At 42.5% G+C, this 144,179-nt stretch overlaps 1 protein-coding gene across 1 annotated transcript; it reads right to left on the minus strand.

Moving 5' to 3' along the window:
- Window positions 1-12,329: 12,329 nt before the first annotated feature.
- On the minus strand, window positions 12,330-101,078 carry MYCT1 (MYC target 1). Its single transcript, XM_077486322.1, has 2 exons — window positions 100,857-101,078; window positions 12,330-15,774 (listed from the first exon to the last, which is right to left on the minus strand). Exons 1-2 carry the CDS (start codon window positions 100,945-100,947, stop codon window positions 15,245-15,247), a joined length of 621 nt encoding a protein of 206 aa, XP_077342448.1. The 5' UTR covers window positions 100,948-101,078; the 3' UTR covers window positions 12,330-15,244.
- Window positions 101,079-144,179: the final 43,101 nt, after the last annotated feature.

A 144,179-nucleotide genomic window follows, 5' to 3' on the forward strand; every position in this document is an offset into this window, starting at 1 on the left:
TAAATGACACATCTCATTTCATTCCTACCTATCACACTTTTGAAGGTCCTGGACCACCAGGACAGTGAAATTACCCACAAAATGACCCCATTTTGGAAAGCAAACACCCCAACGTATATTCTATGAGACATGGGCTGCAAATAGGTACTCGGGTACTCTGATAGGCTGGAGATAGGTACTCTGATGGCCTGGTGATGACAGGTACTCTGGTACTCTGATGGCCTGGTGACAGGTACTCGGGTACTCTGATGGCCTGGTGACAGGTACTCGGGTACTCTGATGGCCTGGTGACAGGTACTCTGGTACTCTGATGGCCTGGTGACAGGTACTCGGGTACTCTGATGGCCTGGTGACAAGTACTCGGGTACTCTGATGGCCTGGTGACAGGTACTCGGGTACTCTAATGGCCTGGTGACAGGTACTCGGGTTCTCTAATGGCCTGGTGACAGGTACTCTGATGGCTTGGTGACTGGTATTTGGGTACTCTGAAGGGCGGTGACAGGTACTCATATGGACTGTGACAGGTACTCGGGTACTAAGATGAACTGTGACAGGTACTCAGGTACTCAGATGAACTGTGACAGGTATTCGGGTACTCAGATGGACTGGGACAGGTACTCGGGTACTCAGATGGACTGGGACAGGTTCTCGGGTACTCAGATGGGCTGTGACAGGTACTCGGGTACTAAGATGAACTGTGACAGGTACTCAGGTACTCAGATGAACTGTGACAGGTACTCGGGTACTCAGATGGACTAGGGCAGGTACTCGGGTACTCAGATGGACTGTGACAGGTACTCGGGTACTCAGATGGGCTGTGACAGGTACTCGGGTACTCAGATGGGCCGTGACAGGTACTCGGGTACTCGGATGAACCGTGACAGGTACTCGGGTACTCTGATGGACAGTGACAGATACTCGGGTACCCTGATGGACTGTGAGAGGTACTCGGTACTCTAATGGACTGTGACAGGTACTCAGGTACCCTGATGGACTGTGACAGGTACTCAGGTACCCTGATGGACCGTGACAGGTACTCGGGTACCCTGATGGACCGTAACAGGTACTCGGGTACCCTGATGGACCGTGACAGGTACTCGGGTACCCTGATGGACCGTGACTGGTACTCGGGTACCCTGATGGACCGTGGCATGTACTCGGGTACCCTGATGGTCCGTGACAGGTACTCGGGTACCCTGATGGGCCGTGACAGGTACTCGGGTACTCTGATGGGCCATGACAGGTACTCGGGTACTTTGATGGGCTGTGACAGGTACTCGGGTACTCTGATGTGCCGGGACAGGTACTCGGGTACTCTGATGTGCCGGGACAGGTACTCGGGTACTCTGATGTGCCGGGACAGGTACTTGGGTACTCTGATGGGCCGGGACAGGTACTCGGGTACTCTGATGGGCTGGGACAGGTACTCGGGTACTCTGATGGGCTGGGACAGGTACTCGGGTACTCAGATGAACTGTAACAGGCACTCGGGTACTCAGATGGGCTGTGACAGGTACCCGGGTACTCTGATGGGCTGTGACAGGTACTCAAATACTCTGATGGACTGTGACAGGTACTCTGATGGACTGTGATTCACAGGTACTATGAGGGGCGGTGACAGGTCCTCTTTATTGGGGGGGCAATCAGTATGATTGGTGTACACTGTAGGCGGTAACGAGATGTTACCGCCATCTACTCCTCACACACGATCGGTGTGTGAGGAGGAGAACCCGGTAACATCACGTTACCGCGGTTTGTTTACATTTTAGTGATCGGCTGGGAAAGGATCCCACGGCTGGGAAAGGATCGCGCGCATGCGCCGTGCACAGTCGGGGTGTGACCATCTGTGATCACGTGGTAAACAGCCATAACCAATGGCTGTTCACCCCCTTCGGTGGCGAGCGGTGTCTCCGTGACACGCCGCCACCGAAGAAACAGGGATGCGCGCGCATGATCACGTGCATTCCCTGTTTAAACAGGAGGCCGTCATATGACGGCCTCCCGCCACAGTAGGTGCGCCGCCTGGCCGTCATTTGACAGCTGGCAGTCAGCATCTAGTTAAATAGCCAGTTCCTGTGGTGGCAACTTTGCAGTGGAAGATAGCTGTTTCTATCGACCTCTTTAGAAAAGGTCTTAGAGGAGAGGGTATTGTTATTCTGTGTGATTGTCAAGTCTAGGAAGTTGATTTGCTCATCACTTATTTCCCAGGTGAGGTGGATGTTTCTATCATTATTATTTCGTTTTTCCAAGAAGCTATTTAATTCTTCTTTTCCACCTTTCCATATTATCATAATATCATCTATATACCTTCTATATATACATAGATCTTTTGGTGTATTCATGAATACCTCTTCTTCCTCCCACTTGGCCATAAACAAGCCCGCTACACTGGGGGCAAATTTGTCTCCCATTGCCACCCCAGTTTTTTGAAAATAATAGGATCGATTATACCAGAAATAACTATTTTTTAATACAAAATCGAGGCTTTTAATGATGGCTGCAGGGTAGGGTTGTGTATTTCCTTAAGCCCCATTTGGCTGCTTCACATGCACGGTGGTGTGGGATTATCGTGTACAGTGAGGACACGTCTGCCGTTGCCATTAGCCATGGCTTCTCACTTATAGGTAAGTTATCCAGTAGTTGTAACATGTGTTTGGTGTCCTTCAAATAGGCTTGAGTTTTTTGAACTGCTGGCTGGAGAAAGAAGTCGATGTATTGGCCTATGCGTGCTCTCAGCGAGTCAATCCCATTTACTATGGGTCTTGGTGGAGGATTGTTCTGGTCCTTATGAATTTTGGGTACAGAATAGATGATGGGAGTCCGGCATGATTCGGGTATGCTTTTACTTCCAGTGTTTTCATCCATGCGACCAATTACTTGGACTTATTGGCACTTATCTCTTTATTTATACGGATTGCTTTATGGATATTTTTGAATGTGATTATTTCATTTTTGATCATTTTATTTGTGTGTGCACTAGTCACTTTACTGGAGTGTGCACTAGTCACTTTGAGTCTTTATTTGAATTTTTTTTGCACTTTTAGCACTTGTTAGTGTATCTTATATAGATCCCTATGACACTTTGATTCACATTTTTACCCACCAATTGCTGTTTGATTTTTCATTTACCATAGGGAATATACAATGTGTTCACGATTAATTATTTTTATGGTGTAATATATATATATATATATATATATATATATATATATATATATATATTATTTTTCATCCACCCCCGACCATCCACCCCCCCTCCCCCCCCTTTTTTCCCTTTGCCCCCTCCCCCTTTTCCTTATACAGCGCACCACTATTACCTTTTCATTTACCAAATTACATAAACCACCAACTTAGAATTACAATTAATATATTATTTAATAACATACATTTTTGTTTTTTGGTGATAAATAATTCACTAAAGTGCTCTTTTTGTGTCTATGACACTGCTTGCAGGTATTTTGGCCACTAGGTGAAAACATGCGGCCTAAGCTAGGGGCCCGTCTACATGAGAAATTGCATATTTACTTACTGTAGATTTCTTATAGTTGTAATATGAGGCTCAAAAACTGTAACTACTATGCGCTACAGTTGGGCTTATCTGATAAAGCAGTACAACGAGCACACTTGAGAGTCATGATCCATAGCAACTAATGCCAAGTAAACACAATGAGAATGTCGGAAGAAAAAAACACATTCCGGGTGATAGTCCTAACTATTCATTAGTACACAGTTTTTGAGAGCCGTTCACGACAGTTAATGCGACAATTTCCAAAAGGACAAGCACGAAAATGTTTCTCGTAATATAACAAAACAAACTATTTTTGTGTAATTAGTATAGTATTTATATGAAAAAAATCGAGTGACCAAGATCACGTATGCTCAGAAACGAAAAGAATACATTACAATACAATACATTACATAACTTCATATTGTCTTACAAGAATTTTCGTAACCTTGGTAACCTCTTTGTTTTCGAAATGAGACTAGCATGCAAAAAAAAAAATGGAAGATCATACTTCCGATTTTCTCATTGTGTGTACTAGGGTTAAGAATAGTAAACTGGGATATATCCCAGATCAAACACATTTTCTTATCAAAGAGATCAGTGAACTTTTAAGAGGCTTTTACATCAGAAACTTGTCATTTAGCTCCGGTGTGCTTTGATAGACATTTCCATGATATCATTCTTGCCCTCACATTTTTCTGTGTGCCTATCCACAGCCAATCAAGATGAGTTCCATGAATGTATTTATTGCCAAATGGCAGTGCTTTTTAATACCTCTACTTAGTTAAAAAGGGATATTGCCATTTCCATTGCCAGACACAAGCAAAGAAGGAGAAGGCTCTATGGCTGATTCTAATGCCGCGTACACACGATCAAATTGTCCGGCGGACTTGGTCCAGCAAACAATCTGCCGGACTTTATAACGAGCGGACTTGGCGACACACGGACACTCCGAATGTCCGGCGATTTCTAACGCGATGACGTACAGCACGTAGGACAGGACTAGAAAATGGAAGTTCAATAGCCAGTAGCCAATAGCTTCCTTCTCGTACTTGCTTCAGAGCATGCGTCATTCTTAGTCTGCCGGACTAGCACACTGATGAATGGATTGTCCGCTGAAAGCCAAGTCCGGCGGACAAATTTTGAGTCAAAACTACTTTCTAAGTCCGCCGGACTTTTACGATGAAAAAGTCCGCTGGAGCCCACACACGATCAAATTGTCCGGCGTACTGTGGTCCGGCGGACATTTCGATCGTGTGTACGCGGCATAAGAATTTCTGAACAGTCTCAATTGTCTTTGTCCGTGAGGGACAATCTCCCCTATCCCTCATTAACATACAATAAAGGAGGGCAGATTATACATTTTTAACTCTTTATGAAGACAGACAGGGGTTGATTTACTAAAACTGAAGAGTGCAAAATCTGGTGCAGCTCTGCATAGAAACCAATCAGCTTCCATTTTTTATTTATTTTTTGGTCAAAGCTTAATAGCACAAGCTGAATTTAGAAGCTGATTAGTTACCATGCACAACTGCACCAGATTTTATACTCTCCAGTTTTAGTAAATCAACCCCACAGTGTTCAAGTCTAGTTTACAAAATATAATGAAGAGCTGTGAACATAGCACAGACAGAGCATGAAATTATTTTTTTAAGCACGTAAAAAGCCTTTAAAAAAAGCAATCAGCAAGTTTTAAATATCCTTTTAAGATCCACTGTGTTAACAGAAAACTATAGAAATTATAATAGAAATAAAAAAGATGGATCTCTGCGCTGTGGTTGGCGGCAGCTGAAACAGATAAGTAATACACCAAACTTATAAATAATCTTAAGAAAAAGTGTGTGGCGCCAAAAGTAAATGAACAGTGATGAGATGAGAATACTGTGTTATAAGTGGACAGCACAATGAAATAAAGCCCAAAAAAAAAATCTATATATATATATACATCTTTTTTTTCACCTTTAACACTTTTTTGGAAGTTAGTTCAATGTGCTGTCCATTTATAACACAGTATTCTCATCTCATCTTTCACATACCTGAAGGGAGACTGAAACGACGAGGTCAGCCTCTCTTGTTGTCACAGATCAGCTGCGGAGCTGATCTGTGTCTCACCTTTACTGCAGTGGGTCGGCTGGCATCTGTTGTCCACTGTCTGGTGTTCAGCTCTGTGCACTCTCCAGCTATGGGTATCGACGCCCTTCACCTGTTGCCTAATATATGATTCCTTCCTGCTACTTTCTGTCCAGCCCTCATGTGCTTCTCTATTTAAACCCCTTTCAAACCTGCTACTGGTTGCTTGAGCAATGTTTGTTCCTGAAGCTCCCCTGTGTAACCTATTTACCTGTCTTCTTGTGATCTGATCTTCTGTGTACTGACCCGGCTTGTTCTGATTACGTTGTCTGCAGCCTGCCCTGACCTTGGCTCACTACCTGGCTTTCCTTGCTTCATCCATCCATCCTTGTCTACAGTGTCTTCGGGTACTTCCCTAGCGAGCAGGGTGAACCCGGGGGTCGTGACCTGGGGTCAGCACGCAGCTAAGTCCAAACCTTCGTGAGAGGGTCACTGGCGGAACACCGGTTGACTCTTAGATTCCACGCTGACTCTAGGATCCCGTGTCACCTGCTCGCCTGAGGGTTCGCTGTAAGTAGTACCGTGACACTTGTATTTCCAGCCCGGGTCCCGCTGAGAGTGGAACAGAGGGATCTGAGGGACAGGAGGAACATGAGTACATGCAGGTGTAGACACGGAAACTTGTAGAAGAGGATGCAACCTTGGGAAGGCAGGAGAACCATCAGATTAGGAAGGGCAGCCGTGCACCATGGGTCAGCTGAGTTTAAAGAGGCACTCTGTTTGCACTGCGGAAGTGGGACATCAGGGGATGTAGAGTTTCTGGCAGGCTTGCAGCAGGAAGTTGCAGCTGATCACAGGACCTTAGTTGCAAACACTCGGATGGCAGTCTTAAGCCAAGCAGGGAACAGGAGCGAGGTCACTAGGATAGCCGGTTTCAGTAGCAGGCGGGCAGCAAGGTACCAATGCATTAGGCAGAGTCAAATGGTAAGCTAGGATCAGGAAACAGTAAACAGGAATATAACAGAGTCCAGAAGCCGGGTCAAGAAAACCCAAGTTCAGCAACAGGTATCAAGCAGGATAACAGCAGGATTCAGGGTATCGGGGAACAGCGGAAGACCAGTCAACATTGATCAGGGGTCAGGGCACCCTTTAAATAGGGGGTTTGGTGCCAATTGGCACTAGGGACGAAAGAAAGGGCTAAAACTACCCGTGTTGCAGCGTGTCCGAAACACTTTTTATGAGCTTCGCAAAAAGCGCTGCCCATGCATTCCAATGAGCAGGGCCGGTTTAGGAGCTCTGTATACAGCACTTCCAAACTACCCCAAAGATGCTGCTTGCAGGACTTTTTGCAACATCCCGCAAGCGCATTGCCCAAGTGTGAAAGCACTTGGACTTTCACACTGGGGTGTCATGGGAGGCAGTTTTCAGGTGCTTTACAGATGCTACCTTCAGTGTGAAAGTAGCCTAAGAATCTAGTTACAAACTTGTGATGCACTGGTGTCATACCATTCAATCTTTGCAATCTATTTACCCCTCAGTACTTGATATTTGCTGAAGATGTAACGCTAGGACAGGTGATCTACTTCATATCTTCTGGTCATGCCCTGCACTACAGACATTTTGGACTGATGTGCATTGAATTGTTCAGAAATTTACTGACCGATCTGTACCTAAAGACCCAGCGTACTTCTTCCTGCATCATAACTCAGTCCCCCAAAATGCTATAAAAGGTCAGTCATTAAGCATCTAGTTTAACTAATAAAATCAATACAAACAGAACATGATACTTTTTCCTACAAATACATGGTAACACAGGCACATATCAGGAATATGAAATGCTGGGGTAATAAACTCTTTAACACAAGAAAGAACTTTGCTTCTTTGCTCGTTTCGGAAACTACAGGCATTGCATGATTTTATTAACCCTATGATCTACCAAAACACCCAGATCCTTCTCCACCATTGATTTCCCTAGTTGTACCACTCCTAGTATGTAAGATGCATGCATATTCTTAGCCCCCAACTGCATAACTTTATATTTTTCAATGTTAAACCTCATCTGCCACATAGTTGCCTAATTAAACAGTGCATTGAGGTCAGTTTGTAAGTTGGAGACATCCTGTAAGAATGTTATTCCACTGCATAGCTTGGTGTCACCTGCAAAGCCTGAAATGGTACCTTTAATCCTATTAAATACTTTTAACCCTAGACTCTGCTCTGTATCATTTATAACGATATTAAAAAAGGGTACCAACACTGAACCTTGGGGTACACCACTGATAACCTTAGACCATGACAAGTATGAATCTTTACCACTACTCTCTAAATTCGGTCTTTTAGCCAGTTTTTTTTATCCATTTTTCCAAGCCTGTAGACTTTACCTTACACATTGGCCGTGTGTGAGGAACTCGTCAAATGCTTTTGCAAAATGCAAGTATACCACGTCCACAGCCACCCCTCTGTCCAAGATTTTACTTACCTCCACATAAAAAGAAATCAGATTTGTTTGACAACTTCTGTCTTTCATGAATCTATGCTGTCTATTACTTAAAATATCCACCTACTTAAGCAATAGCTGCGCCGAGATGATGGAAGATTTTACAAGCTCAATCGAGGGTTCAAATTGAGGGTTTAAAAATTACAATCAAACTAAGGTTGATATTCCTGTTGCAAAAAAAAAAAAACCTGCAGAGAAAAATTAGGTAAATTGTTAGATAGTTGTGTTCCAAAGAAGTACATTTATCCCTCCATTAGCATCAGAATAATTATTATATCAAATATATTATGCCTTATTTATAAAACTAACCAAAGGAAAAGCTTAGATTTCAATAGTCACAGGAAAATTAGAAAAGCATTTTATTTTTCATCCATATGTTTACATAACAAAATACATTTCCATTACTCTTATACATTAACATAACAAAAAATATATACTTATTTTTTTAAGGTTATTTGTCATTCTTTTTTTTTTGTCCACAAATTTACACTATAATTATGGCATTACATATAAAATTGACATACATTTTATAACATATCACCCAAAATGTTGTACTTTTGGTTTGGTCATTTATATAGCTGAAAACGTATTCAGAATGTTAACATCTAAAAGTAGACAGAATGTTTGTATATATGAAAACAATTTCTATAAAATATATACCTGTAATCAAAAGTGTGTTATCATCTCTTTTCTTCTTTATAAAGAAGAGCATGTGGTATAAAACCCAACATATTTATCAAAGCAAGAGACCACTATAGAGGAACACTAAGCAACAATTAAAATGAATTAGCAAGCATACTAAATCCAAAAAATAGCTATGCTAAAAATCACATACTGTAGTATATCCACATTTCTAAGGTGCTAGCCCAGCACTGCTGTACAAACTTTTATAGCACACTGCATGTGGGTGCCACTGCACCAATCACTGGCTGGGAAATCTACAGAGCAGGGTGGGTTTTAGAGAAGTCCAAAGAATGTGCATGCAGAAGCAGTGTCCGAAATGCAAAGAAAAAGTGCAATGGAACTAGGCTGTCTGTGAAACGTAACAGGGATAGCATCATTGGTTTAACAGTACACTGTCAAGATCGACCATTCTCAACCAGGATTCCATGGAACCCTAGGGTTCCCTTAGGAATTGCTAGCAGTTCTTTGAGCAGCGACTATCTGACCTCCAATCTGTTAACATGCATGGTTCTGGGTCCAACGTCACTTGGCAGAATCAGAGGCATGACTGCAAGGGTAATTTTGGCCAACCCTGTAAAGGGGGGGTATTCTTCCCACTTACCACCACTGATGTAAAGAGCATTTTTCCAATGAACCACAATGGATTGATCTTATCAGAGGTTCTCTGGGACCAGAAAATGATTTATTTTTAGAGTTTCTCTGGAGTAAAAGGGTTTAGAAAGGCTGGTCTAGATTGTTCACTCAAACATGATTCCTTTCTCAGCTTAATGTTAACAAGGCCAGCCAGATTTGGACCCCGACTAACCTGGCAAAGAATGGTAAAAAACAGAAGACCAAGACTGTTAAAGTGACACTAAACCCTGGTTTAAAAAATATATTCAAGTATGTATTCTTAATTAAGGGATACAATCTTCTAATGCTCTCCATCTCCTCTGAAACACAAAATTCCTCTTTTTTTGCTGCTGTGATCTGACTTTCTGTTAGAGGGTGGCTACATTCATTCTCCATGGTCCCATTGTATGTAGCCACCCTCTTTTGCTTGCTCCCGAGATGGTCTACAGATTATTTATTTTATTTATTTATTTATTTCAGTTACTTATATAGCGCCATCAATTTACGCAGTGCTTTACATATACATTATACATTCACATCAGTCCCTACCCTCAAGGAGCTTACAATCTAAGGTCCCTAACTCACATTCATACATACTAGGGACAATTTAGACAGGATCCAATTAACCTACCAGCATGTTTTTGGAGTGTGGGAGGACACCGGAGCACCCGGAGGAAACCCACGCAGGCACAGGGAGAACATGCAAACTCTAGGCAGGTAGTGTCGTGGTTGGGATTTGAACCAGCGACCCTTCTTACTGCTAGACGAAGGTGCTACCCACCACTGTGCCGCCCCCATTATGGATTTGCAATGTGCACAGAGCAGTGCACATGGCTGCAGCTAATGTGCACTGCTTGTTACAAAACAAACAGAAGTGAATGGGAAAAGAAGAAGTTGAGGAGCTTATAGAAAATGTTACAAGGAGGCACATGGCAGAAAAAAAACAAATAATATATTACTGGGCCTTTAAGTAGTGGATATATATGGAATATTTTGGAGAAAATAAATTAGTGTCACTGAAACTCTGTTCCTTGTACACAACCTCTTGACAGTTAGGTGTACTGTATGTAAAAGATAATTCTACTTAAATTTCAGACACTTAAGGGATTATTTCTCTCAAAATGTATGATTGCTGTGTCCTTAAATTTTACCAATCCAAAGGGTTGTGTGTTGCATCTGCTATGTTCTGCCTGATGTGAATGCAAAAGTAATAAAAGAGGTAGAAGAAAGACACAGAAACTACAGTAAGGGCTTGTTTACTCCAGAACATCATGGGGAAAGGTATGTTTCTGTGATTGTTTCCTGCACCGCATGGGAACATACTGCCCTTGTTAGGTGCACATGTGTTCCATTAATTGTTAATGGCACCCCAAATACATCTAACAAATATGGCACATTTACATCCACCAAACTGCATGGTAAAGCAGTGCCATGGGGTTTGGTGCATGGTTGCATTGGTTTGGTGCAAAGTTTTGCCTACTGTACTTTTTTTTGCATGTTCCTGTGCATTTGTCAGCCTATTGAAATGAGTGGGTTGTCATAAACGAAGCATGCAAGAAAGTGCAAAAATGCATGAAAGCCCGCATTAGGGTGTGAACCAGCCCTAAAAGCTGGGTATAAACTCACAGTTCCCCGCTTCCACACAAGCAATGTGTATGCAGGGATCTCTCCCACAGCATTATTGTATTCTGACAGCAGGGGCTGCAGCGGCTGGTTTTGCTTCAGGACCATTCAATAGAAGCCAGTCATTAGACTAGGTTACATTGAACAGATTGGGGAACACACACATCAAAAGTCAACCTCTTCCTGCTTAACTGGCCACATTTCGTGCATGTATACCCTGTTTAAGTCTCTGGGACAATTGCAAGTTGTAAGAACTGAGAGCAAGAATTAGCATAAAATGTGATCAGTTGCTCTAAGCAACCAGCCAGATCCCTTAAAGCGGAAGTCTGCCCACATCTGCAAAAATTAAAAGCCAGCAGCTGCACATATTGCAGCTGCTGACTTTTAATAATTGCACACCTACCTGTCCTAGAGTCAAGAGATGTCAGCACCGCAGCTGAGGTTTCCATCACGAGTAAGAGAACCCAGCAGTGAAGCCTTACCACATGTGCGAGGCTCTGCTCCTCTCGTCTACTTGCCCGACGGCCGGGGAAGGAGAAGGGAGGAGAAGGGAGCCTAGGCGGTGATGTCAATACCTGCGGCTGAGGCTCTCGGAAGTGGAACAGGATACCTGTGAAAGACTAGTATCCTGTCCCCCCTCCCCCCCAAAAGGTGCCAATTGTGGCACCGTAGAGGGGGAGAAGTACCATGATCAGAAGTTCCACTCTGCTTTAAACAAATATTAAACTTGGTTGCTCAGAGCTTCCACCCCCTCCGGTGTCACAATTGGCACCTTTGGGGGGGGGGGGGGGAGGGACAGGATACTAGTCTTTCACAGGTATCCTGTTCCACTTACGGGTGCCTCAGCCGCAGGTATTGACGTCACCGCCTGGGCTCCCTTCTCCTCCCTTCTGAAATCCCCCCTCCCAACGCAAATCTAAGCCCCCCCCACTGTCTCAAGTCCTCTCTCTCTGCAAATCCCCACTGCACAGAACAACCCCTAAAAAAAATCACTACCCCTAGCACAAATCCTCTACCCCACAAATTTACCCTCCCAGTATACATCCTTTCCCCCCACTCCAAATCCCTCCCCCCAGCACAAATTCCCCTCATCCACCCTCCTAGCACAAATACCACCAATAATCCCTACTAACATAACCCCCCAAAAAAATATTCCTCTCCTAGCACAAATCCCCTCCCCTCTCCACCATATCACCTCTTCTAGCACCAACCCCCCCCCCCCCAAATTCCCACTTCTAGCACAAATCTTCCACTCCCCCCTCCCAACACAAATCCCCCCAAATTTTAAATTGTAGAAAAATACATGCCCCCTGCCACTCCCCAAATTCCTCCACCCAGCACAAATCCCTTTCCCCCAAATCTCCCCAGGGTAGCTACCCCTCCTGCCCACCCCTTGTCCCAGCCCCGCTCATAGGCATATTGTACTGACTGTATGCAACAAATTAGTAGTTTGCTTGAGCAAATTGAGCAAATTGTTGAGCACAGTTATATTTATAGTTTATATAACTTAATTAAAACCATTTCCCAAAAGAAACATGGAAGAGTTTTCTTTGCTCAGTGATCACATTTTAGATGATAAAGATCAGGCTGCTGAATCCCTGTTGGACAGGGGAGCTATGAGAACTGAGTTGCTGAGAGAATCTCCTCTGATTCTGCTGTGAACTTTGAAGATAAATAGCTCTACGTTGCCATTAAAACCTAGTACATCAAAAGATAAAGGCAGGTTAAATAATAAAAAATAATAAAAATATCTTGACTTTTTTTTCACAGTAGATCCCACTGTCTTCCACATCCCACACCTTCCATTGGCCCTTTTGCAGAATTGCCAGCCTTGCTGGCTAAGACAGTAGATGGCAACACATTTCATTATGGAAAATGTGAACATTTGTTTACACCCTTTAAATACTTAGAATTCTGATCTACTGATTATTTTTATAGGCATTTGTGGTAATAATAACCCCAGGTTATATATTTTTTCCTCATAATCTCATACTGAATTGCCTATGTCTGTATTAAGCTTAAGCTTCATTATAGTGCATTTCTATACATACTGTATTTATTGGCGTATAACACTCACTTTTTCACCATGAAAATCGGGTGCAAATAGCAAGTGCATGTTATATGCCAATACAAAAATTTAAGTTTTTTACTGAAACTTTCCTCTTAAAATGAATGTGCGTGTTATACACCTGTGCGTGTTATACGCTGATAAATACGGTATATGTTTGTTTTTTTAATATAATGTAGGGAAGGGGTAAAACCTTGTCAGAATATTTTTTGCAGGCTGTATATCATTGGTGAGATTTCCCTTCAATTTATGTGCCAGGGACACGAGAAGAAGTGAGAGTAAATATCTTCGAAGTAAGAAGAAGTCTCTTCTTAGAATACAGATTTGTAACGTTTACCTTAAAGTGGTTGTAAGCCCTTACATAAAACCAGTGAAGAGATTGTCCAAAGGTGATACACAGAGATTAAACTTATCCTCCTATATAAATTGCACCTGTTTAGCTCAGATCTTCTCTTCTTTATATCCATCAGGGGCGGCCCCTTCATTAAGCGCACATGGTCGCTTCCCCCCCTATCCATGGCCGCCCCCCTATCCACACTGGATGCATGGATTGCAATGGGGGTCGCATATTTTTTTTGAAGCACCTAATTAGAGGCTCTAATAGGCTTCAAAATAGGGTGGGCTCGGGGTGCAGAGAATGCGAACAGAGCCCACCCAGGTGTGTTACAATAGCCAATGAATATTGGCTATTGTAACACTGATTCTCCTCCCAGCCAATTAGGAACTGGGTTTTGAGACCGCTACCCAATTGAATGAAAGGACAGGTGATACTATTGGGTGCCCAGGAGGCCAGAGGAAACTCACGGCCGCTGTGATGGAGGAAAAGACACAGGAGCCATTGCTGGCTGCCCGCTGCCAAAGCCCAAAGCTGATGCCCACTGCCCATCACCTGCAAAGATGGGGTAAATGCCAGACCGACCAGCAGACAGCGAGCAGGTGGGGAGGTGTTTGACACCCCCCCCCCCCCCCCCCAAAAAAAAAAAAGACCAGTCGCCACTAATATGTGTTCAAAGTGTGGAATGTATAAAACTTGTCAGAGCAGTCAGAAAAAAAGGGACGTGGAGCTGAAATTACACTCTACAGAGCACAGTGAGGAGAGTACTGAGAGCTGATTGAAGGGAAGAGACAACCCACCCCCCTCTTTCACAGAGCACGCAGTAACAGAGCTGAGGCTGTCAATGAGCTGGAGATCCCTCTCCTGTCACCATTTTTCTCTTGGTGTCATAAAAACTTGTCACAAGTGATTTAAGCTGATAGCAGAGGAATGAAGCAGCAGACAAAAATGACATGCTCTTAGGGCAGACAAGTACACACTATAGAGGGATATGCTTTGTTCATATTTCATGTCTGAGGGTTTCAACCACTTTAACCCTTAATTATGGTGACAACTATAAAAAATGTATTCACCATTACTTTCTGTTCCAGTGACAATGGTCACCACAACAAATAGAGCGCCCAAATTTACCTAGCTGGGATATTAACAGCAATAAAAATGTGCCAGATGTACCAATCCTCCCCTACTCTATCCAAAATGAAAACAACGTTTTTACTTTACATACACTTTAAATTCAAATGATGGACACTTAAGCATAGATATATGTTTTTCATCTAACCAAAAAAAGTAGCAGAAAAGCATTCATTACCACACAAACATAAGAACAATTTAGCTAATACAATATGCAGGAGCAGGAGTAGAATCTAGCATATCAGTGTATATTTGACATAGTAAGTATACACCGAATATTTGCTATAAAATATAAAATATTGACAACAATTCTAATTCAACCACAAAGACTCAGAGACATTTTCCTTTGTTTACTTGGAACACTAATCATATTTAGAGGAATAAAAAAATGTAGACTTCCCCTGTACAGGACGGTCTATATGAAATGAACACAGGCTAAGGATATTACCCCTTTATTAAATTAGTCAGGATTTTAGAAGTTATTGATCCTTAGAAGTTTCCCCTTGTCCTAGTGCCTGGAAATCAAAAGACTGGATACACAATTATATTTAGAAAATGAATAGCTCCCTCGATGCAGCTATAGTCAGATCATCATTTAAACTGGAGTTCTTCTTTAAGAAAACACCAAAGTAGTCAAATGGCACCGTTTTGTATGCTCCATCAATGTTGCAATATCCACTGGATATTCAGCTGTTCAATCCAACAATTCAGACATCATTTTCAAGAATCTGGGAAAGCCTTAATAATGCTTTCATAGGCAGGTGGTGGAGTATGAGTGGAGTGGCCAAGACGCAAACTGTTGTTTGACCAATGGAATTCAGGACGGCCAAGACTACTAGAATTGTTAAGTGTTGGTGATGTGCTGTTGGATCTGGGAAGTGTAACCATTTGACTTTCGGCTTCAACTGGTAGCGGAGGTGACTGTAGAAATGGATGGAATGTGGATGCTCTGAAGCTAGGTTTCCGATTAAATTGGTCATTTTGCTCTTGTGATGTCTGTCTTTGAAAAGTCAGACTAGCCAAACTAAGGTTGCTCCTGCGTTCACAGCCACTGTTGCGGTAAAACCCAGGTCTATTTAAGGCCTGGTTTTGAGATGCGGTTCTAGGACGGCGACTAGTTGAATTTGTCATTCTTGGGGATATAGCTGCACTGGCTCGACGACGGGACATGCATGTCACTAGAAGCCATATTATACCACCAATTATCAATCCAATGACAACAGAGACAGTAAACGATAATATCAAACCATCTGCAATGGAAAAAAAAAAAGTTTGAATTAGAAATGCATTTGGAAATAAAATAAAACATTTATTAAAAAAAATAATTAAAAAGAAAGTTTCCTTTTAGTCATTTGGTATTGTGACTTTTCACAAGGCGAGAAACCTTACCAAAACCTTACATTATTTTTTCTGGTATCACTGCAGTAGAGTGAGCTCTGTCATGCCTTTTAATTTTTCAAGTATAATTAGAACTCATTAAAAAATAAAACCTGGTCAAAGACACAAGAGGGCTACATGTTTCAGTGAGAATAACTGATCAAGTTAGAGAACCTCTTCCATTCACAGCTGCACTCCACATATACACACACTCACACACACACACACACACACACACACACACACACACACACACACACACACACACACACACCACCACCACCACCAGGAATAAATGGCACCATTAGTGTCTGTAAACCCCTCTCTCCCATGTTCAGCCTTTAAGTTTTTGGAACAGCAGGCAGTCTGTGCAACCTGAGGTACTGTATATTGAAATGTGCTCATTAGGGACGGGCGAATGGTTCCGCCCAAACATAAGTTCGGTCTGAACTTTCGTTGTTCGCTCATTCGACGAACAGCCAAACAAACAGGTTGTTCGATCGTTTGTTCGGCCCACGGAAACCGACCACAATGCATTGCGGCGCTCAACAGTGCATTGCAAGCCCTGAATGGGTAAAGCAGTGAAAGCTTAGACTTACCTAAGCCCTCATTCAATCCAGCGCTGTGCCCAGCTTTGTCAGTGGGAGCCATTGGCTCTTGCTGTTGTCAATCAAAGGCAGTGATGAGTGGGGGTGGAGCTCGGGAATGAACCTGAATGAGAAGCAACTTCCTCTGGGGACACTCACCAGACAGGAGGAGCTAGAAGCGCAGGCACAGATCAGGTAAGTGTAAACCTGTTTGGGTTTTTTTTTCTTTTTTTGTAATGCATTTACAAGCACTTTAAATAATATGGATTTAAAGTGGTGGTAAATGTAAGGATGTAACCCCATTTTTCTAAATCACAAATTTGCATTTAAATCAAGAAAATGAATGCACAGGGATTGATTTTCTAAAGTTAAATAGGCTGTTCACTTTTTTCAGAAGTTGCTTTGAAAGGGGATCTGACCCAGGGTTTACTGAATGGGATGACACTTTGCTGATTTCCATCATCTAATCATGTACCAGCAAAAATACAGTTTTATTTCCTTGCATAAAATTGAGTATCGTACACTACATTCACTAAACTCTGAAGTAAATTCCCTTGCAAAGTATAAGTATTAAGAGTACTCCAAATACCATCCAACAAAGACAATAAAATTTGAAATATTTTTGTATTGTTATTACATATGCTATATGGGTCCTTTTTTCTTGATGTAACACACTGATGGGTTAATGAAGAAAATCTCCCAAAGTGTTTCATGGGCATAAAGCATCAACTTCCTCAGGATAAATAGGTCTTGCCATCTTGAGGGAACCATCAGGGAATGAGAAGTCCCCCACCTCCGGAGACTGTTTCTCTTATATTATACCACTGTTGCTATTAATCTACAGAAGAGGCTGACCATGTAGGATACAGCCAAAAACAAGATTAAAAAAAATACCCCATTCAAATATAAAATAAAACTAGGTTTATTGAAATATTCACCTTAAAGTGGAAGTAAACCCCCCTATCGGTTTCAGCCAAGGAAGCTGCTATCTTTGCCTCTGTTTAATCTTCAACTGCTATGGTGCTGCACATGTGATTCATTATGACACCAGCCATTGGATGGTTTGATAGTTTGGCTGAGAGCACAGCCAATGTGCAGTTAGCATTCCCGGCATGCCTTTTTTTTTTAACTGTTTAAATCCATGGGTTTAATTCCACTTTAAATCCAGAGTTTCCCCCACAGTTGTTTTATTCTGCCAAATGTCCTCAGGCTGATGCTCAGGTTTATTCAACCCACTTCCTTTGGGCCCATGTCATACTAAACCCATAACAGCCTGCGACTAGATAGTGAAAGAAAAAGCAGCACTATAATGAGCTTGTCTTTCTAATTAACTCATCTCTCTGTCACTCTGCTCTTCCTATCAGCATTCTTATTTTCTGTACATGAACTGATTGGCACCTTGTACTGCTTCTTCCTCTACCAGGTAAATTTCAGGTACTTACACTGCCTTCATGGAAAAAAAAAAAAAAAAAAAAAATATATATATATATATATATATATATATATATATATACACATTCATTTGTGGCTTTTTTTATCAAAACAGAGGTCAGCAACACATACTTACCCTTCCGTTGCTCACCTGCTTCTCCAATTAATGCAGAGAACCACAGAAAATTAGGGACTTTCTGCTATAGAGAAGCACGTGTCTCATTCCTTGGGACGTTGCTAGGCCAGTAACTGTATTGTTATGCCATTTTCAGCACAGGAAGCTTCTTCTGACGCAGTTTGTTCATCATATGCTAAGAATATTTTCCTAGGTCTGTTTCAAAGTATAATGGAAATGTGGGTAGCACAGAAGTATCATGTCTTCAAAACATCTCTTAAAAGCGGTCTTGAATCAATCACTGCATAAAAGTATCTTTCATAGCCTGCCTGAAAAAAATCTGCAAATAATACATTGCAATTTAAAGCAAAGAAATGTCATACCCAGAAAGAAATAATATTCTAAAACGAATGAGTAATGCAATGAAATACAATAAATGTTTTTCTCTTTGATTAGTGCGGTCGAATCTCTTTCAGGTTTCTGATTTCTGGATTCTTATTAGGAAGGACTGACTCCCTTTACTTTCTTTGTGCTCACCTAAACAGAAGTGAACAGAATCTCCACCATGGGATCATTAAAGGCATTATAAACCTTTCTACCTGCACCTTGTATTTTTCACCTGTATAAGATGTGCATTGATCCTGTAGTTTCATGGTGTTATTTGTTGCATTGTTTGAATAGCGTATAGTAGTGTAAATCTCCACATTCCAATGGCAGACATTTCTGTTTGTGTTCAGACATGAGGCATGCCACATGGTACTACTCAGGTTAATGCATGACCTTCAACTGTAGTCTAAGAACTGGCAGTTTCTGAAAAGAATCTACATATCTCTGGGTTTCTCTGTCTAATGTTCTGCAGGTAAAAGCTGAATAGTAATTCGCTCTGGAACAGGTACAAGCAGGCAGAACAATGAAGGAAACAGACATGTTTTCATCACAGTAACACTCTTGTAAAGCAAGATGGATGAAATAGCAAAGCATGGATTGAATGATGAGTGATCGGTAACAATAGGTTGCCAGTCCATTAACCACTTGCCGATCGCTGTCAGCAAATATACGTTGGCAGAATGGCACGGCTGGGCAAAGTAACATACTGTACATTACTTTTGAATTTCCCGGCACCCGTGCACCTGCCGTGACCTCCGTAACCATGCCCGCGGGATCCGCGGACTCGATCGCCATGGGGATACCTGCAATCGTGTCATGGAGCTGAAGAACGGGGAGATGCAGATGTAAACAACATCTCCCTGTTCTGCCTAATGACAGGACACTGATCGTCTGCGCCCTGTCATCGGGAGCAGCGATCAGTATCATGTCACACACAGCCCATCCCCCAGACAGTTAGAAACACCCCCCTAGGACGCACTTAACCCCTCCCTGCCCCCTAGTGGTCAACCCCTTCACTGCCAGTGAAATTTTAAAGTAATCAATGCAATTTTATAGCATTGATCGCTGTATTGATGCCAATAGTCCCAAAAATGTGTCAAAATTGTCCAATGTGTCCGCCATAATGTCACAGTCATGATAAAAATCACTGATCACCGCCATTACTAGTAAAAAAAAAAAAATAATAATAAAAATGCCATAAAACTATCCTCTATTTTGTAAACCAATCAATAAACCCTTATTGTGATTTTTTTTTAATCAAAAATATGTGGAAGAATATGCATCGGCCTATACTGAGGGAAAAAAACGTTTTTTTATATATTTTTGGCGGATATTTATTATAGCAAAAAGTTAAATATAATGCATTTTTTTCAAAATGTAAGTTTTTTTTGTTTATAGCGCAAAAAATAAAAACCGCAGAGGGGATCAAATACCACAAAAAAAAGCTCTATTTGTGGGAAAAAAGGACATCAATTTTGTTTGGGAGCCCGTCACATGACTGCGCAATTGTCAGTTAAAGCGCAAAAAGTGCTCTGGTCAGGAAGGAGGTAAATCCTTCTGGGGCGGAAGTGGTTAAGCAAATAGGGACAAGCTAGATGAGAGAATACATGGATATAGGGAAATCAATCACCCACAGCACTACAAAGCACAGCCCCAAAACGTGAGCCAATCATTACAAGGTAAGGCAAGCAATCAACACAGGGAATATAAACTACAAAAATAGTTATACCAACAAAAACACTTGGAAGTGTACAATTAATTCCGATTCTCCTAAGTCAGATTCAGACTCTTGCAGTCGGTTACCACACACGTTATTCATCTTTGAATAACAGATATTTTACCAGACCTGCACCTTTTTTTATAGTGCGGCACACTGCACTAATAGAGTACACCTGTGCATTGTACTACACTAAAATGCAGGTCTGTTGTGCAAGGTTCACATGTTAACATGTTTGTGGTAACAATTCACGTGTAGCGGCGGGCTCCTGAAGAGCACGCGCTATGTGTTTTTCAAAATGTAACTTTACCCAAACTACAGTTTGGTCTGGGTCTATTTGCCTAAATTTTACTTCTGTATCAGTTTGATTGGGCTGTGAGATGTTTAGCCTGGGGGGGGGGGGGGGGCGCTGCCTCTGGTGGCAGGCGGGGAATTATGGTCTGGTTGGGCGTTTAATTTACCCTCTCTCGGAGTCAGCTCAGTGGGAGTGGCCCTCTCGCTGTGCCCTCTGGGTATTTAAGATGTGGACATCACGTGGTTCGGGGTTCCGGTCCAGTATGCTGTGCTGATTACATGGTCCTGGTCCTCCTGACCAGCCCCCAGGAAGGTTATGGCCTGGGGTGTGGATCCACATGACTTTAATGCCTCGGGGCTGGCTAACCCAAGGCAAGGGAACTAAGGAAGGATTCCAAGGTGGATGGGTGCTGTCTCAGATTCAGGAGAGACCCATTGAACTTCGAGCATTCCAGGGAGGACTCTTTAGAAGAATAGCACGTACGGGTTGGTTTTCTTAACAAGAGCCTGGAAGGGCTGAAGTAACCGAGAGAATCCGATCTTGTGGATATCGTTTTGCAGGCTGAAAGACCCAGGTATCCTACAAGTGTTCTACAGCTTAGTTTCCCTACGTGCTCTGCAACAACATCAGTGATAAAGACTTTGTTCCTGAGTAAACACCTGGTTGGCTGCTAGGCCTTGTGAGAGAGGGACTGTCTGTGTTCATCCAGCTGCGAATGGCTATTCTCTGGATGCAGTCAAAGTAAGCAAGTTCTTTAACATTTTTGGACTTTGACATTGAGAGTACCTGAACTTTCCTTTCCAACCCTCTGATCCCAAGTTGAAAGACTGTTCAATGGTTTGAGTTTTTGCTAATAAAATCCATTCAAGTGGATCTATTGTCAGTCTCAAGTTACTGGGCCATCTACCACGGGAAATCCCCTAGACGTAAAACAAGGAGAACGAAAGGTAATGGTAAGCCCAAAAATAACCAGCAGCTCCTTCGGGGGTTAGTGCTACACACGCATTACTACTTTTCCATGCATTACTACAATTTAAAGGTGTTACTATGTCCTAAATATTTTTCTTCAGAGTAGTTGTTAATACTTTTTATTGGTGTCTTCTCCCAAACAGAACTGTTCTGATCATTCCAAACTCTATCCAAAAAATAAAAATAGAGGTTTTGACTGGACATACACTTTAGGCCTTCGGATAAATTCTAGAAGGCTTTCAAGCAAAAAAAAAAAACACAGACATATCATGGTTGTTTGATTCAGACTTGTTTGGCTAACAAGTTAGCTTATTGTGTCGATTTTTTAAACATAAACCCCGCAAGAAAATTGAATTTAATTATATTTAGCAAGTCATTGAACCCAAGACTGCACAGTGCTACCACAGATTTCTGCCTATGAAATGTACTTTGTTCTGTGACATGTAATAAGCTTTTTATGTTTCTGAAATACATTTTCAGTGCATACACAAGACAAGATTTGAGTTTCTGCTGCATGCATAATGCATAATTAGTCTACTGCTGTTTCTGGGCTTAACGTCAAGTAGGGGACTTAAGAGAAAATACAGGATAATATTTTCAAGTTTTTTTTTTTTCAAACACATTTTGATCTTTTTAGCAAATATGTGTAAAGAGAAGATATGTACTGTACATCATGTGAAAACTTGTCACAAAACACACATGGTAGCTACAATCACTGACTAGTCCTAAAATTACTAGTTGCCTGGCAGTCATGGGGATTTTACAATTTCAAAACTTTTAAGTCACTGACTCAGAACAAAGATTTAGATAAGGGGATTTGGTGCTACAATAATTTTCCTGATCTACATATTTGCACACAGTGTAAGAAAATGTACTAAAATGTGAAGGTCACCTGGTATTTCTAGGTCAGCAATGGTAGCCCCAGATTTTGTAATAACAGATTTCCCATTTGTTTTGTTTTTTTATTTATATACATTTTTTTTACTTTCATATATTCTTTGTATATACTTTTTCACTTGTTGCATGGTCCTTTATATGTTATTAAATGTTGATGATCTATCCCTTGTGTCCAACCTTTGGTCCCTTAGGTTACTTGCTCTGTGGCCCTTTAAGACCCCGGTAGAGGGACTGGGAGCATTGATATGCAAAAGATGCATTAATGGCAATGATCTCTAGCAGTCTCATTCTTTGGTGCTTTCAGGGGCCACAGGTAAAGCATCCTGCACACGTCAGATGTTGAAAACCTCTGATCTAACTAATGTGTTAAACAAAACAACCTAAAGAAAGTTGGGGAGTTATGGAGCCCTTGGTTAAATTAGATAGTTTGTCCTTTGGGGGGGATGCCTGGAAGGCGGGCCTAGTTCCCGCCCTGCTGGCCCGTTGCCGGCGAGGGAGTGGGGGGTGGGGGGTTTGTGAGAGCCTTCTCGCCTCCCCCCACCGGCCTGGCCTCCGGGCATTTAACCCAGTGGGGATGGGGAACACCTCCCCTCCCCCTTATTCCCGTCGTTGTCTACTCTCTCCCAACCAATCGAGGACCATTGTGATTGGAGTGTTTGGTGCAAGCAGTGTGTATTTGGGGGGTGGGTTAGGTTGGGAATTTGGGGTTAGATAAAGAGTAAGGTTATAATAACTTGTTGTGTTTAGCTCTTCCTCTGTGGTAGTTTTGCCTGTGATGATGGATTTTAAGAGCTGTGAGTATTATTGTTAACCTTGCGGTTGAAATTTAATAAAAATAATTAAATAAAAAAACTAAAAAAACGAATGTGTCTAACCTATGTGGCTAGTTCAATCATCACTGTCTGCAGGAATTATGGATGTTTAAAGGTACCCATATAGAATTATTGTCAAGGAAATATGTCTATTGATCCCATTTATTATTAAGTGGCACGTGTACAGTTGTTGTTTTTTTGGGGGGTTTTTAAAAAGTCTTTCAACGGGTTCAGTTGTTTTACAGCCATATACAATATTTGTGTATTTATTCAAAACCCTTTAACCACCTAATGTAAAATGACGGCTAGGCAGGGCATTCATTGTTCAGGGTCAAAAACATATGACGTCCTCCCTGAACGTGCCTTTCATGCCCCATGGGCCACGCTGCGGTGCAATTTGTCACTGGCTGTGTCCACCCACTTCTACTGCCGGTACCATATGATCAATGTGACCAATCACAGGAAATCACATGACAACTGTACACAATGGATGGATTCCTTTCATGTCATTTATTGTGTACAATTAGGTTGCTAGCTGTGATTGGTCACAGTGATCACATGGTACAGACAGGGCCAAACACAGCCCATCTGTACCATGTGATTATCGCAGTAGGGGACCGGGAAGTCAAGCCGCAATGCTTTACTTCCTTATTCTCTCACCAAGGATGATGGCGGCAGCTGCAGATTTTCTAAATGTCGCTCAAGCCAAAAAATCTATTTTTAAGCTTTTTGGATAACATAGGGAAGGGTTATCATCACCCCTGTAACATTTGTTTTGCTGTCTGTGCCCCTGTTCAGAAGATTTCACCTCACTTTCTGTTCCAGGGGGCTCGTATACAGTGGTGTGAAAAAGTGTTTGCCCCCTTCCTCATTTCCTGTTCCTTTGCATGTTTGTCACACTTAAGTGTTTCGGAACATCAAACCAATTTAAACAATAGTCAAGGACAACACTAGTAAACACAAAATGCAATTTGTAAATTAAGGTGTTTATTATTAAAGGTGAAAAAAAATCCAAACCATCATGGCCCTGTGTGAAAAAGTGATTGCCCCCCTTCTTAAAACATACTATAACTGTGGTTGTCCACACCTGAGTTCAATTTCTCTAGCCACACCCAGGCCTGATTATTGCCACACCTGTTCACAATCAAGGCATCACTTAAATAGGAGCTGCTTGACACAGTAAGGTCCACCAAAAGATCCTTAAAAGCTACACATCATGCCGAGACCCAAAGAAATTCAGGAACAATTGAGAAAGAAAGTAATTGAGATCTATCAGTCTGGAATGGGTTATAAAGCCATTTCCAAAGCTTTGGGAATCCAGCGAACCACAGTGAGAGCCATTATCCACAAATGGCGAAGACATGGAACAGTGGTGAACCTTCCCAGGAGTGGCCGGCCGCCCAAAATTACCCCAAGAGCGCAGCGACGACTCATCCAAGAGGTCACAAAAGACCCCACAACAACGTCCAAGGAACTGCAGGCCTCACTTGCCTCAGTTAAGGTCAGCGTTCATGCCTCCACCATCAGGAAAAGACTGGGCAAAAATGGCCTGCATGGCAGAGTTCCAAGGAGAAAATCACTGCTGAGCAAAAAGAACATCAAAGCTCGTCTCAATTTCTCCACAACACATCTTGATGATCCCCAAGACTTTTGGGACAACATTCTGTGGACCGATGAGACAAAAGTGGAACTCTTTGGAAGGTGTGTGTCCAAGTATATCTGGCGTAGAAGGAACACTGCATTTCATAAAAAGAACATTATACCAACAGTAAAATATGGTGGTGGTAGTGTGATGGTCTGGGGCTGTTTTGCTGCTTCAGGACCTGGAAGACTTGCCGTGATAAAAGGAACTATGAATTCTGCTGTCTACCAAGAGATCCTGAAGGAGAATGTCCGACCATCTGTTCGTGTACTCAAGCTGAAACGAACTTGGGTTCTGCAGCAGGACAATGATCCTAAACACACCAGCAAGTCCACCACCGAATGGCTGAAGAAAAACAAAATGAAGACTTTGGAGTGGCTTAGCCAAAGTCCTGACCTGAATCCTATTGAGATGTTGTGGTATGACCTTAAAAAGGCAGTTCATGCTCGAAAACCCTCTAATGTAACTGAATTAGGACAATTCTGAAAAGATGAGTGGGCCAAAATTCCTCCAGGACGCTGTAAAAGCCTCATTGCACGTTATTGCAAACGCTTGGTTGCAGTTGTTGCTGCTAAGGGTGGCCCAACCAGTTATTAGGTTTAGGGGGCAATCACTTTTTCACACAGGGCCATGATGGTTTGGATTTTTTTTTCACCTTTAATAATAAACACCTTCATTTACAAATTGCATTTTGTGTTTACTTGTGTTGTCCTTGACTATTGTTTAAATTGGTTTGATGTTCCGAAACACTTAAGTGTGACAAACATGCAAAGGAACAGGAAATGAGGAAGGGGGCAAACACTTTTTCACACCACTGTATACTATATGGCCCGCCCTATATACTCTGCAGAAATTTGGGCCTTAGGTGTTGGTGGTACCAGAACACTGTAAGCTCTCACAATTACTCTTGGTTGGCGCTGGAATGGGCCTTGCTGTGAAATATTATATCAAGAATTGTAATTACATGCCCCTGTTGAACAGGGTCAGAAAAATTGGGCCTTTGGTGGTGGTGTGTTGGTGTTGCCACAACACTGTTAGCCCCCCCAGTTACTCTTGGTGGGCGCAGGAATGGGCCCTGCTGTGAAATATTAGATTAAAAATTGTAGTTACACGCCCCTGTTAAACAGGGGCAGAAAAATTGGGTCTTAGGCAGTGGTGGGGTGCCACAACACTGTAACCCCTCACTGACTCTGTTGTTGAGCGCAGGGACGAGCCCTGCTGTGAAATATTAGATTCAAAATTGTATTACGCACCACTGTTAAACTGGGACAGAAAAATTGGGCCTTAGGCGGCGGTGTAGTGGTGGTGGTGGTGACACAACACTGTAAAGCCTCACTGATACTCTTGTTGAGCGCAGGAACGGACTCTGTTGCGAAATATTACAGCATACATTGTAATTACACTCCCCTGTTAAACAGGGGCAGAACAATTGAGCCTTAGGCATTGGTGCTGGTATCACAACACTACAACCCCTCACAGATACTCTAGGTGAGTGCAGGAATGGTTCCTGCTGCAAAATATTACAGCAAAAATTTTAATTACATGCCCCTGTTAAACAGGGGCAGAAAAATAGGGCTTTAGGCACTGGTGCCTGTTCCACAATACTGCAAACCCTTGCAGATACTCTAGTTGAGCGCATGAATGATCCCTGCTGCGAAATATTACAGCAAAAATTGTAATTATGCACCCCTGTTAAACAGGGGAGAAAAATAGGGCCTTAGGCAGTGGTGCCACAACACTGCAACCCCTCACAGATACTCTAGTTGAGCGCAGGAATGAGCCTTGCTGCAAAATATTACACCAAAAATTTTAATTTTGTTCCCCTGTTAAACAGGGGCAGAACAATTGGGCTTTAGGCACTGGTGGTGGTGCCCAGAACCAAAATATGTTCTTAGAAGCTATCAACATGAACATTGAGGGGGAATAGGATAGTCACTCAGAATAACAGTATAGTCACTCAGCATCAGCATAAGCAGTCTTCAAGCGATCTCACGTTCATAAAAAAAAAATTGGTTACATCAGCATCAAGTGCTTGGTAGTTGGTGATTCAAGACTGGTTCATTTTTATGAAGGTGAGCCAATCAACTAAGTCTGTGGACAGGTGCACTCTGTGATTAGTTAAAAAGCCTCCAGCAGCACTGAATGTGCGTTCAGCTAGAACACTGGATGAAGGACAGCCCAGTAGTTCAATTGCATACTGTGCAAGCTCTGGCCAGTGATCCATCCTCAAGACCCAGTAACCCAGTGGATTTTCGGTTAGAAAGGTCTCCAAGTCTGATCTTGCCCCAAGGTATTCCTGCACCATGTAAATAAGATGCTGGCAATGGTTGCTGGAACTGGTCAGACCCTGGGGCTGTGGACTAAAAAATTGAACGAAGCCTCAGCAGCACGTTGTCCAGGAGGACCAGGAAATTGTAACCTCCCAGGCTCTGGAAACGTATTGCACAAACCTTTCTGCAAGGCCTCCCAAAGATATTTTATCCTCTGCTCCCTCTGCGAAGGCTGGATAAGTTCTGAAACCTTACCCTTGTAATGTGGCTCAAGAAGGGTTGCCAGCCAGTACTGATCCCTCTCCTTGATACCATGAATCCGAGGGTCCTTGCAGGATCAGGGAGGCAATGCAGCATAGGTTTGCTGAGACATTCGGTCCTCTGGGTCACTAAGGACAACATGATCCACAGCCACCTCCTCCCAGCCACGTACAAGTCCATGGGTTTCTGGGGACTGAAAACGATCCCTTGAAGACTGATGCTGATGCTGAGTGCTAGGCTCCACCTCCATGCTGACAAAATCCTCATCCTCCTCCTCCTCCTCCTTCTCCTCCTCTTCCTGTGTGATAGACGGGCCTGCAGAAATACTGTCTGGATAAAGGGGGCCTTGAGAGGTAAGGAAGTCCTCCTCTTCCTCCCTCTGTTCTGCCTCAAGTGCCCTGTCCATTATTTCATGCAGCGTGTGCTAAAGCAGGACGACAAGGGGTACAGTATCACTGGTGCATGCACTGTCGCTGCTCACCATCCTTGTGGCCTCCTCAAATGGTGACAGGACAGTGCATGCATCCTTGATCGTTAGCCACTAGCGTGGCGAAAAAAAGGCAAGCTCCCCTGACCCTGTCCTGGTGCCATGCTCACCCAGGTACTCATTGATGATCCTCTGCTGTGTGTGCAGCCACTGCAGCATTGACAACGTTGAGTTCCACCTGGTGGGCATGTCACAAATGAGGCAGTTCTTGGGCAGGTTGCATTCCTTTTGAAGGTCAGCCAGCTGAGCACTGGCATTATATGAACGGCAGAAATGCCCACAGACTTTCCTGGCCTGCCTCAGGAGATCCTGTAAGCCCGGGTACCTGCAAAAGAATCGCTGCACCACCAAATTAAGGACCTGAGCCAAACAGGGAACATTGGTCCAGTGTCCCTGTCGGAGGGCAGATAGAAGGCTTTGCCGCAAACCACCATTCTTGGCTGAAGCTGGTGTAGCGTCAACCACCTCTGAGCCTGCCCCTGCAGAGCTGCCAGAATCTCTGCCCCAGTGTGGCTCCTGTCCCCTAAGCAGACCAACTCAAGCACCGCATGGCATCTTTTTGCCTGAGTGCTTGTGTAGCCCCTAGAATGCCTACGGAGCACCGCTGGTTCTGAGGACAAATATGCAAAAGAGGACATAGAGGAAGAAGAAGAGGGGGTGGAGGAGAGAGGTGTGGCAGAATCACCACTACCAGCATTTTGGAGGTGTGGTGGCGGAACAAGTTCCAAAATTACTGTACCCTGTCCTGCATCCTTCCCAGCTGCCAGCAGAGTTACCCAGTGCGCCATGAAAGAAAGGTAACATCCCTGTCCATGCCTGCTGAACCATGCACTTTACCGCTAACTGTCCTGTCCAACGAGGCCAAGACATTGCCTTCCACATGCCGGTAGAGAGCCGAAATGGCCTTCTGAGAAAAAAAATTGCGTTTGGGAACCTGCCACTGAGGTACCGCACATTCCACAAATTCTCGAAAGGGGGAAGAGTCTACCAACTGAAAAGGCAGCAGTTGGAGTGCTGGCAATTTAGCCAAACTAGCATTCGGCCACTGAGCATGTGGATGGCTGGTACCGAATTTCTTTTGACGGTTTAGCAACTGGGGTAGGGAAATTTGTCTGCTACAATCGGATTTAGGTGTACCGCTAGCAGATTGCCCTCAAGTGCTTGGGACACCTAATTCTACACCTTCATTCCTCTCAGTGCAGGTCTCTGAGAGGACTGAAGGTATAGTGAGGTTGGAGATCCCAGCTTATATAGAGCTGTTCTTTGGTGTGAGTCTTTTAGGTACTATTGCCAATGGACTGCATGGGAGCTTGACATATGTCTGGTCAAGCATGTGGTGTCCAAGCGGCTGCTGTTTTTGCCACTCTTGATACGCTTCAGACATATGTTGCAAACAGCAATGGTGAGATCTGCTGCACACATCTCAAAAAAGGCCCACACCAATTAACTTTTGAAAAAACACGCGGAGTCAGCAGCGCCCTGCACATGTGGAGCTCTGCGGTGTGATGCAGTCGGTTGGCTGTCCTTAAGCTGGCCCCCGGAGGCCATCCTGCCTCGTTGGAGATGTGCCTCCTCTTTTCTATCAAACACCCACATAGAGTCAGTGACCTCATCATCCCCTCCCTCCTCAACACCACCTTATCCATTACTTATCCTAGGGACCATACTACATCTGCAGTCTCTGACCATGATAATGTGATATTTATAGTTTCAAAAAGGGGCGGTGCATGGGTGACCCTAAAATGATGCCCCCCCTGAAAAAAGTTCTGCGGATGCCCATGACTAAATACACTGCAGCTAACTGAATAAACGACCTGCTCAACTTAAATTAAATGACACTCTTTCTCTCTCTCTCTATCTCTCTCTCTGCTAAGAACACGCTACACAAGGCCGACATGCAGGCGGCCTTATATAGTGTTGGGAGTGGACTTAACACCCTGAGCCATAATTGGCTCTATTTGCTGATGGTGCTGTGATTGGCCAAAGCATGCGGGTCATAGTGCATGCTTGGTCAATCATCAGCCAGCGATGACGCAGTGCATATTGGGGCATGACGCGCCCCTCGAATTTGGCACGAACGCCCCGTAATGTTCGATCTTTGTTCAATGTTCAAGTCGAACTCATGTTTGAATTGAACAGAAAGCTCATCCTTACTCTACAGTACCTTGAAAAAGTATTCATACCCCTAATTTTACACATTTTGTCATTTTACAATGTAAATGTATTTTATTGGGATTTTATGTGATAGACCAACACAAAGTGGCACATAATTGTGAAGTGGAAGGAAAATAATAAATGGTTTTCAAATTTTTTTACAAATAAAAATGTGAAAGGTAAAAAAAAAAAAGTAAAAAAAAATACATTTGTATTCAACCCCCTTTACTCTGATACCCCTAACTAAAATCTAGTGGAACCAATTGCCTTCAGAAGTCACTTAATTAGCAAATAGAGTCCACCTGTGTGTAATTTAATCTCAGTATAAATACAGCTGTTCTCTGAAGCACTCAGAGGTTTTTTAGAGGACCTTATTGAACACACAGCATCCTGTCCAAGTCCAAGGCATTTGTTCTCAACTCCAGTCCTCAAGGCGCCCAAACAGGTCATGTTTTCAGGATTTCCCTCAGATGCAACGGCTGTGGTAATTACTAAGGAAGTGAAACAGATCAAATCTCCTGTGCAAAATAATGGAAATCCTGAAAACAGGACCTGTTGGGGCGCCTTGAGGACTGGAGTTGAGAAACACTGGTCCAAGGAACACACCAGGCAGCTCAGGGATAAAGTTGTGAGGAAGTGAAAAGCAGGGTTAGGTTAAAAAAAATATCCCAAACTTTGAACATCTCACGGAGCATTCAATCCATTATCCGAAAATGGAAAGAGCATGGCACAACTGCAAACCTACCAAGACATGGCCATCTACCAAAACTGACAGGCCAGGCAAGGAGAGCATTAATCAAAGAAGCAGTCAAGAGGCCCATGGAGGAGCTGCAGACATCCACAGCTCAGGTGGGAGAATTTGTACACAGGACAACTATTAGTCGTGCACTCCACAAATCTGGCCTTTATGGAAGAGTGGCAAGATGAAAGCCATTGTTGACAGAAAGCTATAAGAAGTCCCGTTTGCAGTTTGTAAGAAGTCATGCGAGGAAAACAGCAAACATGTTGAAGAAGGTCCTCTGGTCAGATGAGACCATAATTTTACTTTTTGGCCTAAAAGCAAAACACTATGTGTGATGGAAAAATAACACTGCACATCACCCTAAACACACCATACCCACCATGAAACATGGTGGTGGCAGCATCATGTTGTGGGTATGCTTTTCTTCAGCAGGGACAGGGAAGCTGGTCAGAGTTGATGGGAAGATGAGTAGAGTAAAATACAGGGCAGTCTTAGAAGATAGCCTGTTAGAGTCTGCAAAAGACTTGAGACTGGGGCAGAGGTTCGCCTTCCAAGAGTACAACAAATCTAAACATATAGCCAGAGCTACAAAGGAATGGTTTAGATAAAAGCATATTCACATGTTAGAATGGGCAAGTCAAAGTCCAGACCTAAATCCAATTGAGAATCTGTGGAAGGACTGTTTACAGACACTCTCCATCCAATCTGACAGAGCTTGAGATTTTTTGCAAAGAAGATTGGGCAAAAAATGTCACTCTCTAGATGAGCATAGCTGGTAAAGACATCCCCAAAAAAAACTTGCAGCTCTAATTGCAGCAAAAGGTGGTTCTACAAAGTTTTGATTCAGGGGCTGAATATAAATCTTGCATAATGTATTTATTTATTCTGTTAATTTTTACCTTTTTACAGTACATTTCTATTTCTAGCAAGGTCTATCCAAGTCATTGATTTAAAGGATTTTGTTTGCATTGATGTCTAATTTGTTGGCTACTGCACTTGTATTGCTATTGAAAACAATATTCATCTGTTGTAACATTGTTTCATAGACAATAACACATTTTTTTGCCAAAATGTGTATTTAAAATATGTACTGCTATAGTGCCAGTTAATATCAATAAATGCTTCCAGGTATAGAAATTGCATATGTGCTTAGTGTGTAACTATTCAATAATCTCTAAAAGGAAAATCATACATGTGGAAAAGATTATTTTTCTTTGTTTCTTTCTTCTAGATTTGCCAATACTATGAGTACCTACCTAAACTATTCATTCAATTTATATCTAATACGAGAGACTCTTTTACAAAATAGTTGCTGGCAGATCTAAGAACAGTTGTGCCTGAGATTGTAACATGCATGGAGAGTTAAAGAAAGATCAGTATTAATCTTTCTTTAAAGGATATGTTTACCTTTACCAACATGTTACATGTTACACTGGTGTAGCACTGAACCCCGAAGGAGCTGCTGGCTTTATTTGGGCTTACCGTTACCTCACTTGTTTGCTTCTCCGTCTTGGGGTTCCCGTGGTAGATGGCCCAAAGAATGTGGAAACTGACACTGAATCCTCTTTTGGGTTATTTATTTAGAACAGAACAAAGTCTCTCAATAAAGGGTAGAGGGTTAGGAGTGAGTTCAGGCACTTAGATAGTAAAAATGGAAGTCTTTAGAGAAAATCCAGAGAATAGAAACCGTTTCACAACTGGATTCAACAACCCCTGGATAGGCCTCTCTCACTAGACCTAGCAGCCGGTGGGATGCTCGACAAAGTCTCTGCCACAGACTTGTGAGATACACTTGAGCGTTACTGAGGGATGTGGATACATTTAAAGAACTGACATACGGTACCAGTTTCTCTCAGCCAATACCGTATGAGTGTTGATCCAGGTTGCGTCCTTCAACTAAGCCTCCAGGCTCCTTCAGAGAAACCAGCCTTGCGCACGGTCTTCTTGTGAAAGAGTCTTCCCCTGGGGTTCTTCAGTTGCTGGGCCTCTCCCTTCAGATGAGACGGCACCGGACCACCCTCGGATCAGTAGGCCCCGAAATTCGCTTGGGCCTGTCCCTGCAGTTGTGTTGCCTCAGGCCAGCCGAGACTCAGGATGGATGGTTCCGCACCCCAGGCCAGGAGGACCATGGGGCTGGGTCAGGAGGACCACCAGAACCACTCCCACTGAGCTGGTTCCGAGAGAATAGTGGCATTCAATGCACCCAGCTAGACTGCATTTCTACTCTTGCCGGCGGTGACAGCAACACCTGCGGTCAAGGAGAACCCAGTGCAACCCAGCTGGACTGGTACTGAGACCAGAAATTTCGGGAAATAGTCCTGAAACCCAACTTTGGCTTCAGGCAAATTAACTTTTCAAAAACCATAGCGCCTGCTTGTCAGGAGCCAGGGCTACACTGGTATTTAGTAATTACAGTGCCTTGAGAAAGTATACATACCCCTTAGAATTTTCCACATTTTGTCATGTTACAATCAAAAATGTAAATGTATTTTTTGGGATTTTATGTGATAGACCAACGCAAAGTGGCACATAATTCTGAAGTGGAAAGAAAATGATCAATGGTTTTCAATTTTTTTACAAATGAATATCTAAAAAGTGTGGTGTGCATTTATTCAGCCCCCCTGAGTCAATACTTTGTAGAACCACCTTTCACTGGAATTACAGCTGCAAGTCTTTTTGGGTATGTCTCTTTACCAGCTTTGCACATCAAGAGTGACATTTTTGCCCATTCTTCTATGCAAAGTAGCTCTGTCAGATTGGATGGAGAGCATCTGTGAACAGAAATTTTCAAGTCTTGAAACTGATTCTCAATTGGATTCAGGTCTGGACTTTAACTGGGCCATTCACATGTCATTAACATGCTTTGATCTAAACCATTGCATTGTAGATCTGGCTATATGTTAAGTGTCGTTGGCCTGCTGGAAGGGGAACCTCTGCCCCAGTCTCAAGTCTTTTGAAGACTCTACTGCCCTGTACATGACCGGTTTTACCGTCAGAATAAACTCTGAAGGTTTTTCCGATGCAGTTCCGATGGAATTCCACTGAAACTGTCTTGCGTACACACGATCACACCAAAGTCTGACCGTCAAGAACGTGGTGAGGTACAACACGTATGACAGGACTAGAAAAAGGAAGTTCAATAGCCAGTAGCCAATAGCTTCCGTCTCGTACTTGCTTCAGAGCATGTGCCGTTTTGGTGTGTCGGAACAGCATACAGACGAGTGGTTTTCCTGATAGGAACTGGTTCCATCAGAAATATTTAGAACATGTTCTATTTCTAGGTTTGTCAGAATTTTTTACATAAAAAGTCAGATGGGGCATACACATGATCGGAATATACGATGAAAAGCTCCCATCTGAATTTTTCTGTCGGACATTCCACTTGTGTGTATACGGCATTCCAGGTTTTCTTCTAAGATTGCCCTGTATTTGGCTTCATCCATCTTCTCATCATCTCTGACCAGATTCTCTATCCCTACTGAAGAAAAGTATCCTCACAACATGATACTGCCACCACCATGTTTCATGTTGGGGATGGTGTGTTCAGGGTGATGGGCAGTGTTAGTTTTCTGCCACATATAGCATTTTGGTTTTAGGCCAAAAGGTTACATTTTGGTCTCATCTGACCAGAGCACCTTCTTCCACATGTTTGCTGTGTCCCCCACATCTTCCTACAAATGGAAAATGGGACTTCTTATGGCTTTCTTTTAACAATGACTTTCTTCTTTCTACTCTTCCACAAAGGCCAGATTTGTGGAGTGCACGACTAATAGTTGTTCTGTGCACAGATTCTCCCACCTGAGCTGTGGATCTCTGCAGCTCCTCCAGAGTTACCATGGGCCTCTTGGCTACTTCTCTGAATAATCCTCCCCCTGCCCGGCCTGTCAGTTTAGGTGGACAGGCATGTCTTGGTAGGTTTGCAGTTGTTCTGTACTCTTTTTCCATTTTCGGATGATGGACTGAAAAGTGCTTCGTGAGATGTTCAAAGTTTGGGATATTTTTCTTATATCCTAACCCTGCTTTGAACTTCTCCACAACTTTTTCCCTAACCTGTTTGGTATGTTCTTTGGCCTTCATGATGCTGTTTTTTCACTAAGGTTCTCTAACAAACCTCTGAGGGCGCACAGAACATCTGTATTTATACTGAGATTAAATTACACACAGGTGGACTTTAACTACTATGTATATGTACATTGGCCGGGTGGGAGCTGTCTACTTCTGAATGGACATTCCTGAACGTCCATCAGAAGTAGGGGGAGCGCGTCACCCGGACACGGCGCATCTCGGATCGGCAGGAGGGCTCTGTGATTGGCCCTCCTGATCACATGACCGCCGTGTCCAATCACGGCCATCATGTGATGTAAACAAACAGCCGGTTGCTAGGCAATCGGCTCCTCCTCTCCTCACACGGAAGTCATCGCTGAGGAGAGGAGAGCAGATCGCTGCAGCCAGCTGATGATCAGTGAGTATGAGCTGTTTTTTACAGCTTTTTACTCACTGATCACCAGTCTAGTGTAATACACACAACACACCACACAGTATAAACACAATGTCCCCACATATGTCCCCAAAACACACACGCCCCCTAATTTATAAACACATGTCCCTAAAAATAAAAACATGACCCCCCACATATGTCCCACTAAAATCACATGTCCCAATGATTATCTGTACACATATGTCCGTGATCACACAAACCAATTATTATACACTTAACCAAATTTTTTTTACCAAAGACATGTAGCAGAATACATTTTGGCTTAAATTTATGACAAAATTCGATTTTATTGGATTTCTTTTAAAATAGAAAGAAGAAAATATTGTTTTTTTTTCCAAATTTTCGCTCTTTTTTCGCTTATATCACAAAAAATAAAAAACGGAGTCCTTAATAAATAACACCAAAATAAAGCTCTATTTGTTCAAACAAAATGATAGCAATTTAATCTGGGTACAGCGTAGCATGACCACGCAATTGTCATTGAAATTGCTAGAACGCTGAAATCTGAAAATTGGGCTGGGAAGGAAGGGGGCAAAAGTGCCCTGTATTGTAGTGGTTATTTACTAATTAGCTGATTTCTGAGGGCAATTGGTTCCACTAGACTAGACACAGGCCTGTAGAAGGAGCTGGATGCCCATGGACGCAGAAGGCCTATATTGTCTTACCCTTGGACTTATGAGCCTGCAAAAACTTCCATCCTCTAAGCCCCTGTACACACGGTCGGAGATTTCCACAACCAAATCTGTTGGATTTTGCCCGTCGGATTTTGTCCGTCGGATCTTGTCCGAAACTGTTGCATACACACGGTCGGACAAAGTTGGCGAAAAATCCGATCTTTCAGAACGTGATGACGTCATTTCGTTACGATGGGACTACATTCAGGCTAGTAGCCAATAGCTTTGATGTAGGAATTTGATCTGAGCATGCGTGGCACTTGGTCCAATCAAAATTCTCTACACATGATCGGAGTATGTCCGACCGGCCCAGTTGGTCGGGAAATATTTCCAACATGTTGGAAAATTGGGTTCCGACGGATATTCCGACGGAATCAGTCCGATGCATACCACACACAGTCGGATTATCCGACGACACGGTCCGATAGGACACATTCCGACGGATTCTCCGACCGTGTGTACAAGGGATAAGTGTCATTTACCTTGTACTAAAGCTTTTTACTCTCTGAACCCAGGTGGTGCTTCCCCCTTTCTTTTCCTCCTTCTTGTTTGTACAGAGCTGGCTGTTATTCTGAGGACAGCTACCGCCTACCCCTGGTACTACACACACATCCACATGTGCATTCACCCAACCTATAACCGCAGATGTACAATGGACTAAGTAGTGTTTTGGACTCTTATGTGTGTTTTTAATGCTTTAATCATTACTTCTATTTTGGATCCAGCTGTTTTTTTTTTGCGCCAGATAGAAGTGTATATTTTATTAAGTATCACCGTATGCACTAGGGTCTGGGAAAAATTCTCTTGCATAGTGCACAGCCCATTTGTCTAAAATAATTCAACCCCAATGACTCACAGAATGTATTAAAACTACACTATAGATAAAATCAATGATCTAAAAATATGCAGTAATTGCAACACAAATCATTTTGAAATGTAAAGTTATTAAAAACAATTTTTTCATTTCAATCTGCAATCAGCTGTGATTTGCTAAAACTGCCAAAAATGTAAATGTTGCTCATTTGTAAACATGGCAGCCTTTGCACCATTATAAACACCCTATGTTTTAGCTCTCCCTGTCTTATCATTTGTTCACCAGTTTTGTACTTTTAACTGGGACTGGTTATGTGTTTATAGCAGGCAGACCCTTCCACTGAGCACTAGGGAAGCAGGTTGTGGTTTTCCCAGCAATTGTGCAGTTATACTGTATGTAATATCTTAAATGTTCTGGCCTGTTGTCCGAACAAATGGGTGTATTCTGAGATGTAAAGGAAATACTTGTTGATGTGATCTTGGAAAACCTGAAAAGAAGTTTAGAACAACTTAGTAAACAGGAAAATCTCTTAAGATTTCTCACAGTGAGCTGTGAGGCAACTGAAAAGGAAAGAACATTTACTAACATCTGGATTGGTAATATTAACCACTTCACCAGAGCACTTTTTCGATTCGGCACTGTGTCGCTTTAACTGACAATTGTGCGGTTGTGCGACCTTGTACCCAAACAAGATTGGCGTCCTTTTTTCCCACAGATAAAGCTTTCTTTTGGTGGTATTTGATTTCCTCTCCAGTTTTTATTTTTTGTGCTATAAACAAAGAAAGAGCAACAATTTTGAAAAAACACATTATTTTTTACTTTTTGCTATAATAAATATCCTCCAAAAGAAAAATAAGAAAAGTATTTTTTTTCCTCAGTTTTGGCTGATATGTATTCTTCTACATATTTTTGGTAAAAAAAAAAAAATGCAATAAGCGTATATTGATTGGTTTGCACAAAAGTTATAGTGTCTACAAAATAGGAGATAGATTTATAGCATTTTTATTATTATTATTTTTTTACTAGTAATGGCGACGATCTGCGATTTTTATCATGACTGCGACATTATGGTGGACACATCAGAAAATTTTGACACATTTTTGGAACCACTGGCATTAATACAGCAATCAGTGCAATTAAAAATGCATTGATTACTGTAAAAATTACATTGGCGGTGATGGGGTTAATACTAGGGGCATTGAAGGGGCTAACTGTGTTCCCTGGGAGGTGATTATAACTGAAGGGGGAGGGGACTAGCTAGAGGAAGTGACGGATCGTGGTTCCTAGCTAATAGGAATACACAATCTGTCACTCCTGTCAGAACAGAACAGGGAAGAGTGTGTTTGCACACACTTGTCCCTGTTCTGTGTCTCCTGGTCGTAATAGCTTGTCAGCCACGAGCATCGGGCACCCCCGCTGTGCACCGCGCGCATGCCTGCTATCCTGACCCAGCAGGCCCATGTACAGTTATGTGGTTTTGTGCAGTGGAGCCAACCTGCTAGTCTGGAAGCGGTTAAAGTCCTAGGCAACAACTAGGTGTCTTATATAGTTACATAGTCAGGAAAAAAGACGCAAGCCTATCTGGTTAAACTAATAGAAAAATCAAATAAATAGAAAACCTCCATAAACAGTCCTTTATCCATGGTTGATCCAGAGGAAGGCAAAAAAAAATGCTTCCTGCAATGCCATACAGCAGTTGGTATTATGTCCTTCATTTGGTGGCAATGTGCTCCTATAAATCAATTTTGGGCTTGCATTGTACAGATTTAAACTAGGGTGACAGATGCTAAATTACTGATGTAGCACTTCTTAGCATGGCTAGAGTGCTAAGGATACATTTTTTTGTCAGTGTAGGTAAAATCAGGCTTGGCTGACAGCCAAGCCTGTGTGTTTTTCTGGGTCAGAGTTTGAGTGACTTAGGGTAGGCTGGATGACTCAGCAGGAGCATCTCTGGTGACTCCTCCCTGCTTGCTAGAAACTTGGAGAAGGTTCCGGAAGCAGTTTGGAGGGGTCTAGAAGGAGCTGTCTGGAGTCTTCTGAGGGCCCTGACAAATCCCCAACAGATGGATTGGCAGGGGGCAAACCCACTAAAATACTCAGGGGCAGCTGGCATTCAGGTGAAAGATGGAGATGGAGTGTTAAGCTGTCAGAGGCCTTTGAGAGTAGCCCCCAAGTCTGGGGGGGGGTGAACCCATTCCTGGGCTCAGATGCAGAAAGGACCCCTTCTCATGACACATGGGGGGGGATCCTCTGACCAGGATGCATAGGAGCAAGGAGAGGACAGCAGGAGGACAGGTAAATCTCCAGGGAAGAAGACAGCCAAGAGGGCTGGTGAGTGTTCCAGTCAGAAGACTGAGAGGCATTCCTGAAGGGACTGGGTGCAAGCAGTCTTGGATGGATGCAGAGTCAGTCTGGGAGGACTGTAGAGAAGTTGCTAGTAGGGCTAGTGAAAGTGGCAGCTGCAGCCAGGTGGGCTGGCAGTGCCTGAAGAGGTGGTACTGGGATCAGTAGCCACAGGAATAGGACAGCTAGCACCAAAGACCTCTATTTTTGCTACGCTACTAAAGGGGCCCACGGTCCCTCCCTGCAAAGGGCACCTCAAGTTTAATCCCTTAAATAAAAAAAATAAAAAAAGCTGCAAGGACTGCTTCTTGTCTCAAGATTGAGTGGAAAATGTGTGTGCCTGTCTATGCAGGGTGGGAGATACCCATATTTACCAGTGGCTCCTATGGCGGATAGTGCTACGTTTGGGGGGGTCGTCCGGGAAATTTGCCCACGGTTAACCTGCTGACCATTACTCCTAGCGACTGGAGTTTTTCACTGAACCAGGGAACTGTGCCTTGTTTCAAAAGACCGCCTGATGGGTTGAACCAGGGAAGGACTAATGTGCTGGGACGGACACTTGTTTTCAAACCTGCTATTCAGTAACTTTACCATGTGCTGTCACCCTTTGCAGCTACGGCAGACAATCGCACTCATGAATTACAAATATGTCTAGCGATCTGCTAATGCTGGAAATAGTGACTTTATGCTTCAAACTTGATACAAATAAATTATTAACACTTCTATTTCTGAAAGCATTTTTAATTTACAGCATTTTTTCACACATGCCTAAACTTTTCTCAGTAGTGTATATATATCACAGTAGGGTGTATCACTCTTACCAAGATCCCTAATATATATACTGTAATAATAACAAAAATGGTTTTGCAGCACTCAGTCTTCTTTTTATTTATTGGCAACAATTTTGGATCACACACAATCCTTTCTCAAGTTATATAGAGTTGACTAAATATATATATATATATATATATATATATATATATATATATATATATATATATATAGAGTTGTCTTTTACAGATCCAAGATTTGTCCAGACCAGACATTTCTGTAGGATCCACAACTTTTTCATCCACAATTTGCCCATTAGACTGGAGAGGTGCTCAATAAGAACTTCAAACACGTCACATACAGGTTTTCAAACAGACCCTTAATTAAATATAGATTATTTAAAAAATGATAGACAAAGTTCTGAAACCGTTATGGTCTATTGAAGCCATAGCGTATTGCAATTCTCACCCCTGAAGAAGTGTGATTACATATAAAATTGATGACGTTTTTTGCTTTCTCTTTTTTGCCGTTTCTAAAAAATAGTGAATTTACAGTGCATCCATTCTCTGATTTGTGAAATTCTTAGCTATATAAGTATTGGTTTCCTTTTCTTGCCTTATTGTTGGCACTCTCTTATACTGGCACACATACAAGAAATATTAAAAAGCACTCTGGCTGTGTTTCAGTTAGCGAAAGTACAGTATCACTATACTGTTTATATTATTTAATTTAACATAGTGCTTATCATTCATTGAGATGAGTGAACTGTTAAGAAGAATAAAAGCCCATGAAAGAACTAAAAACAGAATAAACGACTATGGTGCTAAAAGAAAGAATGTAAACTCTTTCAGTGACCAAAATAAATTAATAATCAAATACAACGTAGAATAAACTATTATGTTTTGGCTCTGTAGAAAGATTGAAACCTAAAGTATCTTTATCAAAATGATTGACTGTCCACATTTTAAAATTCATTATATAGGAAATCTGCATCTGTAAGAAAGAATCTGTAAGACCAGAAAGTTTTAAGCCAAAGGGGAATTTATCATAGATATCTAAATAATTGTTCAGTAATTATTACTCAATTAAAAAGGTTGTAAACGCAATAAAAAAAAAGAAAAAAAACAAACCTGTAAGCCCTTGTACACACGGTCGGATATTCCGATGGACAATGTCCGATAGGGCCGTGTTATCGGATAATCCGACAGTGTGTGGGCTCCATCGGACTGTTTCCATCGGAATATCCGACGGACCAAGTTTTCCAGCTGGGCTATAAAATTTTCCGACAACATGATCCGATCGGACTTTGTCCGATTGTGTGTAGAGAATTCCGATCGGACAAAGTGCCATGCATGCTCAGATCAAATTCCTAGACCAAAGCTATTGGCTAATAGCCTGAACGTAGTCCCATCATAACGAAATAACCTCACCACGTTCTGAACGATCGGATTTTCCAACAACTTTGTCCGACCATGTGTATGCAACAGTTTCGGACAAAATCCGTCGGACAAAATCTGTCAGACAAAATCCAACGGATTTGGTTGTCAGAATGTCCGACCGTGTGTACAAGTGCTAAGACAACGGCATAATGAGCTAGTATGTATCGCATATTAGCTCATTATGAAATATCTTAGAACAAAGCCTTCCAGCGGTGCCCACAAACCGCTGAGACGGCTGACATCTGTCCTGGAGTTATGTCTGGGTTCGTGGGCTTTGGTGCTCTGAGCAGCAGGAGCCGCAATGACATCACTCCCACGGATGTACGTGGGAGCCGCTGTTCACGGCACAGGGCTCAGAAGGAAAGGCACCAGTGGCCTTTCCTTCAGAGCACATGCTTTACTGAAGTCACTGGCTGCATGTAATGTAAATATCTCTTAAACGGTGTATGTTTAGGAGATATTTACACTACCTATAGGTAAGCCTTATTATAGGCTTACCTATAGGTAATGTCAGCAGAGGAAGTTACTTTGTCTTTAAACCTTTGGATTTAGGAAGTTCTGCAATTACATTTTAGTTTATATATTAAAGCTAACTCCAATCAAATAGTTAAAGTGCAATTCCAGTCAAATTCTTATTAAACCTAAATCTACATTCTAGTGCCACGTACACAAAAACGGACATTCCAACAACAAAATCCATTTTTTTCTGACAGATATTGGCTCAAACTTGTCTTGCATACACATGGTCACCTAATGTTGTAGGACATTTTGAACATCAAGAACGTGGTGATGTACGATGAGCTGAAAAAATTGAAGTTGAATAGCCAGTGCGGCTCTTCTGCTTGATTCCGAGCATGCGTAGAACTTTGTGCGTCGTAATTGTGTACACATGATCGAAATTTCTGACAACGGATATTGTTTTCGGAAAATTTGAGATCCAGATCTAAAATTTTGTGTGTCAGAAATTCCGATAGAAAATGTCCAAAGGAGCCTACAGACGGTCAGAATTTCTGACAAAAAGCTCCCATCGAACATTTTCTGTCGGAAAATCTGACCGTATGTACGCGACATAAAACTATTCTATCTACTTTGTAAACGAAAAGATGCCTATGAATTCCGTCAAAAAGCTCCCATCGAACATTTTCCGTTGGAAAATCTGACCATATGTACGCGACATAAGACTATTCTATCTACTTTGTAAAAGAAAAGATGCCTATACTAACCTATTCCGTGTTGATTGGGTGTCAGCGCAGGCTTCATTTTAGAGAAGAGGCAGTGACCATGTCTGCAGAGCCAGTGTGATGACATCACCCATAGGCTTACTATTGGACATCCGTTGTCAGCTGTCCCTCTTCTACACTGAAGCCAGCGCTGAGACCCGATCATGTGACAAGACTGAAGCCGCTTCAGAATAGGTAAGTACAGGCATCTTTTCTTTTACAGGGTAGATAGAATATTATATATAAATAAGCTGTTTCACTGTGTTTTCTGTGATCCAGTCCTCATATTTACACACACCATTCAAGAGGTACGGGGATTTTGATGTGAGTTCAATTCTATCACTCAACTCCTAAATGTAAAAATCATAATTATTTTGCTAGAAAATTACTCAGAGCCCCCAAACATTATCTATATATATATTTTTTTTTTATCAGAGACCCTAGGGAATAAAATGGCGGTCGTTGCAACTTTTTATGTCACATGGCATTTGCACAGCATTTGCAAAACAGTTTCATAAATTTAATAAAAACAAAGCACTAAAGTTAGCCCAAATTTTTCATATAATGTTAAAGATGATGTTACGCTGAGCAAATAGATACCTAACATTAAGATTGTGCACACTTGTGGAATGGCGCCAAACTTCAGCACTTAAAAATCTCCATAGGCAACGCTCTCGCTCTAACGTTCACGACAATACCTCACATGTGTGGATTGAACGCCGTTTACAAGTGTGTGCGCAATGTACGCAGTGGTGTATTTAGGTTATGTGCTGCCCTAGGACTGACTGAATTCATGCACCCCCTAATGTAATACAATCCCACCCTGCCCCGCCCTTAAACACGTCCTCGTAAATTATGTCATGAAAATGTTTTATGCAGAATTAAGTTCCTAAAATAAATATAACCAACAACTTTTGAACAATATCCACATAAGACTCATCAGTGTAGCCTTATCAGTGGTCTCCAGTGCAGCCCATCAGTGCAGCATATCAGTGGCAATCAGTGAAACCTTATCAGTGTCCATCATTACAGCCTTTCCGTGTCCATCATTGCAGCCTATCAGTGCCCATCAGTGCCGCCCCATTAGTGAAGCCTCATCAATGCAGCCTCACGCTGCCGGGGACAGAAAGGGACATGGTGCGACGAGGACAGAGAGGGAAGCCGGGGACAGAGAGGGATGCCGGGGACAGAGAGGCATGCTGGGGACAGGCATAGAGGGATGCAGTGTGATGAGGACAGAGAGGGATGCCGGGGACAGAGAGGGATGCAGTGGGGACAGAGAGGGGTGCTGAGTACAGACCTATAGCGACACAGTGTGATGAGGGCAGTGAGGGACGCTGGGGACAGAAAGAGAGGTAACAGTGCGACGAGGGAGAGAGACGCAGTGTGATGAGGACAGAGAGAGATGCTGGGGACAGAAAGAGAGGGACGCAGTGCAATGACAGAGAGGGGCGCTGGGGACAGACAGAGAGGGATGCAGTGTGACGAGGATAGAATGGGATGCTGGAGACAAAGAGGGATGCAATGGAGACAGAGAGGGATGCTGAGTACAGACATAGAGGGTCACAGTGTGATGAGGGCAGAGAGGGACGCTGGGGACAGAGAGGTATGCAGTGTGACAAGGACAAGGAGGGATGCAGTGCGGTGAGAACAGAGAGGGACGCAGTGTGATGAGGACAGAGAGGGACGCCGGGACGGAGAGGGACACTGAGGGCAGAGAGGGATGAAGTGTGACAAGGACAGAGAGGGATGCAGTGTGATGAGGACAGAGAGGGACGCAGTGTGATGAGGACAGAGAGAGATGCTGGGGACAGAAAGAGAGGGACGCAGTGCAATGACAGAGAGGGGCGCTGGGGACAGACAGAGAGGGATGCAGTGTGGCGAGGATAGAATGGGATGCTGGGGGGACAAAGAGGGATGCAGTGGGGACAGAGAGGAACGCTGAGTACAGACATAGAGGGACACAGTGTGATGAGGGCAGAGAGGGACGCTGGGGAAAGAGAGGTATGCAGTGTGACAAGGACAGAGAGGGATACAGTGCGGCGAGGACAGAGAGAGACGCAGTGTGATGAGGACAGAGAGGGACGGAGAGGGACACTGGGGACAGAGAGAGAGGGATGCAGTGCGACGAGGACAGAGAGGGATGCAATGTAATGAGGACAGAGAGGGACGCCAGGGACAGAGAGGGATGCTGGGGACAGAAAGAGAGGGACGCAGTGCGATGAGTACAGAGAGTGACGCAGTGGGATGAGAACAGAGAGGGACATTGGGGACAGAGAGGGATGCTGGGGACAGAAAGAGTGGGACGCAGTGCAATGAGGACAGAGAGGGACGATGGGGATGGAGGGGTGCAGTGGGGACAGAGGGGGACGCTGGGGACAGAGAGAGAGGGACGCAGTGCGACAAGGACAGAGAAGGACTCTGGGGACAGATATATATATATATATATATATACACGAGACAGACTATATATATATATATATATATATATATATATATATATATATATATACTGCCTGCACTGACTGAATATCGAGTAAACACTGAATATATAGGGGCTGATTTACAAATGGTTTGCGGCATGAGTTGCGGCGCACGCCGATGTGCAATAGCTGTTTTCGTATTCACAACGCATTTGCGCTTGTAACACAGCGCAATTCCCCATTTACTATTAACATGCCGGCGCACGGGAGGCGGTGATCGGTGTGCCGCTATAGACATAGCGCACACATTATTCAACACAGAATTAAAATAAGCTGGAAGTGCCAATATTATGGGGGTGATGTGAGGAAGTATAGTTATAACTGTCCAAGTAACAAATATGCCCAAAATAGAACGGAAAAGTAACTTTCTCTGAGCAAGCTTGCTGCGCCTGCAAATGCACTTGGAAACGCGCGAGGTCAATTTATGCACTGCACGTGCGCAAGCGGCATTTGAGCACATTCAAGTGCTTTGGTTCACTGCGCTGGCAAAATCTTAGTAAATGTCAAGCCACGTAGATGCATTTGCATCAGTTGAACAGTCACACCTCTCAACTTGTTTTATATTTTTGCGCTGGTTCACTTCTATGGTTTTTTTAACACACAGGTCATGTTAGCATTAAGAAAAAAAAAAAATTAAGAAAAAAAAATGCATGGGGGTCCCCCGAAATTCCATACCAGGCCCTTCAGGTCTGGTATGGATATTAAGGGGAACCCCGCGCCAAAAAATATGGCGTGGGGGTCCCCCACAAAATCCATACCAGACCCTTATCTGAGCACGCAACCTGGCAGGCCACAGGAAAACAGGGGGGGGACGAGAGAGCGCCCCCCCCTCCTGAACCGTACCAGGCCACATGCCCTCAACATTGGGAGGCAGAAAAGAAGAAGACTTTTTTTTTAAATTAAAGTCGCCTGGCCAGGGGGCTACTTAAAGTCGTGTTGTAAGTCGCCCCAAGTCATGTTGTAAGTCGCCCCAAGTCGCGCTGTGATTCACACTCAAGTCGTGTCCAAGTTGCCTCCCAAAGTCGTGCTGGAAGTCGTGTTGCCCCTGTGTGAATGGACTGTTAATGATACTGCGTGCGCTATTATCAATGGGATATTATTATCGCGTGCCCCGGCATAGTATCTGTTGCACTTATGCGTGCGCTGGTTCATATGCCCCCTAATAATTTATCTGGCGCACAAATTAAGGTATGAACCGGGGCAGCGCATTAATCTTAGTTAATTACCCCCATAGTCTGCTATGCTAAATGCAGAGTGTATATATATATATATATATATATAAATATATATTAGGCTGACTGTATATATACAGTATCTCACAACAGTTACACATTTTTGTAAATATTTTATTCTATCTTTTCATGTGACAACTCTGAAGAAACACTTTGCTACAATGTAAAGTAGTGAGTGTACAGCTTGTATAACAGTGTAAATTTGCTGACCCCTCAAAATAACTCAACACACATGTCTAAACCGCTGGCAACAAAAGTGAGTACACCCCAGGGGCGGATCCAGGGGGGGCAACGGGACAATTGCCCCCTCCGAGAATGTGAGTGGGCGGGCAGGTGTCACCGCGGGGTGAGAGAGCCGACGGGCGGCTCCACGGCTGAGAGCACGGGCGGCTCTATTGAGAGACAGCGGGTGGCTCAGCTCGGCTCACTGACAGTGTGTGAATGGCTGCTGGCCAATCAGGGAGCTGGCGGGCGGGGGAAAAAAGAGATTACATCATCTCTCACCACCAGGCACCCGCCCTGCATCCCTGCAGTTCCGCCCTCACTGTGCAGTGTGCAGGCAGCCACGGCAGCAGAGAGATTACTTCGTCTCTCTGCTGCTTGACTGGTAATCTGCTGCCTGGGACAGAGCAAGAGACAATCTGCATTGTGTGGCATGGGACATGGCAAGTGACAATCCACATTGTGTGGCATGGGATGTGGCAAGTGACAATCTACATCTGGTGAAAGGTGACGTGGCAAGTGACAATCTGCAACGTGTGGCATGGGACGTGGCAAGTGGCAATCTGCATATGGTGACAGGTGACGTGGCAAGTGACAATCTGCAACGTGTAGCATTGGACGTGGTGAGTGACAATCTGCATCTGGTGACAGGTGACGTGGAAAGTGACAATCTGCAACATGTGGCAAGTGACAAACTGCATTTGGTGACAGGTGACTTGGCAAGTGACAATCTGCATCTGGTGACAGGTGATGTGGCAAGTGACAATCTGCAACGTGTGGCATGTGACGTGGCAAGTGACAATCTGCATCTGGTGAAAGGTGACGTGGCAAGTGACAATCTGCAACGTGTGGCATGGGACGTGGCAAGTGGCAATCTGCATCTGGTGACAGGTGACGTGACAAGTGACAATCTGCAACGTGTGGCATTGGACGTGGTGAGTAACAATCTGCATCTGGTGACAGGTGACGTGGAAAGTGACAATCTGCAACATGTGGCAAGTGACAATCTGCATTTGGTGACAGGTGACGTGGCAAGTGACAATCTGCATTTGGTGACAGGTGACGTGGCAAGTGACAATCTGCATCTGGTGACAGGTGACATGGCAAGTGACAATCTGCAACGTGTGGCATGGGACGTGGCAAGTGACAATCTGCAATGTGTGGCATGGGACGTGGTGAGTGACAATCTGCATCTGGTGACGTGACAAGTGACAATCTGCATCTGGTAACGTGACAAGTGACAATCTGCATCTGGTGACAGACGACGTGGCAAGTCACAAACCGCAACATGTGGCAGGTGACAGCGGCAGGTGACATGCTCGGGGCTCCCACTGATTCTGCATTATGGTAAGTTGAACCATTAAATTTTTTATAACAATGTAATAATAGTAATGTGCTTCAATCATCCTGACACCATAACAACCATGGCGCCGTGATGATTGAATCGCTAACACCAGCAATTTCGCTGATAAATTTACCCCCAAAAAACATATTTTCTGGCAGTGCCCCTCCCGAGACTAGGCTCTGGATCCGCCCCTGGTACTCCCCTAAGTTAAAATGTCCAAATTGGGCCCAAAATGTCAATATTTGGTGTAACCATTATTTTCCAGCACTGCCTTAATTCTCTTGGGCATGGAGTTCACCAGAGCTTCACAGGTTGCCACTGGAGTCCTCTTCCACTCCTCTATGATGACATCACAGAGCTGGTGGATGTTAGAGACCTTGCACTCCTCCACCTTCCATTTTAGCCAAGTGTAATTTCTTCAGTGTTGTCATGTGAAAAGATATAATAACATTTTTACAAAATTGTGAGGGGTGTACTCACTTTTATGTCACTAAGGTCAAATTTAACCACTTGACAATTGGGCACTTAACCAACCCCCCCCCCCCCCCCCCTCGTGACCAGACCAATTTTCAGCTTTTGGTGCTCTCACACTTTGAATGACAATTACTCAGCCACGTAATACTGTACCCAAATGAATTGTTTGTCCTTTTTTTTCATACATATAGAGCTTTCTTTTGGTGATATTTAATCACCCCTGGGTTTTTTATTTTTTGCTCTATAATTAAAAAAATTTTGAAAAAAAACCCGCATTTTTCTTAGTTTCTGTAATAAAATTTTGCAAATTATTAATTTTTCTTCATAAATTTTGGGCACAATTTATACTGCTACATATCGTTGGTAAAAATAACCCAAATTAGTGGATATTATTTGGTCTTTGTGAAAGTTAGAGAGTCTACAGGCTATGGTGCAAATCATAAAAATTTGGTCACACTTATGTACTGATGGCCTATCTCATTCCTTGCGACCCATATAAGCCAGGGAAGTACAAATACCCCCCAAATGACCCCTTTTTTGAAAGTAGACATTCCAAGGTATTTAGTAAGATGCATGGTGTGGTTTTTAATATTGTAATTTTTTCCCACAATTCTTTTCAAACTGAAGATTTTATTTAATTTAATTGTTTCCACAAAATGTTCATTGTAATAGGTTATTTCTCTTATATGGCATGTGTATACCACAAATGACACCCCAAAATAAATTCTGCTACTCCTCCTGAGTATTAAGATACCACATGTGTGGGACTTTTTCACAGCCTAACCACAAAGAGAGGCCCAACATGCAGGGAAACAAAGGAAAACAAAGTATATTGGCCCCATAAAGGATGCTCAGAGGAAGTTGGTAAAATAACAAGGACAAAGCAACTGTAATAAATGCAGAAGGTACCCTAACAGTGTAAAAAAAAGACTCGAAAAAACCTAATGTAAATACCGTAAATCACCAGGACCAGATGGCTTACACCCACAATACAGTTTAGTGACTGGAATCACTAGAATGGAACCAGCTAATTGGCAAAAAGCCATCCAGCTAGAGAAAGGCCTGTGGACATGGTGTATCTGGATTTTACCAAAGCATTGATACAGTTGTCCATAAATGCTTAACTGAAAATTTGAGATCTGTTGGCATGGACTTAGAGAGAAAACTGGTAACTGGCCACCCTATTGCTCTGTCCTGAGACCAATTATGTTTAATTCATTCATAAATGATATAGATATTGGTATAAATAGCTCAATCTCCGTTTTTTTTTTTTTTTGATAATACAAAAGCTAAGCAGGGCTTACAAACTTTACAAGAAGACCTAAAAAGAGTTAAGTGATGAGCAACTACATGGCAACTAAGGTTTAATGTATAAAAATGTAAAGTAATAACCTTGGGGGCTAAAAATATGAATGCAAGTTATTCGCTAGCGGGTGAACCTTTGGGGGAGTTCAGAATGGAAAAAGATCTTGGAGTTCTAGTTGATCACACAATTTAGCAATAGCATACAATGCCAAGCTGCGGCAAGCAAAGGTAGCACAATATTAGCATTTATTAAAAAGGGTATTTACACAAGAGATAATACTATAATTCTACCACTTTACAAAAGTATGGTCTGGCCATATCTTGAGTATGCTGTTCAGTTCTGGTCACCAGTCCTCAAGTAGGTGCTGGAGCTGGAGAAAGTCCGGAGAAGTTCAACAAAGCTAATAAGAGGACTGGTGGATCTTGGTTATGAAGAACTACTACAAGCAATACATTTATTCTCCATGAACACACACACACACACAGGTTGAACTGGGTGGACTGGTGTCTTTATTCAACCTTAGCAACTATATACCATGACTGAGAATTCGACTAGCAGCCTTTACCACTACATGAAGACTTTACGGGGACTGTAAGTATGTATGGACACCACTGTAAAGACTGAACCCCCAATTCTAGACAGCTGAATAACCAGGGTAAAGAACTGTCTCTTTAGATAAGCTGCACTGCAGGGACTTCATTTGTTGTCTATAGATAAGGATACAATAGCAGTAGACCTGGGTCTTAGCATAGTCAGTCCTAGAGTGCACTCTAGCAGTATAGTACACTGGTTTTAGAAAAGTTATATTACCCATTACTGCGGTTAATGTTATCTATGCCTTTACTTTATGCTGATTCGTAGATTACTAAGTATAGATCAATTTGAATATATTGAGTTCCACACCAAACTGCTACAAGGTCACGACCATACTGTCTAGTGAATTTTGGTTGATTTAATTCTCAATTTGCTCATATTTGAATAGTTTGCTATTGACTTTAACTTTGACAAAGTACTATGTTCTGTTTTCATTAATCAGTTTGGTGTCTTATTCCCGATATTCAGTTATAGTTTTATGCAGAGTATCTATCTTTATACTCTCAACAGAACTGTGATCTCTATCTGCTTAAGCTAATGTGTCAGTGTGGCCGAGGTTGTCTACAGAGTCAAGGTAAAAGAACAGAGAACCCAAACCATCAAGCAGAGGTAGCACTACATATCATTTACCTCAGAGGATTAACATAAGGTACAGAGTAAATGTGCAATGCATCATGTACAGAGTAAGTTTATGGACTGGTTCATTTGGTCTGTTTTGTAGTTGCAGGGTGCTATTCAATAGAAAGATCTATTTTTGAACCAACTTTGGGGTTAAAATTTTAAACATACACAGTGACATATAGGCCTTGTTTTGCATTGCCTGCCAGGTGCTTCCTTTCTAAATCTGCTGATTCAACTCTTGCTTTTAAATGTGTCACCAGGTGCATGAGTAGTACAGCTAAAGTGGAACTGCAGTCTTTTTAATAGATTTTAGATGTGCCTTCAAAGGTGATTAGCTCTAAGTGAAAGAGACCAGTTGTATATAAATAAACATATTACTGAGTTTGTTTGTATGAAGACCTTACATAGTTACATAGTTACATAGTTAGGTTGAAAAAACACAAGTCCATCTAGTACAACGGAAAAAAGAAAATCATACAATCCCATATACATAATCCTTCACCCACAGTTGATCCAGAGGAAGGCAAAAAAAAACAACAAAGCATGCTCCAATTTGCTACAGCAGGGGAAAAAATATCTTCCTGATCCACCGAGAGTTAATCAGATTTTCCCCGGAACAACTTTACCTATAAATGTTAGTAGCCAGTTATATTATGTTCATTTAGGAAAGAATCCAGGCCTTTTTTAAAGCAATCTACTGAGCTGGCCAGAACCACCTCTGGAGGGAGTCTATTCCACATTTTCACAGCTCTTAATGTGAAGAAACCTTTCCGTATTTGAAGATGAAATCTTTTTTTCTGTGATGTCCTTAAAGTAAATAACTCAACACCAAGCTCATTATATGGACCACTTATGTATTTCTACATGTTGATCATATCCACCCCCCCCCCCCCCCCCTTAATCTCCTCTTCTCAAGAGAGAATAAATTCAGTTCCTCTAATCTTTCCCCATATCTGAGCTCCTCCATGCCTCTTATCGGATGAGGTCTTACTAATGATTTGTACAGGGGCAGAATGATATCTCACTTTCTGGAGTCCATACCTCTCTTAATACAATAAAGGATTTTGCACGCTTTGGAAACCATAGCTTGACATTGCATGCTATTATTGAGCTTATGATCTATCAAAACCCCCAGATCTTTCTCCACTATGGATTCCCCCAGTTGTACTCCCCCTAGTATATATCATGCATACATATTCTTAGCCCCCAAGTGCATAACGTTTCATTTATCAACATTAAACCTCATTTGCCGCTTAGTTGCCTAATTAGACAAATAATAGTAAATTGAAGGCATCCTGTAAGGACGTTATTCCACTGCATAGCTTGGCTTGTTTGACAACTTCTGTCTTTCATGAATCCATGCTATCTGTTGCTTAAAATAAAGTTATAAATAAAATAAAAATTTTTTACAGCAAAAACTTGTCTATGTGGTCTTTTTTTAAACTCTCATGTATCTTCCCAAGTATAAACAAGAAATAGCGACAATTTTGGAAAAACGCATTATTTTTTACTTATTGCTATAATAAATATCCCCTGAAAATATAAAAAACATTTTTTTTCCCTCAGTTTAAGCCGATACGTAGTCTTCTACATATTTTTGGTAAAAAAAAAATTGCAATAAGCATTTATTGATTGGTTTCCACAAAAGTTATAGCATCTACAAAATAGGGGATAGTTTTATGGCATTTTTTTTTTTTAAAGTAGAATTTTATTTATATTCATACACAACAAACAATAAAGAAAAACAACAAAAACAAAAAAAAAACAAAAAAAAAAAAACCTACAAAAACAGAAAACTGTATATGGAGCGAACATCGCTCAAACCATTGCACAATCTGGTAATCTGGTATACGTGTAATGGATATGTGACACACTAAAGGTTAAATGTCTATTGTGCTTAATTGGAACTGATCAATGAACAAAGGGTTCCATTTGGTCTTTCAAGGAGACGGTGGTATGGTACTTTTGGAGCTGACTCAAGAGCCCCAAATCTTAAGGAATTTTTTGGGCAACTTATATAATGGTAACTTATATAATGGTATTGCATGGTTAATGTAATGATCCAAAAAGCTATAGTGGGTGAGGATTGAGACTTCCAGTGGATGGTTATCGGTTGCTTAGCATAGAACAATACTATGCACAGAAAGGTTTGTACTTTTTTAGATATACCTTCATCGTCAATATATCCCAGGAAACACCGTAGAGGATTGCAGATATTAGGTATCTGAATTAACCACTTGCCGACCGCCGCACGCCGATGTACGTCGGCAGAATGGCACGGGCAGGCATAAGGGCTTACATGTACGTCCTTGCCTGCCCGCCGGTCGGGGGCCCGATCGGGCCCCCGCCCGGTGCCTGCGGCGGTCGGTATTCGTTCGGGAGCGATCCCGGACGAGGGGACGGCCATTCATTCATGGCCACCCCCTCTCGATCGCTCCCGGCGAATGAAAATGTCCGGTGACATCACTTCCTCTCCTGTAATGTAAACACAGGAGAGGAAGTGATGTATTCTCTCCTCCGTGTCGGTAGTTTTCGTTCCGGCACCGAGGAGAGAGGTTCGGTGAGTTGCACCAACACACCCCACATACAGTAGAACATGCCAGGCACACTCACACCCCCCCTTTACCCCCGATCACCCCCCAATTACCCCTGCCCCCCCAGTCACAGTGACACCAATTGCTTTTTTTTTTTTTTTGCATTGGTGTCATTTGTGACTGTAGTAACTGTTAGGGCAGTTAGGGTTAGCCCCCTTTAGTTCTAATGTGCCCCCCTAACCCCCCCCAATAAAGGTTTAACCCCGTAATCACCCCCCGTCGCCAGTGTCACTAAGGCTGGGTTCACATTGCAGCGGTTTATGAGAACGAATGTGATTCGCACCGCACTGCAGTGCAAATCACATCCGATCTCTGTGCGATTCGAGTTCAGCCATACAGATAGTATGGCTGAATTCGTGTCGCCCCCGCCGCAGCCGCCGCACCCGCCGCAAATTCGCACGGGACCCTTTTTTTGGCCCGCAGCAGAATCGGATCGCATGGTTGTTCACACCATGCGATCCGAGTTTGCAGATCGCACTGCGATATGTGAACTGATCTGGGGGTGTCATTAACATTTCACTGACACTCCCAGCAGTTCGCATAGGGCAGTGTGAACTGCCGCCGGGAGGCATGCGATGCGGGAACCCGCCGCGGATTCATGGCGTTCCCGCATCGCTCCAGTGTGAACCCAGCCTAATAAGCGATAGTTTTTCTGATCGCTGTATTAGTGTCACAGGTGACGCTTGTTAGGCAGGTAGGTATTTAGGTTCGCCGCAGATTTTTATAGCGCCAGGGACCCCCATATACTATCGCATAAAGCCCCCTGATTGCCCCCTAGTTAACCCTTTCACCAGTGATCACCATATAACTGTTACAGGTGACGCTGGTTGGTTAGTTATTTTTTTATAGTTTCAGGGCACCCGCCATTTATTACCTAATAAAGGTTTAACCCCCTGATCACCCGGCGGGTGTCATTTGTGACTGTAATAACTGTTAGGGCAGTTAGGGTTAGCCCCCTTTAGTTCTAAGGTACCCCCCTAACCCCCCCAATAAAGGTTTAACCCCGTGATCACCCCCCGTCGCCAGTGTCACTAAGGCTGGGTTCACATTGCAGCGGTTTATGAGAACGGATGTGATTCGCACCGCACTGCAGTGCAAATCACATCCGATCTCTGTGCGATTCGAGTTCAGCCATACAGATAGTATGGCTGAATTCGTGTCGCACCCGCCGCACCCGCCGCAAACTCGCACGGGACCCTTTTTTTGGTCCGCAGCAGAATCGGATCGCATGGGTGTTCACACCATGCGATCCGAGTTTGCAGATCGCACTGCGATATGCAAACTGATCTGGGGGTGTCATTAACATTTCACTGACACTCCCAGCAGTTCGCATAGGGCAGTGTGAACTGCCGCCGGGAGGCATGTGATGCGGGAACCCGCCGCGCATTCGTGGCGTTCCCGCATCGCTCCAGTGTGAACCCAGCCTAATAAGCGATCGTTTTTCTGATCACTGTATTAGTGTCACAGGTGACGCTAGTTAGGCAGGTAGGTATTTAGGTTCGCCGCAGCTTTTTATAGTGCCAGGGACCCCCATATACTACCGCATAAAGCCCCCTGATTGCCCCCTAGTTAACCCTTTCACCAGTGATCACCATATAACTGTTACAGGTGACGCTGGTTGGTTAGTTATTTTTTTTATAGTTTCAGGGCACCCGCCATTTATTACCTAGTCTCACTAGTGTACCCCTAAATTTAGGGGTGTCTACTTTCCAAAATGGGGTCATTTGGGGGGGGTTTGTGCCATCTTGGCATTTTATGGCCTTCAAAACTGTAACGCCCTTAGAAAGCCTGAAGGCAGTGCTTGGTTTTCGGGGCCCCGTACGCGGCTAGGCTCCCAAAAAGTCCCACATATGTGGTATCCCCGTACTCAGGAGAAGCAGCAGAATTTATTTTGGGGTGTCATTTCACATATGCCCATGGCATGCGTGAGCAATATATCATTTAGTGACAACTTTGTGAAAAAAAAAAAAAAAAAAAAAAGTTTGTAATTTTCCCGCAACTTGTGGCAAAATATAAAATATTCCATGGACTCAACATGCCTCTCAGCAAATAGCTTGGGGTGTCTACTTTCTAAAATGGGGTCATTTGTGGGGGTTTTGTGCCATCTTGGCATTTTATGGCCTTCAAAACTGTAATAGGTAGTGAGGAGTGAAGTCAAATATTTACGCCCTTAGAAAACCTGAAGGCGGTTCTTGGCTTTCGGGGCCCCGTACGCGGCTAGGCTCCCAAAAAGTCCCACATATGTGGTATCCCCGTACTCAGGAGAAGCAGCAGAATTTATTTTGGGGTGTAATTTCACATATGCCCATGGCATGCATGAGCAATATATCATTTAGTGACAACTTTGTGAAAAAAAAATAAAAAAAAATTAAAGTTTGTAATTTTCCCGCAACTTGTGGCAAAATATAAAATATTCCATGGACTCAAAATGCCTCTCAGCAAATAGCTTGGGGTGTCTACTTTCTAAAATGGGGTCATTTGTGGGAGTTTTGTGCCATCTTGGCATTTTATGGCCTTCAAAACTGTAATAGGTAGTGAGGAGTGAAGTCAAATATTTACGCCCTTAGAAAACCTGAAGGCGGTTCTTGGCTTTCGGGGCCCCGTACGCGGCTAGGCTCCCAAAAAGTCCCACATATGTGGTATCCCCGTACTCAGGAGAAGCAGCAGAATTTATTTTGGGGTGTCATTTCACATATGCCCATAGCATGTGTGAGCAATATATCATTTAGTGACAACTTTGTGTAAAAAAAAAAATATATATTTTTTTGTCATTATTCAATCGCTTGAGGCAAAAAAATAAAATATTCAATGGGCTCAACATGCCACTTATCAATTTCCTTAGGGTGTCTACTTTCCAAAATGGGGTCATTTGGGGGGGTTTTGTACTGCCCTGCCATTTTAGCACCTCAAGAAATGAGATAGGCAGTCGTAAACTAAAAGCTGCGTAAATTCCAGAAAACGTACCTTAGTTTGTAGATGTGACAACTTTTGCGCAAACCAATAAATATACAATTATTGACTTTTTTTTTACCAAAGACATGTGGCTGAATACATTTTGGCCTAAATGTATGACTAAAATTGAGTTTATTGGATTTTTCTAATAACAAAAAGTAGAAAATATCATTTTTTTTCAAAATTTGCGGTCTTTTTACGTTTATATCGCAAAAAATAAAAATCGCAGAGGCAATCAAATACCATCAAAAGAAAGCTCTATTTATGGGAAGAAAAGGACGCAAATTTTGTTTGGGTACAACATTGCATGACCGCGCAATTACCAGTTAAAGCAGCGCAGTGCCAAATTGTAAAAAGACCTCTGGTCATTTACCAGCAAAATGGTCCGGTCTGAAGGTGGTTAAGGAGCTGATGAAGGCTGTGACCAAGACCAGAACTTCCTAATCGAGGTGCACTCCCATATCAGATGAAAGAATGTGTCATAATGCAGAGGGTAATCTGTTTAATTTGTATAGTAAACATGGTTTAAAGTAGGATCTGTAAAGCAGTTTTGTCTGTATCACCTTGTCACGAGAAGAAATGACTGAGGGGACCTGGAGGGGAACAACTTCCTGCCAGATGTCCTCCGTCAACTCCGGGATGTCAGCGCTCCATTTATCAGCCGTACTGTTGAGCCTATGAGTTGTAGAATGTAGGAGGGATTTATAATATGATGAAACTAGTTTAGTGTGAGAAGAATTAGTCAGTAATCATTCTAGCGGAGAGAGTTGATCAACTATGTTACAAAGGCCGAACTGCAGCAGTGTGAAGTATCTGCAGATATAGGAAGTAGGCCGTATTGGGTAGATTATATTCCCGATGAAATGCCTCAAAATGGCGGAACATATTAAACGAAAATAGGTGCATGATCGTTTTCACCCACCACTTAGACTAGAATCCCCCATCAGTTCTGGGGTAGAATTCCTGCAAATTTGGATTTCCCCATAGTTGGGTATTCGGTGAGTATGTAGTGCATTCGTTGGATGGCAGCATTTTAGTGAGACTAAAAATCCGTAGGGTCATTGCTAGTATAGTTTTACCACCTCTTCCTCTAAGGGTCATTACGATGAATCAGGTTTTGAAGGGACTCATAGAAGGTAAGTATAGCAGCCTCCAAGGCAGTGGCCGTATTGTTGGTTTCAGGATAAAACCACCAGTGCGCATGAGCCAACTGCATAATTTTTTATTTTTTTACTAGTAATGGTGGCAAGTTGTGACTGTGACATTATGGCAGACAGATCGGACACTTTTGGCTCTATTTTGGGACCATTCACATTTATACAGCGATCAGTGCGATTAAAAATGCATGGATTACTGTGTTAATATGACTGGCAGTGAAGGGGTTAATCAGGAGGGGGTGCTGCAGGGTTTAAGTGTATCCTAGGGAGTGATTCTAACTGTAAGGGGGGTGGGCTACGTGTAACACGACACTGATCACTGCTCCCGATCACATTTACCTGTCCTTGCCATTCTGCCGATGTAAATGTTTGTGCGGCGGTTGGCAAGCCGTTAAATGAATCACCATGTGTTGACCTCCACCAGTCAAACAATCCGCTCATCTCAAGTTTATGACCTATATAAGAAATAGGTTTGTATGGGCTTCACCCATCAGGGAAATATAACTCTTTCCAGATGGCTGTTCTCCAAATTCAGCATATATCATTCTCTAAACGTTGTTCTCTAGACCATCAGGATGGCATTCTCCACTCACATTTATACTACAGTATTTCCCCTTGGGTAAGTCACATAGGTGATGATGAGATGTGTCTAGATGGGGCTTGTGATGTCATCTCGTCTGACAAGAAGTGACACTGTCCAGTAAGCCTGAGAGGTGATATTGGCATTGAGAGGCTGTGAAGCTCCTTAAGGGGCCAGTGCACCCATACTATACATGGGAAGTTTTAAATTTGAAACATGATGATAGCCTTTCTTGGTTTATTTTGGGTATGATCAAGAAGTGTCAGAATTGGCCTGGGCACAAAGTGGTTAAAATGTCAGGGAGGCCTAAAGGGAGAAACAGAGGTTCTTCACAGAGGTTCTGCTCATCGGAACCCTCCCCCCTCCGTTGTCACAGTTGGCACCTTTCAGGGGGGAGGGAGGTGCAGATACCTGTCTAAGATGGATATTTGCACCCACTTATGTCTATGCCTCTTCCTGTCCCGGCACGCTGTCTGCTGGGACACACACGGGTCCCAGAGACAGCGTGGACCATTCCTATTGCGCTGCGCGACTCGCGCATGTGCAGTAGGGAACGGGGAAGTGAAGCCACAACGCTTCACTTCCTGTTTCCCTCACCTAGAATGGCGGTCGCAGCAGCCGAGAGCCGAACGATCGATCGGTCTCAGCTACCGACATCGCTGGACCCTGGGACAGGTGAGTGTCCATTTATTAAAAGTCAGCAGCTGTAGTATTTATAGCTGCTGGCTTTTAATATTTTTTTGTAGGTGGAATCCCTCTTTAAACAGTTTTGGCTCAGTTCCCAGGCTTATGGTTTTGGTGGGCCCACCTGTTACATAAAGAGGGGGACAGCTGAGATCAAGGGCTTTGGCAGCGGGGTGACTGGTGATTGGAGAATGGAGTGAAGACACCTGTGAGCACAAGGGCAGCACTGAAGATACCAGGACCCACAGAAAGCATCCACGTCATGGACAATGCCTACATAGACTCTTACTTCATGGAGGTATGCCTGGGCCACTATGTTACATTAGTTAGGATTAGGGACAGTACCTGGGTCTGTAATTGCACTATGGGGTATGAAGTAACACTACTACAAAAGGTTAACTCGACAAAAACAAGGAAGAGGAGTGTAACTGCTTTGAGTAACCAAGTGATACAAGCACAGGCAATGTGATTGACCGAATATGTGACCATATTTGGTTAATGATATGACCCAGGATGCCCAGAACCGTTGTTTACTTACCATCATGACAGGGATTCTGTTATTAATCATAGGTAGTGAGTTGGGCAACATGGTCCGCAGCAGGTCATTGTGGCTTTAGGAAGACTCGGTTGGGTTACAGAGTTGTCGTGACTGACAATGTATTCATATCACTGAGTGACATGACTTATGTAATTGTGGGACATTATTTATATGTACACTGTACTCATTCCCTTGGGGAGGCAAGATATCTGGGGGGCCCTTATTTAAAATGGTTTTCAGATTCCTATAAGATTCCTCCACAAAATCGCTCATTCATTAAGAGAACACTGGGACAAGGTTCTTTGCAGGGGGTAGTGTTGACCCCCCTTCACTTGCAAAGCACCTCATCCCCAATGTTGAAAGGAATTTGGCCTGGTATAGTTCAGAAAAGGGGGCAGCATGCTCCCTGCCCTCCCTTTTTTGGCCATCTAAGTTGTATTTCCCAATAGTGGTCTGGTTTAAATTTTAAGAAGACCCAACACCACTTTCTTTCCTTTTTTTCAATGTCACTTTCAAAGGACTATATTGTACTGTTCTATAACTTCAAGCACAGCTTTAATTTACCCCCAAGCACGGTATTTAAAGCATTTGTGTATTTTCAATGTTTCCCTGTATGCTGCATGAAAAGACCCTCTCTCCACTGAATACATTTTGAAAACAAGGCTTTGCATTGATACATATCCCCCATGACAATATTCCAGGTACCCATGCCCGTTTTAACAATTACTAAACTGGAAAAAAAAATTAAGTTTGCCTTGTTCGCTCGTTCCTTACTCCATAGGAATGGAAAATGCACTGAAAAACCATAGATGTAAAATGAACGTGTGAATGTGATCGGTCACAAAGACCTTTTTTTTTAAACTCTTGGTAAAACAGGACTAGTGTCAAGTTTGAAAATAATAGTAATTGTTCCCAGCTATTAAAAGGTAAATATTTATTAAGTTCAACATTTATTGCAAGTGAACCTTTTAGTTGTTGGTGGTAGTGCCTATTTGCTTACAATGCTTTTTATTGCCCCTTTATCGCCCTTTTACATAACTCCTTGGGTTCCTGGACATACCCAGGAATGATCATTTTCTCCATGACTCTCCCTCTGCATCTCAGAGAAGCCACACCTAATCAGGCAACGGTAGCTGGACAAGTGATCTTCAGCCAAGTGAGGAGCCCTCTACTGTCAGTGATGTGCAACCAGCCAGGCCAGAACTTAATAGAATGCAGCTTTTCTGTAGGAATAGTCTACTGTGGGGGACTCCTCCCCAATTTCTACTAGAATAACCTAGTTCCAGTGTTAGAGATGGGCCGAACACCCCCCTGGCTTGGTTTTTGCCAAAATTCTCGAAAATCACAAAAGTTCAGACTCGAATGGTGAACTCCATTGAAGTATATGGGACCTGAACTTGAAAAATCAAAGTCCCCATTTTTAGGGGTTATATGCAAGGAACTGGCCATATAATGGGTATGGGAGCCTGGATACAGCCCTGGGCGACATGTACCAATGCAAAAAAAACTTTTAAAAAATATTGTTTTTAAAGGAGCAGTTTTTTTTTATGCTTAAAGTGAAACAATAACAATTTAAAATGTCTTTAAATATAGTGCCTGGGGGGGGGGGGGGGGGGTCCCTTTAGTCTGCCTGTAAAGTGGCACATCCGTGCTGTGTATAGAACCTGCTGCAGCAAAACTAACATTTCTAAAGAAAAAAAATTACATTTAACTACTTCATTACAGATACAGGGCACTTTCATCCCTTTCCTGCCCAGGCCATTTTTTCAGCTTTCAGCACTGTCACACTTTGAATGACAATTGCGTAGTCATGTAACACTGCATCCAAATTCATTTTTAATCATTTCCTTCACACAAATAGAGATTTCTTTTGGCGGTATTTAATCACTACTGGGTCTTTTATTTTTTACAAAAAAAAAGAAAACAGACTGAAAATCTCTGTCAGTAAATTAATTTTTCTTCATCACTGATGTGCGCTGATGAGTCAGCACTAATGGACACTGATAGGCTGCACTGATGGGAACTGATAAGGCAGCACTTAAGGGAACTGATGAGGCGGCACTTATGGGCATTGATTAGGTGACACTGATGAGGAGGCACTAATAGGTGGCACTGGTGGTCACTGATAGGCAGCACCATTGAGCACTGATGGATAGCACCGATGGCCAACGATAGTTACATCGTTACATAGTAGGTGAGGTTGAAAAAAGACAAAAGTCCATCAAGTCCAACCTATGTGTGTGATTATATGTCAGTATTACATTGTATATCCCTTTATGTTGCAGTCATTCAGGTGCTTATCTAATAGTTTCTGGAAACTATCAATGCCCCCTGCTGAGACCACCACCTGTGAAAGGGAATTCCACATACTTGTTGCTCTTACAGTAAAGAACCCTCTACGTAGTTTAAGGTTAAACCTCTTTTCTTCTAATTTTAATGAGTGGCCACGAGTCTTGTTAAACTCCCTTCTGCAAAAACGTTTTATCCCTATTGTGGGGTCACCAGTACAGTATTTGTATATTGAAATCATATCCCCTCTCAAGCGTCTCTTCTCCAGAGAGAATAAGTTCAGTGCTTGCAACCTTTCCTCATCACTAATATCCTCCAGACCCTTTATTAGCTTTGTTGCCCTTCTTTGTACTCACTCCATTTCCAGTACATCCTTCCTGAGGACTGGTGCCCAGAACTGGACAGCACACTCTAGGTGCTGGCGGACCAGAGTCTTGTAGAGCGGGAGAATTATCATTTTATCTCTGGAGTTGATCCCCTTTTTAATGCATGCCGATATTCTGTTTGCTTTGTTAGTAGCAGCTTGGCATTGTATGCCATTGCTGAGCCTATCATCTACTAGGATCCCCGGGTCCCTTTCCATCCTAGATTTTCCCAGAGATTCTCCCCCCATTGTATAGTTTGCATTCATATTTTTGCCACCCACATGCATTATTTTACATTTTTCTACATTGAACCTCCTTTGCCATGTAGTTGCCCACTCTATTAATTTGTTCAGATCTTTTTGCAAGGTTTCTACTTCCTGCGGAGAAGTTATTTCCCTGCTTAGCTTAGTATTGTCCGCAAATACAGAGATTGAACTGTTTACCCCATCCTCCAGGTCGTTTATGAACAAATTAAATAGGATTGGTTCCAGCACAGAACCCTGGGGGACCCCACTACCCACCCCTGACCATTCTGAGTACTCACAAATTATCACCACCCTCTTAACTCGCCCTTGTGGCCAGTTTTCAATCCATGTACTCACCCTATGGTCCTTGCCAACAGACCTTATTTTGTACAGTAAATGATGGGGAACTGTCTCAAGTGCATTTTGCAAAATGTAGATACACCACGTCTATGGGCCTTCCTTTATCTAGATGGCAACTCACCTCCTCATAGAAGGTTAATAGATTGGTTTGGCAAGAACGATTCTTCATGAATCCATGATGATTACTGCTAATGATACCGTTCTGATTACTAAAATCTTGTATATAGTCCCTCATCATCCCCTCCAAGAGTTTACATACTATTGATGTTAGGCTAACTGGTCTGTAATTTCCAGGGATGTATTTTGGGCCCTTTTTAAATATTGGTGCTACATTGGCTTTTTTCCAATTAGCTGGTACCATTCAAGTCAATAGACTGTCAGCAAAAATTAGGAACAATTGTTTGGAAATTACTTGACTGAGTTCCCTAAGTACCCTCGGGTGCAAGCCATCTGGTCCCAGTGATTTATTAATGTTAAGTTTCCCAAGTCTAATTTTAATTCTGTCCTCTGTTAACCATGGAGTGCTTCCTGTGATGTGTCATGAGGAGAAAACACTGCAGAAGTGGAGAAGAATAAATTCAATACCTTCGCCATCTCCCCATCCTTTGTAACCAGATGTCCTTCCTCATTCTTTATGGGGCCAATATGGTCTGTCCTCCCTTTTTTACTGTTTACATACCTTAAGAATTTCTTGGGATTTTTTTTTTTGCTCTCCTCCGCTATGTGTCTTTCATGTTCTATCTTAGCCGTCCTTATTGCACCCTTACATTTCTTGTTGCATTCTTTATAAAGTCTGAATGCTGATGATGATCCCTCAACCTTGTATTTTTTGAAGGCCTTCTCCTTTGTTTTTATATGCATTTTTACATTGGAGTTAAGTCATCCAGGACTTTTGTTCACTCTTTTAAATTTATAGGTTGCATGGATATGCAGCACTGATGGGCACTGGTGGGAGGCACTGATGGTCAGTTCCCCGATTACCTGCCCTGGTCTCCCCTGCAGGGAGATACCACTGATCGCCACTCCTTGCCACACACTCTGTCAGTGTGAGGTGAGGAGAGCTGATTAATGGCACTTCTACATTTACACATGACCGGCAGTGATAGGGCACAGGGTTAAAGAGCCGTGTCATCAGCTCTTTACAGAGATCGGGGTCACGACATGTCCTAGGAACATGGCATAGCCACGATTGCCATGCTGCATGCTCCCACGGGCACGCGAGAGCGGTCGTTTTGGGGCACCATCATATGATGTCCTTCCAAAACGAGAGCCGCACCACCCCTTTGTCATTTGGTTAAATAGATTTTCTCTGCACGCTTTCTTTATTTTGTAAACAATGGGTTGGGCAGCCAGTCAGTATAATGAGGCCACAATTTAGTGCACGAGGAACAAGAGACAATTTAATGCACGAGGAACAAGAGATTTTTGGGATAAATTCTGGTGTCCCTTTGCCTGTGGACACAGACACTGCTGGCCCCCTCATAGTGGCATGGGAATGTCTGCCACTTAAGGATGGTCCTGATGTTCGAGTTAAACGTAAGTTTGACTCAAACGTTGGGTGTTCGTTTGTTCACAGAACAAAGGAACCTATGGGGCGTTCGCGGCAAATTTGAGTGCCTCATAATGCACCGTGAGATCGCCCCCCAAAGCACCCTCCCCATGTTGAAGGCAAGCTGCTCGGTATGGATCGGGGGGGAGGGGGCGCTCGCTCACCCCCCCTTTCCTGGTCTGCCAGGCTGCTTGCAATGATAAGGGTCTGGTATGGATTTTGGGGGGGACCCCACATCAATTTTTTTTTTTTACATTTTGGCATGGAGTTCCCCTTAAATTGTATGCCAGACCAAAAGGGCCTGGTATGAACTGGGGGGAACCCAAACCAATTTGTTTATTGATTTTTCATCTATATTGCTGTGAGCCGGCAATACATTACAGCCACAAGCAAGTTTAAATTAAATTTTTTCCTTTAGAAATGTAATTTTGCTGCAGCGCTGTTCTACACATCACACAGATGCACCACTTTACAGGCAGACTAAGGGGACCCCCGGCACAATATTTAAAGGAATATTTCATCTTTATTGCTTCACTTTAAGCATTAGTAAACTCACTGCTCCTGAAAAAACGGTTGTTTTAAAAACTTTTTTTGTATTGATATCCACTGGGGCTGTACACAGATCCCCACTTTTTATGGCAATAACTTGCATATAAGCCTTTAACCACTTGAGGACCGCCGTATTGCCATTGTACGTCAGCACAATGGCACAGGCAGGCATAATCACGTACATCTACGTGATTGCCTTCCAGCGGGTGGGGGGTCCGATCGGACCCCCTCCCGCTGGATACGGCGGTCCGGTTCGTTCCAGGAGCGCTCCGTGATGAGGGGATGGCCGTTGGTTTTCGGCCACCCCCTCTGGATCGCTCCTGGCCAATGAGAAGCTTCCTCCCCTGTGTATTGTTTACACAGGAAGGAGGAAGTGATGTCATTCTCCTCGGGGCGGTCTTTTTGACCGGACTACGAGGAGAACAGTAAAAGTAAGTGTGCACCAACACTACACTGACATGTAGGTACACACAGGCACACAAACCCCCCCCGATCCCCCCCCCGATCGCCCCCCCGATCCCCCCCCCGCCCCCCCTCCCCCCCCAGTCACAGTGTCACTGAATGCATTGATCATTTCTTTACTGATCAATGCATTCAGTGTCAGTTGTGACAGTAAAAACTGTCAGGACAGTTAGTGTTAGGTCCAGGGTAGCCCCCTATCACCCCCCAATAAAGATTTAACCCCCTGATTGCCCCTAGAGTTAACCCTTTCACCCCCTTTTGCCAGTGTCACTAAGCGATCATTTTTCTGATCGCTGCATGTGTCGCTAGTGTCGCTAGGTAGCTAGTTATTTTTTTAGGTTCACCGCCAGGTTTTTATATCGCTAGGTACCCCGATATACTACCCAATAATGTTTTTAACCCCCTGATTGCCGCTAGTTAACCCTTTCACCCCCTTTTGCCAGTGTCACTAAGCGATCGTTTTTCTGATCGCTGCATTAGTGTCGCTACAGTCGCTAGGTAGCTAGTTATTTTTTTAGGATCACCGCCAGGTTTTTATAGCGCTAGGTACCCCGATATACTACCCAATAATGTTTTTAACCCCCTGATTGCCGCTAGTTAACCCTTTCACCCCCTTTTGCCAGTGTCACTAAGCGATCATTTTTCTGATCGCTGCATGTGTCGCTAGGTAGCTAGTTATTTTTTTAGGTTCACCGCCAGGTTTTTATATCGCTAGGTACCCCGATATACTACCCAATAATGTTTTTAACCCCCTGATTGCCGCTAGTTAACCCTTTCACCCCCTTTTGCCAGTGTCACTAAGCGATCGTTTTTCTGATCGCTGCATTAGTGTCGCTACAGTCGCTAGGTAGCTAGTTATTTTTTTAGGTTCACCGCCAGGTTTTTATAGCGCTAGGTACCCCGATATACTACCCAATAATGGTTTTAACCCCCTGATTTCCGCTAGTTAACCCTTTCACCCCCTTTTGCCAGTGTCACTAAGCGATAATTTTTCTGAACGCTGCATCAGTGTCGCTAGTGTCGCTAGATAGCTAGTTATTTTTTTAGGTTCACCGCCAGGTTTTTATAGCGCTAGGTACCCCGATATACTACCCAATAATGGTTTTAACCCCCTGATTGCTGCTAGTTAACCCTTTCACCCCCTTTCACCAGCGATCACAGTATAAGTGTCACTGGTGACGCTGGTTAGCCAGTTAGTTATTTAGGTTCCCCGTCAGGTTTTTATATAGCGCCAGGGACCCCCATATACTACCTAATAAAAATTTGAACCACCTGATTGCCCCTAGTTAACCCTTTCACCACTGATCACCGTATAAGTGTTACGGGTGACTCTGGTTAGTTTGTTTTTTATAGCATTTTATATTCAAATCTGGAAGGCAGTGCTTGGTTTTCGGGGTCCCGTACGTGGCTAGGCTCCCAAAAAGTCCCCCACATGTGGTATCCCCGTACTCGGGAGAAGCAGCAGAATTTATTTTGGGGTGTAATTTGACTTCTGCCCATAGCATGTGTGAGCAATATATCATTTAGTGACAACTTTGTGCAAAAAAAAAAAAGTTTGTAATATTCCCGCAACTTTTGGCAAAATATAAAATATTCCATGGACTCAACATGCCTCTCAGTAAATAGCTTGGGGTGTCTACTTTCCAAAATGGGGTCATTTGGGGGGGTTTTGTGCTATTTTGGCATTTTATGGCCTTCGAAACTGTGATAGGTAGTGAGGAGTTAAATCAAAAATTTGCACCCTTAGAAATCCTGAAGGTGGTGATTGGTTTTCGGGGTGCCGTGCGCGACTAGACTCCCAAAAAGTCCCACACATGTGGTATCCCCGTACTCGGGAGAAGCAGCAGAATGTATTTTGGGGTGCAATTCCACATATAACCATGGCATGTGTGAGCAATATATCATTTAGTGACAACTTTTTGTAAAAAAATTTTTTTTTTTTTTTTTTTGTCATTATTCAATCCCTTAGGACAAAAAAAATAAATATTCAATGGGCTCAACATACCCATCAGCAATTTCCTTGGGGTGTCTACTTTCCAAAATGGGGTCATTTGGGGGGGATTTGTACTGCCCTGCCATTTTAGCACCTCAAGAAATGAGATCGGCAGTCATAAATTAAAAGCTGTGTAAATTCCAGAAAATGTACTCTAGTTTGTAGACGCTATAACTTTTGCGCAAACCAAAAAATATTCGCTTATTGACATTTTTTTTACTAAAGACATGTGGCTGAATAAATTTTGCCCTCAATGTATGACTAAAATTTAGTTTATTCGATTTTTCTTATAACAAAAAGAAGAAAATATCTTTTTTTTTCAAAATTTTCGCTCTTTTTCCATTTATATCGCAAAAAAAAAAAATCGCAGAGGCAATCAAATACCATCAAAAGAAAGCTCTATTTGTGGGAAGAAAAGGACGCAAATTTCGTTTGGGTGCAATATTGCATGACCGCGCAATTACCAGTTAAAGCAGCGCAGTGCGAAATTGCAAAAAGACCTCTGGTCCTTAAGGTATTTATTGGTCCGAGGCTGAAGTGGTTAAAATGATCACGTTTTCCATGTTCGTGTCCCATAGACTATTATAGGGTTTGCATGTTCACTCAAACTTTTTGCCTGTTCGCATGTACTGGTGTTAACCGAACTGAGGGGGGGGGGGTGTTTGGCTCATCCCTATTGCCACTCCCTATTGGCTGCCCTGACATGAAATGGGGGGGTTATTACCAGAATTTAATAGAAACTTGGAAATGTATGATTGCATGCACATTTTTGAATGAAAAGTGTTCGGTGCACTTTAAAAAATGGGGGAACACCAGTGTAGCAGCCATAAAAACTGCTGCTGACAATTAAAAAAAAAGGGGGACAGGCAAGGGACAAAAACCCCAAAAAGCGTATACAGCACTGTGTACAGCACAAAATGTTATGTAATGCTGTGGTAAACACTGCACTACACTAACACACTACACTGACACCATACTCACACTGTACTAACATTACACTAACACTCTACACGCTAGTAGCAAACTGAGCCCTGCTCTATCTATTGTATCTCCACTCCAACACAATGTAAAAGCTTCCTATGGGAAGGAACCTTTTATAGTGTGGGGTGGGAACATTTCCGGGACAAGGTCATCCAATGCTCAGGGCGAAGTTGGCAAACTGTCCCCCCCCCGGTGAAAACTGCAAAGAAAGAGTCTGTGTCATTTCAAAACAAGAAAATACCAATTTAACCACTTCAGGCCCAGAGGATTTGGCACTGGAGGACTTTTTACAATTTGGCACTGCGCTGCTTTAACTGGTAATTACACGGCCATGTAATGTTGTACCCAAACAAATTGTGCGTCCTTTTTTCCCCACAAATAGTTTTCTTTTGATGGTATTTGATTGCTTCCATAAATTTAATTTTTTGCGATATAAATGGAAAAAGACCAGAAATTTGGAAAAAAAATCATATTTTCTGCTTTTTGTTATAAAAAAATGTTATAAACTCAATTAGCTTATATTTATTGGTTTGCGCAAAAATTATAGCATCTACAAACTAGGGTACCATTCCTGGAATTTACGTAGCTTTTAGTTTATGACTACCTATCTCATTTCTTGAGGTGCTAAATGGCAGGGCAGTACAACCCCCCCCCCCCCCCCAAATGACCCCATTTTGGAAAGTAGACAACCCAATAAAATTGCTGAGAGGCATGTTGAGCCCATTGAATATTTTATTTTTTGTCACAAGTGATTGAAAAATGACAAAAAAATAAATAAATAAATAAAAATTACAAACGTTGTCACTATGATATATTGATATAATGATATATTGCTCACACATGCCATGGTTATATGTGGAATTACACCCCAAAATGCATTCTGCTGCTTCTACTGAGTATGGGAATACCTCATGTGTAAGACTTTTTGGGAGCCTAGCTGTGTACAGGACCCCGAAAACTAAGCACCGCCTTCAGGCTTTCTAAGGGCGTAAAATGGTGATTTCACTTCCTCACTACCTATCACAGTTTCGAAGGCCATGAAATTACAAGATAGCACAAAACACCCCTAAATGACCCCATTTTGGAGGGTAGACACCACAAGCTATTTGCTGAGAGGCATGTTGAGTCCATGGAATATTTTATATTTTGACGCAAGTTTCGGGAAAATATTTTTTTTTATTTTTTTACACAACATTGTCACTAAATGATATATTGTTCAAACATGGTATGGTTATATGTGGAATTACACCCCAAAAGGCATTCTGCTGCTTCTCCTAAGTATGGGGATACCACATAGTTGGAACTTTTTGTCAGTCTAACTACGTACAGGAACCCGAAAACCAATTACCGCCTTCAGGCTTTCTTAGGGAGTAAATTTTTGATAGCACAAAACACCCCCAAATGACCCCGTTTTGGAAAGAAGACATCCCAAACTATTCGCTGAGAGGCATGTTGAGTATTTTGCAGATCTCTCTTTTTTTTCACAAAGTTTTTAAAATTGAAAAACTGGGGAGGGGGGGGGGGGGTTGTGCTATCTGGACATTTCAGGGCCTCTGTAACTGTGATAGGTAGTGAGGAGTAAAATCACAATTTTGCTCCTTTAGAAATCCTGAAGGTGGTGATTGTTTTTTTGGTGTACGCAGCTAGCCTCCCAGAAAGTCCCACACATGCGCTATCCCCATACACAGGAGAAGCAGCAGAATGTATTTTGGGGTGTAATCCCATATATAACCATGCCATGTTTGAACAATATATCATTTAGTGACAACTTTGTGTAAAAAAAAAAAAAAATTAAATTTTCCCGCAACTTGTGGCAAAATATAAAATATTCCATGGACTCAACATGCCTCTCATCAAATATCTTGGGGTGTCTACTTTCCAAAATGGGGTCATTTGGGGGGGTTTGTGCTATCTTGGCATTTTATGGCCTTCAAAACTGTGATAGGTAGTGAGGAATGAAAACAAAAATTTACTCCGTTAGAAATCCTGAAGGCGGTGATTGGTTTTTCGAAAGTCCTGTATGTGGCTAGGCTCCCAAAAAGTCTCACACATGAGGTATCCCCATACTCAGGAGAAGTAGCAGAATGCATTTTGGGGTGTAATTCCACATACCATTCCATATTTGAACAATATATCATTTAGTGACAACTTTGTACAAAAAAAAAAAAAAAGCTTGGGGGTGTCTACTTTCCAAATAGGGGTCACTTGGGGGGGGGGGGGGGTGTTTGAACTGTCCTGGCATTTTATGCACAACATTTAGAAGCTTATGTCACACATCACCCACTCTTCTAACCACTTGAAGACAAAGCCCTTTCTGACACTTTTTGTTTACAAATATTTTTTTTGCAAGAAAATTACTTTGAACTTTATATATATTTTTTTAAATCAAAGGCCCTACAGATTAAAATGGTGGGTGTTGCAATTATTTTTCACACAATATTTGCGCAACGAATTTTCAAACGCAATTTTTTTGGAAAGAACACACTTTTTAAATTTTTAATGCACTAAAACACACTATATTGCCCAAATGTTTGATGAAATAAAAAAGATGATCTTATGCCGAGTACATGGATACCAAACACGACATGCTTTAAAACTGTGCACAAATGTGCAGCGGCAACAAACTTCATACATATTTAAAAGCCTTGAAAAGCGTGAGCATGGGGGGACAGGGGTGTTTTTTTTTTATGATTTATTATACTTTTTTTATTATATTTTTAAACTGTTCCTTTCATTTTTTTTAATTATTTTTATTGTTATCTCAGGGAATGCAAATATCCCCTATGATAGCAATAGGTTGTGACAGGTACTCTTTTTTGAAAAAATGTGGGTCTATTAGACCCTAGATCTCTCCTCTGCCCTCAAAACATCTGACCACACCAAGATCGGTGTGATAAGATGCTTTGCCAATTTCCCAATGGCTAAGCGGAAGTCATGAAATGCTCTTAGCTTCCGGTTTCTTAGGCCATAGAGATGATTGGAGCCATTCTGGTCTCTGATCAGCTCTATGGTCAGCTGGCGGAACCACTGGCTGCAGTCTTGGGTTCCCTGTTGGGACAGGAGAGCCCGAGAAAACCATGGAAGATGGGGGGTGTTCCCTCCCACTGCTTATAAAAGCAGTCTAGAAGCTAATTAGCCCCTAGGATTGCTTTTAACCACTTTCAGACCGGACCATTTTGCTGGTCAAAGACCAGACCACTTTTTGCGATTCGGCATTGCGTCGCTTTAACTGACAATTGCGCGGTCGTGCGACGTGGCTCCCAAACAAAATTGACGTCCTTTTTTTCCCACAAATAGAGCTTTCTTTTGGTGGTATTTGATCACCCCTGCGGTTTTTATTTTTTGCGCTATAAACAAAAAAAGAGCGACAATTTTGAAAAAAACGCATTATTTTTTACTTTTTGTTATAAAAAATATCCCCCAAAAATATATATAAATTTTTTTTTTCCCTCAGTTTAGGCCAATACGTATTCTTCTACATATTTTTGGTAAAAAAAAATCGCAATAAGCGATTATTGATTGGTTTGCACAAAAGTTATAGCGTTTACAAAATAGGGATAGTTTTATAGCATTTTTATTAATAATTTTTTTTTTTTTTTTTTTTTACTAGTAATGGCGGTGATCAGCGATTTTTATTGTGACTGCGACATTGTGGGGGACCCATCGGACATTTTTGACACATTTTTGGGACCATTGTCATTTATACAGTAATCACTGCTATATAAATGCAGTGATTCCTGTGTAAATGACATTGGCAGTGAAAGGGTTAACCAGTGGGTGGCAGTGTAGGGGTTAAGTGTTCCTAGGGGTGTGTTACTAACTGTGGGGGGGTTGGGCTTTCATTTAGTGAACACTGATCTCTGCTCCAATCACATGGAGCAGAGATCAGCGTCACTAGTTGCTAGGCAGAATGGAGAAATGCTGTTTACACGGCATTTCCTCCATTCAGCCGTCCCGTGAGACGATCGCGGGTATGCCCGCGGCGATCGAGTCCGTGGGTCCCGCGACTGGACTCACGGGGGTCCCGACCAGCGCGGGAGCGTGCCACCGCCGGCGCGCTCCCGATGGCAGGGCGGCATTGCAGATTGGACGTACATGTACGCCAATATGCCTGCCCGTGCCATTCTGTCAACGTACATCGTCGTGCGCTGGTCGGGAAGTGGTTAAATGAAAGCCGACCGCTGGCTGAAAAAAATGATACCAAGATGATACATAAACCTGCAGGCATCATTCTGGTATAATCACTCAAAGTCCAGCAACATACCAGTACATTGCTGGTCCTTGTTGGGTAAACAGTAAAGCCTCATACACACATCAGATTTTCTGCTGATTTTTTCCTTCAGATTTACCAAAACCATATAATATGAGGTCCAACCTTAGGAGTTTCAATTTGTATCCATTTAGGCAGGCCCTTGCACTATATGGTTTTGGTAAATCTGAAGACAAAAATCAGCAGAAAATCTAATGCCCCGTACACACGAGCGGACTTTTCAACATCCAAAGTCCGTCAGACCGAGTCCGTCAGACTATCCGATCGTGTGTGGGCTGCAACGGACTTTAGCTTCGCAAAAGTCTGACGGACTTTAGAAATGAAGCATGCTTCAAATTTTCCCGACGGAACTCCGCCGGACCCGGTCCCCTTCGAAAAATCCGCTCGTGTGTATGCTACTCCGACGGACTAAAACCGACGCTAGGGCAGCTATTGGCTACTGGCTATGAACTTCCTTATTCGAGTCGGGTCGTACGTCATCACGTTCGAATCCGTCGGAGTTTAGTGTGATCGTGTGTGGCCAAGTCCGTTCGGCCGAAAAGTCTGTCAGAACTCCGGCGGAACTCCGGCGGAACTCCTTTGGAAGTCTGTCGGACATAAGTCCTCTCGTGTGTACGGGGCATTACAGTCTGTATGGGGCTTTAGACTTACCATACCTGCAAAGCAAATACAATAAAACATAGTAAAAATAAAACATTTTTTAACAGTTTTTAACGCAATCTGTGCCTAGAAAATATATGCCTTAAATATGGGGACATCCGCCCCTAATGTTAGGAGCATATCGCTCCTCTACCCCTGCCCCCATGCTTCGGCATATATACCCTTTTGAAATCACCTCCGACAGCGCTGGAGTCACGGCTTTATGTATCGTGGGAGCAAACGCTATTGCTTTCAAGATAAATAAACCAGTGCTGCAGCTGAATGGCGTACCTGCTAAGCAAATGATGGTTAACAATAAAACAAACATTACAGTATAACATACCATACCTGCAAAGCAAATACAACAAAACATAGTAAAAATAAAACAGAGAGAGAATGATAGATATAGAACAATAGTGAGCGGACAGTAGAGAGCGAACATAAGAGAGAGAGAACAATAGAGAGGGAGAGAAGAAAATTACAACCACAACTATTTTTTGTGTTTTTGTGTGTGTGTTTTTTTCACTTTTTTCACTTTTATGAAAACTGTAAAAAAAACTATAAACTGAACTTTGCAGATTAGGGTCTCTCAAAATGTGATGGCCATCACATCTTTCGAGACCTCGAGACCCTGTGTACGTGTGCCTATGACTGTGTGGTGCTGTACCCTACGCTAATACTCAACTAGTGTGTGATAGCGTTCGAAACAGTCACCAATGCAAAGAACAGGTTGGTTGGGACAGGAGGGACAATAAAAGCGGATGTCATGCCTAAATCCACACTTTCTACAGACTCGACATCTTCTTTGGGGGTTTCTTTGGGTAGGGGTACCAGAGAGGACATGCGTTAAATGCCTCTCATGCAGCCGGCTTACTGCATTTGTGTTGGGAAGTTGGGCCAGAGCACCATCTGGAAACAGAAGGGCTCTGATGATCTCTTCCTGGAATTTAAGGAAGGATCCAGTTTGTCCTGAAGCTTTGTATGGCACAAAAGCATTCAGCAAAGCCAATTGAAATAAATAAACAGACACTTTTTTGTACCAGCATCTGGCCTTACAGGCAATTAGGTACGGGGCCAACAACTGGTCGCTGAGGCCCACCCCTCCCATATTAAGGTTATATTCATGGACACAGTGGAGTTTCTCCACAACACCAGTCACCGTAGGAATTTGGACAGTCGTATCTGCGTGAAGGGAGGACAAAATGAAAACATTCTTATTATCCCTCCACTTCACAGCGAGCAAATTATCACATCTCAAGCAGGCTCTCTCCCCCAGCCTAAGACGGGAATCTACAAGCCGCTGGGGAAAGCCCCAGGGATTAGATCGCACAGTGCCACATGCGCCAATTTAATGATCAACAAGTGACTAAAAAGTGTCACGCTTGTGTAATAATTGTCCACATACAAGTGGTACCCCTTTCCGAATAAGGGTGACACCAAGTCCCACACATTCTTTCCAGCGCTCCCTATGTAGTCTGGGCAGTACTCCTGCTCTACGTGACTATCTCTTCCCTCATAAACCATAAAACTATATGTATAGCTTGTGTGGGCCCTGTCACAGATCTTATACATCTTGACCCTGTATCTGGCACGCTTGCTGGGAAGATACTGCTTGAATGACAAGCGGCCAGTAACTTAATCAGGCACTCATCAACGCAGACAACTTGATGAGGAGTAAACAAGGCTGCAAAATGTTGGTTGAAGTGGTTTACAAGGAGCCGAATTTTGTAGAGCGGATCAAATTCAGGTCACCCCGAGGACGACAGAGTTCATTATAGTTGAAATAAATGAACTGCAATATCTGCTTGTATCGTGTCCTGGTCATGGAGGCAGAGAACATGGGCATATGGTGAATTGGGTCAGTGTACCAATATGACCGCAACTCACTCTTTTTAGTTATGCCCATGAGGAGGGATAGACCCAGGAAAGTCTTAAAGTCAGAGACCGTAATTGGTCTCCAATCTCTGGCAAGGGTCAGCTGGGGATTAGCGGCAATGAATTGACCAGCATATAAATAGCTTTGGTCCACAATAGATCTATTGAGTTCTTCGGTGAAAAACAGCGAATAAAAATCAAGTCACGTAAAATCAACTGTTTCCACCTGAATTCCGGGTTGGCCAGTGAATGGGGGAAGTATGGGTGCTGCAGAAGTGGTGGGTTCCCAATTAGGATTGGTGAATGCAGCAGGAAGGGCACTATGGGCTCGACAGGCCTTTCTTTGTCTTCTTCTTGGTGGCAGTGGGACACTATTAATGCTTGCCACTTTGCCAGCTTGAACTGCATTTATGGAACTCACCATGTCACCAAGTGTTACTGCAGTGCTGGATGTATGACCGGGATATACTAGGCTGCTGTGCTTGCCAGTTCACCAGAAGGATGAGCGGCGCTAGTACTGGTTCTCTTCTCCCTACAAGAGCCCTGCAGTTCTTGCACCTCAACAACAGGAGAAGAAGATCGGGGTCTGGTATGCCTGACCTTGGCAGGGACCACAACTCTGTTGTCAGAGCTATCTGTCAGGGTGCCGCTGCTGTCTACTGGTTTGTATTCTGAGCCTGAATCTGATAGATGAGGGACTTCCTCTTCACTATCTGTCATGCCCAGAAACGTGTAGGTCTCTCCACTACTGTACCTTCGATTTGACATTTTGGTCTCTAAATTTACAGGTACAGTAGTGAGACTCACAGGTAAAAAAGCTCCTGACTGTTAGCGACTGATTCAAATGCTACCAAAACAACTGTTAGCATCCGCAGGGATCAGGCCTGACTCTGCGAGCGCTGCAGTTATGTGTGTTGTGTTTTGTAAGTGACAGTGATCGATTGATACTGCATTTGGGTAGGCTTGGCTGGGCTGGGCTGGGCTGGGCTGGGCTGAGCGGAGTGGCTAAATGCAGGTACTAGCAGGTATCTGGGCTGTGTTTTTGGGAATGCTAGTATAGATCTGATCAGATCCGATATCGATCCGTTCAGATACTATACTACTAAAGGAAGCGTATGGTGCTTGCGTGGGTGTTAGCGCTACTGGCACTGATCTGATGCTGCCTGTGGCGATGTAGACCCTACCTAAATTTGATCACCCTGACGTTATAAAAAAAAAAATAGCTATCACAGATAACAGGGGTTAATAAAGGGGTTAAACCTTTATTGAGGAGGGTTAGGGGGGGTTCCCTAGACCTATCTGAGCCTAAGACTAATTACCCTAACAATGATCAGTGTCACTAATGACACCAGTACAGCAATCAAAAAAAAAATCTGAACGCTGCACTGGGTGACACATTGATAGGTGGTGAAGGGGTTAACTGGGGGGGTGGTCGGGGGTGAATTGTGTGCCTACTTGACCTGGTGTCAGTGTAGTGTTGGTGCAACTCACTGTTAGATGCTCTCCCCTCTTGGTTTGGAACGAATAGACTGACACGAGGAGAGATGACATCACTTCCCCTGTCAATATTTACACTTGTATGACAGAGGAAGGATCTCATTCGTCAGGACCGATCACTAGGTCCACGCCAGATTTCATTGGTTCCCGATCAAATCCAATCATTGCGGGCGATTCGCTTTCCTGTGCTATTTTGCCGCAGTACAACTGCGGTTGATGGTCAGTAAGCGGTTAATAAAATTAGGTTTAATTCAATGGAAAAAAAACGAAAATTTTGAAAAAATATATATTTTTTAACTTTTTTACTTTCTGCTATACAACATATCCAATAAAATAATAATTAAAAAAAAGAACAATTCATACATTTTGACCAAAATGTATTCTTCTACATGTTTTTATAAACAAAAAGTGTATATTAATTGGTTTGTGTGAAAGTTAGTGACTTCTAAATGATGCAGTATGTACTGGCATTTTCTTTTTATATATATATATATATTAGTAATGGCGGCGATCAGAGGCTTATAATGGGACTGTAATGGTGACATTAACTGCCACTGGAATCACCAGTGACACTCATAGTTATCAGTGCTAATAATACTGTCACTGTACTAATGACACTGGCTGGGAAGGGGTTAACATCTAGGGACAACCAAGGGGTTTATTGTGTGCCTAACAATGTATATTGTGTGTAATATGTGCTGATTTTGCCACAGATTTATTTGTTTATTTTATTTTGCAGAAAAGAAACAAAGTGATCATACCCTCTGTACAGTGCTCTGTGTTGATTCTCAACACAGGGCTCTGGGCTGCGATTGGACACAGCTGATCAGCAGGTCCCGGCCTGAGTCATTGGCTGGGATCTGCTGACAGACTCCTGCTGTGTCAAATCACAAGGGAGTAGGCGGGTGGGGGAATGTGCCTTAAACAGGCAGCGATGTACATGTATGTTGCGGTGCCTGTAGCTGCCCCCGTTGCAGTATATGTACTCCAGGAATTGGCAAGTGGTAATTCACTGCCTCTGGTCACTGATGCATTAGTTACCAGTAGCAGTTAATTGACCCCTTTGTGCTGCATTAGTGGAACCAGTGTCAGGGCTTATAAACCCCTTCATGTAACAGCATACAGGGGTTAATTAACACTCACACTAGTGTCACTAATTCAGCACAATGGGGTTAATTAACTGCCACTATTAACTAATGCATCAGTGCCCATTGGCAGTACATTAACCCCCTTCTTGCTGCATATTACAAATACCATTCATAATTAATTATCCGCCCTCAGCTCCCCCCCCCCCCCCCCAGAGCTAATTAATGCATCTGCTTACTTGTTTGATACACTGCATGGTTGGTTCCTCTTCTAGGCTGCACTCGCCAGCAGAACTCTATGCTCCTCTCCATCCTACCTCCCGACCAGCCTCTCAATGACATCACTCCTTGCAGGGACTAGAAAGCGCCTGTCGGGTGGAGATTACTCTGTGGCTCCACCTGACAGGAAAGTGAAAGGATGGTTCTAGGCTTGTGCCAGACACATCGTTGCAGGCAGCTCTGGCTCTGCAGTATTGTAGTGTGGCCGGCGGTAATCAGTCACAATGTGCTTATTGTCCAGCAAAGTTTTAGTAGCACACTACCGACACTTCACCTGCACTCCTCTTTCCTCCAGGAAATTGTGCCACCCAGGGCACCCCCTTCTGCCCCCCCCCCCCTTGTACCAGCCCTGGGTGGGACTATGAGCACTAAGACATAATTGGCCAACCCCCTATCCGAACACAACAACTCAGCGGGGGAGATCGCTGTACTAACTTCAGGTTCAACTTTGGGTTGAACGAAAAAAACTTGTACCAGGCTTTACCTTGGTTAAGACACAGAGATATTGCTGTGAACAGTCCATGATTGTGCAGCTTTCAAATTTTTGGTTGGTTGATTGGTTGGTTGGTTCACGTTTTTTAATAGTTTATCTAGGCTTAAACTTTTTTTAACTTTGGATAGAGCAAGGCAAGGTTGGGACACATGAAAGAAAAACTCTGCAAAGTGAGGAAAATCCTCTCATAGCTAACATCAGAACAGTTGTGTCCCCACTGGAAAGTTTTCCCTGAATTTCTATTCTGGTGATATCTTAGATTTTCTTTCACTTTCATTCCTAATGACAATGGTCACCAGGAAAAATGATGTGTAAAATAATAAAATTCCCAGCTGGGATACAGAAAACAAATAAAACACAACTGAGGTTTTAATCCTTCCCCACAACTGAGGTTTTAATCCTTCCCTACAACTGAGGTTTTAATCCTTCCCTACAACTGAGGTTTTAATCCTTCCCTACACTATCCAAAGCTTAAAGTGAATGTAAAGTCTTGTTTTTTTCCCTATAGAAATAATAAACATGTTATACAGTACTTACCTGCTCTGTTGCAGTGGATTTGCACAGAACAGCCCGAATCTTCCCCTTCTCGAGTCCCTCTTCTGTGATCCTGGCCCCTCCCTCCTGTTGCGTGCCCCCACAGCAAGCAGAATGCTATGGGGGCACCCAAGTCGAGCTCCTTGTGTCCATTCAGACAAGAAGCCCCAATATTTGTGGACATTGCTGGACAGAGAGGGGTCGCAGTTAAGTAATAGGGGGGCTTCTGCACACAGAAGGCTTTTTATCCTATAGCATACGAAACATTAAGTAAACAAATCTGCCTTTACAACCACTTTTAACAAAGTTTGCAAAAATTGCATCAATTACTCCACATACTATCAAAGAAAAAAAAAGTTTGTCATTGTTTTTAGGTTGTTACATTGCCCTGTAAATGTGCTTTATTATAACAAATCAAAAACAATTACATGAGCACATAAAGACAATTGAATAAGCACACCAAATGTAACAACAGGATAGAATGAAACAGAATATTTTTTCATCTAACAAGTGATCATAATTTATCAAATATGTTTTCACAATAAATGTAATTTTAGATACTGCTCTAACTCCTGTAGGTGCATTATTTAAATTCAAATTTGGTGACTTCATTTTCTTTTATTTGTTTTTTTCAACAATAGAAAAAAAGTCTTGTCACTAATAGGAAAATCAGAGCAGAATATAGATAAGGTGTTGGAAACTGTTGGGAATTTTCAATAATCTTACTTTTAAGTAGGCAACTTTTTCTGTAGATAGTTTAATCAGCAAGATTTGGGTGTTTGCTTTCCAAACAGGAAAATGATTAACAAAAATACGATTCAATTATGTAAAGGATTTCAGATGTGATATCACTGTTCACCAAATATAGCATGCGTTTCCAGACATGCCCTTTCCTGCAGCTTACAACTACTGAACAGCTGAAATATCTATACTATATATAGCACAGACACACAGAGCCATATTACAGCATTAACTAATTACAATCTTGCCTATTCACATATGCTTCCAGTGGACTGAATTTTATTATTTTACATAGCAATATACAACTGGATCAATGATACAAATTTGGAAGTGGCATTTGACTTTTAGACGGTCTCATTAAATAGTGCAGATCTAGGCAGATCTGCAGGAATAGTGGAATTATCTACAGATATATAGGTGAGTTTAGAATAGGGAGAATGCCAAAAAAGAAGTCCTAGACCAAGGCAGCAGCTGTATAATGCCGCGTACACACGACCGGACTTTCTGACAGCAAAGGTCTGACGGAACGAGTCCGTCGGACAATTCGATCTTGTGTGGGCTCCATCAGACCTTTGGTTGCCAAAAATCTGGCGGACTTTAGAAATAGAACACGTTTTAAATTTTTCCACCGGAACTCCGCCGGACCGAGAAATCCGTTCGTGTGTATGCTAGTCCGACAGACAAAAACTGACGCTAGGGCAGCTATTGGCTACTGGCTATGAACTTCCTTATTCTAGTCCAGTTGTACGTCATCACGTTCGAATCCATCGGACTTTGGTGTGATTGTGTGTGGCCAAGTCCGTTCATTCTGAAAGTCCGTCGGAACTCCGCCAAAACTCAGTTGGAAAGACCGCCGGACCTAGTCCCTCGAAAAGTCCGGTCATGTGTACGTGGCATTAGAGTGTGGGAGGACAACAACCGGTACGATTAAGCTCAAAAAGAAGCAAAACTGTTTAAAGACGAAGCTGTGGTTTTGGAAAAACATTGTACTGTGCATGCTCAAAGCATAAACATTGACTGGCATGCTCGAAATAGGAAGGGGTACCAAAGGATTGGAGAAGGATACTTTGATGCAAATCCATGTGTGAATTAAAGTTTGCGAGGTACCAGGGATAGAAAACCAAAAAGCAAATCACATGCTGATTGTTACCCATAAGACTATCAACCCTATGGTGAAAAGATATGTTACAGATCTAAAAAACAAAGAAGGAGACTCATAGAGAAGGGAAGAACAAAGGCCAACATGACCGATTTTATATATATATATATATATATATATATATATATATATATATATATATATATATATATATTAGGATGGTATGTGAGGTGAGGTAATGGATAATCTGTATATTTCACCTCGCGTTCTATTGTAAGAGACTGAACCGGAATCCGGCCTGGGTTTTTCCAGCCTCTGTGGTAGGCTTGGTTCCAGTCCGGATGTTGTGGTCCACTTGAGTACATGCTCAGGTGGACTTTAAATGAGCAAGAAGAGAGCACAGGAGAGCTTCAGCTTCAGACTAACCTGTGACCCCAACCTCCCTTTGGGGAGACATACAAGTACAGTACACAATGGTAAATTCCCCAAAATAAAATTCCTGATATTAGACTGCATACATCCTAATCCGGGGGGGGGGGGGGCTGGAATAAGCCCTCCTCCAGCTGGAATCTCAGTGGATCCATAGACTTAAGGCCACACAACCTCCAGGTTTAAAAGGAACCATCTGGTTTAAACCCTTCCTTGAGGGATTCTCCTCGGGGGGATGGAGAAATTATTACTTTAATGGTGATTTGGGAACCATTTAATGTAATAATGACTAATACCTGGTTACCCCTTTTTTTAGGCATATGACATCGTTGACACTAACTCAGGGGTACTTTATATAGATCAATACGGGTCTAAAAAGGAAAGGAAATGAATACACTGGATATCTCCCTCTCTCTTTCGTGAATAACAGGTTATGGAATATGTCTTCTGTACATTATCATTATACCTTTTGTACATTATAGCTATTCTGATTCTAAAACTACTCACCTGCTGTGTCTCGCGACTCATCATGTCTACAAATATAATGTTTCATTTATGTTGTTCTAGCTCACATATAACATATCTATGGTGAGTGTATGAAAATGTTCCATTACATTTATATAAACAATATCCATATATTATATTTCTGTCTTTTGGTCGACTCTGTAATATTTATTAGGAACAACTATGGTTGTCGAGTCACAGCTCCTTATGTCCATTCAGACATGGAGCCCCGACACTCGTGGACATCGCTGGACAGAGAGGGGTCGCAGTTAAGTAATAGGGGGGCTGCTGGACACAGAAGGCTTTTTATCCTATAGCATAGGAAGCATTAAAATAACAAATATGCCTTTACAACCACTTTAAACAAAGTTTGAAAAATTGCATCAATTACTCCACATACTATCAAAGAAAAAAAAAGTTTGAGCACATAAAGACAATTGAATACGCACACCAAATGTTACAACAGGATAGAATGAAACAGAATATTTTTTCATCTAACAAGTGTTCCATTTGTACTGAGCAGAATTTATCAAACGTGTTTTCACATTAAATGTCATTTTACATGCTGAGCTAACTCCTGTAGGTGCATTATTTAAATTCAAATGTGGTGACTTAATTTTCTTTTATTTGTTTTTTCAACAATAGAAAAAAAGTCCTGCCACTAATAGGAAAATCAAAGCAGAATATAGATAAGGTGTTGGAAACTGTTGGGAATTTTCAATAATCTTACTTTTAAGTAGGCAACTTTTTCTCTGTAATATTTATTAGGAACAACTATGGTTGACGGTTCTGCATTTTGAGTTAACTCCGTCATTTATGTGCTGTAACAATATGTTTCTGATATATATTGTGATTTATCATGCCTATAAATGTAATGTTTCACTTATGTCTTCTAGCTCACATATAACATATCTATGGTGAGTATATGAAAATGTTCCATTACATTTATGTCCTTTGAATTTATATAAACAATATCCATATAATACATCTCTGTATTTTGGCCGACTCTGTAATATTTATTATAAATGATACATTGAAAAATTAGGATGTCATAGAAAAAACCATGGTCGATGGTTCTCTATTTTCAGTTAACTCAGTGAGTTATGTCTGCACCCATTTATATTTTTTATTTATCTATGGCCGGTCTAGCTGTTGGCTATGATCAGGCCTTCCCTTTGCATGTGGGTGGCCCGGGGGATCGCCAGGCACACCAAGCTGCCCGGGCTGTCTAACCCGTGGCAGCTTTGTGGGTGGACACAGTCACCTACGTCATCTGTGACTGACCTCCTCTGGGCACCCCCAGTGGACATGTGCAGTCCACTGGGGAAGCCTATTGTGTCGGTGGGTGGAGTGGATGTGGCCTCATTAGAACGTGCGTGCGTTTGCACACACGCACTGTGGATGGGGCGGCACGTACGTCACTCGGAGGGCATGCCTGCACTCTCCCCTCCCTCTCCGTCAGCTTCTGCAATTTGTTGCGCCAGCTGATTGGAGAGGGATTTGCATTTATTTGCACACCTGTCGCTCGTCCGGCATCCACCACATTTGGTTGTTGGATGCCAAGACGGATGGTTATACGCTTGATAGACTCTCTGGTCAATATAAGGTACCTCTCTATGCTTCATTTGAAATCCCTGTTTCTTTTTTGTTTTTGTTTTTTTTTGTTATCAAATTAACATTAAATATTGATATATTAAAAAATAGTAAAATAATATAAAAAAAATGTATAAAGTTGATGTGATATAATCTGATTTTAATAATATATAAAATAAAAAAACATTTTTATGAGCATTTTTCAAGCCTGCAAAATAAAACAATTGATTTTTTATATAATCTCTATTACAACCAGGAGCTGTCATTACTCGTCAGATTTATTACCTAACTGCCGATCTTCCATAATTACCACCCTTAGGTACATATCTTCTTTTTTGATAATGGGGGATATTTAAGCAATTAATACATTTCAATCACTGATTGCATGGGGGAAATAATAATTTCCCTCTTGGTCAGATGAACATATGCCGTCCTTATTGTTCACAGGACTGACTGCTTTGCCCCAGCTGTCCCCTGAGTCAGTTTATTTGCCCACCATTGCTGGGGTTGGGAGAGTTTGGTCTCTTATCAACATCTCACAGCTATTCGGCCTCATTGTGCAACACCTGAATTAAGGCGATCATATTGGGAGTTTCTTAAGAGTAAAGTAACCATTGACCACACCTGTCCTGTCTGATTGTTTTTAATTACAAGCACCACTGAATGCTTATGCAATACATTTCTCTGAATACGTAAGTGTAACATATGAAAAATGAATATCATATGCAAGGCCTCGTCATGGCACCCTGTGTTGCTTGCAGTTCTAATATTACACATTTATAAGTGTCTCCACAGTGGAAGCACATGCATGGAATGGATACATGTAGGACTCATGAGCCTGGAGGCTGCCCAAGCCCCCTTAAAGAAACAGGAGCACACTAGACACCCAGCAAGAGCACAATGGCAGAGAGGGGGTGCCCAGTGTGTCCCCGGACCACTGGGCACCTTCGCTTCTTCAGCAAATGCAACAACGAAAAAATGCCAAGCCACCTGACTCTTAGGCTTACTCTGCCTCAGTTTTCAGCTCCTTGCTGCCCAGGCCTACTCCTGGTCTTAACAGGCTATGCCAGTCCCCTGAGTTTGCTCACTGTTCCCAAGACTTAAGGACTTCCTTCAGCCCCCTTGTACGCGCTAGCCGCCTTGGCTATCCCAGCCTCCCAGACCCCTCCTCTGGTCTCCTAGGTCCTTGTAGCCTTCCCGACCTTCCCAGTCCTTTAGACAAGAAGTCCCCCCTCACCAGGGATGCAGTTTCACACAGGTCAGACAGTTTTCCTGACAGGGGTCTGTCTTTACACAGCAGCAACAAGCGGATCACACTCCTCCTACTGCTCTCACCAGCCCTTCGTTATATGGGACATACACCCTGCTGGCTGTCCAAAACACCCGGACACAGGGTTGGAGATCCTGTCCCACCCAAGACTTTTGGGGATCTCCAAACTACAGAGCCCCCATCTGGAGATAGCAAAATCCAGAGAAAGCTGCCAGAGCAGATTTCTCTTTCAAAATAACTGCTCTGTAGCCCTACAGTCAGCAGACATGCAAACTCTGGGGGTTATTTATGAAAGGCAAATCCACTTTGCACTACAAGTGCAAACTACAAGTGCAGTCGCTGTAAATCTGAGGAGTAGATCTGAAATGGGGGGAAGCCCTGCTGATTTTATTATCCAATCATGTGCAAGCTAAAATCCTGTTTTTTAATTTTCTTGGATCTACAGCAACTGCACTTCCAAGTGCACTTTCAGTGCAATTTTAAGTGCACTTTGCACTTGTAGTTTGCACTTGTAGTGCAAAGTGGATTCCCCTTTAGTAAAGAACACCCATGTGTTCTTTCTCAATCCCTTTCCATAGGGACAGAGCCTTGTTCTGTCACAATATATAGTGCCATACATTGAGAGAAAATTCTTCAAGATATGTGCTCATTCCCAGATTCAGTACAGTGATTGGGTGTTTTCATCCTAAGGCAGATTGTGTTTCTGCAAGTGAAAAGGAAAATAAAAATCTGAAGAAGAAAAACAATGCAGTCATCATATATAAGGACTGGTAGTCTCCATTATCATTACAATTTCTATTGGGTTTTTATTCAATCAAATACATGAAAGCTGCACTGTGATTGGTTGTTAATGGGTTTGATTGTTTCTTATTTTTAAAAGCTTAAAACTTGAGGTTTGTAAAAAAAAAAAAAAAATAGAACTGTTTTTCCAAACTAATTATGTGTAGAGCTGCTGATCCTCTCAGCTAGAAGTGCATATATAAATAGATATGGCATCTTACCTACTGTATACATTGTTAGCCCACAGTACCAACAAGCACTCACATGATGTACAGTACATTGCTTATTTAAATGCATGCAAATATCCCTCCTGTCATGAGTTTATGTACTGAATTTTTCTGCCTCTTGTTGTATATTTAAATGGCCTCCAGCTAAACATCAGCATGGAGCCAGTAGATGATAATGGCAATGGATGCAGGCTCATGCAGGTTGCATGTCAATGCAAATGATGTAATGCTAAATATGAATGAGGGAGTAACATGATTTTACTCATAACAGTAGTTAAATATAGGCACAGCTGTATGTCCTTCCTTTAAACTGAATTGTGTGGTTTGTATAATACATTTGAATAGAAATTACTTGTAAATACTTGAATTAATGTAGGAGTATTCGAAAAGGCAGCACAAAGAGTAAAAACAAAGTGTAATATGAAGTAAACAAAACATCATGTAGCCCCTGGCTCCCTTTAAAGGTAATCTGTCACTTTGTCCATTCAGGATAAAGTCACAGGTTCTCTTGATAGCTCCCTACCCCCCCCCCCCCCCCCCCAACTCCCAACCAACTGATACTTACTACCCCCACATTTCCTACCACCCTGTGCCCCTTTGTACAGGTTCTGTGTAAGCTACAGGACCCAAACAGGGCTGGATTAGCCATTAGCAAAATTCTTAGCATGTGTTTAGGGCAGGGGTCTCAAACTGGCGGCCCTCCAGCTGTTGCGAAAGTCCCACCATGCCTCTGCCCGAGGGAGTTATGCTTGTAACTGCCTTGCAATGCCTCATGGCACTTGTAGTTTTGCAACAGCTGGAGGGCCACCAGTTTGGGATCCCTGGCTTAGGGCAACACCAAATGTTCCACTAGCTATTATGCCCTTAAAGCAGGGGTGCCCAACATGTGGCCCGCGGAGCCCTCTGATGTGGCCCTCGACCTCCTTCTCTCCAATGGCGGGTTGGCAAGCCCAGATTGTGGGTTACCTGCACTGAGCCATAGACTTCTATTATTACCTGCAGGTGTGGTGTGCTTTCAGAAAGTTTGGGCAGAACAGTGGTGTAGTGGTTAGCACTCTCACCTAGCAGTAAGAAGGGTCACTGGTTCAATCCCAACCATGACACTACCTGCCTGGAGTTTGCATGTTCTCCCTGTGCCTGCGTGGGTTTCCACCGGGTACTCCGGTTTCTTCCCACAATCCAAAGACATGCAGGTAGGATAATTGGCTTCTATCCAAAAATTGACCCTAGTATATGAATGGGGACCTTGGATTGTGGGCTCCTTGAGGGTAGGGACCAATGTGAGTGTGCAATGTACAGGGATAGGGACAATTGTAGACACTCACGCAGGTTGAACTGGATGGACTAGTGTCTTTATTCAACCTTACTAACTATGAAACTATGAAACTATGAAACCTGCAGGATATAATAGAAGTCTAAGGCAAAGTGCAGCTAACCCACAGGAAAGCCAAAGCTGTACTGCACTGCACTTGCAGTACAGGTAAACCACAGAACATCAGTGTGAAAGCAGCATTAGGCCCCTTTGGCATGATTGGTCTGACCCAATCGGACACTCTGTTCACCTTTATTTGAGCCACAGATGTAAACGGACTTGTGGCCGTATACACCCACCTACCTCCAATCCGGTCCACAAAAAAAAGAAAAAGAAAAAAGAGGGGGATCCATCCCCTTCCATCATGGCATATAAGATTGGAAGGCCCATAGAGTAGAGCGAGCCACGTCTGTGTCTGCTCTGCATATTCAGGGTGGACATGGACCTTTCATCCGCTCGCTCCACTCATTGTGGCCCGCGGCTTGTTACTAAGTCGCTTAAGTGGCCCTCTCTCTTTAAAAGGTTGGGCACCCCTGCCTTAAAGGATAAGTGCACTACACAACACAGTGTACTTATTTTTTTTTTCCTTCTTTACCCTGAGCTAACCATCCCCAACCTCCCACTACACATATATATACTTACAGAGGTCCAACTGTCATTGCCTCTATTGTTTATTTATATCCCTAATGCAGGTCCACTCTCTCCAGGGCCACTTAGGTTCATTACAGACCTATAAATTTAAATTTTTTAAACCTTAACTTCACTTTCAATATTTATTGAGTTTAACATTAGGTTCACACCTATGTGTGTGGCTGCAGGTGTGGGAATCACATCTGTTCCCACACCTGCAACCACGCGCAGCCAAATCACATTTTTTTTTGGCGGAAACACAGACACAGCATCTTATTCATATGAATGGGTTGCTGTGCCAATGCAAATGCAGGTCACAAAAATAAGGTGTGAACCCAACATTCATGTCTTATCAGTTGAATAATAAAGGGGCCAAAGGGAGCAGCACTGTTGGGCTGTACTTAGGGCATCTGTTGTCCCTAATCCTTAGAACCTTAGAAGGTCAGATGTTACACCATACCATAAATAAATAGACAGCACCTTTATGTTTTAACCTCCCTGGAGGTTTGATTATGTTAGATTTTTGATGCTCAAAGTGGTACAATGTTTTGCATGGAAATTTGGTGTTTTATATTGTAGGCCTGTAATTATTAGGAATAACTCTCTTAAATCTGTTCAAACAAGAGTCTAGTAGACATCCCGGGTATGATAAAGTTTGAAACACAAAATCATAAATTATAATATAATAAATAACTATAAATAATTATAAAAAATAATAATATAATAATAATAAAAATTATTCAATAATGTATAAAATCAAAAACACAAAAATTTGCTCAGTTGCAGAATTGTCGCTGTCATTACTTTCAGTGTTTGATGACGGATTTCCCCACAAATCTCTATCGCTCAATTTTGCAAGTTATTCTAATTTATTTTCGCTGTTTTCTAGCTGGTCTAAAACAACTTTTGATATAAAGGGATGCTTTTTGGTTGCTATGGACAATCTCCAGTTTCCAGGCAGAAAGAACAGTATTTATAATATAAAACCGCATGCAGGACACTGGGCAATGCGCTAGGGACAAAAGGGAGGTGAAATAATTTGATACAGTTATGTAATCCATATGATTACAGTGTACTGTATGTATTGTGTGTTTTTAACTTTTTGAATTTGGCTCCGTACTCCATCCCAGTGCGTTTCAACGCTCGCAGGGAACGGAGCTCAGCACTGTGATGAATTGAGTGGAGGACGGCTCACACACACATCAGGAGGACATTGCAGGATCCTGGAGACAAGGTAAGTAACTTTGCCTGGATCCTGCGATGCAATCCCGAGTGTGGCTCGGGGTTACCCCTTTTGGTACTGAAAACACACTCGGGAATACCACTAAGGAGGTTAAGAATGTACACATGGATGGATTTGCATATACCAAACTGGCATGGGATTTTGAATAAACCAAAGAAGTAACTAGTAGTCTAACAATGTAAAGGTGTACGTTTAGTAAACAAAGACGTTTTTTCTCAGTTCAGTTCTCAGAGGAAAATGATCTCTTCTGCAGCATGTTTATGAATCCGAGAACTTCAGTTCTCAGAGGAAAAGCAGAGGAGACTTTTTCCTCTAAAAATGGCCGAGATTCGTATAGAAGGAGTTAGATTGCCTGTAATCTCGTGAGATATTGTGAGATTACAGTGCCGCCCAGTTAAAAAAGTGAAACCAAAGATAAAAATAAATAACATGTAATGACATGTTCAGACACATAGCTAACTAATATATATATATATATATATATATATATATATATATATATATATATATATATATATATATATATACAGTATCTGACAAAAGTGAGAACACCCCTCACATTTTTGTAAATATTTTATTATATCTTTTCAGATGACAACACTGAAGAAATTACACTTTGCTACAATGTAAAGTACTCGCTTTTGGTGCCAGCAGTTTAAATATTAATGGCCGTGTGTTCAGTTATTTTGAGGGGACAGAAAATGTACACTGTTATACAAGCTGTACACTCACTACTTTACATTGTATCAAAGTTTAATTTCTTCAGTGTTGTCACACAAAAAGATATAATAAAATATTTACAAAAATGTAAGGGGTGTACTCACTTTTGTGAGATGCTGTATGTACATAATTCCCTATCCTTCTCTCATCTGTTTGTGTGTGTTTTTAAATATACAGCGGGTAAAATAAGTATTGACACGTCACCCTTTTTCTAGGTAAATACTGTATATTTCTAAAGGTTTGACTTAGCGTGTATAATACTATTTCCCTGTGTCACTCCATTTTATTACACATAACTTTAATTTCTGAACTTATTTGTTTTGGTTGCTTTGTATGTATGAATTGCATGGGTTGTTACTGACATGTATTGCAAATTTCATGTCAATAGCACTTTTAGGAATATATTTACCTAGAAAAGTGGTAATGTGCTCAATACTTATTTTATCCACTATATATATACATATATATATATATATATATATATATATATATATATATATATATATATATATATATATATATATACATATACACAGTGCCTTGAGAAAGTATTCATACCCCTTATGAAATTTTTTCATGTTACATGTGTAATTTAATCTTAGTATAAATACAGCTGTTCTGTGATGCCCTCTGAGGTTTGTTAGAGAACCTTAGTGAACAAACAGCATCATGAAGGCCAAGGAACACACCAGACAGGTCAGGGATAAAGTTGTGGAGAAGTTTAAAGCAGAGTTAGGTTATAAAAAAATATCCCGAGCTTTGAACATCTCACAGAGCACTGTTCAATCCATCATCCGATAATGGAAAGAGTATGGCACAACTGCAAACCTACTAAGACATGGCCATCCACCTAAACTGACAGGCTGGGCAAAGAGAGCATTAATCAGAGAAACAGCCAAGTGGCCCATAGTAACTCTGGAGGATCTGCAGAGGTCCACAGTTCAGGTGGGAAAATTTGTCCACAGGACAATTATTAGTCGTGCACTACACAAATCTAACCTTTATGGAAGAGGGGCAAGAAGAAAGCCATTGTTAAAAGAAAGCCAAAGGAAGTCCCATTTTCAGTTTGTGAGAAGCCATGTGGGGTACACAGCAAACATGTGGAAGAAGGTGCTCTGGTCATATGAGACCAAAATGTAACTTTTTGGCCTAAAAGCAAAACGCTATGTGTGGCAGAAAAGTAACACTGCACGTCACCCTGAACACACCATCCATGAAACATGGTGGTGGCAGCATCATGTTGTGGGGATGCTTTTCTTTAGCAGAGACAAAAAAGTTAGTCAGAGTTGACAGGAAGATGGATGGAGCCAAACACAGGACAATCTTAGAAGAAACTGCAAAAGTCTTGAGGCTGGGGCAGAGGTTTACCTTCCAGCATAACGACCCTAAACTTTCAGCCAGAGCTACAATTGAATGGTTTTGATCAAAACATATTCATGTGTTAGAATAGCCCAGTCAAAGTCCAGACCTAATTCCAATTGAGAATCTGGGGCAAGAATTGAAAATTGCTGTTCACAGACGCTCTCCATCCAATGTGACAGCTCTTGAGCTATTTTGAAAAGAAGAATGATCAAAAATCTTACTCTTTAGACATGAAAAGCTGGTAGAGAAATACCAAAAAAGACTTGTAGCTGTAATTGCAGCAAAAGGTAGTTCTACAAAGTATTGACCATATGAAACCATATATCATTTTCCTTCCACTTCCAAATATGTGCCACTTTGGGAAGTGGCCAGACTAAGGACATTTAAGTGTCTACATATACCTAACAAACAGTACCTGATTTCTAAAATAAGCCATCACTGCCTTCTGTGACTGCAGGCACTGTGGAGCAATTGCTGTTCAAAGTGCTGTACTCTAAGTTAATACGATTCCAGTAAAAGGTTGCAGCATCAAGAAAAGTATATGTGTCCCTTGCATGGATTGGTGCCAGGGGCGGACTGACCATTCAGTCACTCAGGCACTGCCCGAGGGCCCCCGGGCTACTAGGGGGCCCCATCAGGGTTGCCAGCCTCAGTAAAACCAGGGACAGTATGTAAAAACATGTGTTTTTTTTACATCTGTCTCTGAAATGTCCCTTACTGACATGCTTTTGGTCTAAAAATCCAGAGATTATAACTGCCACACCTCTCCGGTACCTTCTCAGCCAATAGAAACATGTCTATGTATACTGTGTGATTGTATACTGTGTGTGTGTTTGTGTATATTGTGTGGCCACATAATCTCTGATTACCTGGGGGCCCCATAATCTCATATTGCCTGGGGGCCCCATGAGTTGTCAGTCCATCCCTGATTGGTGCTATTAAAAAATATTTGCTGTGAGAAAATAAATTATTAAACATACACAGAGGTGGCTGCACTGTGAGAAAACAGTACTCATCTCAGGTCTTGTGCTCAGTGTTAACCACTTAAGCCCCGGACCATTTTTAACCGATTCGCACCCACCCTATACCTGAAATACGGCTGCAGAGCGGACGCTAACTGCGGGGAGGCCATTCCTGAACGGCCTCCTGTTTACTTCCGCAATGCGTGCTCCCGCGAGCGTGCATCGGGGAAGTTCTGTGCTGGCCGTGTCCCTCGGACACAGCCAGTCACAGAACGCTGTAAACGGCCAATCCCAGTGGCAGTTTACAGCGCGATCGGCATGTCCAATGTGAGATGATCTCATATGTAAACATATGAGATCATCTTTCAGCGCCGCTCTCCCTCCTCACACAGGCAGCGTGTGAGAAGGGAGAGATCAACGGCTGCAGCGGCCGTAAGTTAAAAAAAAAAAAAGGAAAAAAGTGCCATCCGCCCCAGTGCCACCCTCCCCCAGTGCCATCCTCCCCAGTGCCATCCGCCCCAGTGCCATCCTCGCCCAGTGCCATCCACCCCAGTGCCATCCTCGCCCAGTGCCATCCTCGCCCCAGTGCCATCCTCCCCAGTGCCATCCTCCCCAGAGCCACCTGCCCCCAATGCCATCTGTCATCACTGCCATGTGTCATCAGTGCCACATGGTGCCATCTGTCATCAGTGCCACATATTAGTGCCATCTGTCATCAGTGCCACGTATCAGTGCCATTTGTCATCAGTGCCACCTGTCAGTGCCACGTGCCATCTGTTGTCAGTGTCACGTGTCATCAATGCCACTTATCAGTGCCATCTGTCATCAGTGTCATGCGTCATCGGTGCCACGTATTAGTGCCATCTGTCATCGGTGCCACGTATTAGTGCCACGTGTCATCAGTGCCACGTATAAGTGCAATCTGTCATCAGTGCCACATATTAGTGCCATCTGTCATCAGTGCCACGTGTCATCAGTGCCACGTATAAGTGTCATCAGTGCCACGTATCAGTGCCATCTGTCATCAGTGCCACGTGTCATTGTCCTGGTGCTCCAGGGCCTTCAAAAGTGTAATAGGTAGTCAACAAGTTAGATGTGTAATTTATGCTCCTAGAACATGTGACGGCGCTCCCTGCATGTTGGACCTCTCTATGTGGCCAGGCTGTGAAAATAATCAGGAGGAGTAGCAGAATTTTTGGGGGGTGTCATTTGTAGTATACACATGCCATGTGGGAGAAATAACCTATTACAATGACAATTCTGTGGGAAAAAAATAAATAAAAATAAAAAATCTTAATTTTGCAAAGAATTGTGGGAAAAAATGACAACATCAAAAAGCTCACCATGCCTCTTACTAAATACCTTGGAATGTCTACTTTCCAAAAAGGGGTCATTTGGGGGGTATTTGTACTTTCCTGACTTGTTTGGGTCGCAAGAAGTGAGATAGTCCACCAGTACATCAGATGTGATCAATTTTGTGCGATTCACACCACAGCTTGTAGACTCTCTAACTTTCTCAAAGACCAAATAATATCCAAATAATATCCACTAATTTGGGTTATTTTTAGCAAAGATATGTAGCAGTACAAATAGTGGCAAAAATGTATGACGAAAAATTAATCATTTGCATAATTTTGTCACAGAAACAAAGAAATATGCGTTTTTTTTCAAATTTTTTGGCCTTTTTTCATTTATAGCGTAAAAAATAAAAACCCCAGAGGTGATCAAATACCACCAAAAGAAAGCTCTATTTGTAGGAAAAAAAGGACAAAAAATTCATTTGGGTACAGCGTTGCATGACTGAGTAATTGTCATTCAAAGTGTGAGAGCACCGAAAGATGAAAATTGGTCTGGGCAGGAAGGGTGTTTAAGTGCCCAGTAAGCAAGTGGTTAAGCTAAAGGACCAGACCCCTTTTTGCGATTTGACACTGCGTCGCTTTAACTGACAATTGCGCGGTCGTGCGACGTGGCTCCCAAACAAAATTGCCATCCTTTTTTTCCCACAAATAGAGCTTTCTTTTGGTGGTATTTGATCACCTCTGCGTTTTTTTTTTTTTTTTTGCTCTATAAACAAAAATAGCGTGTTGCAGCCATCCTTCAGCAATGGCCTGGTAATAAAGTGGTTAATACGCAGCATTGTAATTTCCTGTAAAATGAAATTCAATATGGCAACCTGGAAGTATTCTATACTGTGCGGAACACCCCCAGAAATGTAATTTCCTGCTTGTGTGATTGGCTTACTTATTTTCCTAGAAATTTTCACCAGGGTAAAAGTCAGATTTTGAGCATCCCCTACAACAAAAATGTCGTATTCACAATGAGATATTACATCTGAAGGGATGTAGACCTTGCCACTTTTTGGCTTAGAACGCTGCAAGTTCAGTAGCTGATTGATATTTATCAAATCCCTCTCATTAGATTCACATGGACACAGACAAACAGCTATTTCTTCAGAATAACAACGTTTTCTAAATTCCTTGCAATGTACATGGATCAAGAAAAGATTAAAAGTTGCGATTAGACCCCTTTCACACTGGGGCACTTTGCAGGCGCTACAGCACTAAAAAAAAAAATAGAGCTGTTGGTGTGTCTCCGGTGTGAAAGCCCCGAGGGCTTTCACACTGGAGTGGTATGCTGGCAGGATGGTAAAAAAAAGTCCTGCTAACAGCATCTTTGGAGCAGTGAAGGAGCGGTGTATACACCGCTCCTTCACTGCTCCTACCCATTGAAATCAATGGAGCAGCACAGCTATACTGCTGGCATAGCACTGCTGCAACAGTGCTTTGTAGTGGTTTTAACCCTTTCTCGACCGATGACGGCTGAATAGTGCTGCAAAATCGTCGGTAAGGCGCCGCTAAAAATAGTGGCATTTTACCGCCGCCGCCGCCCCCACCCCAGTGTGAAAGGGGTCTTAGTATATGGGTCTGCAGCACTCACAAATGTCTAAATACAGGACATAAAAAAATAGGAAAAAAATAAGTGCACGTGTCCCCTTTAAATGCAATCACAAAGTGAAACAACACCAAAAAATATAAACATAAATTATAAGAGCAAAGCATAAACACATATGTGCCAAAAAGTCCAAAAACTGTGTCACACGTCCACTCAAGGTGCTTTAAGTGACATTCAAATGAATATACAGTAAGTGCTTCCAGAGTAGGGGTAGCACTCATCCCATGCACAGCTTCTACCAGAGAAAAGATCACAGAGCACTTTGAATAATACTGAGGGTCCTGGCAATCAGCTCCAGTATGATAACAACAGGGGATATCTGTCTCCTTAGCCCCCACTCAAATCCACAGATAATGGCCAAATGAAACAAAGGAGAAGCCTCATATGGCAGTACAGCTTAAAACACAAAAAAGTATTGCACTTGCATGTTCAATAGGAACAAACAAATGGCAAAGAGTATACACAATGTTGACATCACAGAGCAGCTTCACATGACACGTTTCCCCCAAACAGGCATCCTTAGAAAAGCTGCTTTGTGACGTCAACCTGCACACTGGCTGGTCCTACGGCAGCACTGTGTATACTCTAGGCCAGTCCAGCTGCCTAGACTGGCAGCTGGCTCATACTTTCAGCAAGCTGCTGCTAGATTGAGCCAGCTACTCCTGCCCCCTCCACAGCCTGGCACTTCAGTGAGGGATAGAGGGGCTGAGCAGAGAGGTGGTGACTGACAGTCACTAGCTCTCTGCTAACTCAAGACCGACAACTAAGTGATCGGTGGTTTTTGATAGCTCACTTCTGGTAGGGAACAGATGCAGGATCAGACCGATGCTGCATCCACCTAGGTAAGTATACATGTTTGTTTTGTTTAAATTAAATGTGTAAAATCTACCTGGGGGCTTTTACAAGACTGTAACTCCCCACCCCAGCTAACAATGGATCTGTGAAGGATGAGATGAAACATCTGAAGGCAAATTACTTTCCTTTATCCAGAGTCCTGCTCATGGTTTCCGGTTGTAATGACAGGCCCCCCAAAATCAATGTACTTATTGATCTCTGATCAGTCTTGTAGCCTCAATTTTTGGTGATTTCATCACATAAAATGTAGGGCCAGCTGCTACTTCCCATCCTGATGTGGCCACTGCTCCTATATTGTACGTGATGATGTCCAAGTGCCTGTCCACTCCAGCTCTGGATAGATGTGAACTGGAGTTCTGGCTTGAATTATAAGCCAGAAGGAATCAGATTTTTTTATTTAAAAGCTTTAAACTGAATGTTTGTCTTCTGCTGGTCAGTTAAGTCAACAAAAGTTGTTCATGGTGACTGACCAAGGGCCATAACTAGAGGCAGTAAAAAAAGTCTTCCATACCCTGAAAATAAGGGATGCATGTACAAGGTACAGGCTCATTTTAGGATTCCTCGTAAGAAATGTATTTGAAATATACATTAAACTTGATGATTAGGAATTGCAGAGTTTTCTTATCATTTACAGCATTTTAGTCCCTTTTGTTGTTCGAGAATTTAAAAAAACAAAGCCTTTGTGGTGCATAAAACTCTTTGTATCAGAAACACTTTCCTTATAAGATATTTATCAACATTACTAATTTCTGGTGTCCGTTTTAAGTCACTGGCACTAACCCTTCCAAGTATATGCTTGAGCATATATATACAAAACTTTGCTATGTTGGTTTCCATACTTCCTTCAATAGAAATCCACTTCAAATAAAACATCCTGTCAATGCTGAGTGGAACATAGCTCATTTAAAGGTTAAGAATGTTCTATAAGAATACAAACAATGCAAGGGTACACATAAGTAGAACATTTTATAATTACATGCCGCTACACATTTAGATGATGTACTTTTGCTAACTCCTAACGCCAAAGGCATCCCAACTTAGACTTTTTAAAAAGACAATGCAAACTGCAATAAATCATGGCGTAGAATAAGCAATCAAGTAGGAAGGTAAACTGAATACTAAATACTTACACTGGCTTAATGCACTGTACTGAATTGCAATATTAAATAAAGAAGTTTTGGTCTATAAAACATACTGTACATTGAATAAGAAATGAGGGCAATTTTTTTATTTTTACACATACAAGACTGACTAATGAGAGCTTTAGTACACATACTCCTTTCATTGTAATTATTAGAGTATTGTTTTTGTGAAATAGGTATATTTGGCTACATTAAAGTGACACCAGACAGTACTTTTTAAATTTGGGATGGTAAAAAGTTAGAATCTTTGAATTTTTTTAGGTAGTAGAGCAGGTTCCTTTTCCAAAATTAATTTTCAAGTGTCTTAAATTAGGATGTAATACCCACTCCCATGCAAGAAAAAATGAAACAAAAATTTAGATTTTTTTTCTCACCTGTGATTGGTTGACTAAAGTTAGCATAGCATCAACTCATTCGCTAAGCTAAGTAAAAATTAATTTTAGACATGAAAATATACTGAGCTTAGTGAATAAAGTGTAACTGTGCTGACTTCAATCTTTCAATCACCTGAAAAGACTAATCCCTTTTATTATTTTGTGCAAAGTAAATTTGCGTGAAGCTAAGTGAAAACTCACCTTACAAATAGAACATGCTTTACTCTTTCAATAAATCAAACCTACTGTCTCTTGGACAAGCAATGAGCATCCTCAAGCACACAAAGAGTAACAAAAAACACCTTTCTAACTCTATCAAGAGCTAAAAAAGAAGGTTTGGCTAGAGTTCCACTTTCATTTCACACTGATGGGCATTTCAATTACAGCACTGGTATTGGTGTGTATTTGTCATATGGCAATGTTGTGTGTATGTTAACGTTGACATTTTTTGGCATTATCCAAGACAAATGTTATTATAAAGATGCATCAAGCTTTTTCACATAGGCTATAGCTGCTTAAAAAGAAAACCATCAACAAGACTTTAAACACCTATTGTTTTAATACACCAAGAATGTATTTAGCTAATTTAAACTAAGAGGTAATTTGATTGTAATGGCTCCTCTCATCACTGGCAGCCCTTGTACCAACAGCTAGCTAAATATACCCAGAGATGTCCACAGTTGACCAGCGAAAGAAAACATACGTTATAATGTATTGCAATTTGTACATTTTGAGGTTTAGTGCCTTTTCAAATCTATCCCACTATCCCACTACTAGGCACTGGTGTCATTATGGAACTACAGCCCTGCCTTCATGTAATGTATTTTGATCATTTTTAATGAAGTGCTGTGTGTGTATGGCAACCTCTACACATTATAATGTGTATAACAACCTCTACCCACAAGTTGCATCAGGTGATGTGTTTGAAAGCTTGCACCACCCCCATCAAATCATTCTCTGCAGCTATTACCTTTTGTACCACCACCCCCTCCCTTTAGAATGTAAGCTCTACGAGCAGGGCCCTCCTGTACCTTTTATATTGTACTGTAATTGTGTTGTCCCCCCTATACATTGTAAAGCGTTGCATAAACTGTTAGTGCTATATAAATCGTGTATAATAATAATATAATAATAATAATTTTAAATATGCTCACTCAGCCAGTACATCTTTCAATGAGTAATCTACGCCAGAGGTTCTCAACCTCAATCCTCAGGTACCCCCAACAGGCCATGTTTTAGTAACTTCCCTTAGATAAAATAGCTTTTATCAATGCCATGGGGTTTATTTACGAAGGGCAAATCCACTTTGCACTACAAGTGGCAACTAAAAGTGCACTTGGAAGTGCAGTCACTTTAAATCTGAGGGGAAGATCTGAAATGAGGGGAAGCTCTGCTGATTTTATCATCCAATCACATGCAAGCTAAAATGCTGTTTTTTTATTTTCCTTGCATGTCCCCCTCAGATCTACAGCGACTGAACTTCCAAGCGCACTTTCAGTGCATTTATAAGTGCACTTTGCACTTGTAGTTTGCATTTGTAGTGCAAAGTGGATTTCCCTTTCATAAATAACCCCCATATCATTGATTTAAAGCAGCTGTGCAAAGTAAAGGTAAACCTGAAAACATGGCCCGTTGGGGGTACTTGAGGACTGAGTTTGAGAACCATTGATTTAAATTTTCATAACCAGATCACATTGTGCCCTTTTTTTTTGGTGTCATCAAAATCAGCAGTAAGTTTTAAGTTGTTTTTTGTACCCAAATGGTTTTTAAACTTTTATAAATTTTTTGCTTCAAAGTGGTAGTAAACCGCAAAAAAAAAAAAAAAAAAACTGGGCCTCTACAGAATAATGTCATAATGTACTAGTAATGCACATAATACTAGCACGGTATGACAGACTTACATTAAAATGAAGCCCTCCAGTGGTGTGCTGTCACCACTGACAGGACTTCTATTTTCATTCAGTCTTCATTCTTGTCGGCTTTGAAAAGCCGAGCCACAGTGACCTCACTCCTGTGCATGGGCCAGAGTCAGGGCTATGGCAATGAACAGCATGTCATCTGTTGAGAGCACAGTCCATTGCTGCCAGTGATATCACCGGCTACTACTAAAATAAATATCTCCTAAATGGTGCATGTTTAGGAGATATTTATTATACCTACATATAAGCCGTATTATAGGCTTGCCTGTAGGTTTAGGTCACAACCTGTACTTTATTACCACTTGAAATATAATTAAAATTTAATATTACCATTTAACATGAAAAAAAATTAACTCCTAGGGCAAATATCACCTATAAATTTTTATTCCAATGTGTTCAAAATACAATATATTTTAAACTATTCATGTCTGCAGAAGACTGAAATGTTCTTGCAGTGTCATAAAAATCTCACCCAACAGAAAACATATCCCAAAAATGTTGCAATATATTTTATAACCATGACATCTCCTATTAAATTATTATTACTGATGAGTGGAGTTCTCCTCAGATTACGCAAAATAAAAGAAGTCTGTATCTAGAGACACAGGGGGTGATTTACTAAAACTAGAGAGTGCAAAATCTGGTGCAGTTGTACATGCTAGCCAATCAGCTTCTAACTTCAACCTGTTCAATTAAGCCGGACACTGATTGATTTCTATGCATAACTGCACCAAATTTTGTACTATTCAGTTTTAGTAAATCAATCCCATGAAGGCTGACAACTAGGCGCCTGGCTGTCATGCTTATCCTCTTGTTTCTGGAATCGCTGGCCTGAAACAAGTATGCAGATAATGGACTTTCCTGATCTACATACTTCCTGTACTTCCATGGTTGAACTATTCAAATGTTAGTGTAAAAGCCAGTGAGTCAGCATAACAGCCAGACAACTGAGATTGTCAGGATGAAGTCAGTAATGGTAGTCCTCCATATTTCCCTCCTGGCAGGCATACTTTAATTAAATGTTATCATTTTATTTACAAAAGTATAGCTAATGCAGCATCTGACAGGGCTGTGTTATCTGGGATGATCTGTAACCCCTTTACATGTCAATATCTAATTTAACCCTTAGAATTTATAAGGTCCCATAAATTAATAAAGTGGTCCCAACAGGCCACAGGGATTTTATGAAGTAGCCTGGTATAGATTTCTTTTTCTATCCAGGTCTATTTTTTTTTTTTAATGATTGAATGTTTAAAGTGAAACTTTCAGCAGCTCAGTGCACTCCACTTAAACTCTTTTCAATCTGGTCCATAGAGGTTATTACTGACTAGTGGTCATTACAGATCCAGATTTTGCTGTGTCAGCAGCTGAAAAAAAGTGTTCATGCGCTATATATATATCTATCTATATATATATATATATATATATATAGATATATATAGATCTATATATAGATCTAAAATCTATCTATCTATCTATCTATCTATGTATATATATATATATATATATATATATATATATATATATATATATATATATATATGCACTCACAAACAAGTTACACAAGGACTTTACCTATCCCTATGTATCATAAATTAAATTAAACTGATTATTTTAGAAAATTAAAACTTTATGTATATTTAATACAATCAAAGCTGTAGTGTGTAATGCATACCCTCCATGTTACAAGGAGAGATTGGAACTAACAGAAGAAAAGGATTTAATCCCTTACATTTTTCCAAGATTTTCCTTAAGTCCCATGTATGAATTAGATTTAGACCTCTAATCAGTAAGGTTCCTTTTCTGGATGATACAATTCATTATATTGGCATTGGCAGCAAGTCTTATTATTACTGGCCTGGGTCAAAAAAAGTTCTGGGCAGCCTGTGAGGTTGTCCATCGATATTATTAACTTAGCAATATAAATAATATCCAATGTAATTTATTCAATTGTATATGTAAAAATGATATCACAATATGACTATAGCACACCAAACAAGCAGGACATTACTATGAAATCTTAACAATCATTTACATAATCTAAAATTTAAAAGTATGATTTTTCTTACCTAGAAAAGGTTTTGAAAATGTCGTTTGACAGGTGACGTTCTTCAGTTCGTTAATGCATGTAATGTTGTGATAAACTGTGATGTTACCCATATCCAATGTGGATATCTAATACAAGTACATCCAGTAGAATCATACAAGAGCTTTGAATGTATGTGAATTTAGGTAGTAGTGTGACTATAGATGGTCTACATCCCTAATGCTCTCTCTCTCTCTGCTTGTGTCAAAGGAAACATGACTGGAGCACACTTCCTGCGTTTCTACTCACAACGAACAAGTCACTTCTTATCTTTGGGCTGCACACAGTTCCTGAGACATGGAATAATTTCCTTCTCGTCATTTCCCATTTGAACTGAATTGACTCTAAACAATGCACAATTCCATGGCCTTTTTTGATATGCTCTGGGTATATTTACTTCTATCGCTAACTCATAAGTTTCACCCTCTTGTGTTCCATGTGACAGTAGAATGGTTGTTTGTCTTTGTCTTAATAAATGTGCTTTGTCTTCCATTGATGTTGCATACAGTATTATGATGTGAAGAACAGTAAGGAGCGTGAAAGTTTGCAAAAGAGTGTTCACTGCATTATCTAAATAAATAACTTCCTTGGTTTACATCCTGGTGTTCCTAGAAAACTTTTCACCTTTCAACGGTCATTTGTTAGACTAAAACACCATAACACTTTTCTGCATATACAATTTTTTACAAAGAGTATCATTTAAAGTACTTTTTATGCCTGTCATTAGATGGCTAGTAGTCGTGGCATTTATATGGACCACTTCTTCAGTTTTGAGTGTCTCAAAACATACCCCTGCATTTATATCCACATAGGTAGCATACGCAAGCATCATGGAATGTGTCAAGACAGTTGCCTATTGTCCATGCTCACCAGCTATCCAAGCTTTTAATTATCATTGCTGTGTAAATTTGTTTGTGCATGTTTTTTTCCCAGATATTTTCTTATTAAAGCGGGCCATAGATGGATTGATTTTCTTTCCTGTAACCACAGGTAAACCATCCCGCAGAGCCATTTTGTTCCCCACCGGAAGAGCACAGTGATTGGTGCTAGCGGCTGTAATAGCCACCTGCAGCAATCGCATGTAAAAGGCTGGTTGTACTCAAGTTAATCGATAGAGCAACTTGGGTACAATCTGCTTGCTCACACACAGTTCAAAAATTGGTGGGTCCCTGCTGAACCGGCCGAGATTCAAACTGTCTATGACTTAGCATTCTTATAAAACTTTATCTGAGCATGCCTATTAGGATAACACAGTTACTAAATGCCAAGGAGGACTACTTTCAAGTTTTCCAACAGAAAATGCTTTGAACACGTTGCACTTGAAATTAAAGTTTACAAGTTAAATAGATATTTTTAAGAATAAGGAAGAGTACTTATACTTAAGAACCGTACACTTAAGGCCCTCTTGGTTGAATGAAAAAAAAAAACGAATGCCGCATACACACGATCAGACTGTCTGGCGGACTTAGCCCGACGGACAAACCGCCAGACTTTGCAGCGGAGGTCCGCCGGACTTTCGGAGCGAGTAGACCTGCCCACACACAACCGGACTATGGTGGGAATCGGCCGTACTTTTGAAATGAACGGACTTGCCCACACACGGAGGAAAGTCCATTCATTTTGAATGCGGCTCCAGGTAGCCGGGACTAGCGAAGGAGGTCAATGTCGCTGCCTTCAGCGGCGAGATTGACACGTCGCTGGCCCTGTCACCTGGTATGGACTTAAATGGGAAGCCCTACACTGAAAAAACAGCGTGGGGCCCCCCCATGGTCCATATAAGACCCTTATCCATGCACGATATAAAAAGTAAACCGCGCTATTCAGAAAAAATTTAAAAATGTAAATAAATTCCCTACAAGCAGCAACCCCAATCGTAATACTCCGATATAATAGACTAAGGCTCGGTTCACACAGGGGGCGACACGAGGCGACACGACTTGCCGTGCCGCGACCTGACAAGTCGCCCCCGTTCTGTACTACGGAACCGTTCTAAGAGGAGCGACTCGAGTCGCTCCGACTTAGAAAAAAGGTTCCTGTACTACTTTTGGGCGACCTCGGGCGACTTGCATTGACTTCTATACAGAAGTCATTTGCAAGTCGCCGCTGAGGTCGCGGCAGGTCACGGCGCGGCAAGTCGTGTCGCCTCGTGTCGCCCCCTGTGTGAACCGAGCCTAAATAAGTGAAAAAAGTGAGCTGCGCTAAAAAAACAAAACTCTTACTCAAAAAATCTCAAATCACACACATATTGAAAAAATCAATAATCCCAAAGGAAAATAGTGACAAGAAAAGGATGAAAAAAATAGCTTAAGAAATTTAAATAAATTATATCAGTGAGTAATGTTATCCTAGTAGTCCTTTTTTTATATGTTTGAATTGAAAAAAAGTACCTGGATCTCGGAAGCTAGCAGGGTCCATCTCCACTGTGGGCATTTGAAGCCCTCTTCTATCCATTCCTGGGAATTGGTGCAGCTGGCTACACAGCATGCACCTCCCGATCTTGCGCCTGTGCAGTGATGCCACTAGGTGGCCCTCCTTCCTCCTGGAATGTTGCCATAGTGGCATAATGTCAATCATGAGCAAGAGGACTCCTGGCATACATGACGCTGCTGTCCCAGGAGCACTTTTGAATCACCTAGTGAAGTAATCACCTTTGCGGGGAATGCCAGATGTGCTGAAGAAAGAAGATAATTAAAGTGGTGTTCCACAGAAAAAAAAAAATCATTAAAATTCCTAAAAAAACAAAAAAAATAATTTGGATTTTTTTTTTAAACTCAACACTAAATGCCTGTTGCTAGAGGATTCCTCGTAGTCTGCCTCCTTCAGTGCCTGGGCTGGTGACATCACTTCCCCTCAGCACAGGAAGGGCTCAGCTCTGCCCCCTCCCTCATGTCAGATATCTGGGACACGTGACAGGTCCCAGCTGACTGTGCGACCAATCACGGCGCCATGCAATGCTGACGCCGCTGAGTGGAGGGGGACAAGCGGGCAGAAGGGCATGTACAGGCATATTAATGTATCTGTATGTTGCCCTTTAAGAAGTCGTTTGCGGGCTGCAGCGAGCTCCGTGAGTGTGATTGCGGGTCCCACAGACTCAATGTCCGCAGGGATACCCGCAATCGTCTTACGGAGAGGAAGAACGGGGAAATGCTGATGTAAACAAGCATTTCCCCATTCTGCCTAGTGACACTGACACTGATCACAGCTCCCTCTAATCGAGAGCAGTGATCAGTGTCGTGTCACACATAGCCCCTCCCCCCACAGTTAGAATCACTCCCTAGGACACACTTAACCCCTACAGTGCCACCTAGTGGTTAGCCCCTTCACTGCCAGTCACATTTACACAATAATCAATGCATTTTTAATTGCACTAATCTCTGTATAAATGTGAATGGTCCCAAAATAGCACCAAAAGTGTCCGATCTGTCCGCCATAATGTTGCAGTCACAATAAAAATCACTGATCGCCACCATTACTAGTAAAAACAAAAATTATTAATAAAAATGGCATAAAACTATTCCCTATTTTGTATACACTATAACTTTTGGGCAAACCAATCAATAAATGCTTATTGTGATTTTTTTTACCAAACATATGTAGAAGAATACGTATCGGCCTAAACTGAGGAAACATTTTTTATATATATATATATATATATATATATATATATATATGGGGATATTTATTACAGCAAAAACTAAAAAAATATTTTTTTGTTTCAAAATTGTTGTTGTTTTTTGTTTATAGCGCAATAAAAAAAAAACGCAGAGGTGATCAAATACCACCATAAGAAAGCTCTATTTGTGGGGGAAAAAAAGGACATCAATTTTGTTTGGCAGCAATGTTGCAGGACTGCGCAATTGTCAGTTAAAGCGACTCAGTGCCCAATCGCAAAAAGTGCTCTGGTCTTTGGGCAGTCAAATAGTCCGGGGCTTAAGTGGTTAAAAAGATCTAGAGCATTGTACAAAACATGATCATGATAACAGAGTCATAGTGCATAATGCCGTAATATACAAATTAAAATACACAAAGCTCACATTTTATATGGAAGGAAGATGGGAAGCTGAAACTAACATAGTGTGATGAGATTATTTTTGTCCTTGTTGTCCTAATGTTAGTGTCCTATGTTTCTCAAGTAGGTCTTCAAGAGATTAATTAAAAAGAGAAACAAGTTGGGCTTTGTGCCAGTAAGGGGCACTGTGTTAGGAGTATAATTGCTCCACTGCATTTTTTTTCTAATAAATGTGTAGGAAGTGGGGGTTGAGATGTTGGGTGGGTGGTGTGTAGAGTCAGGAATGAGAAGAGAGGGAAGCTCAGGAACAAGACAATAGGGGTCATTGGTGGCGATGATAATGGATGAAGGGGGACGGGTAAGAATCTAGTATCAAGATCTTGGATGGTGGAAGGTCTGTGGAGTCAAGGAGAAGTGTAGGGAGCACAGGCATGGAAAGTGTCTAAGGGGAGTGGTGCAGATATTCTCTTCACCGTGTGGTTTGGTAGAGGTGGGTGATTTTGGGTTAATGGAATTTGCTGAGATCCCTGTACAATCCCCAATGTAATAATTCAAGGCTGCCCACTATCTTGCTTCCCCTTTGTCCTCATCTTGGATCTCACCCTTAGGTCATTATTGTAGTCACTGACCCCAAAGCTGGGGATTATTATTGCCTTCACAGAGACAACTGGGCATTGAGGTGCATTATAGTCCAGTCATTTTGATGCAATACTCCTCAACAGGCATTGCTATTGCCTGGCCCTCTAGAGCTGTTGGGGACCAACATTTTTTTCTGAAAATTAAACTTAACCCTTAAAACTAATGCTAATATTTAACCCAATCTTCACCCTGACTTTACCCCAAAAATATCACTTAAACTTAACTTCCTAACCGCTGGCCATAGATGATTAGTTTTTATCGTTGAGTCAGTGGGCTGACTCACAGATTCCTCCATCCAACTAAATGAGGTGGATGACAGAATCCTCCCTTCAGCTAGGACACTGTATTCTGACAGTGGGACTCTCTGCTGTCACAACACACTGATCAGCGTCTGTAGCCACTGATCAACAAGAGTTTTCCAGCACTCCTATTTATTAGAAGTCATTCAACTTCTGTTGAACAGTAACGGCTACAAATGGATTGAAATTTGTCTGGTCCCTGCTGATCCTGCCAAATTTTGATGCGTCTATAGCCAGCTTAAGGTTAACTGTTGCTTATGTCACTCCTAAACAATTAACCCCAAAAACAAAATGTTAACCACCTCGCGCCCGCCCTATAGCCGAATGACGGCCGTAGAGCAGGCGCTTTCGTCCGGGTGGCCGTCCCTGGACGTCCTAATGTTTACTTCCGCAATGCGCGCCGCCGCGGGCACGCATCGGGGAAGTTCTGTGTTTGCCGTGTCCCCCGGGGACAGACAAACACAGATCACTGTAAACGGCCAATCACATCGGCCGTTTACAGCGCGATCGGCGTGTCCAATGGGAGATGATCTCATATGTAAACATATGAGATCATCTCTCAGCACTGCTCTCCCTCCTCACACAGACAGAGTGTGAGAGGGGAGAGATGAACGGCTGCAGCGGCAGCCGTTCTGCTTTGCTTTGATTTGATTTAAAAAAAAGTTAAAAAAAAGTTAAAAAAGGTGCCATCCTCCCCCAGTGCCATCCTGCCCCAGTGCCATCCTGCCCCAGTACCATCCGCCCCAGTGCCATCCGCTCCAGTGCCATCCACCCCAGTGCTACCTGCCCCCAGTGCTACCTGCCCCCAGTGCCACCTGCCCCCAGTGCCACCTGCTCCCAGTGCCACCTGTTGTCAGTGCCATTTGTCCCCAGTGCCATCTGTCATCAGTGCCACGTATAAGTGCCATCTGTCATCAGTGCCACGTGTCATCAGTGCCACATAGTGTCATCTGTCATCAGTGCCACATATTAGTGCCATCTGTCATCAGTGCCACGTATCAGTGCCATTTGTCATCAGTGCCACCTGTCAGTGTCACGTGCCATCTGTTGTCAGTGTCACGTGTCATCAATGCCACTTATCAGTGCCATCTGTCATCAGTGTCACACGTCATCGGTGCCATGTATTAGTGCCATCTGTCATCGGTGGCACGTATTAGTACCATGTATTAGTGCCATCTGTCATCAGTGCCACGTATTAGTGCCACGTGTCTTCAGTGCCACGTATTAGTGCCACGTGTCATCAGTGCCACGTATAAGTGCCACGTGTCATCAGTGCCACATATTAGTGCCATCTGTCATCAGTGCCACATATTAGTGCCATCTGTCATCAGTGCCACGTGTCATCAGTGCCACGTATAAGTTTCATCATTGCCACGTATCAGTGCCATCTGTCATCAGTGTCATGTGTCATTGTCCTGGTGCTTCAAAAGTGTAATAAATAGTCAACAAGTTAGATGTGTAATTTATGTTCCTAGAACACATGATGGCGCTACCTGCATGTTGGGCCTCTCTATGTGGCCAGGCTGTGAAAAAGTCCCACACATGTGGTATTGTAATACTCAGGAGGAGTGCCAGAATTTTTATGGGGGTGTCATTTGTGGTATACATATGCCATGTGAGAGAAATAACCTATTACAATGACAATTTTGTGGAGAAAAAAAAAATGAACAATCGTAATTTTGCAAAGAATTGTGGGAAAAAAATGACAACATCAAAAAGCTCACTATGCCTCTTACTAAATACCTTGGAATGTCTACTTTCCAAAAAGGGGTCATTTGGGGGGTATTTGTACTTTCCTGACTTGTTCGGGTCACAAGAAGCGAGATAGGCCACCAGTACCGTATATACTCGAGTATAAGCCAAGATTTTCAGCCCCTTTTTTTAGGCTGAAAGTGCCCCCCTCGGCTTATACTCGAGTCACCGCCATCTGCCTACCTGATCTGCATGTCGTGCAGACAGACGGGGCCATTCCACTATTCAAAAGCCGCGCCTCCCTGTCTGTGATAGGCGGAACACTCAATTTCCCAGCAGTCAGTGTTCCGCCTATCACGGACGTCCGCTCATCCTCATACTACGGACGAGGATGAGAGGATGTCCGTGATAGACGGAACACTGACTGCTGGGAAATTGAGTGTTCTGCCTATCACAGACAGGGATGCGCGGCTTTTGAACAGTGGAATGGCCGCCGTCTGTCACAGACGAGGAGGAGAGGTGCGGCTTTTGAAACCTGGCATGGCCGCTGTATGTTTTTTATACATGCAGATCGGTGCAAAATGGCACACAGAGGCTGCAGAAGGACAAAGAGGCTGCAGATTGGCACACAGAGGCATGCACAGGACACAGGTAGGCTGCAATGGACACAGGGATGGACACAGGGATGGACACAGGGATGGACACAGGGAGGTACACAGGGATGGACACAGGGATGGACACAGGGATGGACACAGGGAGGTACACAGGGATGGACACAGGGAGGTACACAGGGAGGTACACAGGCAGGTATGCAGCTGCAGATGGGCATTGTTGACCCTCTTTTCCACTCTTTTAAGCTGTAACAGTAGCTGCTGCATGTCTCACCCTCGGCTTATACACGAGTCAATAAGTTTTCCTAGTTTTTTTGTGGTAAATTAGGGGCCTCGGCTTATATTCGGATCGACCTATACTCGAGTATATACGGTACATCAGATGTGATCAATTTTGTGCGATTCGCACCACAGCTTGTAGACTCTCTAACTTTCACAAAGACCAAATAATATCCACTAATTTGGGTTATTTTTACCAAAGATATGTAGCAGTATAAATTGTGCCCAAAATTTATGAAGAAAAATTTATAATTTGCATAATTCTGTCACAGAAACAAAGAAATATGCATTTTTTTTCAAAATTTTCGGTCTTTTTTCATTTATAGCGCAAAAAATAAAAACCCCAGAGGTGATCAAATACCACCAAAAGAAAGCTCTATTTGTGGGAAAAAAAGGACAAAAAATTCATTTGGGTACAGTGTTGCATGACTGAGTAATTGTCATTCAAAGTGTGAGAGCACCGAAAGCTGAAAATTGATCTGGGCAGGAAGGGTGTTTAAGTGCCCAATAAGCAAGTGGTTAAATCCTAGGCTGACACTTACCTTTTGTGAGGCAAAATTTTAGTGCCAATTTTGGCTACCAATGGAAAACAATGCTGTTTTTTTTATTTTGGCCACTGGCCCAATGATGACTCCAACTTTCTCTTTAGTGTGGTTGCAAAGAATGCAACAGGACTGAAATGTTCATGTATTGAGGTGCATTACAGACTTTTTTTTAATGGGTTTCCTAACTCGACATAATGCACCTCAATGCACAAAATTGCACTGCTATTGTTATGCCTTCTGGAAGTGTTACTTTAAGTCCTTTATTATTATTTTCAGGTTTACCTTCACTGATATAACACTTAACCCTTAACACTTAAGATTAACCTCTAACACCTTAAATGTTAACCTAACATTTAACCCTATCTCTCCTCCTTACTTTACCCCAATATTCCCTTCACTTAAAACTAGACACATGCAATTTGTTTAGTTCCAAATTCATTTTTTAACGAATTTTGACAAATTTGTTAATTCCGAATTTCCTAATTTTTCAATTTCCAAAATTTCCGAATTTCAAAATTAGCAAAATTATGAATTTCCGAAAAATTTCTGAATTTCCGAAATTACGAATTTCATAATTTAGAATTTTCGAATTTTCGAATTTCCAATTTTCGGATTTCCGAATTTTCGAATTTCTGAATTTAGAATTTTTGGATTTTCGAATGTCCAAATTTTCGATTTTCCGAATTTCCAAAAAAAGCAAAAAAATGATGAAACGAAAACGAAAATGAACCACTGTAATTTTTTGTCAGTGCACATGTCTACTTAAAACTGTCAAAGAAGTTAGCAGTCTTCTTACTCAAGAAACAATACTAGCACAGAGAACAAACCTCAGTTCAGTGAATAGTGCATTAAGACGAAACTGATCTTTATAAAAACATATATTAACATATATTAAATACATACATAACACTGAATTACATCTTATTTTTTTATTTATTAGGGTGAATATTTAACAAAACATGAAAAAGAACATTTATAATATGAAAAACAATCAAAAACAATAAAAATCACAATAATATGCGATAATATGTGAAACAATGATAAAAGTGCTTGAATCAAAAGCAGGTATTCATCTGATTTTACATAAAAAACAATCAAATAAGTCCCAAATAATAAAGTCCGTGTGCATCAAAAAGTGTTGAGATGTTAAGATCATGTGTTCAAAAAACAGTTCTTCAAAGTTGTGAACACAATTTTTCCCACCATCCAGGCATCCACAAGCAGTGTACCCCAGCAGCTCACCTTAAGCAAAGACCACACCAGGTCTAGTGGTACTTTGGTATACAAATCCTTAACGGTAATTCACGTTCCACTCTTCTCTCCTCGTCTGCATCGAAATCCACAGCTGGTCTGACAAGGCTTTAATATATGGATCCTTTATGGAAATTCACATTTCACTCTCCTCTCCTAAAACCCATTAGACCTGTTGTGGTCTTTGTTCAAGGTGAGCTGCTAGCATATAAACAACGAAAAATAAAACATTCCAAATTGTGTTCCACCAATGGAATATTAGGGTTACTCCTTGATTTCTACCTCTCTGAACCCCATATCAGATCTCATGGATACCACTCACCTCTCTGCACACCACGCCCAGCACTTGAAAAATTTACACACAGCAGGGAGTAATGATGAAAATTCAGTCACAGTGCCCCCTGTGGTGGAATAACTATTGTACAACATAACTGAACCAGAACTTGCAGCAGACTTGCAGAATATTCGCAAAGAAACTTGATCTGGAGTCATGCAATGCAGACTTTCTGCAACTGTGCAACAAACTTGTGAAGCTTGGTAAGTCTAGCAAGAGCTTTGCAAGTCATTTTCAAACTTGCAGCACAATTACTTGCTATCTGGGTAGGGACAAGGTGTGTAGAAGATGTGGCAGTGACTAAGTGCTAGGGACACTAAGAACCCCACATTCATCTTCACATCCATTGCTTTGGAAAAAGGGGAGATAGCAGCAACAGGTGGCTGAAAGCTCACCCCATTGCTCTGTGAAACGCAGCAGCTTGTCTCCCTTGTAGTACACAGGACAACATTAGCAGCACAAAAGCTATTTTCCACATTGAGCAGCACACTTGCAATGGTCCTCTTGGTTCTCCAACACAGTCTCCGCTTTGTCAATAAATATTTTGGTATGGATTACTGCTGCACAAATCTCATGCCAGCCACTTTCAAAAAGGACTAGGTGAATCCTGGACGATGCTCCCATGTGGCACACTTGCTTTTAACCAGTTAACGACTGCACCATAGCCGAATGGCAGGTACAGCGCGGTTTGATAACTCTGGGAGGGTGTACATTGACGTTCTCCCAGAAACCCGCTACTGCGTGGCCCCTCGGGCACGCACCCGGGAATATCCGTATCCGCATCAAGGATCACGGTAAATGCCCACTCACAGCGGCTGCTTACCACGTGATCACTCCGTCAAATGACAGAGCGATCGCTTGTAAACAAACCGGCGTCAGGTCCGGTTCCTCTCTCCCCTCTCTGTACCAATCAGTACAGTGTGAGCGGAGAGGTCGGGTGCAGCAGCGCTGTGGGCTGGATAAGTAGTGCCAACAGCCCTGATCTGTGCCCATTGCAGCCTCATCCAGCTATCCATCTATCCATGCTCAGCCTTCCATGCATACTCAGCAATGCTCATCCATCCATACTCAGCAATACTCATTCATCCATGCTCAGCCATCCATCCATACTCAGTAATACTCATCCATTCATCCATGCTCATCCATCCTCAGCAATACTCATCCATCCATCCATACTCAGCAATACTCATCCATCCATCCATACTCAGCAATACTCATCCATCCATACTCAGCAATACTCATCCATTCATCCATGCTCAGCCATCCCATCCACCCCCATCCATACACAGCCATACCCAGTCATACTCAGCCGTACTCAGCCATATTCAGCCATACTCAGCCATACTCAACCATACTCAGCCGTACTCAGCCATACCCAGCCGTACTCAGCCGTACTCAGCCATACTCAGCCGTACCCAGCCATACTCAGCCATACCCAGCCATACTCAGCTGTAACCAGCAATACTCAGCTGTACCCAGTCATCCCATCCATACCCAGCCATACTCAGCTATATTCAGCCATACTCAGCCGTACTCGGTCGTAACCAGCCGTACTCGGCCGTACTCATTCATGCTCAGCCATCCCATCCATACTCAGCCATCCCCATCCACAGCCACATCAGTTCTCATCCATGCCACATCCATGCCACTACAGTGCCTCACAAAAGTGTAATAGGTAGTCAAATTAGATTTGAAACTTATGCCCCTAGAACACCTGATGGTGCTCCCTGCATTTTGGGCCTCTCTATGTGGCCAGGCTGTGTAAAAGTCTCGCACATGTGGCATCACAATACTCAGGAGGAGTAGGAGCATCTATTTTGGGGTGTGATTGTTGGTATGTACATGCTATATGTGAGAAATATTGTATAAATGGACAACTTTGTGTAAAAAAAAAAAATGCGTTTTCATTTTCTTTACACATTCTCCAGAAACTTGTAGAAAAAAAATGACTTATTCAAAAGACTCATTATGCCTCATAGATTATATGTGGGTTGTTTTCTTTCCAAAATGTGGTGATTTTTGAAGCGTTTCCATTGTCCTGGTGCTCCAGGCCCTTCAAAAGTGTAAGCCCTTGTACTCATGGTCGGACATTCCGACCACAAAATGCGAGGGATTTTGTCCGAAACTGGTGTTGCATTTACACGGTCGGACAAAGTTGTCGGAAAATCCGATCGTTCGGAACGTGATGACGTTCATTCGTTACGACGGGACTACGTTCAGGCTAGTAGGCAATAGCTTTGGTCTCGTAATTTGATCTGAGCATGCGTGGCACTTTGTCTGATCGGAATTCTCTACAAACGATCAGACAAAGTCCAATCAGATCATGTTGTTGGAAAATTTTATATCCAGCTCTCAAACATTGTTGGTCGGACATTCCGACGGAAAAAGTCAGATGGAGCCCACACAACATGGTCCGCTCGGACATTTTCCGTCGGAATGTCCTACCGCGTGTACAAGGGCTAAGAGGTAGTCAAGAAATTATATGTGCAATTTATGCTCCAAGAACGCCTAATAGTGTTCCCTGCACATTGGGCCTCTGTATCTGGCCACGCTGTGTAAAAGTCTCATGTGCCATACTCAGGAGGAGTAGTAGAACGTGTTTTGGGGTGTAATTTTTGCTATGCATATGCTGTGTGTGAGAAGTAACCTGCTAATTTAACAATTTTGTGAAAAAAAAAAGAATGAAAAATGATTTTGCAAAGAATTGTTGGAAAAAATTACAACTTCAAAAAACTCACCATGCCTCTTACTAAATACCTTGGAATGTCTACTTTCCAAAAAGGGGTAATTTTTACTTTCCTGGCTTGTTAAGGTCTCATGAAATAAGATCATCAGTGCATTGGGTGCAATCAATTTTCAGAGATTGGCACCATAGCTTGTGGACTCTATAACTTTCACAAATACCAAATAATATACGCCGGTTTGGATTATTTTTTACCAAAGATATGTAGTGGTATCAATTTTGGCCAAAATATACGAAGACAAAATTATAACAGAAACAAAGAAAAATCCATTTTTTTTACAGAAATTTCAGTCTTTTTTCTTTTATAGTGCAAAAAAAAAAAAAAAAAAAACAGCGGTGATTAAATACCACCAAAAAAAAGCTCTATTTGTGTCAAAAAAAGGACAAAAATGTCATATAGGTACAGTGTTGCATGACTGAGTAAATGTCATTCAAAACGTGAGAGCAACGAAAGCTGAAAATTGTTCTGGTTAGGAGGGGGGGGGGGGGTGTTAAGTGAGTGCCCAGTGATTAAGTGGTGAAAGGAACTGCTGGAAAATAATGGTCTCTTCTGTTTTTCCTCATGGTGACCCATCCTGTAGCTGCACTCAACAAAACACTAACTTACTGACAACTATGGATGAGCCGAACACCCCCCGGTTCGGTTCGCACCAGAACCTGCGAACAGACCTAAACTTCGTGTGAACTTTAGAACCCTATTAAAGTCTATGGGACTCGAACATTCAAAATTGAAGTGCTAATTTTAAAGGCTAATATGCAAGTTACTGTCCTAAAAAGTGTTTGGGGACCTGGGTATGTATCAATGTAAAAAAAAGTTTTAAAAAACTGCAGTTTTTTTCGGGAGCAGTGATTTTAATAATGATTAAAGTGAAACAATAAAAGTGTAATATTCCTTTAAATTTCGTACCTGGGGGTGTATATAGTATGCCTGTGAAAAGGCGCATGTTTCCCGTGTTTAGAACTGTACCTGCACAAAGTGTAATTTCTGCAGGAAAAAAAGTCATTTAAAATCACTCGCTATAATGAATTGTCGGCTTTTAAAATTAGCACTAATTTGCCGCGAACACCCCAAATTGTTCACTGTTCGCAGAACAGGCGAACAGGCAATGTTCGAGTCGAATCCCTACTGACAACCATCAGGCTTCATTCACTTGAGTCTAGCTGCAAACACATAAATGTACCTAATTACCTGGTATTGAACTGAAAACAAAAGTCCATTGCCAAGTGTATAATATAAAATGTGTACATGTATACACGGCATTAAGCACAAAATAGCAAAACAAGTACTAAAAATTGTTTAAAGTAATAAAATAAAAAAATATGTTCAACACAAAACTGAATAAGTGTCCAAAGGTGATAAAAAAGGTGTATCTCAGTTACTCCACCATCAATTAAAAAATTTCCAACACAAATTGTTCCACCCAAGAGTTCAAAATTTGTTTCCAGAAAATAATGTCCAAAATGGATTACGTGTAAAATTGATGTTAAAACATTTATTGGAAAAAGGTATAAGAGCTAAGGCTCAAGTAAGCTTGTTTCAACACGGTTACATTTGCAGGGACTATAAACTCTGATAGTTGCCATACAATTTGATTTGTTTTCTCAGCACACAATATTGAATATATTTGACTATTACTTTCACAGAATATAATGTATAACATCTATGCTGATTAGACTCTCCCTGCTTAACCACTTGCCGACCAGCCACCGTCATTATACTGCAGCAGGGTGGCACCGCTGCGCGAATCGCCATTGGTGTATGTTGGCAGCATTAACCGTGATAGAGAGTGCAACGCCGGAGCCGATGAGCGTGGCTGGCAGCCGTAATGTCCGCCAGCCACCAGCAGTCGCTCCACAGACAGCTAGAACGGGGTTCTGTGTATGTAAACAAACAGATCCTCGTTCTGACAGGGGAGTAGAGCGAGATCTGCTGTTTCTAGTGATCAGGAGCAGTGATCTCTCTCCTCCTCCAGTCAGTACACTGCCATCACAGTTAGAAACACCTCCCTAGGGAACATATTTAACACCTTAATCGAATCAATCCTTGCCTGTGACATTTATACAGTACTCAGTGGCTATTTTTAGCTCTGATCGCTGTATAAATGTCACTGGTCACAAAAAAGTGTACGATCTGTCCCCTGCAATGTTGCAGTCCTGCTAAAAATCGCAGATTGCCGACATTATTAGTCAAAAAAAAAATTCAAATGCCATAAATCTATCCCCTATTTTTTAGAAGCTATAAATTTTGCGCAAATCAGTCAATATATGCTTACTGCAATTTCCTTTTTTACTAAAAATATGTAGACTACATATTGGCCTAAACTGGTGAAGAAATTTATGTTTTTTTATTTGTTTTTTGGATATTTATTATGGCAAAAAGTAAAAAGAATTTTATTTTTTTCAAAATTGTCCCTATTTTTTTCTTTATAGCGCAAAAAATAAAAACCATAGAGGTGATCAAATACCAACAAGAGAAAGCTCTATTTGTGGGGGGGGGGGGACATACATTTTGTTTGGGTACAACGTTGCACGACCTTGCAATTGTCAGTTAAAAGGACGCAGTGCTGTATCGCAAAAAATGGCCTGCTCAGTAAAGGGCAAAAATCCGTTCGGTCCTTAAGTGGTTAAATAAGCTGCGAAAACGGTTTATTGAAAAAAAGGGGGAAAAAAAGAAAAAGAAACATGCATAATATACTGTAGAGGATGATTATAAATTCCTCTCACCTCCATTTTGTATCGGGGTCCCTGCACTATCCTTGCAGGTATCTTCAGTATGTAATCAAGGATTATAACCCCTTATGTGAATATACTGTATGTACATTGAAATATAGTGATTGGATGACTATCTAAATATATAGAGTGATAGGTATTTTATAACTTTAGCATTTTTATGAACGTATTGTGGTTGATGCAACAAAAAGAGATGTATGCCGAACTGAAGCACAGTTTACTGCTGGATTGAATGAGCCGGCTTTCGCCTTATTTGTGGGTATCTCGTATTCAATCTTATTGCTATGGCCAAGGTCATGCTATGGTCAAGGTCATGGTCCTTTAAAAAAATAGGTAATTGGCTGAATGATCGGACATGGACTAACTGTAGCTTGCAGTTTACTAAACACATTAGAAGCAATAATGCATAGATCCCAACTGTCCCTTATTTCAAGGGAATGTCCCTGATTTGGAGCAATGTCCCTCTGTCCCCCTTTCCTCCTCATTTGTCCCTCATTTTGGTCTGATCTATATAGCTGTAAATAATATGCACATTTTATCTTTCAAAAAGTGTTTCCCAGTGCTAAACCTTTCTTCCAAATTATACAGTAAATTTGCAGCATTTGTACATTTTAAAAGCCAATATAAAGGAAAAGTAGTTATAAAAAAAAGCCCTTTTGGATTTAATTAAGCTTTTTTTGGTTAATTCTCCTTTAAGGGAGTGTGGCAGGAGGTGTGTCCTATGCCTACATACGTTTGCTAGTAGGTGTTCCTCATTCCCATCTCAAAATGTTAGGAGGTATAAATAATGCAAACAAGTTTAGGATGGCAAAGAGTATGAATACACTGCAGAATAATACAAAACAGATTTGAAAGCTGCAAAAACATGGACTCTTCACAGTCACATTCCTCAAGGTGAAGTCCAGGGTAGCTTTGGTAACACAGGAGAATAGCTGGAGCCTAAGGCCAAAGGGTCAACGCACTTGAACTGAAACTCAGGTACCAATCAGGGAGATGCTATTCACAGTAGCTGGGTCTTCTGGAAAAAAAACTGTGTGCTATTAGGCTGCTGTCTGGCTGCCCGCAAACAGGTTTTGACAATGAAGGTCCTCTCTCCTTGCTGTAGATCTCTTGCCCAGGTACCTCCGAGCTGCTGAGCATGTCCAGCGTTGTTGAATATAGGATTAAAAGGGCATGTACCTGCATCTGAGCATGGTGAGTAAAAAAGGACACTCTGCTACAGTCTTAAAAAAAAAAAAAAACTGATCATATTTATCTGTTTGTTAGATCAAAATTCTGTATTTACTAAGGTCATTAGTGAATACCAATCATAGTAGACTCAAGTCTTTACTGAATGCTTTGGACAAACTACAATTGAAAATGATAAGACATTTTAAGCAAATTGTGTGTTATCTGGAGATAGTTGTATGTCGGGCCTTTGTAATGTATTGTCAATGCACGTATCCACTTAGCGGCTTAGGAGGGAGACTATTTCCATTTGATATAAAAAGCCTGGGTTGGGATTTCCTTTCATTGTTTAAACTTTGAAAATCTCATCTGTACTCCCTCCATACACAGATGTGTAAAGAATGCAAACCATCAGCATTCAAATTACCTAGAGTCAGCAATATACTGTATATATATTACAAACATTGTGGCTGAAGTATATTAACTTTTACAGTTTTAAAGCAGACCTTCAGTAATTCTTTTAAGGTTTTATAGAACAAATGCCTAGGCAAATGGTGTAGGCTGCTGTAGTCCCCTTGACTTCTGAGACACAATTGTCACTAATCCTAGGAGTTATAGGCTTTTTTTCTGATTTTGCAGTCCCATTACATTAGAGTTTTCAGCCAGGGGATGAGGGTGGGGGCGGGGGGGGGGGGGGGGTAGAAGGGCTGAAGGAGGGCAGAGGAGCGTCCAAGAGGGCTGGAGGAGGGCCAAATGAGGGCAGAGATAGAAGAAGATGGGTGGAGGACCCACCCGTGTGTTTTCCATTTAGAAGGGTTATCAAATATGTGTGCAATAACGAGCAAATGGCATTCAGTGTTGCCAGGTTTATTATAACATCTAAGGTCACTATCAGAAAATTCTGAATGTTAAAAAATCACACAGTCAACTAATGTAACCTCTGCCTTATTATAAATGCAACAATGCTACTGAAATGCAGATTGTTCAGTGACAAATCCTAAATCCAGAAGTTTGGGGGGTGGAAATTAAAATCTAATTTGGGCAAACATAATCTGAATCTGGAAATCAACCCTCACATCCACTTACAAGTCAGACACAGATTGCCCTGTGTCTGAAGAATTAACCTGGGGCAATAGACCACTTTGTATTTTTTCTTGGAGAAGGGACCCTTGTGCCAGCGTAAGAGTGGGAAGCTAAGATTGACCCAGGAAGGCTTAGGTTCCCAGTGTCTGGAGAAAGTCACTGGGATCTTTGTATCATGATAAATTTATGACTCCATGGTACTGAAATAAGAGGTTGCCAGCTATGGAACTACAAGGAAGGTTCCCCTTTTACTAGATGAAGGATAAATGTGGAGAAGGTAAGCCACCAGAATGATGTCACTCCGAGACCCCACTCCTTGTGGCTTCACTGCCCCAGGGCATGAAGGGTCAGTGGTGGCACAAGGGGGTGGGGTCTCCTGCTGACGTCATTCGTCGGCCATGCCCCTTGGTTATATATGACATGTGTGCTATGGAGGTGGACAGATCGGCTGGCCATGGTGTCAGAGGAGGTTCATTGTTTTCATGTTCAGCAGGTTGGTGGTGGGAGCGGCGGAGGAGAAAGACCAGAGGATGAAATTGGAGAAGAAGAAGCCGCAGGAAGATGGAGAAGACCAGAGGAAGAAGTAGAGGAAGATGGAGGAAGAAGCAGGGGAAGAATGAGAAAACCGAAGGAAGACCTGAGGAAGAAGCAGGGGAAAGAAGAAGACATTTTGAATAAAGGAATTGTGAAAAACCGGCTATTGTCTTTTGTCACTGCTTTTTTTAGATGAATGGGTGGGGGTACAATATGTCCCTACCCATTCACATAGGGGGATGGGTTCTGGGGCCTCCTTTTAGATTTTGATAAGCCCCCCACCCGCAGACCCTCACAACCACCTGGCAAAGGTTGTGGGGATGAGGTCCTTGTCCCCATCAACATGGGGACAAGATGTTTGTGGCGGGGGAATCCAAAGCACCCTCTCCATATTGAGGGCACGTGGCCTGTTATGTTTCAGGAGGGGGGGTGCTCTCTCGTCCCCCCTCTTTTACTGCAGCCTGCCAGGTTGTGTGCTTGGACAAAGGTCTGGTATGGATTTTTGGGGGACCCCCAGGCCATATTTTTTTAATTTTGGCATGGGAGATCCCCTCGGGGTACATACTAGACCCAAAGGGCCTAGTATAGACCTGGGGGGACTATATGCATTTTTTTTTGCAATTTTATTTTTTTATTTTTTTTCTGGCATTTTTTCTTTATTTCAGTGGGGAAGCCGCTGACAGCTATATAAAGTGTTAAAATAAGAACCACAAAACCCATCAAAAATCACATCACAAGCGCAACAGTTGCATTTCTGGTACGGTTCCACTGAAATCTGTTATCCGCAAATCGCATGAAAAAAGTCCCCAACCGTTTCCAAAAACACATAGATGTGGACTAGTACCATAGGAAACCATGTTAAAGTGTCTTTGTAACAAGAAAAATGGACTGTGTTTCTGAAAACTGCAAAATGCACTAAAAAATGCATAGGTGTGAACCTATGGTCAAGGCCAATTCACACTGGAGTGATGCAGGAACCCTGCGAATTGAGTGCGGGTTCGCATACAACTTGCAGGCAGTTCACACTGCCATATTCAACCATACAAACTGTATGTCTGAGTTTGCATCACACAGACATCACATGTGATTTGCAATGCGGGGCAAATAACATCCGATGTCAGACAGCACAGCAGTGTGAACCGGCCCTAAGGCCCCGTCACACTTGTGTGACTTGTCCTGCAACTCCTGCGTCCATAGACCTCAAGATTACATTGGCATTGCTTTAAATCACATCAAATTTGCGGCAAAAAGTGCTGCAAAATCACAGGACTTTCAGGTCGCACAATTGTGAAAGAGGCCTTTTGGACCTCAAGTTGGCCAAGTGTGAAAGGAACCTAATGAGATTCATTGATAACACCTTTGAATTAGGCCCCGTTTGCACTTGTGTGACCAATGCCTGTGTAATCTTGCGGTATTTGAACCTCAAGTCGCATCAAATTCAAACCAAAGTAGTGCAGGGATGAATTTGACCCACTTACAGGATGCCCAAGTGAGAATAGTGCCCAATTCAAAGGTATTATCCATGCATCTCATTCACACTGCTGCGACCTGAAAGTCACGCTATTTTGCTGGCACTTTGCTGCTGCAACTTGGCCCCAACTGCTAAGAATGCCTGTGTAACATTGCGCCCTATGTACCTCAAGTCACATGAAAGTCACAACACCAAAGTAGTACAGGGACTACTTTGAAGTTGTCACAACTTGAAGTAGCACAGATATGAGTAGTTATCATTGAGAACCACAGGGTAAGTGGGAGATCCCTGCTCTGTGTGCTCGCCCCCCCCAAACTTCTCGTGTGTGATTGTGTAGACAGGGCCCCCCCAGTGCACTGTAATGCCCCACCCACACCAAATCGAACTACCACATCCACCCCCGTATTAGGTAAGCACAAGTACATATCCTACTCTTAAAGAGGAACCCCGCCATGTCCACCTAGCTTGAGATCCTGACTAGCACATGAGCTTCTGGGTGATTACAATGACTCGTTTCAGGGTCAGAAGGTGAAACCACACTCTTTTGATCGCAGCTGCGAATATTTGATCACAACCACAATTAGAATTTGTTTTATTTTCGTTTATTTGCAGATATGCGAATCTTATTTCTACATATGATATTTGAAGGTAAACTTAAGGGCGTTTGATAAGAAATGGTGTCCCTGGGATTGCAGCAGGTGAATTACAAAGACAAAGGCCCAGTTTGAGCCCTGGTTCACAATGACAGCAGGAGGAAATTGTGTGAGTTCAGCTGCACTCACAGGATTTCATTCCTGCATGTCAGTCCCGACTGCAGGGGGAATTTCAGAGACATCTGTGCACGTTTCGGCACTGATGTCAATAAAAACCACACCCCTAAGTCGCCAAAAAATAGTACAGAAACTACTTTTGGAAATTGTCAAATCGCATCAGTGTGAACAAGGGCTGACACATACAACACTGCCTATCTACCAGCTGAATTCATTACCTGCAATCAAGGGCAGACTGACAACTCATGGGGCCCCCGGGCAATAGGAGAAGATTATAGGGCCCCTGGGCAATAGGAGATTATGGGGCCCCCATGCAATAGGAGATTATGGGGACCCCAGACAATAGATTATGGGGCCGCACAGTATACACACACATACAGTATACAGACACACAATACACACACACACAATACACACACTGAAAAGGTACTGTAGAGGCGGGGCAGCTATAATCTTGGGATTTTTAAAAAAAACACATATTTTTACATACTGTCCCTGGTTTTATTGAGGCTGGCAACCCAGATGGGGCCCCTTAGTGGCATGGGGCCCTTGGGCAGTGCCCGAATGGTCAGTCCGCCCCTGCCTGCAATTCTCCACAGCTGTTATATATAATGATTCTGCCTTTATCATTTACCGTATATACTCGAGTATAGGCCGACCCGAATATAAGCCGAGGCCCCCAATTTACCCCCAAAAAAACTGGCAAACTTATTGACTCGTGTATAAGCCGAGGGTGAGACATGCCTGTCCATCCCTGTGTGTGTGTCCGTCCCTGTGTGTCCGTCCATCCCTGTGTGTGTGTGTGTCCATCCATCCATCCATCCCTGTGTGTGTGTGTGTCCATCCATCCATCCATCCCTGTGTGTGTGTGTGTGTCCATCCATCCATCCATCCCTGTGTGTGTGTGTCTCCATCCATCCATCCCTGTGTGTGTGTGTCTCCATCCATCCATCCATCCCTGTGTGTGTGTGTCTCCATCCATCCCTGTGTGTGTGTGTCTCCATCCATCCATCCCTGTGTGTGTGTGTCCGTGTGTGTGTGTGTGTGTGTGTGTGTGTGTGTGTGTGTGTCCAGCCTACCTGTGTCCCGAGCCTCCGTCCCGTGCCTTGCCTCCTTGCCTCCGTCCCGTGCCGTGCCTTGCCTCCTTGCCTCCGTCCCGTGCCGTGCCTTGCCTCCTTGCCTCCGTCCCGTGTCGTGTCGTGCCTTGCCTCCGTCCCGTCCCGTCCCGTGCCGTGCCTTGCCTTGCCTCCGTCCCGTGCCTTGCCAGGATCGCCTCGGCGGCCATTCTAAAATTCAAAAGCCCCGCCTCCGCCTCCGCCTGTGATAGGCGGAACACTGAATTTCCCAGCAGCCTGTGTTCCGCCTATCACCGATATCGTCTCATCCTCGTACTACGGACGAGGATGAGACGATGTCCGTGATAGGCGGAACACAGGCTGCTGGGAAATTCAGTGTTCCGCCTATCACAGGCGGAGGCGGAGAAGGAGGCGCGGCTTTCAAATTGTAGTATGTCCGCCGTCTGTCTGCTCGATACGCTGATCGAGCAGTCAGACGGCGATGACTCGAGTATAAGCCGAGGGGGGCACTTTCAGCCTCAAAAAAGAGGCTGAAAATCTCGGCTTATACTCGAGTATATACGGTACTTTCTTTCTTGGGTGCACAAATACATATAGAAATTATAAGGTATAAAATAAGGATTTTGTACTTCCCCAAAACCACCACCCTCAAAACTAATTAAAAAGAGAAAAAAAAAAAAACACACAAACAAGGTCAATGTAATTTCGTTTTGCCAGCAGAAACAAAAAGATGTACATTAATTTGCTAGCTTCAAAAAATATTCTACAGGATATATGGTGCTACGTTTAGCAAAACAATTAGCGATTGGGTTTTAAGGGCCCTGCTCATAGGAGCTTACACTCTAAAATTTGTCTAAACCTTAGCGTGGACACAGCTTTACTTTCAGTGCATAACAGGTAACATTTCATAGTACAACACACCCACCAGCCCACATTTTTATCTGCAAGGTTATAGAAACATACTTAACAGTCATTATTATTATTATTATACACAATTTATATAGCGCCAACAGTTTATGCAGCACTTTACAATGTATAGGGGGGGACAACACAATTACAATACAATACAAAAGGTACAGGAGGGCCCTGCTCATAGAGCTTACATTCTAAACAGAGGGGGTGGTGGTATAAAAGGTAATAGCTGCAGAGAATGATTTGATGGGGGTTCTTACATTCTTACAAAGCATTCCAACATACTATTAAAAGGCTGCAAAAAATATATCCCTCTTTATCCGACTGATGCTGGAGATGTCAAGAAGATAGGTGAACAATTCTCCATGTTTTCTGGCTATGCCCAAATTTAGAAGATTATTGGAAGATGATCCAACAAATAACTCAAAAATTCACAGAGAGTAGAATCCCTAACGACCTGTTTTTTTTTCCTGTTTCATGCATCAAATACTCCTAATACAATTTATAAAAAGTCAGTTATTCGCCATCTTCTTGGCGCACCAAAGGCATGCATTCCTTTATGTTGGAAATCTACAAAAGCGCCATCTATAGGTATGTGGTTCAAAAAGGTAGAGGAAATTAAGAAAATGGAAGAATTCATTCTCACCAAGTATTATCAAAAAGAATACTATAATAAGACCTGAACCTCTTGGAACCTGTATATTTTTTTCTGAAGAGGGAAGGGCCCTATTTGAAAGTGATATGGTAGACTAAATTAATGTAAAATGAAGGGGCCTATTGGAAGAAAGCCGGAGATATAATAGAATCCTTTTAGATTGAGCAACAACTAGAGGGGAGCACGTTCACTACCGCCATCTCCTTTATTATTTTTTTATTTCTCTTTTCTTAAATTATACAGGGTGATGTCCCTTCTTTTTTTTTTTTTTTTTTTTTTTTTTTTTGTGTTATTTTGTTTTACTTTATTAAGTTTGAGAAAATTTGAGACATAGGAACACTGTCGGCAACGGGTTATAATACGATAGAACAGATACTGAAGTATAGAGAAACAACGTGGGAAGCTTTGTTGTCTGTTAAGAAGGGTAGAGATGGTTATTATGTAATATATATTATGATATCTCGAAAGGCTATGATTGAGACAAATGATGTTAATTTGCCATATCTGAATTGTTGTTAGAAGATGTGTGTTTTTTGAAATAAATAAAAGATTACAAAAAAAATATTAAACGGCACATATTCAATATATAACAACCACCACCAGCCCACAATTCACACACATACATGAGTATGTTCTGCTGGAAGCTGCATTTCTGTGTACATGAGCAATGAGGTCAAAGAGTAGAAGGTCAGGACATGCTCCCAAACCATGTTTGCATGGTCAGACAGGAACAATACACACACAACATTGACAGCATGGCCACATAAACCCACTTTTGATGGAAAAAATGCACAAGAATTTCAGCAAACAAACAGCCCTAGCTGGGCATTTGTCAATATGCACAATATAATTTCTTCTCCCCCACAAGTCACAGCAAAATAAAAACTGACCAAACAAACCCTCCCTCACTGCAGTCCTTTATATAAGATAGGTTGTATTGTTAGCACACTGAAAGATACTGGTGGATATGTACTTATATTGGGTGTGTGTCAATCTGTCTCTTTATGTATGCCTAAAGTGATTGCACCTGATGGGCAGGAACACATAATACTATTTGCAATTGTGTCAGCCCTTGGCTATGTGCATCAGATCTCCAACTGCAGGCCAAAGATCGAAGTACATTTGAATGCACATAAACAAAGTAACAGTTTTCTACAGTACTTGTGCAGTGCAAGCCCTACAATTTTAAGTCCCTGGGCATGATTAGTGCTAACAAACATTAACATCAGTCCCTGGCTGCAATGAGCTTCCAATCTAAAGTCCAAAACTAACTTTTTTACATTAGAGACTATTTTGACAGGAGACAAATAAAATTCCAGCATGTCTGTGGATTGTGGTGAGAAACCAACACAGAGAGAACATATAAACTTCAACACAAGCATTAGGATGTTGGGGAATTGAACCAGCAACCCTAGTGCCGCTAGACAGAATTGCTACCCATTTAGCCAGCGGGCAGCCTCACACATGTTGTCTGCATCTCTGCGGTGTGAACCAGCCCTAAGTCTCAGTTTCACAAGCAATATTCAATATATTGTCCAAAGTATTGGGACGTCTGCCTTTATACGCACATGAACTGTAATGGCATCCCAGTTTTAGTCCGTAGGGTTGAAAATTCATTTGGCCCCCCCTTTGCAGCTATAAAAACTTCAACTTTTCTGGGAAGGCTGTCCACAAGGTTTAGAAGTGTGTCTATGGGAATGTTTGACCATTCTTCCATAAGTGCATTTGTGAGGTCAGACACTGATGTTGGACGAGAAGGCCTGGCTTACAGTCTCCGCTCTAATTCATCCCCAAGGTGTTCTGTTGTGTTGAGGTCTCTGTGCAGGCCAGTGAAGTTCCTCCACCCCAAACTCACTCATCCATGTCTTTATGGACCTTGCTTTGTGCACTGGTCCAAATCATTTGGTGGAGGGGGGATTAGGATGTGGGGTTATTTTTCAGAGGTTGGGCTTGGCCTCTTAGTTTGTGGGAACAATTTGGGGAGGACCCCTTCCTGTTCCAACATGACTGCACACCAGTGCACAAATCAAGGTCCATAAAGACATAGATGAAAGAGTTTGGGGTGGAGGAACTTGACTGGCCTGCACAGAGTCCTGACCTCAACCTGATAGAAAAGCTTTTGGCTGAACTAGAGCAGAGACTGTGAGCAAGGCCTTCTCATCCAACATCAGTGCCTGGCCTCACAAATGCACTTCTGGAAGAATGGTCAAACATTCCCATAGACACACTAAACCGTGTGGACAGCCTTCCTAGCCTTCCCGGAAGCTAATCTAGTGGAAAAGGGTGGGCCAAATCAAATTTTAACCCCGACGGACAAAGACTGAGCTGCCATTAAAGTTCATGTGTGTGTTAAGGAAGGCATCCCACTTTTGGCTAGATGAGTCTCGTCCACACACTCGGATTTTCCAACAAGAAATGTGTGATGACAGGATGTTGGCAGAAAATGCGACCATGTGTATGCTCCATCAGACAATTGATTGTTTCAACTTTCTGTGGACAAATATTGCATGGCAGGTTTATAAATTTTCCGCGGACAAATGTCTGTGTACACAAATCCGTCAGACAAAAGTCCAAAGTACAAACACGCATGTCCGGAAGTGGTCTGTCTTGTAAACTAGCATTCGTAGTGGAGAATTAACATTCGTGACGTGGCAAATTATGAGATCTCGAAATGCAGCGCACACTCTCTTCTTCTTTAATGGGATAATAATGAAGCTGCTTTGCTGGTGATACTGACAGAGTTATTGCAAACAAATTTTCATAGGCTTTTTTTTCTAGTAAAATCAACAATAATATTATTATGCTTTTTTTTTTTTTTTTTTTTTTTTTATTTGGGCAAGTTGACACAACACCATTATCCCATAGTTTTTAAGATCAAAGATACAACTATGTTGATGTCCCTTGCTAATTTTACATTGTATTTTTTAAAATGTAACTGCCTACTCCCAAAATGTAATTTGAAGTAAAATACATAGCCAAGTATTATTCTACACATTTTTTTTTATTGTGCATTAAAAAAAAGGAAACACATAAAATTAGACATGTTATCTGCCAATAGAACTTAACCAAAAAGTGCATTCTATGCATCCAAAAATATAGAAAATATACCAAATCAAATCATTCAACCAAAAAAATAATGTCAAAGCAATAACTCCAAGATCAATAATAAATAACACGTTATCTCCTCCAATTCTGCAACATGACTGGTTGACGAACGGCCAAAGAAACGAACTGAAAAACAAGAAATGAAAAATGTGAACTGAAAAGCGTGAAAAGAAAAGCACGAATCAACACTCACCAAACTTCTACTAACATGAAATTAGCAAAAGGAGCCCAAAGGGTGGTGCTAAAGAACTGAAATACAACATAGTATGTCACTATGTTTGTATTTGTTAGCGAACAATTGTATGGCTATGTGTATGCAAGACAAGTTTGGGCCGACGCCCTTCAGACAAAATCCCATGGTTTTGTTGGCCAACAATCCAATCATGTGTATGAGGCTTTAGTGTATCTGGCAAGGTTTACAATGGTGGTTGTACCCTCCTACACATGAATACTAAATTTAGATATAGTGTTAGGACCTGAGTCAGGAGTTATGTTTAACATCATAGGGAGATAAGACAACTTCTTTACATGAAGCAGCATGTTTGGGATTCAAACTCAGATGCTCAGGGGTGCTAAGTAGAAGTTGTAACCTCGAAGCCATGGAGCTGCCGCATGTGAAATCCTCCTACACATAAATACACATAAGTACTGCATTTCTTTGGACATATAGGTGATGGAATTACATTACTCAAGAGTTATTCTTCTTGATTTATTCTGTGATATTTGGTGGTTCTTTGTGGGTGAGTGTAGAATAGTTATATTACCCTCAAATTTTTGGGAATGACATTTTAATTTCTGATGTTGTTACACATATCAAATTTTTTTGGGCTCAAATTATGATTATTTGGAAAGAATAAAAGGCACAAAACAATGTGACTCATTTTAAATTTGCATCAGCAATTATATTGTTTGTGGTATGTAAAGACACATGTGTCCGTTTGGGTAAATTGTTGTTAGATGGAGAGTAACAAGTGAAAGTGACAGAGGAAAATATATTTTATCAAAACATCAAACATTCCACATTCTAACATTCTTAAAAACAAAGTAGAATAGTAGATTAAGTAGAAGCAACAATGTTGCAAAGGAAAATTTATTTTAGAGAAAGATACATTTCATCTCAACATGAATAGGATTTATTTGGGGAAGTTATAATTGTACCTTTAGGCCCCTTTCACACTGGGGCAGTGGGTGCGTCGGCGGTAAAGCACTGCTATTTTTAGCTGCACTTTACCGTCAATTTTGCGGCACTATTCGGCCGCTCGTGAGATGCTTTTCCCCCCTGCTAGCGGCCGAGAAAGGGTTAAAACCCCCGCAAAGCACTGCTGCAGCAGCACTATGCCGGCGGTATAGCCGCACTGCCCCATTGATTTCAATTGACAGGAGCGGTTTAGGACTGCTCCTTCACCGCTCCAAAGATGCTGCTAGCAGGACTTTTTAGCGTCCTGCCAGCACACCACTCCAGTGTGAAAGCCCTCAGGCTTTCACGTTGGAGAGACAGCAGCAGCTCTTTTAGGGCGCTTTGCAGGTGCTATTTTTAGCACTGTAGCGCCTGCAAAGCGCCCCAGTGTGAAAGGGGTTTTAGAATCAATGGCTAAAACTTGCATTGGACTATTATAGCGCCGATTTTCACTCCCAAAAAATGCACTTCAAAACGGCACTCATTTTGGTATTAACTATATTGCCCTGTAAAAAAGACAGAGCTAAAATGAGAGCTATCTGAGCATGCTTGGTTGTGTTGGCACCTAATTGAACAAAAATGGGGAATTTATCTCTTCTCAGACTTTTAAAAATATTCCAGTGTAGAAATCACTTTTTCACACAGTTTAAAAGCATATTATCTTTAAATATTATACCACATATTTCAGTACCTTTTAAGCAATTATATCATGCTCTAAACATTATTTCCACGTGCACTACTCCAGGTTTTAGCACAGTAAGGGTTTGGGCACTTTTTGTTTTCGGGTAACTATAGTAAATTCGAATTTGGGAGTATTTTTTTACCAGCACAATAGTAAATATTGTTTTAGTGCTAATTAGCATGATTATTGCTAATTTGCACTAATTAGTGCCGCGGCACTATAATAAATGACCCACTATGAGTCTATCATATTGAAGAGACTCTGTAAACTTGCACCCATGTAAGGAAAAACCCACCTACGGATAATCTCCTTCTCCATACTCCACTACACCTCCTTTCCTTCATCGGAGTGCTAAGCCCTAAGCCTGTGAAAGTTCTGATGGTGTTACAGCTTAAACAAGGTTAACTTCTTCCTGCTCTGCATCAGATGACAGTGTTTGGGCCTGTGGAATAGGCCCCAAGTGCGACATCCTGGAAAAAAGGTCACATGCTTCTCTATATCTTCAAGGCCAATGCGTTTAATGAAGGCTCCAATATAGAATGTTAGTAACAGCTAGTAGGGTATTTTTTGTTGCAAGTGATATATACTCTCTTTAGGCCCCTTTCACACTGGGGCGCTTTGCAGGTGCTACAGCGCTAAAAATAGCGCCTGCAAAGCTCCCTGAAACAGCCGCTGCTGTCTCTCTAGTGTGAAAGCCCGGTGCGCTTGCAGGGCGGTCACAAAAGTCCTGCAACCCGCATCTTTGGAGTGCTGTAGGATCGGTGTATTTACCGCTCCTAAAGCACCCCTTCCCAAGGGAAACATTGGGGCAGCGCCGCAACACACCTGCAAAGCACCACTTTGCGGCGCTTTGTGGGTGGTTTTAACCCTTTTTCGGCCACTAGCGGGGATTAACCACTTGCCGCCCGCCCTATAGGCAATTGACGGTGGCAAAGTGGTTTCATAATCCTGACCGGACGTCATATGATTTGATCAGGATTATGAGCCGCTGCGCGCCCCCGGGGGCGCGCATTGCGGCGATCGTTGTTGCGGGGTGTCAGTCTGACACCCGGCAACTACGATCTCGGTAAAGAGTCTCCGACGGAGACTCTTTACCATGTGATCAGCCGTGTCCAATCACGGCTGATCACAGTGTAAATGGGAAGAGCCGGTGATCGGCTTTCCCTCACTCGCGTCTGTCAGACGCGAGTAGAGGAGAGCCGATCGGCTGCTCCTCTGACAGGGGGGGTCTGTGCTGATCGATTATCAGCACAGCCCCCCCGAGGATGCCCACACTGGACCACCAGGGACGCCACCAGACCACCAGGGAAAAGGTAATAAAGGTCATAATCCTCCCTAGACCACCATGGATGCCAGTCAGCACAATGGGTGCCAATCAGTGCCCATAATGGATGCCAATCAGTGCCCACAATGGGCATCACTGATTGGCATGCATTATTGTTTGGCACTGATTGGCATCCATTACTATACACCGATGCCGCCTATGAGTGCCCACCTGTGCCGCCTATGAGTGCCCACCTGTGCCGCCTGAGTGCTCACCTGTGCCGCCTATGAGTTCCCACCTGTGCCGCCTATGAGTGCCCACCTGTGCCGCCTATGAGTTCCCACCTGTGCCGCCTATGAGTGCCCACCTGTGCCGCCTATGAGTGCCCACCTGTGCCGCCTATCCATGCCCACCTGTGCCGCCTATCCATGCCCACCTGTGCCCATCCGTGCCGCCCATCCGTGCCGCCCATCCGTGCCAGCTATCAGTGCCAATTTGTGCCACCTATCAGTGTCCGTCCGTGTCGCCCATCAGTGCCGCCTATCAGTGCCACTTCATTGGTGCCCATCAGTGCCACCTTATCAGTGCCCATCAGTGTAGCCCCATCAGTGCCCATCAGTGAAGGAGAAAACGTACTTATTTACAAAGTTTTGAAACTGAAACAAAAAAAACATTTTTTTTTTCGAAATTTTCGGTATTTTTTTTATTTGTAGCGCAAAAAATAAAAACCGTAGAGGTGATCAAATACCACCAAAAGAAAGCTCTATTTGTGGGAAAAAAATGATAAAAATTTCATTTGGGTACAGTGTAGCATGACCGCGAAATTGTCATTCAAAGTGCGACAGCGCTGAAAGCTCAAAATTGGTCTGGGCAGGAAGGTGTTTAAGTGCCCGGTATTGAAGTGGTTAACAATGCCCCGCTAGAGGCCAAATAGCGCAGCTAAAACTACGGTAAAGCGCAGCTAAATATAGCGCCGCTTTACCGCCAGCGACTGCAACGCCCCAGTGTGAAAGTAGCCTTATAGTTTAGTACAATATATAACCTGACTGTCACATGACCTTCTCTTATGGATATGTTCAAAAAAAGACAACATACCGTACTGTACAAAATTAATTGTGCCTTCTCAAAATGCTATTCTTCAGTATTTTCACATATCACACCAAGGCAATTCTTCTTCAACAGTCAGCAATAAATCATTTGATATAATTAGTAGTCTTGATTATTCTCTATCTAATTAAGTAACTAAACCATGCATCCATGTGTCCTGTGTGGCAGTACACACAGTAAATTACTCTTGTCAGTACAATGTTCATCATCAGTCCAAAATGATTCTAAATTACTTTGCAGTCATGAGCTAATTATCCTAAAAGGTAATAAATGTCATACTCATACGTCAGTATACAAACCAGGCAGTTGTTGCTCCTTTTCATCCTCGTACCTACAGCACTTTATTAAACAATATGGTATTTTTCTTGCACCAATGGCACTGATCTGTTTTCTCTAGTACAGGGGTATTGAATTAAAATTCACAGAGGTCCAATCAGTAAAATGTTCTTCCACCAGAAGTCCAAATCTCTTGTTTGTCCCATGATCCAGGTCCTTCACATCACAGCCCCACCCCTCTCCTCTTATATCACAATCCTGTTCTTACATCAGTGTTCTCTGCCCTTCATAATAGTGTTCTGAACCCCCCTTTCACATCAACACCCCCCCAGACAGCAGTAGTGTCCTCTGCCCCCTTCACATCAACCTTCCCACATGGCACTGCCCTCCACAGCAATGTCCTCTGTCCCTTTAACATTACCTCTCCCCACAGCAATGTCCTCTATTCCTAAAATTACCTTTCCCCAAAGCAATGTCCTCTGCCCCTTTAACATTACCTCTCCTCACAGCAATGTCATCTGTCCCTTTAATGTTGCCTCTCCCCACAACAATGCCCTCTGTCCCTTTAGCATTACCTATCCCCAGAGCAATGTCCTCTGTCCCTTTAACATTACCTCTCCCCACAGCAATGTCATCTGTCCCTTTAACATTACCTCTCCCCACAACAATGTCCTCTGTCCCTTTAACATTACCTCTCCCCACAGCAACGTCCTCTGTCCCTTTAACATTACCTCTCCCCACAGCAATGTCCTCTGGCCCCCTTCACATCACCCCCTCCCCCACAGCAGTGTCCTCTGCCTCAATTCACATCACCTCTCCCCCACAGTAGTGTCCTTTGCCTCTCTCACTTCACCCTCCACCCACAGCAGTGTCCTCTGCCCTCCTTCACATCACCACCCCCCCCCCCCCACAGTAGTTTGCCCCTCTCGCATTACCCTCCTCAGTAGTGTCCTCCTCTGTCCTCTGCTACATTACCCCCTCAACAGCACTCCCCCACAGCAGTGCTCCCTGTCCCTTTACATCACCCCCCCCCCCCCCACTGTCGAGCTCTCTTGCCCTTTACATCAACCCACCCACAATAGGACTCTTTGTCCCTTTATATCACCCCCCCCCCCCCCCCACACACACACACATGCACTTACACACAGTAGAGATCCCTGTCCTTGCTTTCTACCTCCACAATAGGGCTCTTTGTCCCTTTACATCAAACACACACATACGCACTTACACACAGAAGAGATCTCTATCCCTGCCTTCTACCCCCCCCCCCCCCCCCACAATAGGGCTCTTTGTCCCTTTACATCACAACACACGCACTTACACACAGTAGGGATCTCTGTCCCTGTGTTCTACCCTCCTACAATAGGGCTCTTTGTCCCTTTACATCACCCCCCCCCCACCCCCACATGCACTTAAACACAGTAGAGATCACTGTTCCTGCCTTCTACCCCCCAACAAAAGGGCTCTTTGTCCCTTTATATCACCCCCCACCCCCCCCCCCACACACACACACATGCACTTATACACAGTAGAGATCTCTGTCCCTGCCTTCTACCTCCCTACAATAGGGCTCTTTGTCCCTTTACATCACCCCCCCCCCCCCCACACACACACACACATGCACTTACACACAATAGAGAGCTCTGTCCCTGCCATCAACCCCCCCCCACAATAGGGCTCTTTGTCCCTTTACATCACAACACACGCACTTACACACAGTAGGGATCTCTGTCCCTGTGTTCTACCCTCCTACAATAGGGCTCTTTGTCCCTTTACATCACCCCCCCCCCACCCCCACATGCACTTAAACACAGTAGAGATCACTGTTCCTGCCTTCTACCCCCCAACAAAAGGGCTCTTTGTCCCTTTATATCACCCCCCACCCCCCCCCCCACACACACACACATGCACTTATACACAGTAGAGATCTCTGTCCCTGCCTTCTACCTCCCTACAATAGGGCTCTTTGTCCCTTTACATCACCCCCCCCCCCCCACACACACACACACATGCACTTACACACAATAGAGAGCTCTGTCCCTGCCATCAACCCCCCCCCCCCCCCCACAAACACACGCACTTACACACAGTAGAGATCTCTGTCCCTGCCTTCTACCCCCCCCCCACAATAGGGCTCTTCGTCCCTTTATATCACCCCCCCCCCCCACATACACACACCGCACTTACACACAGTAGAGATCTCTGTCCCTGCCTTCTACCCCCCCCCCATAGGGCTTTTCATCCCTTTATATCACCCCCCCCCCCACACACACACACACGCACTTACACACAGTAGAGATCTCTGTCCCTGCCTTCTACCCCCCCCCCATAGGGCTTTTCATCCCTTTACGTCATCCCCCCCCCCCCCGACACACACACGCACTTACACACAGTAGAGATCTCTGTCCCTGCCATCAACCTGTGCCCTTCACATCACCCTCACACACACAAATACAGTAGCATGCTCTGCCCCTTTACATCAGTAGAGCTTTCTGTCTGTTCACATTTAGCATCCCCATTCTGCCATCCTTCAGTGCCAGGTCTTCTGCCCCCCTCACTCTGCTGCCTGACAGGTATACAGCGCAAAGAGCGGAAGGCAGGAGATTGAGAACGGGAGGCACAGTAGCACTGCATGGAGGGCGGAAGCAGGAGTGGGAGCTGCCGAAGTTAACTTTGCATATTAACAAGCTGGTGATTGGTTGCTAGGACTGCTCAGGGTCCTAGCAACCAATTACCTGCTAGTTAATATGCAAAGTTATGGCTTCCACTCCTGCTCCCGCCCCCCATGCAGTGCTACTGTGCCTTTCCCTCTCGATCTGTCCTGCCTTCCACTCTCTGCTCTGCTCTCTGCCGGAGGCTGAGTACAAAACTAACACCTAAATGGCATGAGCGTGGGTCTGGATGGGACAGGGACTCAGGCCAGATCCAGACCAGTCTGCCATTTAGTGATGCCTGCTCTAATATTATAGTAGAACCCCACAGGGTTATGGACAAGGTTCAAAATAATTCTCTCTGATGCAGGATTAAATAATATTGAAACCCAAAAACAAAATGTAATATTTTGCAGCTTACCAACCATTAGATGTGATGGCTGCATTAGTTTTTTCAGACTTTTTTACCTTTATTTTAAGATGGTGATCCTGCCAATAACACAGGCATTTTTTATGTACTCGCAGAAAATGTTTTTAACCTGGAAAAAAAAAACAAATGTAGCCACAATATCTAAGAACGGCTCTCGGGCCTTTGAGCTGACAACAGTTATATTTAAGTGTTAGTTACATTGTATTTAGTGATTGGGCATAACCACCAAGATTATACCTTGTTACACACATTTTGATATTCATTTCTGCAGGTGCAGTTATATATTTTTATATATTTATATTCAATTATGTGCAAATGGACAAATGGAACATACTTTCAGGTGTATTCAGCTTCCATTTCAAATTAGATGATTCTAGGTCATTATGGAGTTGATTTACTAAAGGCAAATTGTCTGTTCGCTTTTTAATTGAAGTTGTACTATGCAAGTTCATTTGCCCCAGAGTGGTGAAGTTTCACTTTACAAAAATTACCAAATCACGTGCAAGGTTTCACGTGCACGTCCAAGCTTAAAGTGGTTGTAAACCCTTACAAATCACTTTGACCTACAGGTAAGCCTAGATTAAGGCTTACCTGTAGGTCCAAGAAATATCTCCCAAACCTATACGGTTTAGGAGATATTTGCCCGAAGACGGGCACCGCTGTCTACGGCACATGCGCCGTAGACAGCGGCGCGCAGGTGCACTGAGCGTGGCATCGCCGATGACGAAGATGCCGCGCAATGACGCGCGTCTCGGCTCCCGTGCGCATGCGTGGGAGTGACGTCATCGCTGCTCCGGTGAATCACAGCGCCGGAGCAGCGAGACCCACAGAGACCCACCAAGAAGATGGACACTCGGAACTACAGGGGACAGCGGTGACTTCGCTGGCTCCTGTGTCAGGTAAGTGACACATAATGGGCTACTATGCGATGCATAGTAGTCCATTATGCTTTGCCTTTGCAGGGAATGAAAGAGGAAGTAAACTCATCAGGGTTTACTTCCTCTTTAAGAAAGTACAAAGTGCAAATTTGCTTGCAAAGTAAACAGACTATTTGCTTTAGTAGCCAGGTGCTTGGCTACTAATGGAGAGTGAGAGAAACACTGGCTGCAGCTGCTCATGTAGCTGCTGCTCTGTGATGCTATATTAGCAAGAGGAGGGAGTTGCTGAGCAGGAAGAGTTCAATAGACTAAGTCAGGCAGCACTGTTCTGTGAGAACTGTAGTCCAGAGCAGAGAGACTCCACTGTAATCAATAGCTTTTGAATTGCATTTCCCAGAGGGAGATTTCCAGAAGGAGGGGAAAAGGGTTGAATTTTCTTAAAGCGAAGTTCCGCCAGAAAAAAAAAAGTCTGCAGCTAAAAATACTGCAGCTGCTTACTTTTAAAATAAGGATACTTACTTGTCCAGGGCACCCGCAATGTCCACACCCGAAGCCGACCCATCCCTCAGCTCCCGGTGCAGGCACAGGCATCTTCAGTAAGGGTATCAGGAAGTGAAGCCATGTGGCTTCAAAGCCTGGTTCCCTACTGCCTGCTGTCTTCTGGGACCTGTGTGTCTCCCAGAAGACAGAAGCGGGGATGGAGGAGGGGCCGGACATGGCATAGTTGTCGCAGATTCTACAGTGCTCTTTTGCCAGAAGGTGCCACATTTGACACCAGAGGGAGGGGGGACTGGATCATAGTTACATAGTAGGTAAGGTTAAAAAAAGACACAAGTCCATCAAGTCCAACCTATGTGTGTTATTATATGTCAGTATTACATTGTATATCCTGGTATGTTGCGGTCGTTCAGGTGCTTATCTAATAGTTTTTTGAAACTATCAATGCCCCCCACTGAAACCAGCACCTGTGGAAGGGAATTCCACATCCTTGCTGCTCTTACAGTAAAGAACCCTCTACACAATTTAAGTTTAAACCCCTTTTCTTTTAATTTTAATGAGTGGCCACGTATCTTATTGAACTCTCTCCGATGCAGTACTCCTAACGCAAACGTTCCTGCACAAACGGCTGTGTCTTTAGATTGGGTGTTGAAATGACCAATGGCTGGAACTGACTGTAATCATGAGAAGAAAGTGTCACCAGCACACTTCCTTCTCATTATAGAGCTCCCTTCCGTGAAAAAGTTGTATCCGTATTATGGAGTCACCAGTAAGGTATTTGTAAATTGAAATTATATCCCCTCTCAAGCGTCTCTTCTCCAGAGAGAATAAGTTCAGTGCTCGCAACCTTTCTTCATAACTAATATCATCCAGACCCTTTATTAGCTTTGTTGCCCTTCTTTGTACTCGCTCCATTTCCAGTACATTCTTACTGAGGACTGGTGCCCAGAACTGGACAGCATACTCTTGGTGAGGCCGGACCAAAGTCTTGAAGAGTGGGAGAATTATCACTTTATCCCTGGAGTTAATCCCCTTCTTAATGCATGCCAATATTATATTTGCTTTATTAGCAGCAGCTTTGCATTGCATACCATTGCTGAGCCTAACATCTACTAGGACCCACAAGTCCTTTTCCATCCTAGATTCCCCCAAAGGTTCACCCCCCCTAGTGAGTAGATTGCATTCATATTTTTGCCAACAAAATGCATTATTTTACCATTTTCAACATTAAACCCAATTTGCCATGTAGCTGCCCACCCTATTGATTTGTTCAGATCTTCTTGCAAGGTTTCTACATCCTGTGGAGAAGTTATTTCCCTGCTTAGCTTAGTGTCATCCACAAATACAGAGATTGAACTGTTTACTCCATCCTCCAGATCATTTATGAACAAATTAAGCAGGGTAGGTCCCAGCACAGAACCCTGGGGAGATCCCACTTCCCACACCTGACCATTCCGAGTATTCCCCATTTATCACCACGCTCTGAACTCAGCCTTGTAGCCAGTTTTCAATCCATGTACTCACCCTATGGTCCATGCCAACAGACCTTACTTTGTACAGTAAATGTTTATGGCAAACTGTGCTAAATGCTTTTGCAAAATCTAGATACACCATGTGTACGGGCCTTCCTTTATCTAGATAGGAGCTCACCTCCTCATAGAAGGTGAATAGATTGGTTTGGCAAGAATGATTTTTCATAAATCCATGCTGATTACTGATAATGATACCATTTTCATTACTAAAATCCTGTATATAGTCCCTTATCATCCCCTCCAAGAGCTTCCATACGATTGATGTTAGGCTAACTGGTCTGTAATTCCCAGGAATGTATTTTGGCCATTTTTTAAATATTGGTGCTACATTGGCTTTTCTCCAATCAGCTGGTACCATTCCAGTCAGTAGACTGTCAGTAAAAAATAGGAACAATGGTCTGGCAATTACTTGACTGAGTTCCCTAAGTACCCTCAGGTGCAAGCCACCTGGTCCAGGTGATTTATTAATGTTACGTTTCCCAAGTCTAGTTCTAATTCTATCCTAAATAAGCCATAAGTGTGTTTCCTGTGATATGTCATGAGGACAAACACTGCAGCTTCACCTTCACCATCTAAACATTCTTTGTAGCCAGGTGTCCTTCCTCATTCTTTATGGGGCCAATATGGTCTGTCCTTCCTTTTTTACTTTTTATATACTTAAAGAATTTCTTGGGATTTTTTTTTGTTCTCTTCCGCTATGTGTCTTTTGTGTTCTGTCTTAGCCACCCAAATTGCACCCTTACGTATCTTGTTGCATTCTTTGTAAAGGCTGAATGCTGACGATGATCCCTCAGCCTTTTATTTTTTAAAGGCCTTCTCCTTTGCTTTGAGATGCATTTTTACATTGGAGTTAAGCCAAGGGCTTTTGTTCGCTTAACTAGATGCTGACCGCCGGCCGTCAAATGACGGCCAGGCGGAGCACCTATTGTGGCGGGGGGCCGTCAGATGACTCCCGTTTAAACAGGGAATGCGCGCGATCGTGCGCGGGCATCCCTGTTTCTTCGGTGGCGGCGTGTCACGGAGACACCGCTCGCCACCGAAGGGGGGGAACAGCCATTGGTTATGGCTGTTTACCACGTGATCGGCCGTGATGAAGTCACGGCCGATCACAGATGGTCACACCCCGACTGTGCACGGCGCATGCGCGTGATCGTGAGCCCGCTGCGCGTGCACGTCAGTGGCGGCGTGTTCCCCGGGAACACTGCTCGTCACCGACGCTGGTAAACAGCCATTGGCCGGCTGTTTACCCACGTGGTCCGCTGTGATCCTTTCACAGCTGATCACTAAAATGTAAACAAACCGCGGTAACGAGATGTTACCGGGTTGTTCTCCTCCTCACACGCGATCGTGAGGAGGAGATTGCGGTAACATCTCGTTACCGCCTAGTGTACACCAATCACACTGATTGCCTGCCTGCTCCCCCCCAATAAAGAGGACCTGTCACCACCCCTCATAGTACCTGTCAATCACAGTCCATCAGAGTACCTGTCACAGTCAATCAGAGTACCTGTCACAGTCCATCAGAGTATTTGAGTACCTGTCACAGTCCATCAGAGTATTTGAGTACCTGTCACAGCCCATCAGAGTACCCGACTACCTGTCCCAGCCCATCAGAGTACCCGAGTACCTGTCCCAGCCCATCAGAGTACCCGAGTACCTGTCCCAGCTCATCAGAGTACCCGAGTACCTGTCCCAGCCCATCAGAGTACCCGAGTACCTGTCACAGCCCATCAGAGTACCCGAGTACCTGTCCCAGCCCATCAGAGTACCCGAGTACCTGTCACAGTTCATCTGAGTACCCGAGTACCTGTCAAAGCCCATCAGAGTACCCGAGTACCTGTCACAACACATCAGAGTACCCGAGTACCTGTCCCAGCCCATCAGAGTACCCGAGTACCTGTCACGGCACATCAGAGTACCCGAGTACCTGTCACGGCTCATTAGGGTACCCGAGTACCTGTCACGGCCCATCAGGGTACCCGAGTACCTGTCACGGTCCATCAGGGTACCCGAGTACCTGTCACGGTCCATCAGGGCACCCGAGTACCTGTCACGGTCCATCAGGGTACTCGAGTGCCTGTCACAGTCCATTAGAGTACCGAGTACCTGTCACAGTCCATTAGAGTACCGAGTACCTGTCACAGTCCATCAGGGTACCCGAGTATCTGTCACAGCCCATCTGAGTACCCGAGTACCTGTCACAGTCCATCAGGGTACCCGAGTACGTGTCACAGTCCATTAGAGTATCGAGTACCTGTCACAGTCCATTAGAGTACCGAGTACCTGTCACAGTCCATTAGAGTACCGAGTACCTGTCACAGTCCATCAGGGTACCCGAGTACCTGTCACAGCCCATCTGAGTACCCGAGTACCTGTCACAGTCCATCTGTGTGCCAAAGTACCTGTCACAGTCCATCTGAGTACCCGAGTACCTGTCACAGTTCATCTGAGTACCCGAGTACCTCTCACAGTCCATATGAGTACCTGTCACCGCCCTTCAGAGTACCCAAATACCAGTCACCAAACCATAAGAGTACCTGTCACCAGGCCATCAGAGTACTTGAGTACTTGTCACCAGGCCATCAGAGTACCCGAGTACTTGTCACCAGGCCATCAGAGTACCCGAGTACCTGTCACCAGGCCATCAGAGTACCCGAGTACCTGTCACCAGGCCATCAGAGTACCCGAGTACCTGTCACCAGGCCATCAGAGTACCCGAGTACCTGTCACCAGGCCATCAGAGTACCCGAGTACCTGTCACCAGGCCATCAGAGTACCCGAGTACCTGTCACCAGGCCATCAGAGTACCCGAGTACCTGTCACCAGGCCATCAGAGTACCCGAGTACCTATCTCCAGCCCATCAGAGTACCAGAGTACCTATTTGCAGCCCATGTCTCATAGAATATACGTTGGGGTGTTTGCTTTCCAAAATGGGGTCATTTTGTTGGTAATTTCACTGTCCTGGTGGTCCAGGACCTTCAAAAGTGTGATGGGTAGGAATGAAATGAGATGTGTCATTTATGCTCCTAGAATGCCTGAACGCACTACTTCAATGTTCGGCCTCTCTATGTGGCCAGGCTGTGTAAAAGTCCTACACATGTAGTATCGCCATACTCGGGAGGAGTAGTTGAATGTATTTTGGGGTGTAATTTTTGCTATATACATGCTATGTGTTAGAAATATCTTTCAAATTGACAATTTTGTTTAAAAAAAAATGCATTTTAATTTTTTTCCACATATTCCAAAAACTTCTGGAAAAAAATTAACCATTCAAAAGATTCATTATGCCTCACAGATTATACGTTGGGGTGTTTTCTTTCCAAAATGGGGTCATTTCATGGGAAATTCCATTGTCCTGGTACTCCAGGGCCTTCAAAAGTGTAATAGGTGGTTGAGAAATGAGATGCGTAATTTTTGCTCGTAGAACGTCTGAAGGTACTACATCAATGTTAGTGCTCTGTAAGTGGCCAGGCTGTGTAAAAGTCTCACACATGTGGTATCGCCGTACTCGGGAAGAGTAGCAGAATGTATTTTGGGGTGTAATTTGTTGTATGCATATGCTGTGTGTGAGAAATAACCTGATAATATGGCAATTTAGTAAAAAAAAAAAAAAAATCTTCATTTTGCAAAGAATTGTGGGAAAAAATAACAACTTAAAAAAACTCACCATGCTACTTACTTAATACCTTGGAATGTCTACTTTGTAAAAAGGGGTCATTTGGGGGGTATTTGTACTTTCCTGACTTGTTAGTGTCTCAAGAAATGAGGTACACCTGATGTACTGAAGGCCTGATCAGAAGTGATCAATTTTCAGTGATTGGCACCATAGTTTGTAGACTCTATAACTTTCACAAAGACCAAATAATATATACTAATGTGGGTTATTTTTACCAAAGATATGTAGCAGTATAAATTTTGGCCAAAATATATGAAGAAAAATTACTAATTAGCAAAAATGTATGACAGAAACAAAGAAAAAGGCATTTTTTCACAAAATTTACGTATTATTTTATTTATAGCACAAAAAATAAAAAACCCACTAGTGATTAAATACCACTAAAAGAAACCTCTATTTGTGTGGAAAAAAGGATGCAAGTTTCATATGGATACAGTGTTGGATGACTGAGTAATTGTCATTCAAACTGTGAGAGCGCTGAAAGCTGAAAATTGGTCTGGTCAGGAAGGGGGTGTAACTGCACTGTATTGAGGTGGTTAAATTTATTTCCCAATGGGATGCACTGGCTAATGCCCTTATTTAATATGCTCTTAAAGCAAACCCATCTCTCCTCCATGTTCTTTGTTTCTAAGATTTTATCCCAATTTATATCTTCTAGCAAGGTTCATAGTTTAGGGAAGTTGGTTCTTTTAAAATTCAGTGTCTTTGTGTTCCCCTTGTGTTTCCTATTTGTGTGATTTATACTGAAGCAAATTGACCTGTGATCACTGTTTCCTAAATTGCCCCGTATTTCCACATCCGTGATCAGGTCTGTATTGTTGGTAATCAGAAGATCTAGTAACCTATTGTTTCTAGTTGGTGCGTCTACCATCTGACTCATGAAATTGAACATTGTATAACCCCTAAATTTAGAGAGTGAGGTATATATAGTAGGTATATATATAACAAAGTACAATCATCCAAATCAATTTAAATAGACAGATTAAGGGGCCAGTCCCCAACTGGTCTCTCAAGGCAAAACGGGAGTATGCACTATTGTGGTACAGATATCATTGATATAAATTCACGTGACTAAAAATGATATAACATTTTATTAATACAAAATCAATATAAGAAGGGAGAGATGGGGGAAAGGAGAGGAGGGGAGGCAAGGGGTGGGGGGTTGAAAAAAGGGGGGAGATGGTGGATGGCACATTGATCTTTATTATAGGTTCAAATCATTAGCGGTCAAATTTCTAGTGTTGGAGGTGGTATGTCTCGATCCGAGGGAGGCGACCGCGACAGGATTCTCCTGCAGCGGGAGACCATCTGGATCAAGAGGTTAAATGTCACTATACCCCCTGGCTTGAATGAGGTGCACTGATACTATGCTATCCAATTGGGTGTTTAGGTGCAATTGTTGCCTTAACGTATAATTTTTGATGTCCCATCAATGTCCTTTCAGTGTCCTTTATCATCCAGTCCCTCTATTATGCATTATGTGCTAGTTGCAATCATTACTATGGCCTACTCCCTACTGTAGTCCTTAATGTTCTATGTAGGTCTATTGAGGTCCTTGCCAGGTTCATGTTGTTATCAACCACAAATATTTCATTAACTGCTATGCTTTTCTTATTTTTCTTGCTACAACTGTGTAATGTAATATATCTCTTGCTGCTTCTGAGTTGTATTACATATATTAAAATCTGTACTGCATTGTTCAGTTATCATTGTCATGTAGTCCTCTGCTGCCTCCCATCCTGCAGTTTTCCGTGCCACCAGGTGTCATCTGTGTCCTGTGCATGTTCCTTTTGCAGGGGCTAGGTGATCTCCCTGGGGGGTGTTATTGTTTGCCACCCCCCCCCCCCCCAAAGAAAATGACCACTGGCTGCCACTGCTTAGCATAGTGATTATACTGTCTAACAGATTGTGTCTGAACTAGGGATGAGCCAAACACCCCCCGGTTCGGTTTGCACCAGAGCACCGCGAACAGGCAAAACATTTTTGCGAACATGTGAACACCGTTGAAGTCTATGGGACACGAATATGAAAAATAAAAAGCACTAATTTGAAAGCCTTATATGCAAATTATGCAAGATATACTGCCCCAGGGGACATGTATCAATGCAAAAAAAGGTTTTAAAATTACAGTTTTTTTCAGGAGCAGTGATTTTAATAATGCTTAAAGTGAAACAATAAAAATTAAATATTCTTTTAAATATCATGCATGGGGGTCCCCTTAGTCTGCTTGTGAAGTGGTGCATCTGTCTCATGTGTTTTACTGTGCCGCAGCAAAATTAAATTTCTAAAGGAAAAAATGTCATTTAAACTTGCTCACGGCTGTAATGTATTGCCGTCTTCCAGAAATAAATAAATGATAAAAATGCTACAAATCGATAACCTATTTTGTAGGTGCTATAACTTTTGTGCAAACCAATCAATATGCACTTATTGCGATTTTTATTTTACCAAAAATATGTAGAACATACATACATATTGGCCTAAACTGAGGGAAAAAAATGCATTTGTTAAATTTTGCTTTATTATAGCAAAAAGTAAAAAATATTGTGTTTTTTTTCAAAATTGTTGCACTTTTTTTTAAAGCCCAAAAAATAATAACTGCAGAGGTGATCAAATACCACCAAAAGAAAGCTCTATTTGTGGGGGGAAAAATACATGAATTTTGTTTGGAAACAGCATCGCACGGCCGCGCAATTGTCAGTTAAAGCAATGCAGTGTTGTATCGCAAGAAATGGGGGTAAATTCTTCCGGGCTGAAGTGGTTAATGAACTGCAATAAATTCCTATACATGATGTCTAAATTTGATTGTCTAATAGGACTTTATTAGCACAGAGTAAAGTGTATGTAAACAAAATAAAAAAATAAAAAATAATTATGTGCTACCTTACCCAACATTAGCTCTTGAGAGGGTGTGCTTTTTTCAGTTGCAGACTTCTGTTTCTCCTATCTGGATCCCAATAGTATCAGCCCATATACACTTTTGTGTACCACACCATCCACTGATGCTCCAGGGCCACTCACTGAGAGGGAGCACGGGTCACACAAGCTGGTTATGTCAGAGCTTCAATAAGCTTACTCTTGCCTGAAGCAAAAATTCAATAAATTGTTACAGCACTGTGAGCCGTTCAATGATTTCTTCGAGCAACAGGTTTAAAACACAAAAAAAAAAAACATCGATCATTCTTTTTTTTTTAATCAATAGTTTTTATTAAAGTTTAAATTTTTATCA

Source organism: Lithobates pipiens, unplaced genomic scaffold (assembly GCF_037356315.1).
Source record: "Lithobates pipiens isolate NorthernLeopardFrog02 unplaced genomic scaffold, aLitPip1_a1.2 Scaffold_18, whole genome shotgun sequence".
Classification (NCBI taxonomy): domain Eukaryota; kingdom Metazoa; phylum Chordata; class Amphibia; order Anura; family Ranidae; genus Lithobates; species Lithobates pipiens.

Bases quoted from the DNA above. Each gene is read 5' to 3' on its own strand.
- MYCT1 (XM_077486322.1), bottom strand. From the start codon at position 100,947: ATGGGTAACATCACAGTTTATCACAACATTACATGCATTAACGAACTG. The intron at 15,775-100,856 runs GTAAGAAAAATC...TTTCCATTGCAG, and splicing joins ATTTTCAAAACCTTTTCTAG to ATGGTTTGATATTATCGTTT.